General features: G+C 53.9%; 4 protein-coding genes, 1 long non-coding RNA gene and 1 other non-coding gene across 11 annotated transcripts; 1 reads left to right on the top strand and 5 right to left on the bottom strand.

The window, feature by feature from the left end:
* Window positions 1-3,753: 3,753 nt before the first annotated feature.
* GCAT (glycine C-acetyltransferase) lies at window positions 3,754-13,097 on the bottom strand. Of its 2 annotated transcripts, XM_054469794.2 has the most exons (9): window positions 12,533-13,097; window positions 10,538-10,668; window positions 7,701-7,802; window positions 7,078-7,224; window positions 5,372-5,526; window positions 5,152-5,234; window positions 4,817-4,988; window positions 4,330-4,451; window positions 3,754-4,084 (listed from the first exon to the last, which is right to left on the bottom strand). In XM_054469794.2, exons 1-9 carry the CDS (start codon window positions 12,726-12,728, stop codon window positions 3,933-3,935), a joined length of 1,260 nt encoding a protein of 419 aa, XP_054325769.1. In that variant the 5' UTR covers window positions 12,729-13,097; the 3' UTR covers window positions 3,754-3,932. The 2 variants fall into 2 exon arrangements, with proteins under 2 accessions (XP_054325769.1, XP_054325770.1); XM_054469795.2 differs by lacking the exon at window positions 10,538-10,668 and having other exon boundaries at window positions 12,533-12,727.
* A 148-nt stretch (window positions 13,098-13,245) lies between these two features.
* On the bottom strand, window positions 13,246-15,645 carry LOC129023220 (histone H1.0). The gene has a single exon (XM_054469793.2). It carries the CDS (start codon window positions 15,142-15,144, stop codon window positions 14,560-14,562), a length of 585 nt encoding a protein of 194 aa, XP_054325768.1. The 5' UTR covers window positions 15,145-15,645; the 3' UTR covers window positions 13,246-14,559.
* A 16,660-nt stretch (window positions 15,646-32,305) lies between these two features.
* On the bottom strand, window positions 32,306-32,413 carry LOC129023777 (small nucleolar RNA U13). Its single transcript, XR_008496923.1, has one exon. It is a non-coding gene; the product is annotated as a small nucleolar RNA U13 (small nucleolar RNA).
* Window positions 32,414-43,439: 11,026 nt separating this feature from the next.
* On the bottom strand, window positions 43,440-120,413 carry TRIOBP (TRIO and F-actin binding protein). Of its 3 annotated transcripts, XM_054469698.2 has the most exons (24): window positions 120,329-120,413; window positions 119,725-119,833; window positions 115,965-116,138; window positions 106,307-106,446; window positions 103,491-103,692; window positions 100,969-101,137; window positions 90,919-93,706; window positions 83,982-84,096; window positions 81,951-82,994; window positions 78,665-78,742; window positions 76,348-76,485; window positions 65,610-65,666; window positions 62,493-62,600; window positions 62,287-62,376; window positions 61,820-61,929; window positions 59,336-59,861; window positions 58,201-58,311; window positions 51,686-51,833; window positions 49,425-49,527; window positions 48,418-48,577; window positions 48,230-48,343; window positions 46,192-46,278; window positions 45,163-45,326; window positions 43,440-44,159 (listed from the first exon to the last, which is right to left on the bottom strand). In XM_054469698.2, the coding sequence occupies exons 3-23, from the start codon at window positions 116,076-116,078 to the stop codon at window positions 45,165-45,167; spliced, it is 6,564 nt and encodes a 2,187-aa protein (XP_054325673.2). In that variant the 5' UTR covers window positions 116,079-116,138; window positions 119,725-119,833; window positions 120,329-120,413; the 3' UTR covers window positions 43,440-44,159; window positions 45,163-45,164. The 3 variants fall into 3 exon arrangements, with proteins under 3 accessions (XP_054325673.2, XP_054325671.2, XP_054325672.2); XM_054469696.2 differs by lacking the exons at window positions 76,348-76,485; window positions 78,665-78,742; window positions 81,951-82,994; ... (6 more) ...; window positions 119,725-119,833; window positions 120,329-120,413 and adding an exon at window positions 70,998-71,175; XM_054469697.2 differs by lacking the exons at window positions 43,440-44,159; window positions 45,163-45,326; window positions 46,192-46,278; ... (13 more) ...; window positions 119,725-119,833; window positions 120,329-120,413 and adding exons at window positions 56,906-58,048; window positions 70,998-71,175.
* LOC129023176 (uncharacterized) lies at window positions 71,407-80,739 on the top strand. Of its 2 annotated transcripts, XR_010125915.1 has the most exons (4): window positions 71,414-71,782; window positions 76,621-76,767; window positions 77,678-79,768; window positions 80,680-80,739. It is a non-coding gene; the product is annotated as an uncharacterized LOC129023176 (long non-coding RNA). The 2 variants fall into 2 exon arrangements; XR_008496698.2 differs by lacking the exon at window positions 80,680-80,739 and having other exon boundaries at window positions 71,407-71,782; window positions 77,678-78,776.
* A 3,524-nt stretch (window positions 120,414-123,937) lies between the features above and the next one.
* Window positions 123,938-131,695, bottom strand: NOL12 (nucleolar protein 12). Of its 2 annotated transcripts, XR_008496757.2 has the most exons (7): window positions 130,975-131,671; window positions 129,422-129,527; window positions 129,077-129,125; window positions 128,444-128,586; window positions 126,629-126,726; window positions 125,992-126,243; window positions 123,938-124,077 (listed from the first exon to the last, which is right to left on the bottom strand). XR_008496757.2 is itself a non-coding variant. In XM_054469902.2 (6 exons), exons 1-6 carry the CDS (start codon window positions 131,055-131,057, stop codon window positions 126,081-126,083), a joined length of 642 nt encoding a protein of 213 aa, XP_054325877.2. In that variant the 5' UTR covers window positions 131,058-131,695; the 3' UTR covers window positions 123,938-126,080. The 2 variants fall into 2 exon arrangements, 1 of the variants encoding a protein (XP_054325877.2); XM_054469902.2 differs by having other exon boundaries at window positions 123,938-126,243; window positions 130,975-131,695.
* Between the last annotated feature and the right edge of the window lie 5,348 nt (window positions 131,696-137,043).

The raw sequence follows: 137,043 nt of genomic DNA, 5'->3' as shown, positions 1-137,043 counted from the left end.
TCATGGAGTTCTGTCCTGAACTGCGTGGAGAAGGAGGGGCCACATGGCCAAATGCCTCCAGAGGGTTAGGGAGGCTAGCACCTGGGGAGCAAGATACACTGGATTCAGCAACGAGGAGGCTGCTGGTAAACTGGACAGGTGTATTGAGGGCAAAAGGCAGTCTGCAGTGAGTTAAGGAAGGGAGGGGAGAGGTGGAGGGGCTGAGTGTAGTGTTTTTAGAAGCTGGGGGTGGGGTTGGGGAGCATCAAGGGGAAGTGAGTAAGGGGAGAGAAAACAGCGTTAGGGGCGCTGATGGAGCCAGGACTCGCATCCTAGGCTGGAGGAGCTAGGGTAGATGCTCAGAACTAGCTCCTCAAGGCCAGGCATGGTGGCTCCTGTCTGTAATCCCAGCACTTTGGGAGGCCAAGGCAGGTGGATCACTTGAGGTCAGGAGTTCAAGACCAGCCTGGCCAACATGGTGAAACCCATCTCTACTAAAAATTAGCCAGGTATGGCGGTGCACACCTGTAATCCCAGCTACTTGGGAGGCTGAGGCAGGAGAATGGCTTGAGCCCGGGAGACAGAGGTTGCAGTGAGCGGAGACTGTGCCACTGCACTCCAGCCTGGGCAACAGAGCAAGACTCGAAAAAAAAAAAAAAAAAAAAAGAACTAGCTCCTCAAAGGCTCCGGGGTTTTCACAAGGGCTCAGAGGTGCCTCTATAAAGCCTGATGTCACCTTCTTTAGATGCAGAAAATCCTCAATTTTTGGAAGCAGAGTCTCACGGAATTGAAACTATTAGGAATCTAATCTAGACTTGCCAAACCTGAATTCAGAACCTTCAGAATTGAATTAATTTTTTTTTTTTTTTGAGACAGAGTCTCGCTCTGTTGCCCAGGCTGGAGTGCAGTGGTGCGATCTCAGCTCACTGCAAGTGCAAGCTCCGCCTCCCAGGTTCATGCCATTCTCCCATCTCAGCCTCCCGAGTAGTTGGGACTACAGGCGCCTGCCACCACGCCTGGCTAATTTTTTTGTATTTTTAGTAGAGACGGGCTTTCACCGTTTTAGCCAGGATGGTCTCGGTCTCCTGACCTCGTGATCCACCCGCCTCGGCCTCCCAAAGTGCTGGGATTACAGGCGTGAGCCACCGCGCCCGGCCAGAATTGAATTAATTCTGAATTGAATTCAGAATTGAATTGCACAACGGAATTGTAGACTCTTATGACCCCTGAATGGCGAGACTCAGCTTGGTGGGATTTTAGAACCTTTGACAGATCTGCAACCACTGTGTGAAAGTAACGCACCCTTAGACTCCCAGAAGCCTGGACGAATGTGCATGCCTGAACCCTGGAACGGGCTGGAAAGCATCTGAGATTCATGACTTTGCACTCCTGGCCCTTGGGAGCCCCCTGCCCATAAGGTCCTTCTTGGCCTAGGGCGATGAGCTCCCAGCAGCGGCAAGGCTAAGCTGATATGAGAGCGGAGGTGGAGGGAAGGAGGAAGGAACAGGCGGCCATAAAGAGCGCGGCCGTGAGCCTAGACCTCGGGTGCGCCCGGTGCCACCTCCATCCACTCCTACTGCCGCTTCTGGTAGCCCGCGGCCCTGAACCCCGTGCGCGACGCAGAGAACAAGGACATTGCGCTCTTGGAGCGGTCCCCAGAGCCTCTGATTCTGCAGAACGCGGACTTGCAGCTGATCCACGGCCGGCCCTCCCGCCCCGCGTGGCCCTACAGCTTGTCGTGGGCGGCCAGCGACTACCGGTAGGCGCCCAAGCCGAAACACGTGCACCCAGAGCGGCTGCTGCGCCTCCTACGGACACCTTCTGGATGACTGCGGAAGAAGCGCGGCGGCGGACCAGGGCTGGTGCAGCAGGACACGCTGAGCCGCGGGTTGGCCAACGGCGTGGAGCCCTACCGCGACCAGCTAGCCCAGGGGGTCGCGGCGCTGCCACCGCGGCAGCGCAACGCCAGCGGCGGCTCCTGGGAGCCACAGGGGCGGCGACGCACTTTCTGCGCCGTTGTCTGGACCTCGCCTCGTGCCGCCTCACGTCGGTCTGGGTGGACGTGGGCCCTCTGTTCTGGCCCCGCCGGGTGCACCACACCGACTGCCACACGTCACCCAGCGGCTGCCCGTGGCGCTTAACATGAGCTGCCGGCTAGCGCAGACCATGCTCATCAAGCTGCTGGCTCGACATTACTGGTTGAGCCCTTGTGCACATCCCCTGCTGCAGCGCGCCTGGTGCCACGTGCCCTACTCGGTGGCGGCGGGCTGCAAATGTTCCTGCCGCAAATGTGGCCACAGCTACCCCAGCCAGGCTGCCTTCCACCTTCACACTGGCCCCCACCCCCACCCCCCCAGCTCCTGGACCCCAGCAGCAAGGTCCTCCAGATCGCAGGCTAGGATTCCCTGAATCCCAGCTTTCAGATCCTGCAGGGTTGGGCCAGAGCCCAGCTCATACTGTTCATCCCAAGATAACGGGCAAATGGGTGGGCTGGAGGTGCAGGACGCCAGAGAGAGACGTAGAGCTAGTTTCATGTCGTTAATGATAAAAGGCCTTTTCATCCTCTGCCCCAAGCAAACTAAGAGCTTCCCAATGTCACACCACGCTGACGGTGGAGCTGCGAGGACTCCACTCCCCACCCCACAAGGGGTCCACAAGGCTGCCAGGGAGAGACCGCCCTCCTCCCGCAGGCCCCTCCAACAGGAGAGGGGTGAGCCATTGTGGGGCGCAAGGGAGGATGGGGCCTCAGCAGCAGCAAATCGCCCCTCCTGGCCTTGACTGCTGGGCAGCCCGAACAGCCGCGGCCCAAGGCCCCCAGTCTGGAGGGGCGGGGCGAGCCGGCGGCCGCGGCCCGTGCTCGCAGCACCCCCTGGCGGCTGATCATCGTAGGCCTTGGAATGAGCGAGATGGAAAGGCCTCAGACCTCAAGACGTAGTGGCAGGAGGACTGAGGCACACACAGGGACTGGGGCTTGCCAAAGGCAGAGTAAGGCAGGGAGAGAGTGGACTTGAACACAGGTTCCCCGACTGTCCGGAGCTTCCCCAGGGGTGATCCTCATTCTTTTCTTTTGGGCCTGAATCCTCTGCCTCTCCTTCCAAACATGGACACCCAGCCTCCTCCTATCTGGGCAGCGACAGAACATCTTCCAATGGGGAGAAGGAAGAAGCTAGACTCTAAGACTAGACTCAGGGGCTGCAGAGTAGCGGGCAGTGGCAGGGTAAAGGGCCTGTGGGGCTAGTTCTCAGCAGCCCTCCACAGCAGCACAGAAACTACCCGAGACAAACGGTGGCCCGTGCCTATCTCCCAAAGGCCTGGGTCCCAGCTTTTTTTTTTTTTTTTTTTTTTTTTGAGACAGACTTCTGCTCTTTTGCCCAGGCTGGAGTGCAATGGCATGATCTTGGCTCACTGCAACCTCCACCTCCCTGGTTCAAGCGATTCTCCTGCCTCAGCCTCCTGAGTAGCTGGGATTACAGGCATACGCCACCACGCCCAGCTAATTTCGTATTTTTAGTAGAGACGGGGTTTCTCCATGTTGGTCAGGCTGGTCTCCAACTCCCCACCTCAGGTGATCCGCCCGCCTTGGCCTCCCAAAGTGCTAGGATTACAGGTGTGAGCCACCGTGCCCGGCCACTGGGTCCCATCTTAATCTAGGGAAAGAGGTCAGTGGAGATCTGCAGTCCTCAGGAGCCTCCCCTCAGAGCCCTGGCTCCTGCCTGATTCTTCAATCGGCCACAGGACTGGGCCTGTCCAGACACAATAAAGCAGACCAGAGTGTCACAGCCAATTTTCACACTGTTGTTTCACATTCTCACAGCCCTCAGCAAAGGCCACGTCCCAGCCCAGCTCTGGGACTTTGGTTCAGGGCTCAGAGCCTCTGGTCTCAGCTGATCGAAAACCTCCTTTGACCCTGTGGCAGTAGGTGGACCTTGGCTCTTCTCGTCCTTACCCAGAGCTCAGGGCAGTGCCCCGTGCAGTCGCCCCACTTCCACGAAGGCCTCCACGCAGCAGTCAATGTCTTCCTCGCTGTGCACTGCTGAGATCTGTACCCGGATCCGGGCCTTGCCCTTGGGGACCACGGGGTAGCTGAACCCGATGACAAAGATGCCTGGGAGGGTAGAAAGCAAGGGCGTGCCAGAACCAACAGGCTTGGGGGCAGAACACAGAGGGCAAGGGAACTGCCCCAGGTCTCAGATTCGGGACTGCCTCATGGCTTGGGGTTTTCAAGCTTAGACAGACAGCTGGCCTAAGAGGCCGCAGCATGGCTGGGTGCGGGGGTGGGTCACAGTCTAGGGGTTTCCCTTTCTCTTGTCTCAGGACCCACCACCAGTTCCCTTGTCTCAGCACCCTTACCTCTTTTCAGCATGTCATCCGCCATGCGAGAGGCCAGCCGGGCATCACCCAGCATCACAGGGCAGATGGGGTGACTGGCTCCCGAGATAGTGAAGCCAGCAGCTTCCATCTTACTACGGAACCTGTGGGCACAAGGTGTCACAGGTAGCTAAGGGGCCGTGGAGCATTCACACCCGCTCCTTGCAGGGACCAGGCCCGAGGTCTATGCCCATGTCTGCAAGAAGGATCAACAAAGACAGTTACAAGCTCTAAGAGGCAGATGGGAGCCAGGCAGGGGGCAGGGAGAACAAAAAGGGAGGCGGAAAGACAGGATGGACAAGAAGGAGACACAGAAGCTAGAGGGGAGAGGCAGGGACAGAGAGGAGGGAGGGGAACAGGCAGAAGCAGACCCAGTGGGCACAGAGCTGTCTATGGGCCTGGGCAGACACATGAGGCTGGCTCTCACCACGTCCCTCCGCCCCCGAGCCTGCCCTGCTGGGAGCCGCACCTCTGGGTCTTGGCAGCCATAGACTGGACAATGGTGTTACTCTCCATGAGCAGATCTAGGGCCTTGGAGGCGCAGCCAACAACAGCAGGTGGCAGACTGTTGGAGAAGAGGTAGGGCCGGGCGCGCTGCCGCAGCAGGGACACCAGGGGCCCAGGCCCTGTCGTGTAGCCCCCTGAGAAGAAGGGAAGAGGTGGGGGGAGGGGTTGGTCAGGGGCCAGAACCTACCCCAACCCCCTCCTGAAAGTACAGTCCATACTGCCCTCCCCACTTCCCTGAGCCCCTTCAGGGCCCCTCAAAAGGACAAGGGAACCCCAGGGACACAACCTTGCAGGTACCTGATGCTCCACCCAGGGCCTTCCCCAGGGTGGAGTTGATGATGGTGACCTGGTCCATCACACCCAGCAGCTCGTCTGTGCCCCTGCAAAGGAAGCCGCCGCTGCTGTCACTGGCCTCCTGAGAGCCCAGGGATTATGGATCATGCTGGGGACTGGCCTCCTCGTTTCCCAGCCACCCTCAGAAGCCCCACCCCAGGCCTCAGGTGCCACATGGTCCCACCGTCCTGTGGGCCCCAGGAAGCCAGTGGCATGGCATTCATCCACAAAGACCAGGGCGCCATATCTAGAGGCGAGGCGGCAGATCTCCTGCAGGGGTGCGATGTCGCCATCCATGGAAAAGGCCCCATCAGTGGCCACTAGGCGCAGCCGATGCTTCTGCAGGAAAGACATGAGCAGATGGTGGGTGGTGTCAAGTTGGGCCAAACCACCCGTCTCTTATGCTGCTTGGAGCTCTGAGAGCTCATCCTGCCCAGTGCCCAGCACAGAGGTGGGCACACAGGTACCACCATCTTGGGGGCTGGAACATCCTCTCCCTCATCTGTGCTTCTCAGCGTCACCCATTTCCACGCTGAGCCCTGGACAGTGAGAATGGGCTCATGTCTGTCTCTCCTGTGTAAGGTCCCAGAGGGCAGGCCAGGCTGGGACCAGGTCTCACCAACATGTACATTCTATCCTTACGCCTAGCAAGGGCCTGCCACACAGAAGGTGCTTGCTAATACTCAAGGCAGGCTGGGTGCAGTGGCTCACACCTGTAATCCCAGCACTTTGGGAGCTTCGGGGTTGGAGACCAGCCTGGGCAACATAGTGAGACCCTGTTTCTACTAAAAATTTAAAAAACTGGCTAGGTATGGTGGCTCATGCCTGTAACTTTGGGAGCCCAGGAGTTCAAGACTAGCCTGAGCATTATAGTGAGACCCTGTCTCAAAAACAAACAAACAGGCTGGGCGCGGTGGCTCACGCCTGTAATCCCAACACTTTGGGAGGCTGAGGCAGGCAGATCACCTGAGGTCAGGAGTTTGAAACCAGCCTGGCCAACATGGTTAAACCCCATCTCTACTAAAAATACAAAATTAGCTGAGCACGGTGGTGCGTGCCTGTAATCCCAGCTACTTCCAGAGGCTGAGGCAGGAGAATCAATTGAACCCGGGAGGCAGAGGTTGCAGTGAGCTGAGATCGCACCATTGCACTTCAGCCTGGGCAAAAAGAGTGAAATTCCATCTAAAAAACAAACAAACAAATAAAAAACTGGGTGTGGTGGGCACCGGTAGTCCCAGCTACTCAGGAGACTGAGGTGGGAGGATCGCTCGAGTCCAGAAGATTAAGGCTGCAGTGAGCTATGACTGCACCCTTGCAATATAGCCTGGGCAACAGAGTGAGACCCTGTCTCAAACACACACACACACACACACACACACACGGAAAAACCTCAAGGCACCATGGAATAATGCTCTGGTGCCAGGCACAGTGGCTCACGTCTATAATCCCAGCACTTTGGGAGGCCGAGGCGGGTGAATCAACTGAGGTCAGGAGTTTGAGACCAGCCTGGACAACATGATGAAACCCTGTCTTTACTAAAAATACAAAAATTAGCCAGGTGGGGTGGCGGATGCCTGTAATCCCAGCTACTTGGGAGGCTGAGGCAGGAGAATCACTTGAACCCAGGAGGTGGAGGTCGCAGTGAGCCGAGATCGCACCACTATACTCCAGCCTTGGCAACAGAGTGAAACTCTGTCTCAGGAAAAAAAAAAAAAAAAAAAAAAAAGAAACAATAATGCTTTGGGTGTGAGGGATTTGGGTTCAAATCTTGGACAAATCTCTGCTGTTTCAAACTGTCAGGCTATCTGTCTGTGAGTGAGGAGTTGGCCTCTCTAAGCCTCACTTCCTTCCCCAGGTGGAGGCTGAGGGTGGACCCAGGTGTCGCCCCACCTGGGCCTCCTGCAGCTTGGCTTCTAGGTCAGCCATGTCCAGGTGGCGATAGCGGTACTTGTGGGCCTTGCACAGCCGGATGCCGTCGATGATGGAGGCATGGTTCAGCTCGTCTGACAGGACTGCGTCCTCCGGGGTCAGCAGGGCCTGGAGGGAGGCAGTGAGCGTAGAGCCATCATTTAACCACCCTGGGCTTCTCCCTTGACCGGGACTCCCGCAAATCAAAAAACTGTACTGCCAGCCAGGGCGTTCCTCTGGGTAGAGAGGCAAGGCGTCCTGTGCTTCTATCTGGGGCCCCCGTGCCTCAGTGCCGGGCTGGACCAGCGCCCTGCTCTAGTAAGAGGAGGTGAGAATATATTCGGTGAGTACCAGGCCCCCGCCTCCCCAGCCTTCCAGCTGATGTAGCTTATCCCCCAAAGGCTCTGGAACTCAGGCTCCTTGCAAGCCCCAGGATTCCTCCTGGAGCATCTACCTGGCCCAACCTTGACCTCCAGAAGAAGTGGGCTCTGGAGCCTCTAGGCATGGCACTGAATCCTGCTAGGTTCTCCCGACTGCCCACCCCCAAGCCTTCCTCAGCCTAACAGGCCCCACCAACCCTCACCCGCAGGACAGCTTCCACACACCTCAAAGAGGCCGGCGTTGGCGTCAAAACAGCTGGGATAGAGGATGGCATCCTCCCGCTGGTGGAAGCGGGCTATTTTTGCTTCTAGATTCTTGTGAATGCTCTGAAGAAAATAAGTGAGACACGTGTTGATGCCTGTGGGGTCATGTGGGACAAGTTCGAGGGGACAGAGGCTTGGAGGACCACAGAGACCCAACCCAGAAAGCCTGCAACCTCAGTCTCCTTACTTTCTGCCACACATGGGCTATCCCAGAGCTGCCAGGAATCTGACAGACAGTTCCCATTGAGGAACTGGGGACCTGTTAGGTTCCCTCCCTGGGCAGACTTTGGTTTTACAGTGGCAGTCTAACGGTGGAATTACGGGCACTCGTGGAGAAGGAAGATGTGTCTTCCTAACACCATACTGAGTGTCTTTTTTGGTTGCCTAATGGTGAAGAAAAAGATCACAGAGGTAATTCTGGGTTCACCTGGGCCTCTAATTTGTAGATTTGAAAACTGTTGGGTCTGGGTGAGGGCTTTGCTGGGAAGTGACTGGATGCGAGTCAGGAGTTCTGCCTCTGACATTCATTTCACACTCACCTTTCTGAGAGGGCAGTTAATGATAATCACAAGTAGTCAGGAGCACAGACTCTCTTTTTTGGCAAATGAGACAGGGATTCTCTGTCACTCAGGCTGGAGTGCAGTAGTGAGATCGTAGCTTACTGTAGCCTTGAACTCCTGGGCTCAAGTGATCCTCCCAACTCAGCCTCCCCTCCCTAGTAGCTGGGACTACAGGTGTGCACCACCACACCCAGCTAATTAAAAACATTTTTTTTTTGTAGAGAGAGGGTCTTGCTATGTTGCCCAGGCTGGTCTCAAACTCCAGGCATCAAGTGATCCTTCTGCTTTGGGCTCCAAAAGTATTGGGATTACAGGTGTGAACCACCATGCCCAGCCAGCATGGACTCTTGAGCCAGGGTTCAAATCCCACAATAGGCTGTGTGCCTCTGGGCAAGTCACTTAACCTCTCTGGACCTCAGTGTCCTCATCTCAATAGCAGGAATAAGAATAGCAGCTATCACTTAGGATTAATGAGTTAATACTTGTAATGTTCTTTATTTTTTTTTTTTTGAGACAGAGTTTCACTCTGTCACCCAGGCTGGAGTGTGGTCGCACCATGGTGACTCACTGCAACCCCTGCCTCCTGGGTTCAAGTCAGCACGGCCAGCTAATTTTTGTATTTTTAGCAGAGACAGGGTTTCATCATGTTGGCCAGGCTGGTCTTGAACTCCTGACCTCAAGTAGTCTACCCACCTTGGCCTCCCAAAGTGCCTGGATTACAGGCATGAGCCACCACGCCTGGCCAATAGTTGTAATTTTCTTAAAAGAATTCCTGGCACATAATAAGTACTATTTAAGTTTCATACTTATATAAATTTATTTAGTAACATTTGGAAAATAAATAATAGCCAACATTCATTGAGCACTATTATGTGCCAGGCTGTTTTTTTTTTTTTTTGAGACAGAGTCTCACTCTGTTGCTCAGGCTGGAGTGCAGTGGCATGATCTCAGCTCACTGCAACCTCCACCTCCTAGGTTCAAGCGATTCTCCTGCCTCAGCCTCCCAAGTGGCTGCGATTACAGGCACCCACCATCATGCCAGCTAATTTTTGTATTTTTGTAGAGAAAGGGTTTTGCCATGTTGGCCAGGCTGGTCTTGAACTCCTGACCTCAGGTGATCCACCTGCATCAGCCTCCCAAAGTGCTGGGATTACAGGTATGAGCCATTGCGCCCAGCCTATTCTAAGCATTACATGTATTAAGTCTTTAATTTGTAATGATCCTATTAAGTGCTATTATCTTCATTTTCCCTATGAAGTAATTGAGACAGAGAAAGGTTAAGATACTTGCCCACAGGAACAGGGCCATTAAAGGGCAGCACTGGCAACTGTGCTCCGTCAGAACAGCCCCAGAGCCCTCAGTCTCAGTTCCTGCCACCTACTCCTCTTTTCTTATAGAAGGTCAGGTGTGAGGGACTCTGTTTTGCAGGTGGGAAAATGAGTGCTCAAAAAGGCAGTTTCCACTTTGGAAGGCCAAGGTGGAGGAGATCACTTGAGGCCAGGAGTTCAAGACCAGACTGGCCAACATGATGAAACCCCGTCTCTACTAAAAATACAAAAATTAGGCCGGGTGCAGTAGCTCACGCCTGTAATCCCAGCACTTTGGGAGGCCAAGGTGGGTGGATCACGAGGTCAGGAGATCGAGACCATCCTGGCTAACACAGTGAAACCCCGTCTCTACTAAAAATACAAAAAATTAGCCGGGCATGGTGGTAGGCCTGTAGTCCCAGCTACTTGGGAGGTTGAGGCAGGAGAATGGCATGAACCCGGGAGGCGGAGCTTGCAGTAGCCAAGATCACGCCACTGCACTCCAGCCTCAGCGACAGAGTGAGGATCCATCTCAAAAAAAAAAAAAAAAAAAAAAAAAAAAAAAAAAAAAAAAAATTAGCTGGGTGTGGTAGCACGCCTGTAATCGCAGCTACTCAGGAGGCTGAGGCATGGAGAATCACTTGAGTCTGGTAGGCAAAGTTTACAGCGAGCCAAGATTGTGCCACTGCACTCCAGCCTGGGTGACAGAGCAAGACTCTGTCTCAAAAAGAAAAAATATATATATAAAGTTCCTTGGCCAAAGCTTTTCAGCAAAACAGATGCCTGCACTCAGCCTTTCTGCTGCACAGCTCTGGGGCCAACACTAGGCCCAGGGCTGTGGCTGAGCTGAGCTGGCTAAACCAGCCTTGCTGACTGTGGGAAGCAGGCAGCTGGGGTTAGTCCCCACAACCCCCCACCACTCACTGTGTACCTGGGTTCCACAGATAAAGCGGACAGAGCTGAGGCCAGCTCCAAACTCCTCCAGAGCCTGCAGACCTGCCTGGATCACCTCAGGGTGGCTGCTCAGGCCCAGGTAGTTGTTGGCACAGAAGTTAAGGATTCCTGAGGTGAAGGAGAGGAGATGGATACAGCAGCTCAGGTGGGGCAAGGGCAGGCCTGGAAAGATGACAGTGCCAGGCCCTGGGGAAATGGTCCAGAAAGGAAACAGACCTGGATTCACCGTTGAGGAGGCACCAAATTCAACAGCTACAGAGGGAGGGTCAGTGCTACACATCTTGAAGAGCAAGAAGTTTAAACTTTTTTTTTTTTGAGACAGGGTCTAGCTCTGTCGCCCAGGTTGGAGTACAGTGGTGCAATCATGGTTCACTGCAGCCCCAACCTCCCAGGCTCAAGCAATCCTCCCACTTAACCTCCTGAGCAGCTGGGACTACAGGTGCGTGCCACCATGCCCGATTAAATTTTTTTATTTTTTGTAGAGATGGGGTCTCATTATGTTGCCCATGCTGGTCTCGAACTCCTAGCCTCACGCAATCCTCCTGCCTTGGCCTCCCAAAGTGCTAAGATTTCAGGCACAAGCCACTGTGCCCAGGCTAAACTCTGGCTTTGAATCACATTCTACCCAAGGAGGAACTCAGCCCTTCCTCACAGGCTTCTCCTGTGCCTGAAGACCACCACTGACTCCTTATCTGACCCCTTGGTTTCCTTGAGAGTTAAAGAAGAGGGCTGGGTCAGATGCTTGCTGCAGTCCTGGAACTCCACAGTTTGCTTTGCTACCAGAATCACACCCCCAAAGGTAGGTGCCTGAGATACCAGTCCCTGAATTCTAAAGCCCAGAGTGAACACAGCTGACCTTAGGAGCAAACAGGCCAGAGGGGAAAGTTCACACAGCCTGGGAAAGGCAAAAACAGGATGAGAACTTGGGTCTCCTAATTTCCCATCTTTTGACCCGCTCTAAGCTTCCCCTGAGGGAGAGAAGGGATTACCTGGGACCTCTATTTTACAAATGAGTGCAACAGCACCAAGGGTTCTATGCCTAATTTCCTGAGCAGAAGGCAGCTTTGGGAGCCTGTTGATGATCACCACTCACCTGAGGCCTGACACGAATAAGTCAGGTGTAACCACTGGTTAGAGTGAAATGAGGGAGGGCTGGGAGTGGTGGCTCACGCCTGTAATCTCAACACTTTGGGAGGCTGAGGCGGGCGGATCACTTGAGGTCAGGAGTTCGAGACCAGCCTGGCCAACATGGTGAAACCCAGTCTCTACTAAAAATACAAAAATTAGCCGGGTGTGCTGGCACGTGCCTGTAATCCCAGCTACTTGGGAGGCTGAGGCATGAAAATCGCTTGAACCCGGGAGGCAGAGGTTGCAGTGAACCGAGATCTCGCCACCGCACTCCAGCCTGGGCGACAAAGCAAGACGAGACTCCGTCTCAGAAAAAAAAAGGAAAGAAAGAAATGAGGGAGACCTGGCAGGGCCAACTCATCATGTGATTTCTGCGGCAGCCCTGGGACCCCCTGCTTGCTATGAGTTTACCCAGCAAGCTGTCCTCTCTGGCCAGTTAGGCAATGTTCCAGCTCCAATATTCCAGCGCTGCCCGCAGCTAGCTGGGGGCTTTTGGGCAAGCCATTTCACATCTGTGGATTTCAGCTTCTTCGTTTGTAAAATGGAATTAGTCATTCCTGCGTCTAGAAGTTAGCAGGAGTTCACGTGCAGCAACAATTGGTAGAGACCTTCACAAAGCAGCCGCTCAAGAAATGCGGGTTTTCTTGCTGGGCAAATCGCCTCCCTCCGTCAAAAGGGTTTAACCAGGCGAGAGTCAATATTAGGAAGCCATAAAGTCGCCCTGAGAGATGCGAAGGGGAACAGTAGCTAAGAGTGTAGGAGCCGCCCACCCCCGCCTCCAGAACCTCCATTCCAGCGCAAGCTCGGGAAAGGTCTTGGAACGACTCCCGGGACGGACAGTTACCTCCGGCGACGCCGTCCACGCAGATGTGCGGCCCCTGACGGGACGTGATGACCCGCTCACTCTTCCAAGTGCCAGCTCCGCGGATGCCTTCCAGCTCCCCCTCCAGAATGCCACGCAGCTGGGCCAGCGCTGACTGTGCGCGGCGGCCGCGGGACACCCAGAAGACTGCGGCGCGCCAGGCGTTTCCAGCCCACATCGCTCCTACCTCGCCCGAGCGCGCCTGCCTGCCTGGGAGCCGTGCGCATCTCGGACGCAGCCTGGTCACGTGGCCGGGGGCCGGACTCCGGCAGCCAATCGGAGCGAGGGGGGCTCGCTTAAAGAGGCGGGGAGGCGGGCCTAGGATGGGTGGGCGGGGCCTGGCGGGATCCGCCGGGGACCGAGCGGCTTGACTTGTAAGTTGAGACTGCAGAGGTCCGGGTGGCAGAGGGGAGGGAAGGGGGCGGAGGAAGTCGCGTCAGGGCCCAGCCCACCAGACTCCCCACCGCATTCCCACGTACTCACCTCTACCCTCTGGACCCCAAAAGCACAAGCCTAGAAGCCGGCTAAAGCACGTTCTGCAGCCTCGGGACTAAGGATTCCTGGCTTCTGTCCAGCTCCTGAACCCTCCCCCCCATTCTCAGGTGCAAACGCCCCAGATGTCCCCACTGCCCGCCCGCCTAACCGCTCCGCATTCATCCTCCAGTCTTCAAAGTGAGGAAAAATACACCGCTCAGTTTCTCCCTTTTCCAATTTATTTTAAAGTTTTAAAATTACAAAGACAGCAAAATTTTCCCGGCACAAGTAACACTTGTTTAAAAAAGGTGGTGGGGGGGACGCGCAAGTGCGCGATTTTTCTATTTTATTAAAAATAAGAGAAAGACAACTGTACAGGTTTTTTCTCCCAGCTCCCGGGTGTGAAACTAAGTACTAGCCCTAGATATGTATATATACACAAACACACACATGCACACAGATCTAGCTCTGTAAAACTACTTAGCAAATCCCAAATCGACTGCAGTAAGTCTTACTATCCACTGCCCGCCCACTCCCCCTCCCCCTCCCCCAGCTACAACTACTTATAATAAAGGACTCAAAATAAAAAGAGATCGGGAGGTTTTAAGTGGCCGCAGCCCCACCAAACCAAGCAAAGACACCTCTTGTACAGGAGGAACAAAAATCCAGAGGAAAAGAAAAGTCTTCCTAGGACACAATCCATCGATTGTGTGGAAAAACCCAAGTTTCAACAGGGCACACTGAGGCACTTGGCTGACTCCCCACCCTTCCCCTAAAGTTTTCACTCCGGTTTAACAAGAGAATTTGCTGAAGCCACAAAGATCCCCCAATGGCTACATCCTAGCTGACTGGGAGAAGCTACGGCTTCTCCCATCCAGCTGTCACTTGGACCCCACTCCCCTTCCCTAAGAAAATAGGGAGGCCGAAAGGGCAAACTAACAAAAATGAGAAGGAAACTGGGGTTGGGCCCCCACTGCTCACCACTGGGAGGTGGAAGTCAGCCCGGTGGCGGTTTTTTTCCACCTCCTTCCTTTGCCGGCTGGCTGCTCCCTACCACCTCTCTCCCTCCTGGCCAAAGGTTCTGAAACTCTCACAACGGGTGCCCAACTCAAAGAAAACTCACTCACCCTAAAGATATTCCTGCTAACCTCACAATTCCTGGGTTCCCTCTCATCTAGCCAGAACAGACTGCCTTGTGTCTTCTCCCCACCCCCATCTACCTTCATGGCAAACAAGCCAACAAAACACACAAGCCCCCCGCCCCCCCGCAAATCCCTAACCCCGTAAGTAGGTTAAAATAGCAAAACAAAATATAAGTACATTCTCATCATTAGATTGGTTGTTGCTGTCCTTGCACAACTGGTTAAGGAAAATGAATTATTCTGTAATTTCTGAAGAATCCAAATCCTGTCTCTTATAAAGTCAGAACAGAAGGGGGCAAAAGGTGGTGGTGAGCATCAAGAGAGAAAAAAGGAGAAAATTATTTACAGAAAATAGGAGACAGGAGGGAGTGTCCGCAAGAAAAGACTTCATTGTCACTTCTTCTTGCCGGCCCTCTTGGCACTGGACTTTGCTTTGGGTTTCACTGGTTTGGCCTTTTTGGGCTTGGATGCCTTGACCGGCTTGGCTTTGACAGTCTTGGGTTTTTTGGCTTTCTTGGGCGTGGCAGCCAGCTTCTTCTTGGCCTTCTTGACTGGGGTGGCTTTGGGTTTCTTGGTTGGGGCTTTAGAGGCAGCCTTCTTGGGCTTGGATGCCTTCTTTGGCGTGGCTACCTTCTTGATTTCCTTCTTGGTCTTCTTGAAGGCCACTGACTTCTTGGGCTCGTCGCTCTTGGCTAGCCGGAAGGACCCCGAGGCCCCCACCCCTTTGGTCTGCTTGAGGACACCGGTGGTGACCAGGCGCTTGATGGACAACTTGATCTGCGAGTCAGCGTTCTCACCCACCTTGTAGTGACTCTTGATATACTTCTGAATGGACTGGCGCGAGGAGCCAGCGCGGTTCTTCTCGGCCTGGATGGCAGCCACGATCATGTCTGAATACTTGGGGTGGTCTGTAGACTTCTTGGAGGCCTTGGCCCGCTTGGGCTTGGCCGCAGGGGCGGACGTGGAATTCTCGGTCATGGTGGCCTGTCTGGTCCGGCTGTTGAAGGCGCCTTCCAAAGGGCCAGCCCTCGTCGGAGGCTGAGCAAAGCCTGCCTCGGGATCTGCTCCTGAGCCCCTGACTACCGGGCCAGTCCGGAGTGCGGCTCCCGGGGATGCAAGCGAGGAGTCGCTGCTTTTCCTCCCCGGCTCGGGTGTCGGGAGAGCTCGCCGAGCCGGCTTTGCGAGGCCCAGCCCCGCCGGTCGTCTGTCGCTTGGTCTCGGCACCGGGCTCTGCCTCTGCCTCTGCCTCCGCCTCCTCTGCCTCCCTTTTCCCAGCTCCGCGTCTGGCGCTTGGGCGGCGCATCCGGGTATTTAGCGGCGGCGGGCGGACCGCGGTGAGGACAGGGCTGCTGGCTGCCTGCTCCCGGCCCGGAATGGCGCTGCGCCGCCGCCATCTGTGTTTCTTCCGCCGAGCAAATCCGACCTTTCCCCCCGGCCCGGGCCTTCCTGCTCCCCGCCGCCGCCCTGGGCCGCTGCCTGGCTCCCTGGGCTTCCCCGCCGGGCGGCCCGCTGGCCCAGCCGCCGCCCCCCGCGCCCGCCACGCGCCCCAAACGGCGCCGAGGACCGCTGGTGTGCCGGCACATTTCCCCTTTGCGGGGGGCTGGCTCTGCGGTGCTAGGGAGCCTCGGTGCGGGAAACCCCTCGTAGCAAAGCTCTCCCCTGAGGCTACCGGGGGCTCTGCTCCCGGCCCGCTGCGGGGTCCCCTAGCCCGGTGGAGCTGCCGGAAAGCGGCCCCAACTAACACACGCGGCCCCGAGCTGGGCGACTCCCAGCCGGGCCGAGCCGGGACAGGGGGGAGGGGTCGCTCCCCCGGGGTCCGGTCACCTCTCGGGGGTCACCCCGCCACCGGTCCCTCCACACCTCTACCCCTCTCTGTCCATGGGGCCCCCAAGGAAACTTTCCCTGGAAGAGTTGGAAGGGTACTTTCAAACTTTGTCCCTTCCCCCTCCTTTGCCGTCTCTCCCCCAGCGCGCCCCCCGACCCCTGCCTTGAGGTTCCCTCCGGAGGCCGAACCCCCAGTGCTGCCCGGACCCTCTGAGAGATGAGGAGGGCCTCCCGGGTGGCCTCTTCTCCTCAAAGACCCCTACATCTCCCATATACCCTAATCGGGAATTCATTTATATGCTTCTCTTAGCCTAGAAGTTTTGGGGTGTCAGAGACAGAACTCGCTGCCCCCCATCCCTGAGGCCCAGCCTGGGGGTTCAGTCCCCCTCCCAAGGCTCCTTGAAGGCAATGTGGGGGCGGGGGAGGGCGGTCCACAATGGAGAAGCTGCCCCAGAGGCTCTAACCAGGGACGGTCCTGGGGGCCCCTGTAATGAGGAGAGGCCCTGAGTGCTTTGGGGACTTGGGAAAGCGGGGCGCTAGGGTAGAGGTCGAGGAGGGGGTTATGTCCCTTGGGTTGTGACCTGTCCTCGGAAAGTGTGGAGTTGTTCAGAGAGCCGTGGCCGCGACCACCGCCATTTTGCTGGGAAGATGCGATGTCTTTGTTAAAATGCACACAGATTTTCCCGTGCTGCTTGGCAGGTGTAGACGAGGTGGACACGGGGCGCCACTGTCTGTAGGGAGTTCTGAAGCTCGAGGGGCTTTAGGGGCCCAGAGGCCAGCAGGAGAGACCTCAGAGACCCTAAGACCCCTTGTCTGCGGCCGACCTCCTACTCACGTGCCGGGTCCGCTTGGCAGCGGCCCTGGGATGAGATTCTGCGACGCTTGCTCCCTGGGCCCCTCTCCCACAACCCCGCTTTTATTCCCTAAGCATAGAGGCCGGTCACTGTTCACTTAAACAATACCCTGGGAGTGGGAGTTTGTTGCTGGTCAAAATGATGAACGCATCCCGGTATGGTCCAAGAGCTGTTTGCAGACACAGTAGGCTACTGGGGAGGGGTAAAGGGGAGGGGTCTGAGGGTTTTGATGTTGGGGACGGGATCGTAGCTGCGTGGGTGTGGGAGGGCTCCTACTGGACCTGGGAGTCTCTGAAGCCAGGGCAAATTAATGGGTTTCCCCCGCACGCCAAGGGATGGATTAATCCAAATGATTAGGGGAGGAAGGGGGAGGGGGAGCCCAAGACTCGGTGTCAGATGCCTTCTCTCCGGGCTTATCTCCGTGGCACAGGCGGGGAAGGGAAGCAATGGGGGGTCAGGTTAGTTCAAAAGGTCAAGGTTTGTCTTTTGATGGTGTCAATTTCCCTTAAGTTTCGTCACTTGAAAACACAACATTCTGGTGGCTTTGTTTTGGTTATTTTCAAAGACAATTCGGGTTCCCATTAAGACCTGGTTGGGTTAATACGCACCCAAATAGCTCCCCCCCCCGTATCCGAGATGTTCCACCCTGAGAGCCCAGAGCCATGTCACCCCATCCCCCGCCCCAGATCCGTGCATGTCTTAAAGACTGGATGAATCCAATGACACGACGATGAATAATTTTATTTGCACAGCGCTTTACAGTTTGCACGGTGCTCCCCACCGGTTTCTGGATCCTTTGCGCCTCCTGCCTGTGATCACTATCCCCATCACCCCTATTTTACCGCGGAGGCCCGGGACTTAGAAGGATGGATTGGGAGCGGGGTACTGTGAGGCTCAGCTCCCTGACACCTGGGCGTTCATTTCATTTTGTATCTCTCCTGTCCCTTCTCCCCGCCCATCACAGCGACCTGTAAATTCCCGGAACTGAAGCCAGAATTGGGGAAAGGGGTTGCCTCGGGTTGCAGGGGCTTCCAGCTAGTGGACACCTCTTCTCCCGCCAGGCGGCGAGGTTCACCGCCCCTTCCCCTGTTCCGGGGAGTTGGAGAGGAAGGAAGGGGGTTCCCTGGGGCTTGGGCGCAGAGGCCGAAGCCAGAGGCGGGCAAGACGAGGAAAGACGGCCTCCAATTGGCTTGGCCTCGCCTCGCCTCGCCTCAGGGACACTGCAGAGCCGGGGGGCTTCTTCACTCCAGCCAGACCCCGCCTGGGCACCCGGGCAGGCGGCTCTTGGGTCCCCACCGGGCGCAGAGCCATCTTCCAGCTGGCGAACTGCGCAACCTCCTCCGCCCCCCTTTAACGCGAGGCTCCTGAAACCCCAGGAACGGCGGAACCGCGGCAACTGCTCCTGGGAAATGTAGTCTCCGGCGCCGCGCCCCCTGCCCGCGACCCTTGGCAGCCGCCGCGCCCCCCGGGCGTGAGGAGGGGGTCGGACAGCTGCTGTGCCGTGGAGCGGGGAGGGTCCAGGCCGTGCCATGGCGCGGGGAGGGTCCCCCGCTGTCGCTATCGGGCCTCAGTTCTTCCACCTGTCGGCTCTACCTGTCTCTGGGGTTAGTGAGAGGGGGAAATGAATTCCTTTACGGAAAAGTATAAATCGCATTAGAATGCCAGGGGTCGTGTCCTTACTAATGGGTGTGTTTGTGTGTGCGTGCGCGCGCGTGTGCCTGAGCCCTTGGCACGTGACACCTCCACGTTACAGACAGGAGGCTCCCACCCCCACCCCTATGTTTAATGACTTGCCCAGGGCTGATAGACTGTCAAGGCAATGCCATGTTCACTGCACCACCTGTGGTCTTGTGGCATTCTGGGCTTTGTAATCTTTTTTTTTTTTTTTTTTTTTTTTTTTTTTTGAGACGAAGTCTTGCTCTGTCGCCCAGGCCAGAGTGCAGTGGCGCGATCTCGGCTCACTGCAACCTCTGCCTCCCGGGTTCAAGCAATTCTCTGCCTCAGCCTCCCGAATAGATAGGATTACAGGTGTCCACAACCACGTCCAACTAATTTTTTGTATTTTTAGTAGAGACGGGGCTTCACCATCTTGGCCGGACTAGTCTTGAACTCCTATCCTCGTGATCCATTTGCCTCAGCCTCCCAAAGTGCTGGGATTACAGGCATGAGCCACCGCTCCCGGCTGGCTTTGGAATCCTAATGCATTCCTTAATATGTGCCAGGCACTGGGATGGGCGCTGTGATATGGCCATAAACCAAAGTGACAAGAGAGCCCTGCCCTTGTGGAGCTGAGGTTCCCTGGAAAAGATAGATACACAATAAAGAAGTAAATTAGGCCAGATGCGGTGGCTCACGCCTGTAATCCCAGCACTTTTGGAGGCCGAAGTGGGTGGATCACCTGAGGTCAGGAATTTGCGACCAACCTGGCCAACATGGTGAAACCCTGTCTCTACTAAAAATACAAAAATTAGCCGGGCGTGGTGGGGGGCCCTGTAATCCTAGCTACTTGGGAGAATGAGGCAGGAGAATCGTTTGAACCAGGGAGGCGGAGGTTGCGATGAGCTGAGACCACGCCATTGCACTCCAGCCTGGGCGACAAGAACAAAACTCCATCTCAAAAAAAAAAAAAAAAGTAAATTATATAGTATGCTGGAAAGTGGCAATTGCAGAGAAACAATTGGAGCAGGGTTGGGGATGGATATAGGCAGTGTCAAATGGTGGTGGTTTGCAATTGTATTTTTTGTTGTTCATTGTTTTTTGAGATGGAGTCTCACTCTGTTGCCCAGGCTGGAGTGCAGTGCCACGGTCTCGGTTCACTGCAACCTCCGCCTCCCGGGTTCAAGCAATTCTCGTGCCTCAGCCTCCTGAGTAGCTGGGATTACAGGTTCCCACCACCACGCCCAGCTAATTTTTGTATTTTTAGTGGAGCGGGGTTTCACCATGTTGGCCAGGCTGGTCTCAAACTCCTGACCTCAAGTGATCCACCCGCCTCAGCCTCCCAAAGTGCTGGGATTACAGGCATGAGCCACCACACCTGGCCCCTTGTTCTACTTTTTGCTCCCTTCTCACTACTGAACTTGACTAGTCTAAAAAAAAAATGGTTCAGATGAATCCCACTACTCAGTATATATCCAAAAGGAAGGAAATCAGCATATTGAAGAGATATTTGCACTCCCATGGTAATTGCAGCAGCATTCACAATAGCCAAAATATGGAGTCAAACCAAGTGCACATCAATGGATAAATGGATGAAGAAAATGTGGTATATAAACAAAGGGAATATTATTCAGCCACCAATAAGAAGGAAATCCTGTCATTTGCAACAACACAGATGAAACTGAAGGTCATCACATTAACTGAAATAAGCCAGGCAGAGAAAGACAAATATTGCATGTTTTCACTCATACGTGAACACTAAAAAAGTGGATCTTTGCCAGCCTGGTCAACGTGGTGAAACCCCATCTCTACTAAAAATACAAAAATTAGCCGGGCGTGGTGCCAGGTGCCTGCAATTCCAGTTACTCGGGAGGCTGAGGCAGAAGAATCACTTGAACCCAGGAGGTGGAGGTTGCAGTGAGCCCAGATTGTGCCATTGCACTCTCCAGCCTGGGCAACAGTGCGAGACTTCATCTCAAAAAAAAAAAAAAAAGTAGATCTCGGCCTGGCGCAGTGGCTCATGCCTCTAATCCCAGCACTTTGGGAGGCTGAGGCGAGAGGATCACCTGAGGTCGGGAGTTCGAGACCAGCCTGGCCAACATGGAGAAACCCCGTCTGTACTAAAAATACAAAATTAGTTGGGCATGGTGGCAAATGCCTGTAATCCCAGCTCCTTGGGAGGCTGAGGCAGGAGAATTGCTTGAACCCGGGAGGCAGAGGTTGTGGTGAGCCGAGATCGTGCCACTGCACTCCAGCCTGGGCAACAAGAGTAAAATTCTGTCTCAAAAAAAAAAAAAAAAATGCCGGGCATGGTGGCTCACGCCTGTAATCCCAACACTTTGGGAGGCTGAGGTGGGCGGATCACGCAGTCAGGAGATGGAGACCATCCTGGCTCACATAGTGAAACCCCATCTCTACTAAAAATACAAAAATTAGCCGGGCATGGTGGCATGTGCCTGTAGTCCCAGCTACTCAGGAGGCTGAGACAGGAGAATCGTTTGAACCTGGGAGGCAGGGGTTGCAGTGAGCTGAGATCACGCCATTGCACTCCAGCCTGGGCGACAGAGCAAGACTGTCTCAAAAAAAAAAAAAAAAAAAGTGGATCTCACGAAGATGGAGAGTAGATTGGTGGTTACCAGAGGCCAGGAAGGATAGCAAGGAGGGGAGGAAGAAGAGAAGTTGATCAATGGGTACAATATACAGTTAGCTAGAAGAAATAAGACGTAATGTTCCATAGATCAGTAGGGTGACTGCAGTTAACCATAACCCACTGTATACTTCAAAATAGTTACAGGAGAATAATTTGCATGCTCCCAGCATAAAGAAAAGATAAATGTTTAAGGTGATGGATATCCCAGTTCTTCTAATTTGGTCATTACGCTTTCTATGAATAAGCCGTCCTGTCACCCCTGTCTCAGGTGAGCGGCAACTGAGGCCAGTAGCCCAGGAATAAGAAGAATTTACCAAGACAGTTGTAGGTAAAGAAAGGCACATTTATTAGAGAACGTATGAAAATATGTTGCAGTTGGGAGTGATGGCTCATGCCTGTAATCCCAGCACTTTGGGAGGCTGAGGTGCACAGATCACCTGAGGTCAGGAGTTCGACACCAGCCTGGCCAACATGGCAAACTACATCTCTACTAAAAATACAGAAATTAGCTGGGTGTGATGGCACATGCTTGTAGTCCCATCTACTTGGGAGGCTGAGGCAGGAGAATCGCTTGAGTCTGGGAGGCAGAGATTGCAGTGAGCCAAGACTGCGCCATTGCACTCCAGCCTGGGCGACATGGTGAGAACTTGTCTCAAAGAAAAGAAAAGAAAAGGCCAGGCACGGTGGCTCACGCCTGTAATCCCAGCACTTTGGGAGGCTGAGGCGGGCGGATCACGAGGTCAGGAGATCAAGACCATCCTGGCTAACACGGTGAAACCCCATCTCTATTAAAAATACAAAAAAATTAGCCGGGCGTGGTGGCACGTGCCTGTGGTCCCAGCTACTCCGGAGGCTGAGGCAGGAAAACGGCGTGAACCCAGGAGGCGGAGCTTGCAGTGAGCCGAGATCGCGCCACTGCACTCCAGCCTGGGTGACAGAGCGAGACTCCGTCTTGAAAAAAAAAAGAAAAGGAAAATGCGTTGCAAATTTGCAACAGGCAGCACAGCAGAGAAGGGGCTGTCTGCAAGGAGACAAAGGCTTGCTAGGGATGGTACAGGATGGTGCTTGTGCTGTATGCTGGAGAGGGCTTTATGTAGTACTGATAATGCCGAGGTTGCAGTGAGCTAATTTGCAATTTTCTGTCAGCTGAGCGTCTGGTGATAGCTGGTTGCAGGAAGATTGTGAATTATTTGTGCAGGAGGGCATGTGTTCTGGAGCATGAAGAAAGGCACACTTAGAGCTTACCTGCTTTCTCTTTTTGCTTTCCCTCAGTCCCACCAGTTCAACTCCTCCTTCCTAATTAGGACTCCGCAACCCCCTCTCGTAACCCCTGTCCTTTCCTTCTTAGCACTTTTCACAAAATCACACTTTACAATGAGAGCAGTGCCCATCTTCCCCACTAGAGACTGAGCCCCACGAGGCAAGCACGTGTCTGTTCGTTTCACACCCAGTACCCAGCACCCAGCAAGTAAATAAACAATCTGCACCCACCTGGGCCTTTCCCACTTCCAAAGGGCTTTGACCTCCACACTTTGAGTCAAGATTCACACTCTGTTAGGATGGGGCAAACGGCAGGTGGAGGCACCCGAGGGGAAAGCAGCAAGGCTTGAGATACAGGTGGGGGTGGGGGCGAGGGAGAGGCGGGGCAGCAGATGGCCCCTCACTCAGGGATGGAGGGACGGCTGCTCTAGCCTGGGTGCTGGGTCCCCTCCTCTCAGCCCAGTCCTGTGATTCCTCTTAGAAACCTGCCAGAAACAGGGGCTCTCCCCTCCTCCTGTCCAGGCTAGGTGTCACTTAGATTCTCAAAACTGAAAAGTAATCAACATTTGAGGGCCCCAGGAATGTAACAGAGAGTACAGTCAATGGGGTTTTTTTTTCTTCTTTTTAATTTTAATTTTTTGGGTATATCATAGATGTATATATTTATGGGATACATGAGATTTTGTTTTGTTTTGTTTTGTTTTTAAGATGGAGTCTTGCTCTGTTGCCCAGGCTGGAGGGCAGTGGCACGATCTCGGCTCACCGCAAACTCTGCCTCCTGGGTCAAGCGATTCTCCTGCTTCAGCCTCCTGAGCAGCAGGGATTACAGGCACGCGCCACCAGGCCCTGGCTAATTTTAGGATTTTTAGTAGAGTCAGGGTTTCGCCATGTTGGCCAGACTGGTCTCAAACTCCTGACCTCAGGTGGTTTGCTCGCCTCAACCTTGCAAAATGCTGGGATTACAGGCATGAGCCACCGCGCCTGGCCAGAGGTGTTTTGATAGAGGCATGCAGTATGAAATAAGCATAGTCAATGGGTTTTTACAGACGTCCCCTCTTCCTTTCCCCACACTGCTGTGCAGCGACTGGAGAGTGTTCCCCTGCCTTCAGCTCTCTGCCCAACACAGGGTTTCTCTCAACACAGGAACAGCGCTGGCCCTGAGCTGGGGGCCTCGCATGGTTATATGTTGGGTGTGGAGGGATTCTGCTCACATCCCCCATCCCCAGCCCTATTATGCGATGGGTAACTGTGTGTGGGAGGCAGAAAAATGGCCTCTAAATATGGCCATATCCTAATCTCTGAAACTTTCAAAAATGTTCCTTTAATGGCAAGGGAGAACAAAGGTTGCTAATCACCTGGAGATGGGAGATGATCCTGGATTATCCTGGTGCGCCCAGTGAAATCACAAGGATTTTTTTTTTTTTTTTTTTTTTTTTTTTTGAGACGGAGTTTCGCTCTTGTTGCCCAGGCTGGAGTGCAATGGCACAATTTCAGCTCACTGCAACCTCCATCTCCTGGGTTCAAGCTATTCCCCTGCCTCAGCCTCCCAAGTAGCTGGGATTACAGGCATGCGCCACCACGTCTGACTAATTTTATATTTTTAGAAGAGACGGGGTTCCTCCATGTTGGTCAGGCTGGTCTTGAACGCCTGACCTCAGGTGATCTGCCTGCCTCAGCCTCCCAAACTGCTGGGATTACAGGCGTGAGCCATCACGCCCGGCCAAGGATCCTTAAATGGGAGAGAGGGAGGCAGAAGAGTCAGAATCAGAGACGGTGTCCTGAGAAAGGCCTGCCCACTACTGCTGACGTTAGGATGGAAGGACCCATGAGCCCAGGAAAGCAGGCAGCTTCTGAAAGCCAGAAAAAAAGGCGAAAACCAGATTCTCCCTTAGAGCCTGCAGAAGGAATGCATACCTGCTGACTTGTTGATTTTAGTTCAGTAAAACCCATTTTGGACTTCTGACCTCCAGTTCTGTAAGATAATAAATGTGTGTGTTTCAGCCACTGAGTTTGGGGTAACTGGTTAGAGCAGCAACATGAAAAGAATCCACTATTGTTGATGGAGATTTGAGCTGTTTCCACTTTCTTCTTTTTTTATAGAGATGGGGGTCTCACTATGTTGCCCAGGCTGGTCTCAAACTCCTGGGCTCAAGTGATCCACCCGCCTTGGCCTCCCAGAGTGCTGCGATTATAGGCGTGAGCTGCTGTGCCTGGCCATTTCCAGTTTCTTGCTCTGCAGACAATGTCGCTGTGACTTTCCTACTGCAAGTGCCCTGGTGCAAAGGGGAAGGAGCTAGAAGTATACACAGCTTCAGCATTACCAGGTAGTGCCACCTGCTTTCCAAACTGCACCTGCTCCGGGCTGCCATATGGACAATGGACTAGGGAAGGGCAGAAGAAGGCAGTGAAACCATTAGGGGCCATCTCAGTGATCCAAGTTCTGAATTAAAGTGGTGGCCGTGCGGGTGGAAGGAAGAGGCAGATATGAGAAATATTGAGGAAAAGTCCTTGCTAAAGGGTTGGCTGTGGGGGGTGAGGGAAGAGATGGAAGGACTCCCAGGCATCTGGAACAGAAACAAAGATGGCGCATGGCCTGGCACGGTGGCTCACGCCTATAATCCCAGCACTTTGGGAGGCCGAGGTGGGCAGATCACTTGAGATCAGGAGTTCGAGACCAGCCTGGTCAATATGGTGAAACCCCGTCTCTACCAAAAACACAAAAATAAGCTGGGTGTGGTGGTGGGCGCCTGTAATCCCAGCTACCCTGGAAGCTGAGGCAGGAGAATCATTTGAACCTGGGAGGCAGAGGTTGCAGTGAGCTGAGATTGCACCACTGCACTCCAGCCCAGGCAACAGAGTGAGACTCTGTCCAAATAAATAAATAAAACCAACAACAACAAAAAGAAAAAAAAAAAAAACAGGCGGGCACAGTGGCTCACGCCTGTAATCCCAGCACTTTGGGAGACCAAGGCAGACAATCACCTGAGGTCAGGAGTTCGAGACCAGCTCAGCAGATATGGTGAAACCCCATCTCTACTAAAAATATACAAAATAGGCCGGGCGCGGTGGCTCACGCCTGTAATCCCAGCACTTTGGGAGGCTAAGACGGGTGGATCACGAGGTGAGGAGATCGAGACCATCCTGGCTAACAAGGTGAAACCCCGTCTCTACTAAAAATACAAAACAATTAGCTGGGCGTGGTGGCAGGCGGTTGTAGTCCCAGCTACTCAGGAGGCTGAGGCAGGAGAATGGCATGAACCCGGGAGGCGGAGCTTGCACTGAGCCAGGATCGTGCCACTGAACTCCAGACTGGGTGACAGAGCGAGACTCCGTTTCAAAATAAAATAAAATAAAATAATTTTTAAAAGTACAAAATTAGCCAGGTGTGATGGCACACGCCTGTAGCCCCAGCTACTTGGGAAGCTGAGATAGGAGAATCATTTGAACCCAGGAGACGGAGGCTGCAATGAGCTGTGATCGCGTTATTGCACTCCAGCCTGGGTGAGGCACAGCAAGACTCTGCCTCATAACAAAACGAAACAAACAAACAAACAAAAACAAAGATGGCCGGCCTTCTTTTGTCCTGCCCTGGCCACTGGCTGTCCTGGTTCCCCCCTCCTCCTTGACAGCCTCACCCTGTGGAGGCTGACCTCTCACCTGCTTCTCCCAAGTTAGGAAAACCCATCCCATGTGGGTTAGAAGTCAAATGAACAGAAAGACAAACACACATTTCCAGACAAAGAAATAAAAATGCAGGTGACAGTTTAACAGTTAAACTTTAACTGATCTAACTGAACTAAACCTTAACTAATTTCCAAGTTTGTTTTTGTTTCTTTTTTTTTTTTTTTTTCTGAGACAGAGTCTCACTGTCTCCCAGGCTGGAGTGCAGTGGCGCCATCTCGGCTCACTGCAAGCTCCGCCTCCTGGGTTCAAGCGATTCTTCTGCCTCAGGCTCCAGAGGAGCTGGGACTACAGGCGCCTGCCACCACGCCCTGCTAATTTTTTGTATTTTTAGTAGAGACGGGGTTTCACCGTGTTAGCCAGGATGGTCTCGATCTTCTGACCTCGTTATCCACCCGCCTGGGCCTCCCAAAGTGCTGGGATTACAGGCGTGAGCCACCATGCCCGGTCTGTTTGTGTTTCTTAAGACAGGGTCTTCTCTGTAGCCCAGGCTGGAGTGCGGTTATGGCTATTGCAGCTTTGAACTCCAGGGCTCAATCGATCCTCTTATCTCAGCCTCCCAAATAGCTGGGACTACAGGCACATGCCACCACACCGAAAATACTAACTTTGCATTTTTTGTAGAGACAGTGTTTCACATGTCGCCCAGGTTTGTCTCAAACTCTTAGGCTCAAGCGATCCTCTCACCTTGGCCTCCCAAAGTGTTGAGATTACAGGTGTGAGTCATTTCCAAGTTTTAAAGCAACAGAAGATATCACCATGGCACAGACTGAGGGTTTTGACCCCACAGACATAGTTTAGCCTCCTGCATGGACGGCGTCCTTTGGAAGGCCATGCGGCTCTCACATAGGAGAGGAGGCTACATGTGCAGACCTGGAAAAATGTCTATGACATATTAATTGACAAAAGGAAGCTAAGAAAAATATAGGGGGACCTCATTTTTATAAAATAGGGATATTAGAGAACTACATACAGGTATGTAATAGTCGTTCCCATTTATTGAGCAGTTACTATCTGCCCACACTGTGCTAAGTGATCTGTCTGTATGTATTAACATTCAGTCTTTTGCTGTTGTTATCACTTCATTTGACAGGTGGGGAAGGAACTTACCTAAAGCAGTCTAATTCCATGCTCTTTTTTTTTTTTTTTTTGGAGTCTGAGTTTCTCTCTTGTTGCCCAGGCTGGAGAACAATGGCGTGGTCTCAGCCCACTGCAACCTCCACTTCCCACGTTCAAGCGATCTTCCTGTCTCAGCCTCCGAAGTAGCTGGGATTACAGGCGCCCACCACCACGCCCAGCTAATTTTTGTACTTTTAGTAGAGACAGGGTTTCACCATATTGGCCAGGCTGGTCTCGAACTCCCGACCTCAAGTGATCCACCCGCCTCTATCTCCCAAAATGCTGAGATTACAAGTGTGAACCACCACACCTGGCCTTTTGGTGTTGTTGTTATTTGTTTGTGACACAGGGTGTCACTCTGTCACCAAGGCTGAAACACAAATCATGGCTCACTGCAACCTTGAACTCCTGGGCTCAAGTGATCCTCCTGCTTCAGCCTCCCGAGTAGCTGGTACCACAGGTGCGCATCACCATGCCCAGCTAATTTTTAAAATTTCTGTAGAGATGGGGCCTCACTATATTGCCCAGGCTGGTCTTGAACTCCTGGCCTCAAGTGGTCCTCCCACCTTGGCCTCCCAAAGTTCTGGGATTACAGGCAACTCCATGATCTTAATCAACTCTCAAAACTGCCTTTCTCTTAACCTGGCAGGAGGTGGGCAAATTTGTGGCCAGTCTGGGGACCGCCAGGAGGAAAGAGACTGGGCCCCAGTTCCTCTCTCCTGATAGGATTAGCTACTATCTGACCCATCCAGACGGTCCTGTCCAGCTGGCAGAGAGGACACTTATGCCTCAAAGGAAATAACTCACTCCATGGGAAGTAGATGTGGACGGGTGACCCAAGCTCAGTGCCAGAGGCCAGGCATTGGTGAGGGACACAGGTGCCATGTGTGGTTTGGGCTGAAAGTCCTGTTGGACCTGCCCACTCTGGCGTCATTTCCTTTTTCTTTCTTTTCTCTCTTTTTTTTTTTTTTTTTGAGATAGAGTCTGGATCTGTCATCCAGGCTGGAGTGCAATGGCGCAATCTCGATCTCGGCTCACTGCAACCTCTGCCTCCTGGGTTCAAGCGATTCTCCTGCCTCAGCCTCCCAAGTAGCTGGGATTACAGGCATGCACCACCATGCCTGGCTAATTTTGTATTTTTAGGAGAGGTGGGGTTTCACCATGTTGGTCAGGCTGGTCTCAAACTCCCGACCTCAGGTGATCCGCCCACCTCGGCCTCCCAAAGTGCTAGGATTACAGGTGTGAGCCACTGTGCCCGGCCTAAGTTTTGTATTTTTAGTAGAGATGGGGTTTCACCATATTGGCCAGTCTGGTCTTGAACTTCCGACCTCAAGCAATCCACCTGCCTCAGCCTCCCAAAGTGCTAAGATTAAAGGTGTGAGCCACCGCGCCTGGCTTGGCATCATTTTCCTTTCAGGGAGCTGAGCTCCTGGAATGAACTGAGAGGACTGCCTTGAGGCCCACGCAGTGCCCCACTAGGCCTTGCAGAGTAGGACTGGCCTCCCGTGGACAGAGTGAGTCCTTGGGATTCTCAGACTATTCTGGAAGAGACCTCAAGAGGGAGATGCTGGGCTTCTTAACAATAAATGCATGAGGATGCGGGAGAGATTGGTTAAAAAAGCAACCGCAGCACTGTGGCTGGGGTTGTTCTCCAAGCTGGTTAAGTGGCCCGTGAGTGCGTGTACATGTGTGGACACTCCATGTTCATAGTAATGATTTTCTCTGAGAAATGGATTTGGGTCACAGTGCACTGTTATTTTTTAGTTTATACACTTCTATACTGTTTTAGTTTATAAACAATAAGCGTGTTTTTTTTTTTTTTTTTTTGAGACTGCATCTCGCTCTGTTGCCCAGGCTGTGCAGTGGCACAATCTCAGCTCACTGCAACCTCTGCCTCCCGGTTCAAGTGATTCTTGTGCCTCAGCCTCCCAAGTAGCTGGGATTACAGGCGCCCGCCACCACGCCCTGCTAATTTTTGTATTTTTAATAGAGACGGGCTTTCACCATGTTGGCCAGGCTGGTCTTGAACTCCTGACCTCAGGTGATCTGCCAGCCTCGGCCTCCCAAAGTGCTGGGATTACAGGCATGAGCCACTGCGCCTGGCTACGTGTATTACTTTTTTTTTTTTTTTTTTTTTTTGAGACAGGGTCTCTCTCACTCCAGTTGCCCAGGCTGGAGTGCAGTGGCTTGGCTAACTGCAGCCTCTACCTCCCAGGCTCAGGAGAGTCTCCCACCTTTGCCTGATGAGTAGTTAGGACTTATAGGCACGCGCCACCACGCCTGGCTAATTTTTTGTATTTTTAGTAGAGATGGGGGTTTCACCTGCCATCATGCTCAGATAATTTTTGTATTTTTGTAGAGATGTGGTTTCACTGTGTTGGCCAGGCTGGTCTTGAATTCCTGACCTCAAGTGAACCACCTGCCTTGGCCTCCCAAAGTGCTGGGATTACTGGTGGGAGCCACCATGCCCGGCTGGGAAAATATTTTCTCCTCCATGAACCATACTCTCAATGCACTAACTTATGCTGTGACCAGCACCAGGGACAACAGGGACTGCTCTCTGGTGAGGGCCATGCCCAACTGAGGCCCAAACGCAGCTGGCATCAGTCCCTGCAGGTGTTCACACATGCTTTGGTGCTGGCTGGGGGTGGAGCACAGAGTGCTCCTTGCAGGGAGGAGTGGGTTTCTTCAGAAATGTTTAGGGCCCTTCCCCCATGGACATTAAAGACGTTAAACATACCTTAGGAGGCAATGTGGGGTGGTAGGAGAAGCACACAAATCTGCTGTGTGACCTGAGGGCATTTGCTAATCCTCTCTGGGCCATGTGGTTGATCCTGTAAACTGAGGGTTTGGATGGACTTCTTCTATCTGCTAGAAGTCCCAAAGTCTAGCATAGTGGTGAGGCCCAAGTACTGGAGGTCCAGGTTGTATGGTTTCAAATCCCAGCCCTTCCAAGTCATAGGTATGAGGGTCTTGGCAAAAATAATAATGACCCTTCTGTGTCTCAGTTTCCTCCCTTGGGCATTATAGTAATTGGGGATAATAATGGCATTTGCCTGATAGCGTTTTCATGAGGACTAAATGGATATGTATGTTATAAATACATATGTGTGTATGTACTCTGTATGTAGTAAATGATAGATATCATATGAGTTATATATCATTATATATCTCACTTAGAAGTTCCTGACACAGGCCGGGCATAGTGGCTCATGCCTGTAATCTCAGCACATTGGGAGGCTGAGGGGGGCAGATCACCTGAGGTCAGGAGTTTGAGACCAGCCTGGCCAACATGGTGAAATACCATCTTTACTAAAAATACAAAAATTAGCCGGGCATGGTGGCACATGCCTGTAATCCCAGGTACTGGGGAGGCTGAGGCAGGAGAATCACTTGAACCCAGGAGGCGGAGGTTGCAATGAGCCGAGATCGCGCCACTGCATTCCAGCCTGGGAGAGAGAGACTCCGTCTCAAAAAAAAAAAAAAAAAAAAAAAGGAATTCCTGACACAAAGTAAGTGCAGTTTAAGTGTTAGCTGTTTTCATCCTTGGTATTTCAGACACCTGGACAGAAATGACGTGTTTACCCAAAACAAGGCAGCAGAGGTTCAAGACCATGTTAAGAGTCTTTGTTTTTGGCTAAGCTTTATATCCATTCAGTATGGGAGCAGTGGATTTTCTCCCACTGATCCAAAGCTTTGATTGGCAGTTCCACGTGACTTTGCTTGAGTTTTTACTGTTTAATTTTTTTAAATTTATTTTTAATTTATTATTTTTTGAGACGGAGTTTCACTCTTTTTTTTTTTTTTTTTTTGTGAGACGGAGTCTCGCTCTGTCACCCAGGCTAGCGTGCAGTGGTGCGATCTCGGCTCCGTGCAAGCTCTGCCTCCCGGGTTCATGCCACTCTTCTGCCTCAGCCTCCAGAGTAGCTGGGACTACAGGCGCCTGCCACCACGCCCAGCTAATTTTTTGTATTTTTAGTAGAGACGGGGTTTCACCGTGTTACCCAGGATGGTCTCGATCTCCTGACCTTGGAGCCCTAAGTTTTTAAAATGTAGGAATCTCTTCTTAATGTAGTTTGTTTGAGAGACCAAAAACTCTTTTTTTTTTTTTTTTTTTTTTTTGAGATAGCGTTTCGCTCTTGTTGCCCAGGCTGGAGTGCAATGGCATGATCGTGGCTCACTGCAACCTCTGCCTCCCAGGTTCGAGTGATTCTCCTCCCTCAGCCTCCCAAGTAGCTGGGACTACAGGCGCCCGCCACCACGCCCAGCTAATTTTTTGTATTTTTAGTAGAGACGGGGTTTCACTATGTTGGCCAGAGTGGTCTTGAACTCCTGATCTCAGGTGATCCACCCGCCTCAGCCTCCCAAAGTGCTGGGATTACAGGTGTGAGCCATCACGCCCGGCAGGCCAAAAACTTTTTTTCTTTTTTTGAGACAGGGTCTCACTGTGTCTCCCAGGCTGGAGTGCAGTGGTGCAGTCATAGCTCGCCACAGCCTCAACCTCCCCTGATTCAGGTGATCCTCCCACCTCAGCCTCCCGAGTAGCTGGGACTACAAGCCACCATGCCTGGCTAATTTTTGTAATTTTTGTTTGTAGAGACTGGGTTTTGCCATGTTGCCCAGGCTGGTCTCAAACTCCTGGGCTCAAGCGACCTGCCCACCTCAGCATCCCAAAGTGCTGAGATTACAGGTGTGAGCCACTATACCTGAGTTCAAGTGATTCTCCTGCCTCAGCTTCCCAAGTAGCTGGGATTACAGGTGCCCGCCACCATGCATGGCTAATTTTTTGTATTTTTAGTAGAGGTGGGGGTTTCACCATGTTGGCCAGGCTGGTCTCAAACTCCTGACCTCGTGATTTGCCCGCCTTGGCCTCCCAAAGTGCTGGGATTACAGGCATGAGCCACTGCGCCTGGCCTCACCTCAGCCTTTCTAGTAGTTGAGACCACAGCTACACCGCTGCACCCATCTAATTAAAAACAAACAAAGAAACAAACAACAAACATTTTCTACAGATGAGATCTCACTGTGTTGCCCAGGCCGGTCTTGAACTCCTGGCCTCAAGCAGTCCTCCCACCTTGGACTCGCAAAGTACTGGGATTACAGGCATGAGCCACAGAGCCGGCCTGTAACAAGGCTGAAGAGAGGCCCATCTCACGCATGAGCATGAAAGCCCAATCGTCATGCTTATGAATGACAAAAGGATCATACAGTGCACATTTACTGGACATTGCCCTTAGTGCTCCACAGGTACTGTCTCATATAACACTCACCACGTCCCTGTCATTTTCCCCATGTAAGAGGTGAGCGAACTGAGGCCCAGAGAGGTTGAGAGACGTAAGTGGGTCACACAGGTAGCCGGCAGGCTGTCTGCTGTGCACGTGGGGAGCATATACAGGCATGCACATGGGCTGTGTATGTGAGCAGGAGTGTATAGAATGGGGCAGCTGTGAGCACAGGTGTTCATGAGTGCATCTACGGCTCTGTTTACATGGTGTGGATGTGGGTGTGCCCAGCATGAGTTTTTTACAGAGTCTTGGCAGGCTCTGCTTCCCCAGCCTGGAGCACCCTCTCTCCTTTGGTCCCCTGATTACACCTGTTTATCTTTGAAGACTCGGCGCAGGCGTCACCTGTCCTGTGCAGCCTTCCCTGGCTCCTCTGGCCGAGTTAGTTGCACCGGGTCAGTTGCATCAGCTCTCCCTGGTGTTGCTGTCTCTCCCCTTGCCCTTGCAGGGTGAGCGCAGGGACAGGGCGTGTCCCTTCATGTCTGTGTCACTCAGGTGCCTGGAACAGGCTTGACCAGGATATTAACAGGAATAACAGCTGCTGCTCAGACTCAGTGGGCCTGGCCACGCTCAGGGCCTCACTTAATCCCATTTCTTCATCTCATCTCAGGTGAGGAAGTGAATTTCCAGGGAGAATCATTGATTGAAGCAAGTGTGTGGCAGAGCTGGACAGTGAGCCCTGAGTTTGGTGCCAGCCCTGCCACTCCCATACCATGCTCCGTTCAGGACGATTTTATTATTTTTTAAAACTTTATTTTGGAATAGATATCACATGCGCATGGGAAATAGTGCAGAACATATGAAAGCATTTAACACTGAAATGTGTCCCACCACCCCTGTCCCCTGGCCTTCTGGCTCCCTCCCCGAGGAGGCAACCACTGTTCCCAGGGTCTTGTGTGTCCAGGGCCCCTTCACACTGGGTTCCCTCACCCTGGGGGTGTGTGTGCACAAACGCATGTGTGCAAATCCTTCTTGAGAGGTTTAAGCATGAATAAACAGATGCAAATCTGCACAGGACACAGTTTCCTTTTTTTTTTTTTTTTTGATACAGAGTTTTGCTCTTGTCACCCAGGCTGGAGTTCAATGGCACGATCTAGGCTCACTGCAACCTCTGCTTCCCGGGTTCAAGCGATTTTCGTGCCTCAGCCTCCCAAGTCGCTGGGATTACAGGCGCTACTTGCTACCATGCCTGGCTAATTTTTGTATTTTTAGTAGAGACGGGGTTTCACCATGTTGGCCAGGCTCATCTCAAACTCCTGACTTCAGGTGATCCCCCGTCTCGGCCTCCCAAAGTGCTGGGATTACAGGTGTGAACCACCGCGCCTAGCCCACTTCCTTCTAATGCTGGAATGAATGTTCCTGTCAACTTTCAGACACACTTGGCCAGTGCAGCCAGCTGTCCTGCTCTTGAGTGAGGACACAGCCACGTGGGAGCAGCTGGAATGTGGCTCTGGAGATGCCACAGTTGAGGTCACAGCTAGTAGATGACACAGACTTTCAGCAACTGAATGAGTGAAGAGGGGAGAGACTGTGTGAGATTGGAGTTGGGTTGTGGGGACACCCTGGGGTGGGGCCAGGGATACCTATAAACCTGTCTTCCTCAGGAGATCGTGAGAATCTGCTGGAGTCCAAAGGGTCAGGGCCAGCCAGGCCCCTGTGAAGTTCTCTCTGTAGCGCCTCCCAACCCCCGCATCAGTGCATCCATATCACACTGCTGGTGGGGCAAGTCCACCATCTGTCACCTTTCAGACACACTTGTCCAGTGCAGTCAGCTGCCCCACCCCTGAGAGAGGACACAGCCACACGGGAGCAGCTGGGATGTGGCTCTGGAGATGCCACAGTCGAGGTCCCAGGGCCAGTGGATGGCCAAGCCAGGTGACCAACTTGAAGACGCAGGCTCCTCCCACTCTGCCGGCCTGGTTGAGTCTTGGCCTTGAGAAGCTGCAAGGGAGCTCATAGAGGGGGAGACCTACTGGGGCCAGGATGGTCAAAGCTAGGGATGGGCTGGCCTGAGAGTTCGAGGCAGGGAGCAGCCCGTGCAAGAGCTCAGGGGCTCTGGAAAGAAGGCACGGTTGGCAGCCCCCGGGACGCAGGTGATGCAGGTGGAGCTGCGGGGTGGTGACAGGGCAAGGGCCAGCCAATCACACAGGCACCCCGAAACCCCTCCTGCCCTTTGCAGGGGGATCTAGCCTTTCTGGGCCCTTTGGGAATAAGCTGTTGCCCTGCTTTACTAGGAAACTGAGGCAGCAGTGTGGAAGTGGCTCCACATTGAGGCCTCCTCATGTGGCCTCCACATGAGGCTCATTCAAGTCAGCCTCACCAAGGTACACCCAGACCTCCCCCAATGCCTACCCCAAGTAGGGGGACCCAAGGCACCCGGTCCCCAGGCGGTCTCCAATGAGAAGACCTGGGTCAGCTCAGGAGGCCACCTGGGCTGTGAGACCAACGGACCTGGCCGTCACCTCTTTGTGCTGCTGAGTCCCAGCCCCCTACCGGGGACAACTGTGCTACCTCCCTCATCAGGCTGTTCTGGGAATTAAAGGAGCTCGTGAATGAAAATGTTCCAGGGTCCAGCCCACAGTAAGTGCTCAGCAAAAAAAAAGGCTTCGTGACTTTTAGGGAGGCAGCCTGGGTAGGGAGGGGATTTGGGCTCTAGGGTCAGACCTGCTGGGATGTGAGTCACTAAATTATTGCCCTTGGGTAAGTCATGTCCTTCTCTGAACCTCAGTTTCCTCCTATAACAAGCGGAGAGCAATAAATAAGTACTTCAAGGCGTTGTTGTGGGCATTAAAAGGTTTGCCGTTCATAATGTTTGCTCATGGCGGAAGCTCCATCAAAGTCAAGTCCCCTTGTAAAGTACTGTGGGACGCTGGGATGACAGGGGTAATTCACAGTTAAATCCTGGCCCTTTCGTGTACCGGAAACCTCCATTAGCCTCCAGCCCTTCAGGATGGCTGCTGGGCTTCCCAGTGGGTTTATGGGGACATCCAGTCCCTTGCCATTTGGTGTGGAGCTGAGGCTGTGGCTATTTCCTGCTTCAAGGGTGACTGACTCAGTGGTCATTCACTTCCAGTCAGTCAGTCCGTCAATCAACAAACACTCATCCCTCGGAGACAGACACCAGTGCTCTGTACTGGGCAATGGGGACACAGAAGCGATTCAGAGCTGGTCCCTGGCCTCAGGGGGCTCACAGTCTGGGGGAGCCATAAGGAAAAAACATGTCAAGTTCCAAGTACTGTGGGATCCAGAGCAGGCTTCCATCCCCATTTAAGGGATCTGGGAGGGCTTCCTGGAGGTGGCAGATGATGACTGATCTGAGTCCTGAGTCTTAGGGGGTCTGCCAGGGAGGGGGTGGGAGTGGAAAGTACATGCAGGGGGACAGCAGTGAGGATGGAAGAATGTGCTACTGCTCCGTGCAGTGGAAGCCTGGAGCCTAGCAGATCCAAAGGGGTACAGAAAGGAGACCACGGCAGACAGAGGGGCTTGCGTGCCAGAACTCCATCCCAAGGGAACAGGGAGTCAGGGCAGAGATTCACAGAGGGGAGCAACATGGTCGCTCCCAGTTTTAGAAATCCCCCACTGTGGGTGCATGGATTGGACAGGAGGGAAAACTCGTCTAGGAATGAGGGAGGAGGCAAGCAGGGCAGGAGTATGGGGTCCAGGAGCAGCAGCGGCCAAGAGAGGGAAGGGGGACCGGCCAGGGCTTGGTAGGGGTAGGGGAAGTCGGGCAGGACTCAATGGCCAGGTGAAACCCTCCTGGACTGCCAGGTTCCCCTGACCTGCTGGGGGTCTGGGTGGAGCTGGGGCAAGATGTTGAGAGCTCTTTCCTAGCACAATTCTGCCAGCGGATCTACTGTGGAACCACCAGAGGGCCTGGCTTTGTGCCTGGCAGCACATCCTCCCCAACCCCAACAGAAAGGAAGCTCTGAAAAGTGACCTGTGGGCACCTGCCAACCTAGGAGGGACGGGTCAGGATTCTCACAGGCCATGGAACTGGGGCTTGGCCAAGTGGAGCCGGATCTCCTGGGGACCGTGAGGGCAGCAACATCCAACTAATACTAAAGCAGCTCCAGACCAGGCGCCGTGGCTCACGCCTGTAATCCTAGCACTTTGGGAGGCCAAGGCAGGCGGATCACGAGGTCAGGAGATTGAGACCATCCTGGCCAACATGGAGAAACCCCATCTCTACTAAAAATATAAAAATTAGCTGGGCGTGGTGGTGCGTGCCTGTAATCCCAGCTACTGGGAGGCTGAGGCAAGAGAATTGCTTGAACCCAGGAGGCAGAGGTTGCAGTGAGCCGAGATTGTGCCGCTGCACTCCAGTGTGGCGACAGAGCAAGACTCCATCTAAAAAAAAAATTAAAATAAAATAAAAATAAAGCGGCTCCAGGCTGGGCACGGTGGCTCACGCCTGTAATCCCAGCACTTTGGGAGGCTGAGGTGGATGGATCACGAGGTCAGGAGATTGAGACCATCCTGGCTAACACGGCGAAACACCGTCTCTACAAAAAAATACAAAAAATTAGCCGGGCATGGCGGCAGGCGCCTATAGTCCCAGCTAGTCGGGAGGCTGAGGCAGGAGAATGGCGTGAACCCAGGAGATGGAGCTTGCAGTGAGCTGAGACTGAGCCACTGCACTCTAGCCTGGGCGACAGAGCAAGACTCAGTCTCAAAATAAATAAATAAATAAATAAATAAATAAATAAATAAAGCAGCTCCAAATCCTCCCTTATTCCGGCCAGAGTCTTGCTGTGCCACCCAGGCTGGAGTGCAGTGGCGTGATCTCGGCTCACTGCAACCTCCGCTTTCTGGGTTCAAGGGATTCTCCTGCCTCAGCCTCCCGAGTTGCTGGGATCACAAGCGTGCGCCACCACACCTGGCCTAAGTTTTGTGTTTTTAGTAGAGACGGGGTTTCACCACGTTGGCCAGGCTGGTCTCGAACTCCTGGCCTCAGGTGGTCCACCTGCATCTGCCTCCCAGAGTGCTGGGATTACAGGCTTGACCCACCGCGCCTGGCAACATGCACCTTTTCACCCAATCCTCACAACACCTGAACAGCAGCACATCACAATAGTCTTAACAGCTCATATGTGCCTTGTTAACTCAGTCCCAGGCACCCTCTCAGCACTTCATACGCATGAGCTCATTTCTCATGTTCATAATACTTCTGGGAGGGAGGTGCTACTATCCCTGTTTTACAGGTGAGGAAACGGAGGCACAAAGAGCTCATGTAACTTGCCCCGGGTTGCAGAGCTGGGAGCAGGGGGACGGACAGAGGGGCATCTGACACCAGAGCCTAAGCGCTTCCCGCTCCATCACTCTGAAACATTCGCTCGCTTGGGCTGCTGGGAACCTCTCAGTTGCTTTATGGGCTTCTACCCTTCCTCGGGGTTTCATCCTCTGCTCTTCTCTCCCACTGCACCAAACCCTAGGTCAACTCAGGGCCTTCCATAGCCCCCATGTGCTGAGGATGACCAAGATCGCTGTCCTGAGCCAGGGCACTGCTCACCTAAAACTCCCCAATAGCTTCCCACTGGGTTCAGCACAAAGCTAGAGCTTGGACACGTGACCCCCACTGTCTTTGCAAAATCAGATTCCAGCTCCAGCCTGTCCCCGCAGCCTCATCTCGGATCCCTCTACGCACACCAAGCTGCAGCCATTTCAGAGCCTTTGAACTCTGCTGAGCTTCTGACGCTCACTGGACCTGGCACTCTCTCCCCCTCCCAGCCTAGCTCAATCCTGCTCAGTTCCAGCATCTCCTCTTCCAAGAAGCCTCCCCTGACCTCCCAGGCTGGGTCTGCTACACCCTCTGTGCTGTGGCTTCTTGTAATTAATCACCTGATTCCAATTTCGCCTCCCTCCTGAAGGGAGAATGCTTGGTTCCATGTTGCATCCCCAGGGCCTGCTCCAGAGGCTGACTCATGAGGCAGAATACACTGAACAGGAACGGGCTGCAGGGAGGACAGGGCCTTGATGGCAGCCTTGAGACTGAGGCTGACCAGGTCTTAGGAGTTCATGGAAAAGGTCTGGGCTGGAGACAGATGTGGATGGTTAGCACAGACAGTAACAAAAGCCGAGGATGAGAGATCAAGTTTTCACAAGAGGCCGGGCATGGTGGCTCACGCCTGTAATCCCAGCATTTTGGGAGGCCAAGGCAGGGGGATCACTTGAGGTCAGGAGTTCGAGACCAGCCTGGCCAACATGATAAAACTCTGTCTCTACTAAAAATACAACAATTAGCCAGATATGGTGGCGGGCGCCTGTAGTCCCAGCTACCCAGGAGGCTGAGGCAGGAGAATCCCTTGAACCTGGGTGGTGGACGTTGCAGTGAGCCGAGATTGTGCCACTGCATTCCAGACTGGGCGACAGAGTGAGACTCCGTCTCTAAGTAAGTAAATAAATAAATAAATAAGTCTTCACGAGAGAACAGAGGATTGCTGAGGATAGACTCCAGGGAAGCACATCAGAGGGCTGGGAAGAAAATGAGAATTCCACAAAGGGGACTAAAGAGGAGCTGGGGCGTAGCTGAAGCAGAAACAGAGGAGAAAGATGGCTGCCAGTGAACCACACCTCCGGCGCTCAGGCCCTGCTGCTGCCTCTCCCACTGGACCTGGGCTGGCTCTGCGACTCATTTTTGACTAAAGTGATGGAAGGGATGCTGCAGCACCTCCAAGCCTAGCTCATAAGAAGCTCATAGGTTCCACTTGGGGCTGTTGAGGCTCCCTTTACTTTTTATTGTTTTTATGTTTTTAGAGATGGGTCTCACCCTGTTGCCCAGGCTGGAGTGAGGTGGCAGCAATCATAGTTCACTGCAACCTCCAACTCGTGGGCTCAAGCAATCATCCTGCCTCAGCCTCCCAAGTAGCTGGGACTCCAGGCACGTGCACCACCATGCCTGGCTTTTGTTTTGAGAAGGAGTCTCACTCTGTTGCCCAGGCTGGAGTGCAGTGGCACAATCTCAGCTCACTGCAACCTCCACCTCCCAGGTTCAAGCGATTTCCCTGCCTCAGCCTCCTGAGTAGCTAGGATTACAGGCGTGAGCCACCACGTCCGGTTAATTTTGTATTTTTAGTAGAGATCAGGTTTCTCCATGTTGGTCAGGCTGGTCTGGAACTCCTGACCTCAAGTGATCTGCCTGCCTCGGCCTCCCAAAGTGCTGGGATTATAGGTGTGAGCCACCGCACCCGGGCTGCTTGGCTATTGTTGTTTTTGTTTTTTTTAATTTCTTGTAGATAAAAGGTTTTGCTGTGTTGCCCAGGCCAGTCTCGAACTAACTCTTGGCCTCAAGTGATCCTCCTGCCTCCGGCTCCTGAAGTGCTGGATTTACAGTTGTGAGCCACTGCACCTGGCCAGAACTCCTTTTCTAGGGGGAGGTCAACCACCATGTAGGAAGTCAGACTATAGATGGTCCCAAGTCCACTATGCTGTAAGGAGCCCAAGCTAGCCCCCTGAAGTGGCCATGTGGAGAAAGAGATGTCCAGGCCTGGCACGGTGGCTCACGCCTGTAATCCCAGCACTTTGGGAGGCTTAGGTGGGTGGATTACTTGAGGTCAGGAGTTTGAGACCAGCCTGGCTACCATGGTGAAACCCCATTTCTACTAAAAATATAAATAATTAGCTGGACGTGGTGGCGGGCACCTGTAATCCCAGCTACTTGGGAGGCTGAGGCAGGAAATCACTTGAAGCCAGGAGGCGGAGGTTGCAGTGAGCCGAGATCGCACCACTGCACTCCAGCCTGGGCGACAGAGAGGGACTATGTCTCAAAAAAAGACACGAAGAGAACTGTCAGGTTGAGCCAGGTCAACCCACAGGACCATGAATGACTATTTAAAAAGTGGTATTCTAGGCCTTTACATATGTGGTCATTGGCTACGCAGCAATAGATAACTGAAACAGTTGGTAATTTAACACCTACACAGTCCTCTGGGGTAGACGTTATTGTTCCCATTTATCAGATGAGGAAGTAAAGCCCAGAGAGAGATGTGACTCAGTAAGGCTCACCTAGCCAGCTGGAGGCAGCAGGTAGGGTTTGACCTGGCAGGTTCATCTGAATCCGGTTGGTTTTCTTTCCAGAGCACATGCCTGGCTGCCTGAAGCAGTTGACCAGAACTCGCAGCCAAACCACATGGTTTTGGTCAAATTCCCTGTGGCTGCGGTGACAGGGCCATTTCCCAGGTGGCTCACCTGGGAGCCTGCTGGAACCCTGGCTTATTCTTTTGTAAAGCAGGCTTCTTCCCACCCCCTGCGCCATTGAGACGTGACTCACACATAGTAAAAATGAACAAATCGTAAGTGCAAGGTGTGGCCAATTTTTTTTTTTTTTTTTTTTTAAACAAAGTCTCACTGTGTTGTCCAGGCTGGAGTGCAATGGCGTGATCTCGGCTTACTACAACCTCCGCCTCCCAGGTTCAAGTGATTTTCCTGCCTCAGTCTCCCGTGTAGCTGGGATTACAGGCATGCACCAGCAAGCCTGGCTAATTATTTTGTATTTTTAGTAGAGACGGGGTTTCGCCACATTGGCCAGGCTGGTCTCAAACTCCTGAGTTCAGGTGATCCACCTGCCTTGGCCTCCCAAAGTGCTGGGATTATGCCTGGCTGGCATGGTGAATTTTTACATCTGTATGTAACCACGTGTCCACAACCCAGACCATGATATAGAACATTTCTGGGATCAGAATGTTCCCTTTTGCCCACTGCTGGTCAATGCCCTCAGCTCAGAGGTACCCGCCGTTCTGACCACTGTCACCATAATGTTTTGTCTGTTCTTGAACCTCACCTAAATAAAATCGTACAGCCTTGCACTCTTCTGTGGCTATTTTTGCTCAATATTGTGTCTGAAGGATTCACCATTTTTGTGTGTAGCAGTTTTTTTAAAATTGCTGTATAGTATTCTAACGTAAGAATCGACCACAATTTATTCATTCTACTACCGACACACGGCTGTATTGTTTATTTGCTGATGTGAGTATCATGGTACTCATCCTTTTGTGCATGTAAGCACTCATTTCTCCTGGATGTGTAAGCAGGAGTGGAAATGCTAGGCCATAGGGTAGATGCGTATTTAACTTGATGAGAAGCTGGTCAGTTTCCTGCTGTGGTTGCAACAAAGCACATTTGCACTAGCAGCACCTGAGAGCTGCCGTTCTCTGTATCCCCACCAGCACTTGGTACTGGCAGGCCTTCTCCTCTGAGCTATTCTAATAGTGGGGCAGTGCAATTTCATGGTTTTTCATGAGATGTGGAGCACCTTTCAGAGGTTGGCCTGGTGTTTGTAGCTCCCCTAGGCAGCCCTGAGGAGGGATGGGAGGGGGGTTGGTGAAGGGGATGTTCCTGCAATGCAGGTGTGAGACGGGGGAGCCCTGAGTTAGGCTGAGGCTAGAAGGGAGGTAGAGGATGGGATGGAGAGCTGTCCTGGGGGGACGGTGGGATGGTGAGGATGGACGGCAGGGCTGCCAGTGGCAGGCATCCCATCTCCCAGTGGCTAGGAACACTCCTGATCTCCTAAGGCAAACAGTGCCGAGACAGGGCAGCACCAAGGCCGGAGGATTTGATGGCACGGGGTCCTGGCTCTTTCTTCTTTCTGCTCTGCCATTTTTAGCTATTGATGAGGGAAGATGGTGACAGGGCCAGGAGAGAGATGTCCTCTCCTTGCACCACCTTCCCCCTTTTTTTTTGAGATGGAGTTTCGCTCTTGTCACGTAGGCTGGAGTGCAGTGGCGCGATCTTGGCTCAGTGCAACTTCTGCCTCCTGGGTTCAAGTGATTCTCCTGCCTCAGCCTCCTGAGTAGCTGGGATTACAGGTGCTTGGCACCACGTCTGGCTAATTTTTTGTATTTTTAGTAGAGACGGGGTTTCACCGTGTTGGCCAGGCTGGTCTCGAACTCCTGACCTCAGGTGATCCCCCTGCCTTGGCCTCCCAAAGTGCTACAATAATAGGCATGAGCCACCGCGCCTGGCCTCTTGTGCCTCTTTTTAAGACCAAGGACACCCTTCCCAGATGACCTCCTCCACCCCACTCCCAAGACTTCCCCTCGCATTTCACTGGCTGGAACTGCATCCCTTGTCCATTCCTCAACCAATCCCTGGCAAGGGACTGGGAAAAAATCTCTCCCCACTCCACAAGGTCACTCTCCTGTGGCTCTTTGCCTGAACACACCAGGGACGTTTGCTCCTGCTGGTGCCTCCGCGTGGAAGGCCCTTCCTGATTCTTCCATCTGGAAGAGTCATCTTTCAAAGCTGCCTCCAAAGGCAGTCTTCTACCTGCAGGCTGGGTTGGGGTCTCCTCTGGGTTCTCACAGCCTTCCGGGACCCCTACTGGATGTGGCCTGTTTCTGTGGCTCAGAAATGGGACCTCTTCCCAGCCCCATGCAACCATACAGCACAGCCAGCCATGGTGAGGACTCCCAGCCCGCTGGACCTGGGCCTGGGGCAGCCACATCCCCGCCCTCACCCCTGCCCAGGGCTGGGCATGACCTCTGGGAAAAGCCTCAGGAGAGGACTGAGACTGAAAGAAAAACACCCATTTGATGGAGAAGCAAACTGAGGATCAGTGAGAGGTGTGACTTGCCCAAGGTCATGGTCAGGGCCAGTCTTAGCTCCAGGCCTCTCTCTCAGGCCTGGGCCCTGGGCCCTACTCTAGGGCTCCTCAGACTTTGAAGGTCACGTGAATCACTGGGGCACCCTGTTAAAATGCAGATGCTGGTTCAGTAGGTCGGGGTGGGGCTGGACTTGCTATTTCTCACATGCTTCCGCTGCCACTGGCCTGCAAGCCACACTGGGGGCGTCACAGTCTGTACTAAGGGAGACCTTGGATTTTCAGCCCCACCCTCAGAAGCCTAGAGGCCACTGCTTTAGGAAGGGTGGGGTGCGGGTAGGGTGTGAGTGGGGAAGCCACTTCAAGAAACCCCAATCTCCATTCCTGTTCTGCCAGCCATCTAGGACACCAGAGCTGCTGGAACGTTTTATTAAGTTAAGAGGTTCAGGGAGCAGAGAGAAACACCTTTTGGGTGGCTCTGGCGGTTCTGCACCCAGCACAGCCTCGAAGGAGGCTGTGGGGCCATGGAGGCCAGCTGCTAGCTCCCTCTGTCCTGAGCCCCATGGTACGGGTCCAAATGGGGCAGGAAGTGTTAGTAGGAGGTAGGATAGGAAGAGGGTGGCAGGCTCCTGCCTCTCCCCTGCAGAGACACCCCGCCATGGCCGCTGCCTGGGCCTCCGCCAGACCCCTGGGCCAGGGCCACCAGCTCAGAAGCCCAAGCAGAGGGTGGCTGGAGACAGAGGGGGGACCAGGGTTGGAGGCACACGGCCACCAGGAATTGCTTTTTTTTTTTTTTTAAAGTATAAAGTGTTTTGGAAAAAAAGGAAAAAAACTATATAAAAATCTCTTCACATATAAAATCCTGAAGAAGGTGCAAGGTAAGACCCAGTGCGAGGGGCGCGCTCAGATACGCAGTGTGTGTGTGTGTGTGTGTGTGTGTGTGTGTGTGTGTCCGTGTGTACATGTGTGCACGTGTGTGTGTATGTGTCTGTATCTGTGTGTGTGTGTGTGGTGGGTGCAGGTGCACATGTGGCCCACAGAGGGTGGGGAGAAAGCTTGGCTTTTGACTTCCATCCAGGAGGGAAGGAGGGCGGCTGGTCCTCCAGCCTGGAGGGTCTGCAGCTGGGCGGGACCTGAAAGACAAGGTGCGGCAAGGCTGAGGCCTGGGCTGAGGGGCTGTGAGGCCACTCCAAGGCCAAGCAAGGGTGTTGAGTGCGTCTACCACCTCTCAGCCCCTCAGGTACAGCCAGATCTGCTCTTCCTGGCTCCTTCCCAAGTAGCTCAGCCATAGAGTGGCCTCTCCTGTGTGCCTTAGCCAAGTCCATGACTACTTATCAGAAAGAGGATGCTCCAGGTAGATGTGGCGTTGAAAAAGCAAAAAGAAGAACACTTTGGCCAGGTGCAGCGGCTCACGCCTGTAATCTCAGAATTTTAGGAGGCTGAGGCAGGTGTATTGCTTGAGCCCAGGAGTTCGAGACCAGCCTGGGAAATCACAGCGAAACCCCGCCTATACAAAAAGTGCAAAAATTATCTGGGCATGGTGGTGCGGGCCTGTGGTCCCAGCTGCTCAGAAGGCTGAGGTGGGAAGATCCCTTCAGCCTAGGAGGTTGAGGCTGCAGTGAGCCGTGATTGCATCACTGCACTCCAGCCTGGGTGTCAGAGTAAGACCTTGTCTCAAAGCAACCAAAACCAACCAACCAACCAACCACCCACCCACCCACCCACTTTGAGCCCTGCTAAGTCAAGAACGAGTGTAAGACTAACTGGGACAGAGGCCCGGCCTCAGCGTGCGATGTCTGTGTGTGAAGCTCAGTGGAGATTCACTGTGGGGGTCAGGGATGTGCACGCTGCATTTGCCTCCAGCCCCAAGAAGGGGGGTGCACTGAGCAGGCTGTGGCTCCGCACTGTGCCGCCCCGCTCTGGAGGAACAGGCTTAAGCTGATGCAGCAGCCTGTGGCCCAGGTCTGATGGGATCTCTGCAACAACCCCGTGTTGCTGGTTTCATCGTCCTTTTTACAGAACGGGAATTGGAGGCCAGAAGAAGGAAGTGGCCTGGCTGGGGTGGTCCAGTGAGTCCCGGGTGTGGGAGAGCCTCAGCCCCTGCCCACCCTGCAGGGCACACGCCTCGGCACCCACCTCTACTCAGCCAGGCTGTTGCGCATCGACTCCTTCTCCTGGAGGGCGGCCATGGCAAGGCGCAGGTGCTCCTTCAGCTGCTCGATCTCCCGCTCGGACCGTGTCTTGATGTGGCTCAGCTCCACATAGACGTCCTGGTACTTTCCCGAGGTGAAGCGCTTGTCCTGGGGTGGCAAGAGGCAGGTATGAGGGCATGAAGTCTCTCCCTCCAGCCCTGCCCACCAGGCACATGGGCAGCACCAGCAGCCAGACCTCCCCGCAGCTCCCTCGCTTCATCCCTCCAGGTGGCTCCCCAAGACGGCCGTGGGTCCTGGGCTTACCCCTCCCACCTCCCTGGTACCACCCAGGGACACAGGTGTCATTGTCATCCTCATCCTGTTTTAGGGGAGGAGATTTTGCCCAAGACCGCAGGGCAGTGAGTGGCTGGGATGAGAACCAGGTCAGCCTGGCTGGGTGCTCGGGCCCTTCCCGTGAGTTCACGCCACCTGTTCTTCAAGTGTGGTAAACACGGTCTGGCTCACGGGCACTTACAGAGCCACCAACACGTCCACTTCCTGCCCCAAACTGATAGAGCGCACCAGGCAGTGACATAGCAGCCAAGGGTGGGCCAGGCGGGCTGCAGACTCAGACCTGGGCTGAACCCCGACCCACCCAACTCCTAGCAACGTGGTTATTCTCACTGGAGTGCAAGCTCCCCATGGCAGAGATTTGGGGCTATTTTGTTCACATCTGTCTTCTCAGGACCTAGCACAGTGCCCAGGATATAGTAGGTGCTCAATAATAATCAATAAATTAAATAATGCTAAATAAACAGAAGCCAAGCACGGCCTTGGGGAAGTCACTTCCCCTTTCTTAGTCTCAGTTTCCCTGTCAGTGAATGGGGATGATGACACCTACATGGGAGAAGCACAGGAGAGCTTGAGGAAGGATGAAGCAAGCGGAGGGCTTGGCACAGAGCAGATGCTCACAGGATGGCATCCAGGTGGCTCCAGAGTCCCCCACGGCCCCCAGCCCAGCGGCAGGACCTACCTTCTGCATCATCTGGAGCTCATCCCGGAGGCACTGCACCTCCTTCTTCAGGTACTGGAGTTCATTCTCCTTTACGCGAAGCAGCACCTGGGGATATAGGTGCTGGACTGACCCAGGGCCAGAAGCCAGAGCTACGCTGGCCACAGTGCCCTGCAGCCCAGGTTCTCTCTGCCTCAGGCCCCTAGAATGCAGCCCCCATCTGCACAAAAACCCTCTACATCCCGGAGGCGGACTCCTCCAGGAAGCCCTCTCCAATTCCCCTGCTTTGCCTTCCCTTACTCTCACCCCTGTCCAGCCCGTGTGAATGGATATCTCACGGTCAACTCTGCTGCAGCCCTCATGAAGCACGAGGCTCTCACCTCGGGAGTGAGATGGATGAAAAGAAACCCTACATAAACCTGAGCAGGCTGAGCCACTCCACAAGGCACCTCATTAACCCCTCCCCAACCCTGAAGGCTAGGTGCTGCTGACTTGACCAAGGAAGAAACAAGTTCAGCCAGGACTGGGGAGGCTTAAAAGCTCAGACTGGAGCCAGACTGCTTGGTTCAAATCCCAGTCCAGCTATAAAAGCTTTGGTAAGGTACTTGACCTTCCTGTGTCTCAGTTTCCTCATCGGTAAATGGGGACAGTCATAGTAGCTAATGTATGGAGCTGTCAGGAAGATTAGATGAGTTAACAGACAAAAAGGGCTTCCAGAAGTTCTAGGTACAGAGTGAGCCTCACCTAAGTGTTTGTTGAAGAAATAAAATATCAGGGCCGGGCACGGTGGCTCACGCCTGTAATCCCAGCACTTTGGGAGGCCCAGGCGGGCGGATCATGTGGTCAGGAGATGGAGACCATCCTGGCTAACATGGTGAAACCCCGTCTCTACTAAAAATACAAAAAATTAGCCAGGCGTGGTGGCGGGTGCCTGTAGTCCCAGCTACTCAGGAGGCTGAGGCAGGAGAATGGCGTGAACCCAGGAGGCGGAGCTTGCAGTGAGCCGAGACGGTGCCACTGCACTCCAGCCTGGGTGACAGAGTGAGACTCTGTCTCAAAAAAAAAAAAGAGAAATAAAATATCGGCTGGGCACTGTGGCTCATGCCTGTAATCCCAACACTTTGGGAGGCCAAGGTGGGTGGATCACCTGAGGTTGGGAGTTCGAGACCAGCCTGACCAACATGGAAAAACCCTGTCTCTACTAAAAATACAAAATTATCCAGGCGAGGTGGCACATGCCTGTAATCCTAGCTACTTGGGAGGCTGAGGCAGGAGAATTGCTTTAACCTGGGAGGTGGAGGTTGCGGTGAGCCGAGATTGCACCACTGCAATGTAGCCTGGGCAACAACAGCAAAACTCTGTCTCAAAAAAAAAAAAAAAAAAAAGAAAAGAAATAAATACTAAGGCTGGGTATGGTGGCTCATGCTGTAATCCCAGCACTTTGGGAGGCCAAGGTGGGTGGATCACTTGAGGTCCGGAGTTCGAGCAGCCTGGCCAACATAGTGAAACTCTGTCTCTACCAAAAATATAAAAAATTAGCTGCGTGTGGTGGTGCAGACCTGTAATCCTAGCTACTTGGGAGGCTGAGGCAGGAGAATCACTTGAACCACGGAGGCAGAGGTTGCAGTAAACTGAGATCATGTCACTACACTCCAGCCTGGGTGACATAGCGAGACTCTGTCTCAAAAAAAAAAAAAAAAAAAAAGAAAGAAAGAAAGAAAATACTACAGTGATCCTGGCATCACACACACACATATTTTCTTACCCCAATATTTCCCAGTAAGGAAGGTGCTGGTGCCATTTTACAGATGAGCTACTGGGACTCAGAAAAGTGGAGTGATTTGCTATGGTACATGGCAGAAAGGTGACACAACGCAGGTGGGAGGGCAGAATTCTGGCTACTGGATGCGTAGTAGGTGTTCTGGCCTAGTCAGGCCGGCCCAGCCACTGGGAGACTTGGCTTTCCTGCCACAGGTGATACCCAGCCTGTGGCGGGGGTGCCCCATAGCCCTGGGCCCTGAGAACCACTGGGCTGCCTGGTGCTAGTGAGGGCACTCACCTCCAGCTCGCAGGAACTCCGCTCATTGCTGCGCCCGCAGCCGTTGCCCATGCCCTGCGAGGCAATGAAGCCACGCAGCTGGTCTATCTCCTCTGACAGGCGGCCATGCAGCTCCTGGGAGAGGCACAGTGGTCAGGGGAGGGGTGCTGGGACCCACCCGTGTCCCCCCAACCTGGGGCCAGGCCCACCTGGTTGTGGCGCAGCAGCTCCTGGCCCTCCTGCTGGCAGCGGCGCAGCGTGTGCTCGCGCTCCTCGGCCTGCCGCGTGAGCGCCCCTATCTCCAGGCACTTCTGCGAGTACTGCTCCGATAGCACCTGCAGCTCCCGCTTCAGTGCCTCCACATCTGACCTGCCCCAGAGGAAGAGCAGAGGAGAGCATAGGTTATCTTGCCCCTGCCAAGCCTGGAGTCCGGTCAAGGTAGACTCAAAGCATCCCAGGACTCTGGGGTTCCCTCTCTAGGTTTGCCTTTAGCCTGCTGTGGAGCTGTGAACCAGTGACAGCTTCTCTGGGCTACAAGTGTTTCCCCTAAGTGAGGGTGGCTTGGAGGAGCCCATCTTTTTTTTTTTTTTTTTAGATGGAGTCTTGCTCTCACTCTTGTTGCCCAGGCTGGAATGCAATGGCACAATCTTGGCTCACTGCAACCTCTGCCTCCTGGGTTCAAGTGATTCTCCTGCCTCAGCCTCCCAAGTAGCTAGAATTACAGGCTCCCGCCACCACATTCAGCTAGTCTGTATTTTTAGTAGAGATGGGGTTTCACCATGTTGGCCAGGCTAGTCTCGAGCTCCTGATCTCAGCCTCCCAAAGTGCTGGGATTACAGGCATGAGCCACCGTGCCTGGCTGGAGGGGCCCATCTTTAAAGCCCCTGAAGCCTCAAATTCCAAAACTGTGCTCTGGGGCAGGGAGAGGCCCAGTGGTCAACAGTGACACTGCAGCCCAGCTCTAGGGGAGACTAAAGAGGTGAAGAGGTGGGTGGAGGCTAGGACCAGCCAAGACAAGAAGGCGCCTGAAGGACTATCTGTGAGGACTGGCATGGGGTCTGCCTGAGGACCTTCTACTTCTGTTTCTTGCATCCATGAGACTGGAGCAGGAATCTCAGCTAGGGGCAAACTGATGTATCCGCTACCAAGGGGCCTCAGCAAAGTTTCTCAACCCATAACCATCAGGGTGGGCAGTTGGGCCCCGGCATCATCTTACTGGTGCTGCTTCCGGAGGCCATCTGGGCCCTGCTGGAGACTCCGTGTTTTGCTCAGCTCTCGGCTCAGCTCTTCCTGGTAGGCCTTCTTCATGGCTTCAATGGCTGGAAGCAGGGCAGAGAGGCACAAGAGAGACTGGAGGGGGGTCAGCAGCACCAAGTGCCACCAGCTCCGAGACGCCACATGTACTGGTGGAGACAGGACCAAGGAGTGCTATGCAAAGAACCAGGAGTCCAGAGCAGCCCAGGCTGTGTCATAAACTGAGTGGCTTGGGGTAAGCTCTCAACCTCTCTGAGCCCATCTATTAAGGGAAGATAATCCTGTTGGATGGACCCTGCTGGGGAGACAGTTCAGTGTCTGACCATTGGTACCTCCTGTTCTTGTGATTCCCAGGTAGGACCCCACCTAGTATACCCCCTCTGCAGACTCTGAGGGCTCTCAAACAAGGCCTATCTGCTTTGACCAGCCTAGTGGTCAAGAACTCAGGCTCCACAGTCAGCATAAATAGATGTGACTTTGCACAGGTGACTTAACCCCTTGTGCCTCAGATCCCTTATCTGGAAAACACGGATAGATTACAACAGTACCTTTCCTCCATGGGGTTATTGGAAGGTGTGTGAAGCATTTAGAACAAAGCATGGCTCAGAGTAAATGCCCCAACATTAGCTCCTGCTGGCTTTATTCTCAGATTGTGAGCTCCTAAGGACTGAAACTGAGGCTTTTTTTTCCCACTCAGGGCCACCCATGGTTTTACCCACAATTCTAAAATCCAAAACTTCTGAACATTGAAACTTTCTCCCCTTCTTTTTTTTTTTTTTTTTTGAGACGGAGTCTCACTCTGTCACCCAGGCTGGAGTGCAGTGGCGCAATCTCGGTTCACTACAACCTTTGCCACCCACTTTCAAGCGATTCTCCTGCCTCAGCCTCCTGAGTAGCTGGGATTACAGGCGCCTGCCACTGCGCATGGCTCATTTTTGTATTCTTAGTAGAGACAGGGTTTCACCATCTTGGCCAGGCTGGCCTTGAACTCCTGACCTCGTGATGCACCCGCCTCAGCCTCCCAAAGTGCTGGGATTACAGGCATGAGCCACAGTGCCCGGCCCTTTTTTTTTTTTTTTTTTGATGGAGTCTCGCTCTGTCACCCAGGCTAGAGTGCAGTGGTGCAATCTCAGCTCACTGCAGCCTCCGTCTCCTGGGTTCAAGAGATTCTCCTGCCTTAGCCTCCTGAGTAGCTGGGATTGCAGTTGCCCACCAACACACCCAGCTAATTTTTGTATTTTTAGTACAGATGGGATTTTACTATGTTGGCCAGGCTAGTCTCGAACTCCTGACCTCAGGTGATCTGCCCGCCTCAGCCTCCCAAAGTGCTGGGATTACAGGCATGAGCCACTGCACCGGGCCTCTGGTAAATCTTTTGGTGGCAATCCCCACCCTGAATGGACATGAGGCTATTTATGGTCTTTATTATTCCACTTAAGTGTGATTTTTATCCATTTCACAGCAGAAACCTTAGTGCCAGATTACAGGGCGAAGTCCAGACTCTGCTGAGGGGGAAGGGGTCTCTAACACATGCGGCTGCAAAGGCGATCTTCCTAAAATGCAGAGCACACTGGCCCCAAGGCTGGGTTCGAGTGCATGAGCACTTGGCACAGCACTGTCAGGTTGTGAGCTTCAGATCATGTGACATTGGCCAGCATTTCTATTGTTCTGCAAACCCCTAGTGATGCCTAGGAATGTGCCAGGCACACAGCAGGTGTGCGGTGGCAGAAGAGGAGGGAACTGTCCAGGATGAAGGGTGCTCCCGTGGGAAACATGTGGGGCCCAGTGCCTGGCACACAGCTGGCATGGACAATGCTCACACCTTCCCCTGCTCTCCCCAGGGTCTGGCCCATGTGCCCAGGGAGAAGGCACTCCTATGAGGACAGGGGATGCAGCTGATCAGCCTCTCCCCCATGCATGTGGGTAGCGTGTGCCTTTAGGCAGACTCTATGGTGGCTGCAGGCCCCTGAGCAGGAGGAGTCACCACCTATGGTAGTGGTGGTGTTGGGGGCGGGGAGGGTATCGTTTACTGCCTCAGTTTCCCTTTTTAAGTAGGGCTACAGGCCAGTTCTTGGAGCTTCCAACCCCTACTGACCCTTTACCCCAAATGTGGCACTGAGACCCCTACATCTTATTTGATAAAGTCCTCCCCAGTTTGGCTAGTAGGAGCCTCAGCACAGAGGCTCAGAGCCCAGCCAACTGTGCCCCACCCAGGGTCCATACCTGAGGCCGTGGCTGCCGTCTCCTCAGCCAGGAGCCACTCCTTCTCCTGCTGCAGCTGCTGCAGCTCCCGCTCGTGGTGCCGCTGCAGCTCCTCCATCACCTGCTGGTGTGAGGACTCCATCTCTGCCAGGCTGCGCTCACATGCCTCCTGTGGGCCAGAGGCCAGGGTGTCACAGGCTGCCCCGTTCCTCTGGACAGAGGCCCTTCCCCAGCCTCCAGAGGAGAAGGCTCAGGGGCAGGTACACCACCTCCTCCTGGGTCTCGGCACCTCCAGTCTGCACCTGCTCCTGCTCCCACCCCCACCCCACGGCTCCTCATTCACAAACCTCACCTTGTCACTCCTGCCTCAAGCCCTCCAGGGACTCCTCATCCTACAGAGTCAAGTCCCTGTTCCCAAGGCTGACCTTTACGGTCTCATCCCTGGCCTTTCTCTGCCAAGCAATCTTACAGTTATGGTTGCAGCACGTTCACACCTCTGAGCTTTAGCTACTCCCACTGCCTGGAATTTTGTGTGTGGTTTTTTTTTTTTTTTTTTTTTGAGACACAGTCTTGCTCTGTTACCCAGGCTGGAGTGCACTGGAGCAATCTCAGCTCACTGCAACCTCCGCCTCTGGGTTCAAGTGATTCTTCTGCCTCAGCCTCCTGAGTAGCTGGGACTACAGGTGCCCACCATCACGCCCAGCTAATTTTTGTATTTTTAGTAGAGATGGGGTTTCACCGTGTTAGCCAGGATGGTCTTGAACTTCTGACCTTGTGATCCGCCGGCCTTGGCCTCCCAAAGTGCTGGGATTACAGGCATGAGCCACCGCGCCCGGCCTGGAATGTTTTTTTGGCAACTTTACCTCCCTCTCCTAGCTCTGTCTCTGGGCAGCCTCTCCCCTGCCTCAAAAGGTTCTACCTCTGCCAAACCATAAATTCCCTGAAGACCGAGAACATCTGACTGGCGCAGTCCCCAGGGTCTAGGCCAGGGCCTGACATGTGGCAGGTGCTCAGTAATGAGCTGAAACCGATGATGTAATACAAAATAACGCTTAGTAGACAAGATGGGCAAGTATCTCAAAGACTAATAATACCCACTGCTGGGAGTGTACGCCATGACGGTGTGTGTGGGGGGTGGTCCGGTGGCATCATCACATTTTGCGACCCCACTGGTTGCCCTAGTAGGTTCTCTCCTAGAAATGATCCCACAGAAAGTCGTATGTGTACAGAGACTTTTGGAACAAGGGTATTCCCTACAGCAAGGTTGGTAACAGATGAAAACTGGAAACAATCTAAATCCCTATCAGGGGAACTCTTGAATAAATGATGGGATGGAGCTTGACAATGGGCCACAGGCAGCTGCTAGACAGAGTTTTTGTGTGGATGCTGTGGAAAAAGATCCCAAAATGAGGTGGTGAAAGTTGGCTTTTGACACTACACGTGGTACGATCTCACTCACGGGAACAAACGTGCAGACCTGTCCATCCCAGTGAATGGACGCGAAAACACAGAAAAGGTAGGGAGGATATTGTGGGGGGCAGAATGATAGCCCCCCAAAGTCGTCCACATCCTACTCCCAGGATCTGTGACTACGTCATGTTACGTGGCAAAGAGGAATTCAGGCTGCAGAGGGAATCAAGGTTGTTAATCAGCTGACCTTAAAATCGGGAGATTATCCCAGATTATCCCTCAAGCCCAGTGTAATCACAAGGGTCCTTAAAAGTGGACGAAGGGGGCAGAAGCGAAGAGTTCAAGGGAGGTGTGACCAGGAAGGGATGGTCAGAGTGACGTGGCAGGAGAAGGACTCGACTTCCCCTCTGCAGGCTTTGAAGATGAAGGAAGGGGCCGAGAGCCAAGGGACGCGGGCGGCCAGCCGGAGAAGGCACGGGATACAACGAGTGCCTGCAGAGGAACACAGTCCTGCCCATGCCTTGGCTGCAGTGCGGCAAGACCCGCGTTAGACTTCTCGCCTACAGAAGCGTGAGGTAATACATGTGCATTATTTAGGTAGCTGTGGTGACAGGTTACCAGAAACTGATAGGCAGGCGGCAGTAGCCACCGATAGGACCCCGGGGTGGCAGCTGGCAGTGGAGGGAGTGTGAGGGTGTTGATTTCCAGCCTTTCAATTTGTTTAAATTATTTTTGAAAATGTAAACGTTTCTTTTAATATAATTAAAAAATGTTTAAGGTCATTAAAAAGGGAAGGGGAAGAAGAGCCAGGGAAGAAACTAAGGCACAGAGGGCCAGATGAGGGACTGTGTCTCCCCCACGCAAAGGCCACCTCCCCAACTCTCCAGAAGCCACACCTGGGGATGATTTGATGGAGGAGTGAGGGCCAAGAGCTTCACGTGGCGACAGGAGTGTCTGTCCCCTGGCTTCTGTTCCTGCTCTCTTTATATGTCTCCTGGCTTAGGACAACAGAACATGGCTTTGGACCTCAGAGGGGGTCTTCATCCTGGCTGTGCCTTGGAGTGAACCTGAACAAACCCCTCGCCCCCTCTGAGCTTCAGTCTTGGCATCTGTAAAGCAGGCCTCACAGGACCAGCCCCCGAGGCTCCCTGGGCACGGGAACCCTGTGCACAGAGGGAGATGGTACACCAGCACCCACCAGTGGGGAGCCCAGCAATGTGGGGGTGGGCACTGCTCTTCTGAAAAGGGCCAGACCAGGCAGGCAGACCCAGCAGCTCAGGGGTGCAGGGGCTGACATCAGGAGGTGGGACTCAGCTGATGAAGAGGGGCTCCTAGGGGCTCTCTCACCTACCTTCCTGAGTGGCCCAAGGTGTCCTGATCCTGGCTGCCACCTCTGACATGGACATCAAAATAGATAAAGAAATGCCTCTGTCCCCCACTGCAATAGTGGGGAAGGGTTCTCTTTACCAGACGTCCAGTGGGTGAAGCCCCAGACCACCCGACAGCTGTCCTGCAGCAGCAAGCCCCCAACCCCTGAAGGAAGGGCACCCACTCAGCCTGAGATACCAGCTGGGGAATCCCTCCCAGCTGTCACTCCTCCAGGTCCACCGAGTTTCCATCCGCCTCCTCCCGTGCCTGAGGGCGACACAGATGACTCAGCTCCTCTTCTCTGCTGCCCTCCGCATCTGGGGTCACTCCTCCACCTGCCTGGTCTTCAGCTCTGTTTCCCAATTATTCCCTTCTCCCCTCCCACCTGCTCCCCGTGCCCATCCCACCCTAACGGGACGAAACACTAACAGACTTTGGTGCACCCAATGGGGCACCTGGGGACCAGAACGCCTGGACTCCAGACACATGTCTGCCTATAGCTCAAAGGTCACACCCTTCTGTGGGCCTCAGTTTTGCCACCTGTAAGCTGAGAAGCCAAAGCAGTGCCTTTTAAACGTCATTGTAGTGGCAGAGCCTTTATCTAAAGGAAATCTAAAGCTGGCTCTATGAGTAAAATGGACAAAGGCGGGCCAGTGCAGTGGTCACACCTGTACTCCCAGCACTTTGGGAGGCCAACATGGGAGAAGCACTTGAGCCCAGGAGTTCAAGACCAGCCCAGAGAACATAGTGAGACCTTGTCTCTACAAAAAATTTTTTTTAATTAGCCAGGCATGGTGGTGTAGCCTGTGGTTCCTACTCAGGAGGCTGAGGTGGGAAGACTGCTTAAGCCCTAGAGTTTGAGGCTGCAGTGTGCCTCTGTGCCACTGCACTGTAGCCTGGGTGACAGTGAAAGACCTCATCTCTAAAAAAATTAAAATAAAATAAAATAAAATGGAGGAAGATGAAGCCGCTCTGATTATAGGTGGGTACGAATGGGTCCCAGCCCCACCCACCCAGAAAGCAGCCCCTGGAGCTTCTTAGAGCAGAGTGCAGGCAGAAGCCCCCTGGCTGGGGGCCTCGGAGGCCCTCCCACCTGCCTCAGCTGGGGTGTTGGGCCCCCAGCTCCCTTCTCTGCCTCAGGGTGGGAGGCTACAGGGCACAACACTGGCTCCTCCCCTGCCCCTCCCAAGGACAAGGTAAGCCCCCAGCCTCACCCTCTGCGTCCCACCCCAACTCCCCTGCCTGCTCCTCTATCAGTGGAACCTCCATCCACTACTCGGCCCCAGGACGGTCTCCGGGCTTCCCTGCAGCAAAAGCCCCAGCCTCAGGGCCCCCAAAGGCCCCTCTGCCTTCCGTAGATCTGGTCATCCAGTCCTAAATTCTCCTCCCTCCAGACTCCTGACATTCACCCTCCTTCAGCCATTTCCTAACGCCTTACACCTGGCCCTCTCCCCAGCCCCCTCCACTCCAACATCACTTTCCTGATATCACTGTCTGACCCCAAACCTCCGAAAGTCTGTGGAATGAGCTTCTAACTCTTTTTTTGTTTGTTTTGTTTTTTGTTGCTGTTTTTAGATAGAGTCTCACTGTCACCCAGGCTGCAGTGGCAGGATCTCAGCTCACTGCAACCTCTGCCTCCCGGGTTCAAGCGATTCTCCTGCCTCAGCCACTGGAGTAGCTGGGATTATAGGCGCCCACCACCATGCCCTGCTAATTTTTGTTTTTTTTGTTTTTTTTTAGTAGAGACAGGGTTTCACCACTCTGGCCACACTGGTCTCGAACATTTGACCTCAAGTGATCCTCCCACCTCACCTCCCAAAGTGCTGAGATACAGGCATTAGCCACCGTACCAGGCCAGAGCTTCTAACTCTTAGCTCAGCACTGGAGGCCTCCACAAGAGGCACCAACCAGCCTTCCTTCTCATGCCCCAGCCAATGCCTTCCTGAGAGCCCCCTCATGATGTGACCTCCCCTTGGAAACTTCTAGAAGGCTCCTGCTGCCTAGGGCCTGGATCTCAGCCTTCTTTTCTTTTCTTTCTTTTTTTTTGAGATGGAGTCTTGCTCTGTCAGCAGGCTGGAGTGCCGTGGCGCAATCTCGGCTCACTGCAACCTGTGCCTCCTGGGTTCCAGTGATTCCCCTGCCTCAGCCTCCCAAGTAGCTGGGACTACAGGTGCGCACCACCACACCCAGCTATTTTTTGTATTTTATTAGAGACGTAGTTTCACCATGTTGGCCAGGTTAGTCTCGTTCTCCTGACCTCGTGATCTGCCCACTTCGGCCTCCCCAAAGTGCTGGGATTACAGGCGTGAGCCACTGCGCCTGGCCCCTGCTTTCCTACTTTAGATAATGGTGTGATAACTACAGACAGCTGATTGTCAAATTTTTAGTAATTCTGTGATGTAGTTGTTAAGCACAGCCATTAACAATGAAATTTATATACTTTAAATTAACTACATTAAAGACAAGGCAATAGATACTCAAATTTATTACTTCCTAAATATTTCACTGTGTTTTATTATGCGTGCTCTTAGGGTCAATCGCATCTACCGTATCTGCATGGTGGAAATCCCAGTGAACAGTGTGACATCTCTTCCCAACTCTGTGTGCAGGGACTCTGTGCTGGGGAGGCAGCACCGGCCACCGTGGGAGGGTTTACACTGCAGGATTGGTAAACATTACACATCAGGGCTTGATTTATTGTTTTGTTGATTGTCTAGACTTAAGCAAGTGATAAGAAAATGCTCATAATGCAGATTAAACTTAAAACTATGTCACATCTATAACCATTACATTGTAAATAGAACAAAAAGTTGCAAAAATATACTTAATAGAATATTCTCAAATATTCTCAATAGAAAACTACTATCTGATTTAGCAAAGAAGTAGCTGACAACGTGGACCAGTAAAGTTTCAACAAATGTCTTCTCATCTTACTCATTACCACAAACAAAAGTGTCAACCAGTATACATGTTAAAACAAACCCCATTTGTTAATTAGTTGTGGATACAAGAGTATGGAAAAAAATCACTGAAAACATTCTGAGAAAAATCCATTTGCTATACGGAATTCACAATAAAATTATATATTTTTTATTTGTAAATTGTGTACTAAGTATTGTTTTTATGGGTAAAATTTATAATAAACTTATATATGTGTACACACACACGTTTTTTCTAGAGTGTTAGTTTGTCCTAGTTGTGACAACCAAAAGTATTCCCAGACACAGCCAAATGTCCCCAAGGGGGACAAAATGGAACCCGTTGAGAACCACTGTCCTAGGCAGACGGTGCATTCTCTGAGGGCTACTGGAGGCTCCCCTGTCCTGCAGACCTCCTTGTGTGGGGCCTCGGCCTAGTGGGCCTTGGCAGGATTTCCCTGTGTTCAGGGAGTGACTCTCGGGGCCACTAGCCCCCCACTTCCCCGGGGCAAGGGTCCGAGTGCAGAGTGTCACACGGGGACTCACACACAGGCTCTGCAGTCAGCCGGACCCTCGCTCAAATCCCACCTTTGAGACCTGCAGGCGGGGTGACCTCGGGCAAGTCACATAACCTCTCAGAGCTCAGTGGCCTTGTCTGTAAAACGGGCACAGTGATCACGCCCACCAGCTGTGGGGAGAGTAAATGAGATGACGCATGTCAAATGCCCCACACAGGTTCCAGCACACACAGGAAGGGCTCCCAAAATCTCGGCTGTTTCCTGATAACACGGCAACCAGAAACCTGCCTCCTCCCCCTGAAAAACAGCCCCCCAGCCTTACCTGTGAGATGTAGCCCGGGGGGATGTGGCCATCCTCCTGGGATCTCAGTGTGCTCTGAGGAGCCTCCCCTTGGAGACGCCACGCCTCCAGCTGGGCCCGAAGAGCCTGAACCTACGAGGAAGAAGGGTGGTCAGTGGGGCCTGGAAGCTGGGGCAGGGCTGGTGGAAGGCAGTGAGGAGCCCCCAGGCTTCCAGCTCCACATGGATACAAGCCCAGCATCCCTGGAAGGCTTAGAAATGGCTCAGGGTTAGAGAAGGGCAAGCAGCCCTGGAGTGAGACGTGGCCAGGGGACACGCTGGGCTGTTTCCTGGATGGCCAGGTCAATGACCTGGGAGATCCTTGGCCCAGAGAAGGCTAGACAGGGTTAGGAACAGGAAACTGTGGTCACAGATGTTTACGCATCATGGAGGTGACAGAGGAAACATCTTTGAGCCTCAGTTTTCCCGTCAGTAAAACTGCTGAGGTCCATCCTAGGGGTAGAGGCCGCTGTGAGGATTCCATGAGTCAGTGCACGCAGGGAGGCCACGTGCAGAAGATGTACAATAAACGGTCTCTCCCTTCTTCTTCTTCTTCTTTTTTTTTTTTTTTTAATTTGAGACAAAGTCTGGCTCTATTGCCAGACTGCTGGAGTGCAGTGGCTTGATCTTGGCTCACTGCACCCTCTGCCTCCTGGGCTCCAGCCATCCTCCCACCTCAGCCTCCCAAGTAGCTGGGACTACAGGTACGCACCAGCACGCCCAGCTAAATTTTGTATTTTTTTGTAGACATGGGGTTTCGCCAGGTCGCACAGACTGGTCTCAAACTCTTGGCTTCAAAGGACCCTCCCACCTTGGCCTCCCAAAGTGTTAGGATTACAGGTGTGAGCCTGGCAGGCCTCTCCCGTCTCTTCCCACTTCTTTTCTCTATGGCTGCTAAGGGCAGAACTAGGGGAAAAAAAAAAAAAAAAACCAAACCAAACTACTAAGGTCTAAGGAAGAAGATTCTAGTTCGCAGGAGTGTGGGGTGCACACTCACAGCAGATCGGGGTGAGCTCCCCATCACTGTAGGAGTGCAAGACAAATGCCAGGGCATGAATGCAGGGACTGGAGGGGCGCTGGGGCAAGGGGCCTCCTAGAGAGCCAGCCGTGGTGCCTACCTCCTTCTCCAGTGCCTCGTGGCCGTCACTTGGGGGCCCTCGGCGCTCTCCGCGGCTTTGGTTGAGCAGGGCAGTGAGGGGTACCCGCTTATTCTCCCGCAGGGGCAGCTTCTCCAGCTCTTGCCACTTCTTCTCAATCTCCTCACTGAGCCGGTTTTGCTGGTCCTCAGTCAGGGGGGCACCCAGGCCCCGGCGCGGCCCCTCACCAGCTGGCACCTCTGGGGTCCTGCTGTCTGTGGCCTCAAACCACTTGCGCCGCTCCTCGGAGCGCTGGGCCAGGTCCCGCTCCAGCTCCTCCTGCTTGGCCAGGCGGTCAGGAGTGCGGGCCGGGGTGCGGGCCCGCTGCGGGGAAGCCTGGGTCAGCGGGGAGAGCTCCACGTAGTCCAAGGCCTGACGCTGCCCATCCGCCTTCCGAGGGCCACCCCGGCTGATGACCTCAGAGCCCGCCCGCTGCTCCCCTGCCTTCAGGGGGCCCTTCTGGGTGCTGTAGCTGTGCAGCGCGTTCTCCTTATTAGAGTCCGAGAGCCTAGGGCACCAGCAGAGCCACGTCAGGTGGGTCCTCACCCCCTCAGTCCCACAATGAGCACTTTTGGAGCGACACCTGTGTGCTAGGCCCTGCGCCAGGGGCTGGAGACAGACCCCAGGGAAGAAAGCAGCCCGACCTGAGCTTCCTGGTTAACAGACCCCGGGAACATCCCAGCTCCACCTCTTGACAGCCCAGGGACCCACCAGGATGCCTGGCTTCCCTCGCCCCCTCTTGTTTTTGCTTTTCAAGGGACAGGGTCTCACTCTGCTGCCCAGGCTGAAGTAGAGTGGTGTGATCATAGTTCACTGCAGCCTTAAACTCCTTAACTCAAGTGATCCTCCTGCCTCGGCCTCTGGAGTAGCTGGGACTATAGACATGCACCACCACGCCCAGCTAATTTTTTAAATTTTTGATAGAGGTGGGGTCTCAATATATTGCCCAGGTTGGTCTCGAACTCCTGGGCTCACGCGATCCTCCCACCTCAGCCTCCCAAAGCTCTGGGATTACAGGCGTGAACCACCACACTGGTCCCTTCGCCCTCTTTGAGCTTCAGTGACCTCATCTGTAATGTGGGACAGCGACGCCTCTCACAGGATGGATGTGAGGACGGGGTGGGCGAATGTGGAAAGCAGGCAGGGGGCTTTTTGCAAATGGTGATCAATGAGTTGATGTAGGAGACCAATGTCCCGGGTTCCCGAGGCTCACAGTGGCAAGGGGGATGCCCACAGTCGCTGCTGATGGGGTGAAGGCGGGACCTCGGGGTGCACAGAACACAAGTTGTGGAGACTCCGAACAACTATGGCAATTCTCTTTATCCACAGTCTTGTCATAGCTGGGTACGTGGTCACCCTGCCAAAAACTACACTTGCAGTATTCCCATAGCTACTTGTAGCCATGTGACCATAGGCTGCCGAGTGGGTGTGGCAGGTGGCTCCCCTGAAAGGGCAGAGCGAGCCTCACCAGGCCAGGACTGCATACCTCAGGGCTGTTCTGAAGGGAGACATGAACATCTATCTTGATGAAGCTACTGTGCCTGGGGTTTCTTTCTTAAAGCAGCTGGGCCTATACGCTAAGTAACAGTCCAACTGCACAGTGCTTCAGAGTTCACAAAGTGCTCTGGGCACATCCTCGCACATGTACAGACATGACATGCTAACGTGACAGATGGGGACTCTGAAACCTAGACGGGAAAGCCTCTGGCCTAAGGCTGAATAGCTGCGGTGTGGCCAGGCTGGGGGACTCAGCCTCCGGGCTCAGGTGATCCTCCCACCTCAGCTGACAGACACACCCCACCATGGCCAGCTAATTTTTAAATTTTTTGTAGGGACGAGGTCTCACTATATTGCCCAGGCTGGTCTTGAACTCCTGAGCTCAAGTGATCCTCCCGTCTCAGCCTCCCAAAGCACTGGAATTACAGGTGTGAGCCACTACACCTAGCCCAGCCCCCTTTAATACCACACTCTGTTCCCACTGCCCAGCAGCTCCAAGTCCCAGCCCGCCATGGACATCTGGGGTTTATACTGTGCGGGGCTCTGCCACTGGGTAACTCAGCCCTCCTGCCCCAGTACCCATGGCAGCCTACAGAGGGAGTGAGCTCCCATTCCTGGGAGGCGTGGCCACCAAGGTCAAACTACCTAACCACCCCTTCCCAACACAGGCTTAGACACGGCCCCCACGGCACAGGCACAGAGACACAACAGCCACCTGGCAGGGGCTGTTGACTCACAGGCATCTCCTCCAAAGAGAAGAGGCCTCATCACATTTGGGGAGGCAGATCAAACCTCAAACCTTCAGTGTACTTCTGGATGATACCGAGAATGCTCACTACTCTCTTCCCATGTTGTTGACAGAGAAACGAGGGCCCAGAATGTGCAGCCCTCAAGTGAGTGCCTAGAAACCCACTCAGGGACGCAAGGGTAAGTGCCTCCCTCAAGGCCCCAGTCCAGCTTAGTACATACTTGGTGACATCTGGGGCTGAAGTTGGACGCACGGTCTTTCTCAGAGCCTCAATCCAGTTCCGCCGTATGCCCGAGGTCATGGCCGATAAGGTATAGACAGCATCCTTGGTCTGCAAGTCCACCGCACGGGTAGGTTGCCACACGGCCAGCCCCATGACTCCTTCCCCACTATGGACCCCAGGGAGGGTGGCCCTTCCTTCCCAGGATGCATCTAAGGTCTTCAGTCTGGGGTGGGCAGGGAAGGGAACCTCCCTTCCATTGGCCTGGGAAGAGCCCTGCTGGCTCCAGCATCTCCCCCAGATATGCTAAGTGTTGGCATCACAGCTCCGGCTCTGAAGACAGAGCCTCTGGGTAAATGAGTGAAAGGATCCAGTCTCCATGGTGAGCCATGTTCAACACCAAAACCTCCCCCAGGGGCCTCCAGCCACGCTGCCCACCACCAGCCCCCAAGCTGCACGCAGCCTCACGTGGATCTGGAAGCCATAGTTGCGCTGCACCGCGTACTCAGTGACATCCGTGCAGGAACGCAGGTCGATCTCACCATCCAGCTCATCTGCCTGGAGAAAGAGGGCCCACTATGGTCCGTGTGGGCCCTGGTGTGACCCACCCCAGTGACCCCAGCCAGGTCACCCCAGGCCCTTCCGGGGGTTCATCAGTACACCCATGGCCTCACCTCCTCAGCAGTGGAGTCTCTGTAATATTTGAGACTTGAATCTGTCAGCACAAACCAATGTTTCTTCCACTGCGAAGTAGAGGTGGTGGTGAGCGAGGGGGAGGGAGGCTGCAAGGAGGATGGAATGAAAGAGCCAGTGTGTGATTGTACAGGTGTCCTGTGTGGCTGCCAAACTGACTATTCTGCACACAGGAGGGGTGGGGAGGCAGAAAATGCCAATTTGAGACCTGGCCCCTCCATTTCCTCTCTGAGCCTCAGGGGTAGCATCTGTGAAATGGGTTGGCTTCCCCTCCGTAACCACACCCTCCCTTTCCTTCTTGGAGCTCCTTTTAAGATTGCCAAGGCTCCTCAGGCACCCTGGACCCAGTGCAGACAGGGAGGGGTGATGACCTGTGTAAACCAGTCAGGGACTTAGCGGGGCCAGGATATCACGTCTTTTTCTGTGTTCCCCCAAATCATCACCATGGTCAGGGACAATGGTCCCCTGGGAAGTAGGACTGGATGGAGCCCTGGAGTAGGAGTGAGTGCCAGGCATGATCTGCTGCTTTTTTTTTTTGAGAGACGGAGGAGGCTTGCTCTCATTGCCCAGGCTGGAGTGCAATGGTGCAATCTCCACTCACTGCAACTTCCCCCTCCTGGGTTCAAGTGATTCTCCTGTCTTAGCCTCCTGAGTAGCTGGGATTACAGGTGCCCGCCATCATGCCCAGCTAATTTCTTGTATTTTTAGTAGAGATGGGGTTTCACCATGTCAGCCAGGCTGGTCTCGAACTCCTGGCCTCAGGTGATCTACCTGCCTTGGCCTCTCAAAGTGCTGGGATTACAGGCGTGAGCCACCGCGCCCAGCCTCATGGTCTGCATCCTGAACTATAGGCTGGCTACCCGTATCCGCAGCGCGTGAGAGAGCACTAACCTGTAAGTTTAGGATTTGTGATTGGGTGCCTTCCTGCAGTGCCTGTCTCTGCTCCAGCTGGGGTTAGATTGGCAGGACACGTAGGAAAGGCGTGGGGGCACCAGAACAGCCCGATATTATGCCAAGCCCAGCCCACCTCTGGGCTTCTGGTCACTCCACTGGAATGCCAGTCGCGGCCTGCCCACTGCCAGGGTCAGTGCATGTCACCTGGTCCCCAGCCCTCCTGGGGTTCCCTCACATCACCAAGCCCTGTCTGTGCTGTTGGATGTTTCAAGTACTTAGTATTCTCTCCTCAAGAAGACGGTAAGTTTTCAAGGGGCATGCAACGATGATACCTTCTGCTTCTTTCCACATTGCCTCCCTGAGAAAAAGAGTCTTGTACCCAAGAGTTCCGTTTTTCGCTGTGTGCCTTTAGGCAAGTGTCTCCACTTCTCTGAGCTTCAGTCTTCTGAACTGTAAAGTAGGGCTACTAAGAAGTCCCTAGAGCCGGGCACAGTGGCTCGTGCCTATAATCCCAGCACTTTGGGAGGCTGAGGTGGGTGGATCATCTGAGGTCAGGAGTTCGAGACCAGCCTGACCAACATGGAGAAACCCTGTCTCTACTAAAAATACAAAAAAAAAAATTAGCCAGGCATGGTGGCACATGCCTGTAATCCCAGCTACTCGGGAGGCTGAGGCAGGAGAATCGCTTGAACCTGGGAGACGGAGATCGCAGTGAGCCGAGATTGCGCCATTGCACTGCAGCCTGGGCAACAAGAGTGAAACTCCTCCTCAAAAAAAAAAAAAGAAGTCCCTACACCTTCTGGTGAGGAGAGCAGTGCCTAACCCTCTCTTGTGTGTATGGCTGTCATGTCCCTTGGCATAGGGATGGACACCAGGTCGTTGGGTTTGTTCTGGGAGGCCAGGCCTCTTAGAAGCATTTTGCTCTCACTAAGTAAACGTAGTTGCTGCTGCAGACCTCAATTGCCTCTCTGTAAAGTAGGACAGGGGTTCTATGCCAAGAGGTTTCTTTAGCTCTTCCAGGCCTAGCCTATGACTGTCTGAGATGGAAGCTGGGTGGAGCTCCATGGGCCTCAGGTGTGCTGAGTTCTGAGCCTGGGTCTGCCCAGGTGCTCCTAGGCCTGGAAGAGACCAACACCCTCATGGGCCCGTCTCCTGTCTGTGCACCAAGGGGTTGGGCTGGCTGAACTCCCAGGGCCCTTCCAGTTCGGACATTCCAGAACCCTGTGATAGAGGATGAGTAATGGCCAGCTCTGGGTGGGGCCTGTAATCCCTCTGCCCTCCGGGGACCCTGGGTGGGGAGGCAGGAAGGGGTCACTGGCGGGGTGCCGGGCTTTGTGTGAGCCTAGAGAGCAGCCGCCAGGGACGGCGGGCAGGCAGTGGGTAGGGAAGGCTGTGAGCTGGAGGGAATAAAACATGTGGGCCGGAAACACAATGAAATCCCCTCTGGCTCAAAGCCCTCTCCGGCATGCAGGCTGCACGCAGACCAGAACAGCAGGCACATGCAGGGCAGGGGTGGGGAGACGCTCCTGCCCAGGCAGTGTGGGCAGGGAGCCAGCCTGGCAGCCGAAAGAACAGAGCTAGGGAAACGGCCACTGTCCCTGCTGGGTCCAAGGACACATATGCCAGAGGAAGGGAAGGATCTTTAGCTGAGCCCACAGTAAGTGCCAGGAGCTGTGTGGCACCTGTATGTGCTTGATCTCTGACCTTGTTATCCACTCTGGAAAGAATCGCCATTATCCATTATGCCCATGTCACAGATGTGGCCACTGAGGCCTAGAGGAGGCTTTGACTCAACCAGTGGGGCTCCAGGTGGGTGAAACCCCAGCACCTGCGCCCTGAGCCCCACCCCCTCAGGCCAGGCTTTAGGAATCTGTGTCTCGGACCAGACAGCTTCTATGAGACCTTCCACCCAAGATCCTCAACTCCCACCCAGGCTCCTACTGAGGTGGCAGGGCCAAGAGACTCTTGATGAGATCAAGGGATGGGGCACTGGGTGTGAGGGGCTAGACGGCCCCTTGCTGTGATCCCTTTTACACACTGCAGACTGCTCCAAGAGGCAGAAGCCTGATGGGCAGCCTCCGCCCCTCCCAGCCCCTCCCCCAGGGTTCTCACACCAGCCCCAGCCCCACCCCCACTCCTGGGCTGCCCAAGGGCCCAGCAGCAGCACAAGCCAGCTTCCTCCCCTCCCGCCTCAGTCCTCTTACCTCTCCAGGCTCGTCCAAGATCGACATCCATCCCTTCTTGAAGTTGAGCAGATCGGGCTGTGGGGAGATGAGGAGAGAGGTGAGTTGGGTCCAGCAGGAAGCCAACGGGGGCTGGGGAGGGGGGCGTGCTGCACCCACCCTGTCCCCAAGTCCTGTGGGACCGAGCTCCTGGGAAGCCAGCCAAGAGGGCTAAGGCCCTAGGTAACCCCCAAGTCCAAGCAGGCCTCCTAGCCACTGAGGCAGCCTTGGCCCCTTTCCTGATAGTGGCACTCAGAGAGTCGAGAAGTTGGGCTGGGTGGCTGGCACACACACCCAGATGTCCCAGGGGCCTCTCTCCAGCCGACCCCTCACCCAAGAGTGGGAAAGAGGGGCTGGGAGGACTCTGCCTGTATAGAGACCCCTGAGAGCTCAGAGGGCAGTCCAGACCAGCAGCACTGCGCGAACTGTCCAGCTCCTCCCTCTGACGAGGACCAAGTGCCCCACGGACCCTCCCATGGGCCCGCCAGTTCTGCCCTTTCCTCGGCTCCAGGAGACTATGGGAGGTGGAGCCAGTCACAGGCTGGGGTCAGAAACCCTCTGGTCCCCGCCTAGATCTCTTTGGGAAGGGTCAGTCCTGGCAAGCCCTACCTTCCGGGTGCCGCCCAGGGGGGCACAGCCCCGGGGTCTGGGGGCTACCAGCTGCAGCATGTCCCATGGAGACCTGTGCCAGGCACCCCCACCCAGGCCTAGATAAAGAAGTTGCTCATCCCGGCATTTTTCTGACCATGCTCATCTAGTGGGTGCCAACCACCAGACCCTCCCTTCCTGCTAGGGAGATCTTTCTCATCTAAGTCCCGGTCCCTCTGCAGTCTCCGCTCCTGCCACTGGCGGGGAGGAGGTGGCCACCTGTTGCCATGGCTCTGAGCCTACCTATCAGCCCCTACATCGAGGCCTCACCAGGCCAAGGTGTCTGGTTGCGGGCAGAGAGCGGGTGGCATGGCTCAGTGGGGTGGGCGGTGACAGTGGCAGCTGGAAACCAGAGCCACCTTGCCTGGCCACCTCTTCCGACCCACCCTCCACCCACGGAGCCCCTTCTCAGGTATAGGAAGTGGACCAAGGGGGGCTTGGGGCAGCTGAAGATCCAGGACCCCCCATAGCCACAGTTGGGGGACCCAGTAGGTTGGCATCCCAGCCCCTCCCTGCATACCTGTGTAAGGGAGAGACACAGGCTCTGCTCAGGGCCGAGAACCCCTGGGGCTGCATTTGTCCCGCTGCTCTGTATTCTGCCCACCCCGTCTTCCACCTGAGACGGAGGCTGCCCAGGGCGATCCCAAGCTAAGAATGAAGATTGGTGACCACAGCTGGCTCCACTTCCCCTCAGTCTGGGACCTCCTGTGGCCCCAGCGCCTTGCAGGGGGCTTGACCACAGCAAGACTCAGGAAAAACTTGCTGAGGAAATATCTACCCCCTGGTCTAAATTTCTGTGCTTTTTGGGCCATCTCCCCAACCCCCACCTAGCCCAGAGGAGCCAGGCTTCCTGGGCCCATAGAGCTGGCACCACTGGGCAGTCCCAGGCGAAAGTCCCTGGGCCAGGGCTGGGAGATTGGGGCAGGAATGACAGGCTGTCAGGCTGGAACCTCTAGGGCTGCCTGGGAAGTGGAGTCACTGTGACCTTCCTAAGTCACATCCCCTCTCTGAGTCCTGGCTGCCTGATGTGGCAAATGACGGGGCGGTCCTCCCCTCCCGCAGCTTCCGACAGGACTGAACGTGTCTGTACAAGGAGAAGCCTGGTGATCCTCCAGAGCCCAGTACAGATACATCACATACCATGTCAGACACGCCATGACACAGTGACCTTGGGGATAGAAGGTCACCAATTTCAGTTTTGTTTTGTTGAGACAGGGCCCTGCTCTGCTGCCCAGACTGGAGTGTGGTGGTGTGATCACAGCTCACTGCTGACTCAACCTCCCGGGCTCAAGCGATGCTTCCAAGTAGCTGGGACGACATAAGCACTCCACCATGCTCAGCTAATTTTTTTTTTTTTTTTTTTTGTAGAGATGGGGTCTCCCTATGTTTCCCAGGTTGGTCTCAAATTCCTGAGCTCAAGTGATCCGCCCACCTTGGCCTCCAAAAGTGCTGGGATTACAGGTGTGAGCCAATGTGCCCGGCCAACCAATGTGAGTTTTTAAACTGGCAGGGAAACCTGTCCCCAGGGTCAAAAGGTCTGATCATCTAAATCTCCCACGATGCCCCTTCGTACAGGGCTCTTCAGGCCCAGCTACCTCTTCTTCACCTGCTAGAAGCTCAGTTTCTCCTTCGGCCTTTCAGGAGTACTGGCAGGTTCTCACAGCCCCGCCTCCTACCTGGCCAGGGACACAGCCCCTCTACGCACCCTCGGGCTGGCGGGACTCACTCAAAAAGGCTTGGTATCCCAGGCTTGCTTAACAGTTCCAGGGACGGCTCCAGGTGGCTTTATTTATTTATTTTTGAGATAGAGTCTCTGCTGCCCAGGCTGGAGTGCAATGGCGCCATCTCGGCTTACTGCAACCTCCACCTCCCGGGTTCAAGAGTTTCTCCTGCCTCAGCCTCCCAAATACCTGAGATTACAAGCGGCCGCCACCATGTCCAGCAAATTTTTGTATTTTTAGTAGAGACGGGGTTTCACCATGCTGGCCAGCTGGTCTCGAACTCCTGACCTCAAGTGATCCATCCACCTCAGCCTCCCAAAATGCTGGGATTACAGGCACACATAAGCCACTACACCTGGTCTCCAGGTGGCTTTAAAACAAAGTCCAGCTGCCTCAGGATGGCAGGGAAGCCTCATCACACTCTTCCAGCCTGGCCTTCCCTTCCTGAGGGGCCCGTGTTTATACCACTGCATGTTCCTTGCCAATCACAACACACCAGGACTCCGGGCCCTTCATATGTGCCGTGTCCTTGGCCTGAAATACTAGGCTTCCTCCTCCTCTGGTGACCAGGCGAGCCCCTACTCAGGCCTTAAGACTCAGCTTAATGGCCACCTCTGGGGTCCCTTCACAGTCCATGCCACTCACCGAACCACCAGCCGCCCCTGTCCTGCCCTCCCACGGCCCCTCTCAGAGGCCTCTGTTGCATCCATGACTATCTTGAGGCCCTTTACTTATCCTTCACAGGCTAGACTAGATGCAACTCACAGTCAGGGGCACACACTGTTTACCTGCCAGGACCCAGCACAGATGGGGGCTCAGGGAGTGTTTGCAGAAATTTCTTTTTTTTTTTTAAGCATCAGGCACTGTTCTAGGCCAGGAAATTAGCTGTGACCAAGAGCTGTGGCCCCTGCTCTGGTGGACTGTAGGAAAGAGACAGTAAACAAGGGACCAAATATAATTTGATGCCCATCAGGCGAGGGGGAAGGCTGCTCCAGGAGCAAAGCTGCACCCAGGCAAAGGCAAAAGGGGTGGAAGAGAATCCCAACTCCCTGAAGCCCCAGAGCTTCACACACTCACACACCTGTGCCACTTGCTCTGTAGGGATCCCTGATTCAGGGCAGGGGGCCAGGGGAGGAGGGTGTGAGGCGGGTACAGGAGGAGCACCAGCTGAGAGCAGGCTGAGGTCTGCATGGCAGCCAGGATGAACTCAATGAACACTATTAATGGTGATCATAGCCTCCTCTCTGCTCTAAAACCTTTCATGGCTCCCTATTGCCCCTGACAAAGCCCTAGCAGTGAGGCCCTCCTCCCCAGACCCCTTCCCTATGCTCTTGTTACTTCTCAAACACGACCACCCGCTTCTGTCCACACTGCTGTCTCCTCGCTAGTCCATCTCTGCCTGACGAGGCCCTATAATCACAGGAGGACACCTCCCTCGGGAAGGCTCCTGCCACCAGCAGGGATGTGCTGTCCCTCTTCCAAGCACCCCACACGCTGCTTCCGGCAGCCTTACCCTTGCTCAGCACGCGCTGCCCCCAGGACAGGCAACTGTGAAAGAAAGCTGGAATGGACCTGGATACAAATTCTGGCTTGGCCTGGGACTCAGAGTTACCTGGGGCATGACACTTCACCTCACCATATCTTGGTTTCCTCATCTGTTTGATTAAGATGTTACTACCAACCTTCAAGGATCAAATCTGGTAACGTGAAAGCACCCGGCTGAGGGCCGGGCAGGCACTCGGTGGGCAAGGCAACCTCTCTCCTCCTGGCTCCAGGACACTGACTCAGCTCCTCCCCCCCACATCCCTTCTGCTCCTGACAGGGAAGGGGAGGCTGCTGACGACAGGAAGGGCCAGCGGGGAGGTGGCAGGATGTCCAGGAGGAGGCCGAGGAAGTGCAGGCAAGGCGGTCTGGCTATCACACTCACAGGGCAGGGGCTACGCGTGCCACGCCCCCCAGCAGCCCAGCCCACTCCTCCGCAGGGTCTCCACTCCCCTGAAAGAGGACTACTGGCGCCTGTGCACACACACACCCTGCTCATCCTCCCCCAGGAGAGCCACTGGGCTGTCAGAGCCTCCCTGAAGCACTAGCCAGAAACCAAAAGCAGCCCCACCCCTCCCTTCCCGAACATCACGGTCAGTGGGCCAGAAGGACCAGGAAAGGAGCTACTCCTTCCCTTATACTTGGGGTGACCTCGGGCAACTCACCAGCGCCCCTCCCCAAGCCTCAGTTTATCCGGCTGTGAAGTGGGGAGTCCAGCGAACCCAGCTGTGAGGCTCAATATGCTAACTATGGCACAGGTAATTGATGGGGCTTGGGTACAGCTCACCCCCATGAGAAAGGCAAACCCCTGCCATCGTGCCCCCTACCCAGACTCGCAGGCTTGTCCCAAGGCCCCAGGACCGCTGCAAAGTGCAAGCCCAGGAGGACGTGGTATCCCGCTGCTTCAGACGTCCCAGGACTGGCTCCCGGGCTGTGGGTGGGGCGGCCCGGCCACTTCTCGCCCACCCGACCTTGGGCCAGCGGCCATACGGAGGGCCGGCCTACCCAGGCCCGGGTCAGCGCGACCCATCGGCGCCCAGGAGCGCCCCTCCCCAGCCGAGGCCCACCTCCGCTCCTCCCTGGGGCCCCTGGCCGCCTTGGGGAATCGGGTCTTCGCCTAGGGGGTTGGAGGGGAGGTGGGAAAGGGTCGCCCCGAATCCACCCGTGACTGGTGCCACAAGTGTGAGGAGGGGGCGCCCGGGACGGGTCGTTCAGTCCCCTCGGGGTCGCCTGGGCTCCCGGGGGCGAGTGGGCGACGGAAGGCGAGGAGGAGCCTGCGGGAAGGGTGAGGCCGGTCTGGCCGAAAGCGCTTCGGAGGTGGCCCCGTCTTCCGGCCCAGCCCTCCTCTCGCCTTCGGGAAATGAGGAGGGGGCTGCCCCGGAGGGGAGAGGCTGGGCTCTGCCTCGGGTCGTCGCCCTCCTCCCGGCCTGGGGCGCGGGCGGCTGACGGGGGCACTCACCGTCATGGCGGCGCCCCAGGGCGGCGGGAGCAGGAGGCAGGAAGGTGGACGCGGCTCTCGGGCCGGGCTCCGCGGCGCGGGGACGCCGCCGCCGCCGCCCCTCTCTGCCGCCCGCTGCCGCGCCTCCAGCCCTTCCCTTCCCCGACGCTGCCCCGGCCCCTTCCATCCGCCCATAAAACTTTTTTTTTTTTTTTTTTCAAACTTCCTGGGAGGACCCGAGCGGGCCAATGGGTGGCGGGGAAGCCAAGACAAACAGCGGCGGGGGCCGCAGCGGGCCAATGGGAGCGCGGGACGGGCCGGGGGCGGGACCTGCCGCGACGGGACGGGCGCGCGAGGGCGGCAGGGCAGCGGGACGGCGGGGCGGGCGGATGGGGCCGCAGGGAGGGGAGGGCGGTGGCGGCTGGAGGGCGGGCGGGCCCGGGCCGCGGGCGCGCTGGGAGGAAGGAAGGGCCCAGGGTGCAGGTGACTCCGGCAATGGCGCGGGGGCGGAGGATGCGGGCGGCCGGGCGTGGCACGACTCGCCCAGGCTCCGCTTCCCGACCCGGCCCCGGAGCGATGGGTCCGCTAGGGCTCGGCGCCCTGATTTGGCGGGGACCGGGGCAAAGCACCCAGTACTAAGGACTCAGCGAGTCCCACTCGCCAAGAGTCGATTTTCATCCTCACCACAGACTTGGGAGGGAGGCATCATTTTGCTAATGAGAAAACGGAGGCTCAGAGGGGTGAGCCGATTTGCCCGAGGTCACACAGGAAGAGGCGGAATTCCTAGCGAGTAAGCTGGACACAAAGTGAGTTATTGGATGGCGGGGTCTTTCCCAAATGCCCACTCCTCACAAATGGGTCTTTTTTGGTTTGGGGTTTTTCAGGTGTGGGCGTGCACCCGTTGCTCAGGTTCCCAGAACCCTGGGCCGTTTGTTAGATGCTCTTTTCCCGCAGGTGAGGAGGGACGGTGGTGGAATTGGTTGCTAAATGCACTAGGAAGTTCGTGTGGCACGGGGATTCCAGCCTAGTGTTACCTTAAGCAAGGTACTTCTCGGTGTTCAATTTCACTCTCTGTAAGATGGGGTAATGCTGTTATCTCATGAGGTTGCTGGAAGGATTGAGTGTTAATTCAAGTAAGGCACCTAGGACAACCTCTTTATCCCTCATTAGCTATCCTTAGGCAAGGAGGCAGGGAAGCTTGGAATAATTGGCATTTCAGTTATTCTGCCATCTTGATTTGAGGTTCAAAAATTACTGCTCTTGCCGGGCGCGGTGGTTCACGCCTGTAATCCCAACACTTTGGGAGGCTGAGGTGGGTGGGTCATTGAGATCAGGAGTTCAAGAGCAGACTGGCCAACATGGTGAAACCCCGTCTCTACTAAAAATACAAAAATTAGCCGGGCGTGGTGTCAGGCGCCTGTAATCCAGCTATGTGAGAGGCTGAGGCAGGAGAATCGCTTGAACCCGGGAGGCAGAGGTTACAGTAAGCAGAGATCGTGCCACTGCACTCCACCTTGGGAGACAGAGCGAGAGTCCCTCTCAAAAAAAATAATTATTGCTTTTATAATTACTGCTCCCATTTTGCAGATAAAGAAATGGAGGCCCAGGGAGCTGAAGTTCTTTCCCAGCATTTGCTGCCGGGAGTCTCTCCACCATGAGGAATGAGGCTAAGGTTAAGTCCATCTAACTCTAGAAACTGGCCTTCTGGCACCCCGGGCTGAGTTTTCCCACCCTACCCTTGCACCTCACTCCGGCAGTCAGTCCTTGGGAGAGTGAATGAACACGCAGGAGACCTCACCTACCACCAGGGTCCTGGCCCAGTGCCCTGGGCACCTAACAGCACCAGCCTCCTCCAGGCTTTTCTGGCCCCTGCGACTCCTCCTAGTACCCTCAACACAGTGACCAGACCACTTCTCTGCTCAAAGTTCTTCCACACATCACCAATGCTGACAGATCCGTGCTACATTCCTGTTCTAGGCAGTCAGGAACCATCACAACCTGGCTCCTGCCTGTCATCCTGGCCTTCCAGATTCACATTTGACAGGCTGGAGAGACACATACTTTGGTCAATTTTGCAAAATACAATAAGTAAATAAAGAGATACACAACACTGGAGGCCGGGCGTGGTGGCTTATGCCTGTAATCTCAGCACTTTAGGAGGCCGAGGCGGGTGGATCACCTGAGGTCAGGAGTTCGAGACCAGGCTGGCCAACATGGTGAAACCCTGTCTCTGGTAAAAATACAAAAAATTAGCCGGGCATGGTGTCACTTTGCTGTGATCCCAGCTACTTGGGAGGCTGAGGCAGGAGAATCGCTGGAACCTGGGAGGCGGAGGTTGCGGTGAGTGAAGATCACGCCACTGCACTCCACTCCAGCCTGGGCGACAGAGCGAGACTCCATCTCAGAAAAAAAAAAAGATACACAACACTAGACTACTAGGAATTCCCAGGATAAGACAGGTCCTTCTACCCCCTGACTGTTCTCTGCTGTGCCTGGAACACTTCTCTTCCTGTCTTCTATACCCCAGCACGCGCGTGCGCACACACACACACACACACACAGCACACACACACACTGATCCTCTCTCTCTTTCTCCCCTTCCCCTTCCCTCCTTCCCCCTCCCAATGCTTGTTGGCCTGGAAACTTTCTTCCTTCAAGTCTCAGGTCAAAGGAAGCCAAAGTGTCCCCAGCAGACTTAGGAACTGCTGGCCCAGTGCTCCCTACATCTGTACATTTCCCCGCTAAAGTGGTGACCACACTGTTCTCATCAGTTACATGTCAGTGTCCTCACCTAACTGTGCTCCAGTGGCCAGGGCTGGAATGTTTTTTGTCTATATCTTGGAAGCCAGCCTAGGGCCTAGGCCCATAGTACATCCTCCATAAGCACAGGTTGAATGAATGAATGCACCGATAAAGGAACCACAACTCATCCTGGCAGGTCAGAGATGGCACAGCCTCAGGGACCCAGGGGTGAGTTATTAAACCGGCAAAGACCAGAGCTACCAAACTTTGAGATTATCCAGTCTCAAACCGTTACTCTACTGAGAATAATAAGGTGAGGCTCAGAGAAGGGCACACAAGTTAGGTGCCAAGCCAGAACTCGACGCCAGGCTTTCTGGCTCTTGGCCTTGGGCTAATTTCACTGCTTCAGCCCAAGAGAAGTTTAAATCTGCTCTGTGTAACTGGGAGGCCCTGCTGGCAGTTCCATCCCTAGCTCTTCATTTCCCTCACTCTCACATGAGAGAACCACTGTAGCCAACCTCACCAAGCCTCGGTTGCCGCATCTTTCTAATGGGGAAAATCTGTGGGGACTCCCAGAGCTTCAGGAGGGCTCAGAGAGATCAGGACGTGAAGGCAGTGGTGTAGGGGGCGTGTTGGAAGCACTGGGCTCTGAGGTCAGCCAGAGCAGGGTTTGAATCTCAGTTCTGCCCCTTGCTCCCTGTGTGACCTGGAGCAAGTGACCCTCCCTCTCTGAGCTTCACTTCATCATCTGTAAAATGGACATTAGGAGTCTAACTGCACCTGGGAGTGTGGATCAAATGCAATTAGGTGGCGTCACACAGTGAACACAGAACTGGGCATGTAGTAGGCGCACAATAAGTGCTGGTTAGCATCACCAGCATCGTTACCCCAGAGTGCTTTCCCTGCTTCACTCCTCCTTCGCCCTACCAAGGACTTACCTGCCCCCTCCTGCCAGACGTGCTGTGTGTTGGTGACCTTTAGTTAGACAACGTAATTCCTGCCCATGGCTTAAAGGTACCACACTACTCAGATAACCATGCTTGCCTGCTCACCCTCGGTGCCTTAACCACAAAGAGCAGCGAAAGGAAATTCTGGGCTCGGCTGGGTGACTCACGCCTGTAATCCCAGCACTTCGGGAGGCCAGGGCGGGCGGATCACTTGAAGTCAGGAGTTGGAAACCAGCCTGGCCAACGTGGTGAAACCCCGTCTCTACTAAAAATATAAAAATTAGCCAGGTGTGGTGGCACACGCCTGTAGTACCACATACTTGGGAGGCTGAGATGGGAGAATCGCTTGAACCTGGGAGGCAGAGGTTGCAGTGAGCCGAGATGGTGCCACTGCACTCCAGTCTGGGGGATAGAACGAGACTCCATCTTAATTTAAAAAACAAAAACAAAAAAAAATGCCTGGCGTGGTGGCTCACACCAATAATCCTAGCACTTTGGGAGGTCGAGGTGGGTGGATTACCTGAGGTCGGGAGTTCAAGACCATCCTGGCCAACACGGTGAAACCCCGTCTGTACTAAAAATACAAAAAATTAGCCGGGTGCAGTGGCGCACGCCTATAATTCCAGCCACTCTGGAGGCTGAGGCAGGAGAATCACTTAGACCCGGGAGGCAGAGGTTGCAGTGAGTAGAGATGGTGCCACTGCACTCCAGCCTGGGCAATAGAGCGAGACTCCGTTTTAATTTTTTAAAAAAAGGAAATTCTGAAGTGGATGGGAAAGTTAGTGTTTCAACAACAGCCCCGCAACTTCCATGCATCCTGATCTCGCTGAGCCCTCTCTGCAGCCCTGAGTCTCCACAGACTTTTTCCTAATAGACGGATGTGGCAACCGAGGCTCAGTAAGTTTGGCTGCAACCCTTCTCTCATCTGAGAATGAGGAAAATCAGCTCCTTTATACCCCAAGCTGTGCGACCTCAGGCAAGTCAGCTCACCTCCCTGGGCCTCAGTTCCTTCATCTGTAAAATGGGCACACTGTCTCTGAGGTGTCCAGCCTAGTGCTGGACTCAAAGCCAACAGCCGTGAGTGAGAGAGTCAGCCTCTCACCGAGAGAAGAGACCCCATGAGCCAGCCTGTGGCTGCTGGAGATGGCCAGGCCCCTTCTGTCCTGCTGTGAAGGGGGTGGGAGGGAGTGGGTCTCAGCTGCCTGCCCTTGTGGAAAACCCAGCCAGAGGCTTGAGTGTTTCCAGGCCTCTCTGGGCAGGGGATGGGTTACGTAACGCCAGATGTTTGTGAAACTGGCTCAGGCCCAGGTCTGAGACACACTTTGCAATCCCAAAGCCACTTATAAGCTCGCCTTCCCTTCCCCCATACCTGGCTCCCCGTTGGCCCAGCGCTGGCGAGAGGCTGCTGATTGGAAGCTTTCAGCTGTGTAGATTATTCCATCACCCCTCACTCCAAAAGCTGAAAGCAGCCCCCAAGCCTGCCCCGGAAGTGGGAAACCCACTCGCTTGCTGAGACCAGGATGAGCTTAAGAGCTCTGCTCCCACCTCTCCCGTCATGCGACGGCCCCAGGTGCCTCCTCCTCAGCCCCCACTCTCTCTCCTTTGCTTAACAACCCCCTCCTCCCTCCCATCCCCGTCTCTATCCACCCTCACCCCTCCAGTCCCCACTGGAGCCAGCCTACCCTTCGCCACCTGAGGACCCCCAGAGACAGCAGGAACGGATTGAACAGCGTGAGCCGGTCCCCGGGCATCCGCCATGAGGTCACCAGTCGGCCCTTGAGCGGGCTCCCAGCCTTGCCCTCTGCTGGCCTCTTGTCTGCCTGTCAAACAGGGTCCAGTGTTGGCCCCAGGTCCCTTTGGCAGGATGGGGGCACCCCTGGCTACAGCCTCCCCTGCCCATTCTGTCGTGTCCCCGGCCATGGAGCCCCAGGGTTCCCATCTTTCTCTCCTCCCAGAACTGCCGAGACAAGAGCTGGTGAACTTGCTCACACTACATCGTGTTTGACTGACAAGGCTCCCAGGGCTCAGCACCTTTGAAGGTGTGCACGTCATCACCCTAAAGTCAAACCACGGGCGCCAGCTGGAGGGGGTGCAGACCACAGGTATGTTTCCGCCCATATAGTGTTTTCAGAGTATTTCACATTAAGTTAGAGATTTCACATATAAATACATATCTCCAGTGTTTCTTGAAATATCGAAAGATGTGGAAACTCTGGGCCTGTCTTCCCCATGGCAACAGCTATCTGGAACTGAGGAGTCACACAAGTGCCCTTGGTGCCCCCCCCACCTTCTCACCATTGTTACCTGCCTGGCCTACAGGGCGTTAGGTTTGTGACCCCAGCTTAAGCGAAGGGAATGAGTTGTGGACTTCCACAGACACTCCTACCAGAGCCCCCAAATGCTCCCTCTTTGGAGTCGTCCTGGTTGGGGAAACCAAGGCCCCCGTGAAGCAGAGGCACTTGTCCAAAGTCACACATAGGTTACTGGGAAGGTAGGAGAGAGCCCAGGGTCCTCGCTCTGGAATCTGCAGACTCTTTGGAAGCGGAACTTGAAGCATCAAAGCACAGGTCCAGGAGGGCTTTGGGGGTAGGGGTGCCCCCGACCCTGCTACCACATTCCCCATCACAGTCCTGACCACAGGCATGCAACTACCTCACTAGACTGAACTCTTTGACGGCGCTGCAACTCACCTGTGACCCGCACCTGGGTATACAGAAGGCGCTCACTAAGTGTGTGTGAATGAATGCATGAATGAGGTGGTTATCAGTTGTGACCAGTCAAGGCTGCCTAGGGGTGGGGGTAGGTTGAGATATTTTCCACGTTGATGGGCCGGGCCCGTTTCATGGAGACTAGAGGGGCACCCCTGCATTGCTGTTTCCGCCCCGTTCACTACTCTGGCTCCAGGATATGAAGAAATAACCCAGAAAGAGGAAGAGCAAAGTTGTCGGAGCCCCTGGGAGGGCTGGCGGCGCCTTTAGCGACCAGTATCTCCTGTCCCCTCCCATTCCACAGATGGGAAGACTGGACCGCTCGAAGTTACAGCACTGCCGTTCGAAGCCACGCAAGAAATCGGGGCAGGGACGGGGGCAGCATGGGTGCCGGGTGGAGGTGCAGAGAGAGCACTGGGTGGTTCCTGGGCCCTGGGTTCTAGTCCCAGTCCAGCTAGCCACTGACTGTGTAACCTGGGACGACTCCCCTGCCTCCATTTCCTCATCTGCACAGTGAGGGTTTGGGCAGAATTCCCCCAGCTTTGACTCATGGCAGGGCCCTACTTGGGGGCTCCATGCTGCCCAGTGGATGCTCCCTGCCACCCCTGGCTCTTCAGGAGGCAGCAAGGGGAAGAGCAGGATGGGAAAACACAGCCCCAAACAGTCTGTCTCCTCGTCCCCCACCTCCCACTGCCCCACGGCCCTCAACTCTGATCTCACCTCTCCGGAGGCTGAGGGTGACGAGAACAGTCTGTTTGGCAGGTCACGGGGAGAGGCGGGCAGAGCTGTGCTCACCAGCTGCAGCCAGGCCTCAGAGCAGCATCCGTAGGTCCCACCCCCGCACATATCTCTCCCGCCTCCAGGACCCTGGAGACCCTCCAGGCCTGGCTGACTGGACATATCCTCAGCTGTCTGACTCCTGCTCCTGGAAGCCCTGCTCTTTCAGCCTGGCCTGGCCCTTTCAAACCGGAAGGATCTCTTCCCACAGAGATCACTGGGGCCAAACCATCATTTGCCCAGGGAAAGACATTGACCTTTTCAGTCCCAGCAAATGAGAAGCATGGCCGAGGGTTCTGACCCCAGGATCGCCCACCTACCCAGGTCCCCAAGCCAGAAGGTGGCTCCTGCAGAGCCCCTCTTCTTAAGGCCCCACCATGCACACAGATGACCCCATGGCAATGCCAACTTTGGTCTGGATGATTCTAGGGCTCTTCTGAGGAACGAAGCCCATCTGCAACCTGCTTCACCCTCCCATCCCCACCGTGTGTACCCACACCCATGACCCAACTACCGAGTCTGCCTGCTTCTGGTCAGTCAGGGGGTCTTGGCCTCTGCTTGGTTCTGACTCCTCAGGCTCCTCTGGTTGGAACTGGAGATTAAAAAAAGAACACAGCTTAGCCCAACTTATTCTCCAGGGTGTATGCATCTGTCCACCTCATCCATCCATTCTATCATCTGTCCATGCAACACCCATCTAACGTCCAGCATCAGTAGATCCATGTATCCATCCAACCATCCAGTGTCTATCACATGACTCACCCTCTCATGTATCCATCAACCATTGTCTATCACCCATTCATGTATCTACCCTCCATTGATCCATCACGTATCCATTTACCCAATACCTATATATCCTTCTCTCCATCCATCATCCATCTACCCATATCTCCAACATCTGTCCACTATCTGTCATCCGACATTCATCCATCCATGCCACATCTATTCATCCATATTCCACCCAACGTTCATCCATCCATCACCTAAGCAACATCCATCATATATCCACCACCACCATATATTCATCACCCAGCTATCCATCCGTCATCACCCATCTGTCATCCATCCAAAAGGTGTCTATTATTCATTCAACATGCATCATTGATCCATCACCGGTTCACACATTCACCCTCCATTCATCTATTGTCCACCCACTGACCCCTGTGTCCTCCATCTTGCATGCATCCACTGAGCTGTCCCCTCCTTTATGTCAGTCCCTGGGCCAGAGCTAGAGTTACAGAGATAAAGCAGGTAGAGATCCTGCCTCTGTGGAGCTTATGGGGAAATGACAACCCCATTAGATGGATGTTGCATGGACAAATGGAAGCAAAACTGCCAAGCCCAGAAGGGGACCATTACTAGGAGTGACTGTTCAGGGAAGGCTTTTCAGGACAGGGAGCCTGACCTAAGACTTCGACAATGAACAGGCGTTTGGTGGCTGAACAGGGAAGGGAAGAGCATGTGCAAAGGCAGGGATATGTGCTCACAGGCCCTGCAGCCAGCTCAGCACCAATGAGGCAAATCGGGAGTGGAAGGAAGGGAAGCCGGCCTTGAGTGCCATGCCAAGGACTTTTTTTTTTTTTTTGAGATGGAGTCTCGCTCTGTCACTCAGGCTGGAGTGCAGTGGCGCGATCTCGACTCACTGCAACCTCCACCTCCCGGGTTCACACCATTCTCCTGTCTTAGCCTCCCAAGTAGCTAGGACTACAGGCGCCCGCCACCACGCCTGGTAATTTTTTGTATTTTTAGTAGAGATGGGGTTCCACTGTGTTAGCCAGGCTGGTGTCGATCTCCTGACCTCGTGATTTGCCCGCCTCAGCCTCCCAAAGTGCTGGGATTATAGGTGTGATCCACCGCACCCAGCCATGCCAAGCCAAGGATTTTCATAGGAGCAGCTGGAGCCCCAGCAGGACCTGGTGGTTCCTCGTTTTGTCATCTGAAATGCCTTTCAGCACATGGTGCTCCCATCCCTTCCCAGCCACCATCTCCCAGCCTCCTGAGAACCCTGAGCTTCACCGTGAAACTGAAGAATCTTTCTAACTTCCGTCTTGACCTGGCCGGTCTGCAGCACCCAGCATGCCCTGGGACACAGCACTGTGTCCTCCTTGAGCTGTCTGTGTGCCTTCCCAACAAGCCTGACAGCAACCTGAGTGCAGGACGAGCTGACTTATCCCTACTTCTCTGATGTCCACGCACTGAGTTGATCGGAGGGTCAACTCATCAAAGCCACAGGGAAATACAGGGGAGAGGGTTCTCCAGTCCTCCCATGGGCTCAGGAGCTTTGTGACGTGGTGGTTAAAAGCACAAACTTAGGCCGGGCATGGTGGCTCGCACCTGTAATCCCAGCACTTTGGGAGGCCAAGGTGGACACATCACCTGAAGTCAGGAGTTCAAGACCAGCTTGACCAACATGGAGAAACCCCATCTCTACTAAAAACACAAAATTAGCCGGGCATGGTGGCACATGCCTGTAATCCCAGCTACTCGGGAGGCTGAGGCAGGAGAATAGCTTGAACCCGGGGGGCGGAGGTTGCAGTGAGCCGAGATTGCGCGATTGCACTCCAGCCTGGGCAACAAGAGCGAAACTCCGTCTCAAAAAAAAAATAAATAAATAAATAAAAATAAAAGCACAAACTTTGGAGTGGATGCTTTGATCTCGTTTCTCACAACCTATACATGTGTGACCCCCAGCAAATGCCTAAGGAGTCTGAGCCTCAGTTTCTCCATCTGTCAAGTGGCAGCTGCCTCCTATCCACTTGAGGCACATATGGCAAGGCCCTGGGCCCAGCACGGGGTACACCCTGATGCCTGGAAGCCCTGCTCATCCTGGGGCAGGTGGCGTCGGACTTTGCATCTAGGAGATGAGGAGGCTTTGGAGAAACAAGCAGGAACCCCCATGGCATCCCAGTGCTGCCCGTCAGAGAAGTGGTTGGTCCATCTTACAGAGGGAGAGAGGCTGTGTTCAAAACCACATGCCGTCCTCCCGATGAGCTATCTCCAGGGTGCAGGATTCTGGCCTCCAGGACCCTCCCTGCCCACCATCTTCAGATGAAGAATGTTCTGGGCTTCAAGGCAGCAGCAAAGTACCAGTGAAGCAGGGGAAGGGTGAGCACCTACTGTGTGCCCGGCGCTGGGCCCACTTTGCACACAGCCCTCATTTAAGCAGCCTGTCTTGGCAGCTAGCTGAACCCAGTGAGCATTCATGCACCCTCTTCTCTGTGTCTGAGAGGAGCTGTAGGGGCCAGAGAGGGTAAGCGAGGCTGTCCTGGACTCAGGAACCTGAGTACACCAGGGGAAGGGGCATGACCACACTGGCTACAGTCCCAGGTGGGGTCAGGTGTGTGCCACCAGACACAACATAAACCAGGTATGGTGGAGCCAGGAGGGGAGCAGGCCCTGGCCAGAGCATCTTGCTTGAGGCCTCTGTGTGGTCTGCACTGAGCAGACCTGGGTTTCGCCCGTGCCCCACCAGCAAGTGGCTTCACTCTGCGCATCAGTTTCCTTATCTGTAAATAAATAGTGTATTTTTCACCTGGTTGCTAAGGAGACTAAATGGGAAAAGCACACATCAAACATTCAGATCAGGGCTTGGCCCATAAACGCTTAAAACTGTGTTGCTCATCATCATTGTTGGGCCAGTTTGGTGATTGGGATGGGTTGTGGTCAGCAGGGAGGCTGAGGTCTGAGCCTGGAGGGGGATGCAGGAGCTTAGGCTACTCAAAGGGGAGGCTTTTCCAAGGAGACTTGGCTGGGTGGGGCTGACTTTCTGGCTACCCTTGGGAGGGTGGAAACCTCCTTACCTGCAGCTCTGGCAAGCTGGGGCCCTCCGCAGCGCTCCTGCTCCCCAGGGGGCCCATCTGCTCCAGGCCTGCTAGAGTTGCAGTCGCTGGTCCTCTTGTCACTTTGATCTTTGGCCACTGGGTGGAGGTGCAGGCAGGGCTGGGCAGCTGGACCGGGCTCTGGGACTGCAGTGCAGGGCTCTGGCCATTGACTGGGGAGGCCTCGGCCCAGCCTTCTGGCTGGCTGTGTGACTCCTGCTCAGGGACATCCTTTGTGCCTGGGGGACCCAGCTCTGGCCCTAAAGCCCTGGCCGGGTCATCCCTGTGTCCAGCTGGGTCCTTGCGGGGCAGCCTGGCCTGCAGGAGCTCCAAGAGGCCCTCCCAGTCCAGGCTGGGGAGACGGGCCCAGGCCCCCTCTCCTGGTGCCCGGAGAAGGCCAAGCAGATCCCTCCAGTCAAGCTCGGGTCGCCTCTCAGAGCCATGCGGGTATGGACACGCTCCCTCTGCCCCCCAGCCCACAGCAGTGGGTGTCTCAGGGTGCCAGGATTGTGAGGACTCTGCGGGGCCTCCCCAGTTCTCAGGGGGGCTCGTGAGTGGGCTACTCTTCCCTAGTTCTCTGGGGAGCTCATGAGTGGGCTTCTCCTCCCAGGCCTCCGGCTGCCCCCAGCTCTCCCTGTACTCGCTGGGAGTGCCCTCCCATGCTCCTTCCGGGGCTTTGGCTGCCCCCAGGCTGGGCTCTCCACATCCCCGCCAGTCCCCAGGGCCCAGGCCTCCCTCCTGGCTGCTCCAGCTCCTCTCCAGGTGTCTATGAGGGCCCTGGGACCCTGGCGGTTCCTCCTGGCTCTGCCACGCCCCCAGAGGCTGTCTTGGGCCTGCTCGGCCACTCTCCAGAGGTCCCTGTGTCCCCAGCTCCCTCTCAGGGGTCCTGGCTGATGTCCTTGGGGGTGGCGGGGACCCCTGGAGCCGCCGATCTCCCTCAGGTCTCTTCTCAGGACTCCGAGGGTGAGGGGGCTCTGCTTGGCTCCGCCGGGTCAGTTCTGCCTGTTTGGCAGGGAGCTTGGTCACCTGGGGATGAGGTGAGGGGGTGGGTGAGGCTCTCTCTCTGGGGACCTGGCTGCCGGCTCTGCCTTTCTTAGGCCCCCAGAGAGTCAAGGCTGTGTCCACACAGCAGCCTGAATCAAAGCAGGCCAAAAAGCACACAGGGTCCCTGCCCTACCCTTCGGGGGTCAGCTCCTCCCTTTCACCCGCTTTCCTCAGTTCCAGAAAAAGATCTGCAAAGACCTGCTCCTGTTCTTGACTTCTCACCCCTCTCAAAAGATACTGATTCCAACTTGGGGTATCAGGTGCCAGAACCTCCATCACCAATACCGCATTCCACTGAGGTGGGCCTAGCCCTCTGGGTTTGGTTAAAGATACAAATCACCCTGAAAGAGAGGGCCCTTAGAGCCAGATTCTTGCTTCAAGGCTTTCCCTGAAATCTGCTCAAGACAGCAGTATTGGCCACATGCCGTGGCTCATGCCTGTAATCCCAGCACCTTGGGAGGCCAAGGTGGGCGGATCACCTGAGGTCAGGAGTGATCAGCCTGGCCAACATGGTGAAACCCTGTCTTTACTAAAAGTACAAAAATTAGCTGGGTGTGGTGGCACGCGCCTGTAATCCCAGCTATTTGGGAGGCTGCGGTAGGAGAACCTCTTGAACCTGGGAGGCAGAGGTTGCAGTGAGCCAATATTGCCCCACTGCACTCCAGCCTGGGAGACAGAGCAAGACTCCATCTCAAAAAAAAAAAAAAAAAAAAAAAAGAGCAGTGCTTAGTAAAGGAAGGGGATAGCGTGGGACAGGGGCTATCTTCAAAGGATTAATGTGGGGTCTTGTGCATTTTGCCAAGAACTGCTGGCCCTTGGGGAGAGGGGAGAGCTGGATCCCCATGATTGGACTCCGACCCTTTCATAGAGGACCTTCCTGTCCAAGCCCCCTGCCTGGCTTCTAGCGGGAGGGAAGAGGCAGTGGCCGCCCCTTGGGGTGCGGGGCCCCAGACAGCTGGCAGTGCTCACCTGCCTGCTGGGGGCAGGGCTGGACTGTCTTCGGAGAAGTTGGCTCTGGCCTTGGCTGGGCTGCTGTGACCGTCCCTCATCCTGGGCCTGGAAGGCCCCCGCTGCCTCGGACTTCCTATGAGCAAATGCAGCCACTCCTCTGAGGGACTGTCCCACTCCCAGCACCCCAGCCCCTCTGCTCCCACCTCCAACAGGAGGAGATGTGGGACAGCCAGGGACCCACTGCAAGCTGGTTGAAGGGCCCTAAGTGAGGATGACTCTCAGGGCCTCAGTTTCCCCTTCTGAAAAATGGGGATGGTTAACACTGCTCTATTCTGCCTCATGAGGCTCTTGTGAACGTGATGAGAAAAGTGGGGAGTAGAGGCGGTTGGGTGGGGAGGGGGCTCTGGCCCTGGCCATGGCCCTCTCCTGTCTTATCCAGCACTTCCTATGACCAACCACCACCCCACCAGCAGCCCACCCAGCCACCCCCAGACAAAGGTTAGACTGGTCTTTGCGGGAATTAAGATTTATTGAGCACCTACTGTGTACCAGGCACCGGGCACACATAATCATAATGACAAAGCATTTATGGAGCTTTTATGGGACAAGCACTTTTTTATGACAAAGCATTTATGGGACAAGCACTTGCATCATGATCACAGCCCACGAGGTGGGACGACAGAGCCAGACTGCTCTGTGCCCCCGTGTTCCATTCTTTCTGCCTTTTCCTGTCCATACTGTAAATTTTGGATTTCTTTTCCTTTTTCCCTCCCATCACTGTTAACCAACAGAATCCCAGCGCTTAGCCTTGAAAACTCCAGGCCATCCTAGCTGTTGGCAAAAGAGCTCTGAGCAAGATCAGAAGAAAGAAACATTCTCCCTGACAACTCCAGAGAGGCCAACATAAACTGTCCAAGCAAATGTCTTTTTTTTTTTTTTTTTTTTTTTTGAAATGGAGTCTCGCTCTGTCACCCAGGCTGGAGTGCAGTGGCGCAATCTCAGCTCACTGCAACTTCCGTCTCCCGGGTTCAAGTGATTCTCTGCCTTAACCTCCCAAGTAGCTGGGATTACAGGCATGAGCCACCACGCCTGGCCCTGGGCAAATGTCATTTCTAAGACACTGGGCTTCAGGCGTTGTTGACGCATCCAATGAAGATCATCTCTAACTTGTGTAAAAAGTCTAGTTCCAGTTAGTTGTCTCGCTTACTAACTGGGAGGCATGCCTGTTAATGTTTAACGTGGTATCTCTACGGACAGGTAGAAACACCAAACAGAACCTGGGCATATCTCTCCCTTCCTCTACCTAAGGGGTCACAACAAAAGACCCAACCGCTCCATGAATGTTTATTTTGGTTGGGTCTCAGTTAGCAAATGGAGCCGTGTCTTTGATGGATGAACTGAACCAGGAAGAGAAGCCTGAAAAAGGCCACCTTCGTGGTGGACCCAGAGTGAGGCAGCAAAAAGGGAAGTATGAGGAAACTCTGCTCAGGCCTCCATAGGCCCTGCTGTCTGTGGTGGGCCTGTGCCTAAGGAACCATGCTGGAACGACACCTTCAAAAGTATGGGATTGGGCAGGACGCAGTGGGTCACGCCTGTAATCCCAGAACTTTGAGAGGCTGAGGCAGGCGGATGGCTTGAGCTCAGGAGTTCAAGACCAGCCTGGACAACATAGTGAAACCCAGTCTCTAAAAATACAAAAATTAGCCCAGGCACGGTGGCTCATGCCTCTAATCCCAGCACTTTGGGAGGCTGAGGTGGGTGGATCACTTGAGGTCAGGAGTTTGAGACCAGCCTGGTCAACATAGTGAAACCCAATCTCTACTAAAAATACAAAACTTAGCCAGGCGTGGTGGCACGTGCCTGTAATCCCAGCTACTCAGGAGGCTGAGGCAGGAGGATCGCCTGACCCCAGGAGGTGGAGGTTGCAGTGAGCCGAGATCGCGCCACTGCACTGCAGCCTGGGCGACATAGTGAGACCCTGTCTCAAAAAAAATATATATATATATGGGGTTGGGAGGCCAGGTACAGTGTCTTTACACCTGTAATTCCAGCACTTGGGGAGGCTGGGGTCGGAGGATCACTTGAGTCGAGGAGTTTGAGACAGCCCTGGCAACAGAATGAGACCTTGTTCTAGGAAAAAAAAATTTTTAAATGAGCCGGGCATGGTGGTACATGGCTGTAGTCCCAGCTACTTGGGAGGCTGAGGTGGGAGGATCGCTTCAGCCTGGGAGGTTGAGGCTGCAGTGAGCCATGATCACGCCACTGCATTCCAGCCTGGGTGAAAGAGCAAGATCCTGTCTCAACAAAAAAGTATGGGGTTGGAGTTTTTTGTTGTTTCATGTCTTTTGCCAAGGTCATTAGAATCAGAGCCATAAAGCACAGTAATTTTACTTGTTAGCAGTTATTGGCAGCTGGTTCAGAGAGGAACCAAAGTTCCCTGGAGGAAGTGTTTCTGAGCTTGACGGCTCGCTCCCTGGGCAGGCTGTTTGTAACCCCTTTTTTTTTTTTTTTTTTTTGAGATGGAGTCTCGCTCTGTCACCCAGGCTGGAGTGCAGTGGTGCAATCTTAGCTCACTGCAACCTCTGCCTTCTGGTTTCAAGCGATTTTCCTGCCTCAGCCTCCTGAGCAGCTGGGATTACAGGTGTCCACCACCATGCCCAGCTAATTTTTATATTTTTAGTAGAGACGGGGTTTTACCATGTTGGCCAGGCTGGTCTCATTTCGAACTCCTGACCTCAGGTGATCCACCTGCCTCGACCTCCCAAAGTCTTGGCATTACAGGCGTGAGCCACTGCACCCAGCCAATTTGTAATCTAATTTGAGGTGAGTGCGTTTCCTTACTCTGTGAGAGCTGAAGGCCTTAGAGTGAATTTTCCCCCGAACTGGGGTATAGGAGCGTCGATGAAGCAAGAGCCCAAACATGACCCAGTGGGCTGTTCCTCCCTAACGGGGAGGACAATAGTGGAAACATCCGGTGCAGGGAAGCAAGGCACTTGTGTGTTCTCTTCCGGATGGATGCATTTTCCATATGAACTCCAGCTTGCTTGATGAGCATTCCTCCTGAGAACTCGCCTTCCTTTTTTCCCCCATGTAGAATTGAGAGAAAAGAGCGAGGGACTCAAGAAGATTCTGAAACCCCAACAGAGACCTGGCTTGTCCGATGCTGAAGCAACAGCGTCTCCTTGGGGCCACCTGTTCCCAAGGGTTGGTGTGGCCGCACCAAGCATGACAAAGGAAACATGTTTCCTTCGGAAGCTTAGATGGGCTCTTCGACCTCCAGAGAGAATTAAAGGAGCAAAGCCATCCAGTCTAGCAAATCCAGTGAAGGCGGGGTTTTGAATTCAAATGACCACAGAATCCTACATGACTCTAAGAGATGCTAAAGGCATCTAAGGAAAAAAAATTAAGATCAAGCCAAAACTCCCAATGCTTTGATGTGATAACCCTGTAAGAAAAATTTTCCAGACTCGGGACAATGCTTGGACAGAGTAGATGCTCAATAAATACGTATCGAGGAGGAAATAGGAGAAAATAAAAGCGCACTCCTACAGCCACCCGCTCATAAGCTCCAGTCTGTCCCTTACACACACACTACATAGTTTTAAAATTTTCCATATTCAGAGGATGAATGGTTTTCTACTTGGAAAAGGTGCCAGATAAGAGGAAAAAATTTAATTATTCAGTAAAATTATGAAAACTTCCCTAAATAAGCTATTTCAAAGAGAGTAGAATTAAATATATAGGAGTGATCATGTAAAAACAAATGGTTAATAAAAGTGTAAACATATTTCTCATTTCTACCAATATAAACACCTTATCTCTCTGAAATTATCCTGGAAAAAAGGAAAGAAAATTAATTAACTTTGGCTTAAAGACCTTAATGTCCCTGCTGAGTTATTAGTTAAGACAAAGTTCGGAAAATTGACGTTAGACCAGAAATAGTCATCATAAAAAGGTCAAAGAACTTCGGGAGGCCAAGGTGGGATCATTGCTCGAGGCTAGGAGTTTGAGACCAATCTGGGCAACAAAGTGAGACTCCATCTCTACAAAAAATAGAAAAATTAGCTGGGCATAGTGGTACACGACTGTAGTCCCAGCTACTGAGGAGGCTGAGGTGAGAGAATCGCTTGAGCCTGGCAGTTTGAGGCCGCAGTGAGCCATGATCACGCCACTGCACTCCTGCTGGGTGACAGAGCAAGACCCTGTTTCAAAAAAAAAAAGGTCAGGCCAGGCATGGTGGCTCACGCCTGTAATCCCAGCACTTTGGGAGGCCGAGGTGGGCAGATTGCCTGAGCTCAGGAGTTCAAGACCAGCCTGGGCAACAGGGTGAAACCCTGTCGCTACTAAAAATACAAAAAAATTAGCCGGATGTGGCGGTGTGCTCCTGTAGTCCCAGCTACTCAGCAGGCTGAGGCAGAAGAACTGCTTGAACCCGGAAGGCAGAGGTTGCAGTGAGCCAAGATTGCACCACTGTACTCCAGCCTGGGCGACAGAGCAAGACTCCATCTCCAAACAAACAAAAAAAAAGTTAAAGACGCTGAAGACTTTCAGGGTGAAACTACTCCATGATGTTACAGTGGTGGATACTTGTCATTATACATTCATTCAAGCCTATAGGCTGTACATCACCAAGAGTGAACCCTAAACTTTGGGTGATTTGTCAGTGTAGGTTCATGGATTGTAACAAATGTATCACCCTACTGCCCAGTACAGTGGCTCACCAGCACTTTGAGAGGCCAAGAAAGGAGGATCCCTTGAGGCCAGGAGCTGGAAACAAGCATACCTGTCTAGTACAGGATATTGGTAGTGGGAGAGGCTGTGCATGGAACTCTGCACTTTCTGCTCAATTTTGCTGTGAACCTAAAACTGCTCTGGGTTTTTGTTTTTGTTTTTAAGGCCAAAGAAATAATTATACTAATGCTGGAGACCACACGGTTGTCATCTGGATATTAAATGATCAAGCTTACTGGAAAAGGAAATTTGAAGAACAAGAGATAAAGTTTCTTTTTTTTCTTTTTTTGAGATGGAGTTTCACTCTTGTTGCCCAGGCTGGAGCGCAATGACGCAATCTCAGCTCACTGCAAACTCCACCTCCCAAATTCAGGCGATACTGCTGCCTCAGCCTCCTGAGTAGCTGGGACTACAGGCGTGTGCCACTATGCCCGGCTAATTTTTTTTTTTTTTTTTTTGAGACGGAGTCTCGCTCTGTCGCCCAGGCTGGAGTGCAGTGGCACGATCTCGGCTCACTGCAAGCTCCGGTGCTGGGATTACAGGAGGGAGCCACTGCCCCCAGCCAAGATTGATAAGGTTTCTCATGCAGATTCAAATCCAGGAGAAAACTTTCCCAAGGAGCAGCAAAGAGGAATTTTAGATACAAAATATTCCATACCCTTTAGGGTGATGAAAATGTTCTAAAGTTAGATTGTGGCAATGGTTGGACAACTTGGTAAATATACTAAAAATTCGTTGAATTATATACACGGAAAGTTTTGAGACTTCCAGACTGCTTTTTGTTACTGTTGTTCTCCTGAACCTAACTAATGGAATTCTAGCTCTGATTCTTGAAAACTCGAGGGCTGGAACTTTTGGGGAAAGAAACCTCAGCGGGATCAGGAGGAAATGCTCCCCTTCCAGGGGGCCAGTGCTGCTGACCAAGGAGACTCAAAAGACACCTGGACTTCAGGTGTCCTAGGATGTTTGACTGCTAAAAATCCGTAATTCTGTGAGCTTTCTTTCTTAAAATAGGTAGCTCTGGCCATACATTTTTATTTTGTTTTATTTTTAGATGGAGTCTCGCTCTGTCGCCCAGGCTGGAGTGCAGTGGTATGATCTCGGCTCACTGCAAGCCCCGCCTCCTGGGTTCAAGCAATTCTCCTGCCTCAGCCTCCCGAGTTGCTGGGACTACAGGTGCCCGCCACCACGCCCAGCTAATTTTTTGTATTTTTAGTAGAGACGGGGTTTCACCGTGTTAGCCAGGCTGCTGTCGATCTCCTGACCTCGTGATCTGCCTGCCTCGGCCTCCCCAAGTGCTGGGATTACAGGCATGAGCCACCGTGCCCGGCCCTGGCCATACATTTTAAATTGACATAACTGTTTTTTGAAATGCATAGGGACCCATGAGTTTTCTTTGCCAAGGCAGGAAAAAATCATGGGTACTTTCTTCTTCTCCTTCATGCACGGAAGAAAAAAAAAAAAAACCCGTGAGTCTGGATCAAAGGGTTTGAGAGTTCACTCTCATTTTGGCTGGGCGCGATGGCTCACTCCTGTAATCCTAGCACTTTGCGAGGCCGAGATGGGTGGATCACTTGAGGTCAGGAGTTCGAGACCAGCCTGGCCAATATGGCGAAACCCCGTCTCTACTAAAAATACAAAAAAATTAGCCGGGTGTGGTGGCGGGCCTCTGTAATCCCAGCTACTCGGGAGGCTGAGGCAGGACAATCGCTTGAACTCGGGAGGTGGAGGTTGCAGTGAGCCGAGATCACACCATTGAGCTCCAGCCTGGGCAACAAGAGCAAAACTCCGCCTCAAAAAAAAAAAAAAAAAAACCAAAAAAGAAAAAATAAAAAGACAGTTCACCCTTATTTGAATGAATGTGCTCACGTTCCCCTCCATTACAGATGAGGAAACTGAGGCTCAGGTAGGTTAACTCACTATATCAGGTCACACGAGTTGACATGTGGCTTTGACCCAAGATTTGGACTCAGCCCTCCTGACTACAGTCTTTGCTGTTAACCACTGGGCTGTGCATGACGTCACTTAACCACACACACACACAAAACAGAAAACTCCTACTATGCGGAAACAGAGACACCGAGCGATTTGCCCAAGGTCGCACAGCCGGTAAATGGCAAGCCAGAGGGATTTGAACACTTTCTTTTGGCACCCTAACCCTTCACCTGTCCTGCTGCCGAGCCTCCTCCCCAGCCCACCTGGCTGACCCCACCCCCGGGCTCACCTGCGCTCTTGCCCGAAGAGGCGCTCCACCTCTGCGCGGCCAGGGCTGCGGGTGCGGCCCCCGCTGCTGCACTGCGCCTGGGGCCCTGGCTGTCTCTGGGCCAGCCTCCTGGGTGGGGGCAGGTCAGCCAGCACAGTGTACTCCTCCCGCTCCAAGTTGTGCCTGGTCTCCCCGGGAGGCGCTGAGCCCCGGGAGCCCCCGGAGCTGCCCGGCGAAGGTGAGGGTGCCAGAAACGCTAGGTCACTGGGTGGGTGGCGGGGTGGGGAGGAGGCTCGGGGTGCATCCCGGTGCCCGATGCACACTTGGGGGATCAGCAATGGGGAGCCATGCAGAGAGTCAGTGGAGGGGGCCAGGCTCTCCATACTAGTTCCAGGGGGGTCCTGGAAGAAGAGGGATGGCTCAGGAGCCTGGCGTGGTGGGGATGAGAAGGAGGGTGCATCCCGGTGCCCAATGCACACAGGGGTGGGGATGTGGGGGCACTCGTGCAGAGAGTCCATGGAAGGGACAAGGCTCTCTGTGCTGGCCCTGGGGAGGTCCTGGAATAAGAGGGAAGGCTCTGGGGCCTGGCGTGGTGGGGAGGAGGCCCGGGGTGCGTCTCGGTACCCAATACACACAGGTGCAGGGAGATGAAGGGGCTCGTGTTGGGGGGACTGACACTGATGCTCGGCATCTGATGTGTCTGGGAGGAAGGGGAAGGGGTCAAATTGGGTGTGGCGGGGGGGCGAGGACGCCCGGGGGGCATCTCGGTGTCCAATGCACACAGCAGGTGGTATATAGGGAGACTCGTGCTGGGGCAATTCTCTCTCAGGGGCGCGGGGCTCTGGGAAGAAGGGGAAGGGGTCGTGCTGCAAATAGCGAGGGGGCGAAGAGGCTCGAGGGGCATCCCGGTGCCCAATGCACACAGCACATGGAGGCTGGGAGGGCTCAGGAGAGGTCAGGGGAGCCCCATAGGCAGCGGGGTACACAGGTGAGGAAGTCCGGGAGGTGCTCTGGTGGCCTGGGTTATGGGGGGAAGAGGTGGCCCGGGATGGCAAGTTGTACTGGGTGGGGCCAAAGGAGGACTGGGGTGGGTCATGCTGGGCTGGCCTGCTGGGAGAGGATGTCTGAGGCCTGTCACCTTGGGTTGGCCGGAGGGCAATGGATGCCCAGGGAACCTCACTTTGCTTGGAGCGAGATGGGGAAGAGGTTCGGGGACCATCACTCTGAGTTGGCCGGAGGGGAAACGAGGCCCAGGGGATGTCTTTGTTAGTACGATGGGGAGATGAATTCCTGGGATTCTTCCATTGAGTGGAGCGGTGGGGAGATGATGGTCTCAGATTCTCCTTTTGGGTGCAGCATTGAGATGAGGAGGTTCCAGGGTTGTCTCGTTGAAAGGAAAAGGACTGTGTGCGGTCCCGCTGTGTACTAGTGCGTCTGAGGTTATCCCATTTGGTACAAGAGATTTTAGGGTTGTCTTGTTGGGTAGAAGATGATCTGGGGATGTTCTGTTGAATACAAGTTCTGGGGTTGTCCTGTTGGGTGGCTCTGATGGGAGAGGAGGCTCTGGGATTGTCCCGCTGGGCACAGGATGTTCTGGGGTTGTCCTGTTGGGTGGCTCTGATGGGAGAGGAGGCTTTGGGATTGTCCCGTCGGGCACAGGATGTTCTGGGGTTCTCTTGTTGGGTGGTTCTGTTAGGAAAGGAGGCTCTGGGATTGTCCCATCTGGCACAGGATGTTCTGGGGCTGTCTCGTTGAGTGGTTCTGTTGGGAGAGGAGGCTCTGGGATTGTCCCGTCGGGCACAGGATGTTCTGGGGTTGTCCTGTTGGATGGTTCTGTTGGGAGAGGAGGCTCTGGGATTGTCCCATCGGGCACAGGATGTTCTGGGGCTGCCTCGTTGGGTGGTTCTGTTGGGAGAGGAGGCTCTGGGATTGTCCCGTCGGGCACAGGATGTTCTGGGGTTGTCCTGTTGGATGGTTCTGTTGGGAGAGGAGGCTCTGGGATTGTCCCATCGGGCACAGGATGTTCTGGGGCTGCCTCGTTGGGTGGTTCTGTTGGGAGAGGAGGCTCTGGGATTGTCCCATCGGGCATAGGATGTTCTGGGGCTGTCTTGTTGGGTGGTTCTGTTGGGAGAGGAGGCTCTGGGATTGTCCCGTCGGGCACAGGATGTTCTGGGGTTCTCTTGTTGGGTGGTTCTGTTAGGAGAGGAGGCTCTGGGATTGTCCTGCTGGGCACAGGATGTTCTGGGGCTGTCTTGTGTGGCTCTATTGGGAGAGGAGGTTCTGGAGGCTCTGGGATTGTCCCGCTGGGCACAGGATGTTCTGGAATTCTCTCGTTGAGTGGTTCTGTTGGGAGAGGAGGCTCTGGGATCGTCCTGCTGGACACAGGGTGTCCTGGGGTTTTCCCGTTGGGGAGTACAAGTAGGAAAAGAAGTTTGGGGGTTGTCCTGCTGGGTAGAAGAGGTTCTGGGGTTATCCTGTTGGGTGCTTCGTGAGGGAGAGGAAGCTCTGGGGGTGTTCCACTGTGTAGATGAGGCCCTGGGGGTGTCCTCTTGGGTGGATGAGGCCCTGGAGGTGTCCCTTTGGGTGATTCGGTGGGGAGAGGAGGCTCTGGGGGTTTCACGTGTAGAGGCAGCCTGAGCAGTGTCCCTTTGGGCAGGAGAAGCCTGAAACGTGGTGCTTCGAGGTCCGCTGTGTGGTGTCATGGAGGAAGCCTGGGTCAGTGTTGACCGGTGCCGCTCCAGGGAGAACCTGCTTTCTCCCTGGAGCCTTGCCCAGTGCTGTCCTGCGCTCCAGCCCCCACCACCGGTGTCTGGAGAGAGAAGAGAGGGGCTCAAGGTAAGGGGAGAGGTCCAGGCAGCTCTAATATTCTACCTTTCTTTGTCCCTTAGGACCAGTGATTAGGGCAGACCCCACACCCTCCTCTTACAGGTCTCACTGTCTGTACCAAGTGACTCCACCTCTCTGACCAAGGCTGATTAGACAAGCGCTTGGATGCCCCTCTCAAGCTGAGGTCAAGAATTTGAAATTGAGACCCTGACTCAGTCAAGAGATGGGTTCAAGAACTGGAAGGCCACAGGGTCTGGGGATCCACAGACAAGATAGAGAAGAAGCAAATTTGTGGAGAGAAGTGTTGACAATAGCCTGTGTGACCCCAGGGAGGGAGAGGTGGGCCCAGCAGCAGCCGCCTGACAATCTGCCCTTCCCAGTTCTATTTCCTTCAACCAGAATCCAAGGAATTCCTCCCCTTTCTTGGTTTTTTTTTTGTTTGTTTGTTTTGTTTTTGAGTCAGAGTCTCTCTCTGTCGCCCAGGCTGGAATGCAGTGGCACCATCTCGGCTCATGGCAACCTCCGCCTCCCAGGTTCAAGCCATTCTCCTGCCTCAGCCTACTGAGTAGCTGGGATTATAGGTACGCGCCACCACGCCCGGCTAATTTTTGTATTTTTAGTAGAGACGGCATTTCACCATGTTGGCCAGGCTGGTCTCGAATTCCTGACCTCAGGTGATCTGCTCACCTTGGCCTCCCAAAGTGCTGGGATTACAGGCGTGAGCCACCGTGCCTGGCCTTTTTTTTTTTGAGACAGAGTCTCGTTCTGTCACCCAGGCTGGAGTGCAATGACGCGATCTCGGCTCACTGCAATCTATGCCTCCTGGGTTCAAATGATTCTCTTGCCTCAGCCTCCCAAGTAGCTGGGATTACAGGCATGCACCACCATGCCCAGCTCATTTTTGTATTTTTAGCAGAGACAGGTTCTAATGAGCCTGTTTCATGTGCGACAGCTCTAGAAAGCCCCTGTTTTTCGTATCCAAATGTTCCTACCCTGAGGCTTCTCCCAGGGCTGCCATGAGGATGGGAAAGGTGCAGGGATGGACAACCTTTTATAAACTGGTAGCTGGGAGTTTGCCAGAAATGCAGAATCTCAGGTCCCAGCCCAGATGCACTGCTTCTGAATCTGCATTTAACAAAACTGTCTGGTGATTTGTACACCTTATAGTGTCAGAAGTGCTGGCCTAAAGGATTAATGTAACTGTCCTCAGTAGTGACCCTCTTTGCAACTCCTAGCCTCATGACAGAGTTGCCATGACCTTGGTGTGTCACCCTCCACTCTGCTCAATCCCTCAGTCAGTGAGCAGGTGTTGAGCACCCCTATGTACACGTCCCTTGGCTACTGCTTTAGGTGAAGAGTAAAGGGTATCATGGCCTCATCTTAAAGAAGCCACAACTGTGGGTGTGGTGGCTCACACCTGTAATCCCAGCACTTTGGGAGGCCAAGGTGGGAGGATCACTTGAGCTCAGGAGTTCTAGACCAGCCAAGGCAACATGGCGAGACCCTGTCTCTACTACAAGTTTTTTAAAACTTAGCAGGGCCTGGTGGTACGTGCCTGTAGTCTCAGCTACCTAGGAGGCTGAGGCCGGAGGATTTGCCTGAGCCCAGGAGGCGGAAGTTGCAGTGAGTCAAGATTGTGCCATTGCCCTCCAGCATGGGCAACAGAGCAAGACATTGTCTTAAAACAACAAACGAAACAAAAAAGTAACCACAGTCGCCTTCATGCAGATCCCCTCTCTTCATGCCTTCTTAAGATCCCCTGTCCTCTCCCTTTGCAGCCACTGCCCCATCCAGCCTCTCTGGGCTGGTGTTGGTGAAGTCTGAGTTCCCAGCACCTAGCAGAGAATTCAAAATTTGCAAGGTTGCCAGGCACGGTGGCTCACACCTGTAATGCTAACACTTTGGGAGGCCGAGGCGGGTGGATCATCTGAGGTCAGGAGTTTGAGACCAGCCTGGCCAACATGGTGAAACTGGTCTCTACTAAAAATACAAAAATTAGCTGAATGCGGCCGGGAGCAGTGGCTCACGCCTGTAATCCCAGCACTTTGGGAGGCCGAGGCGGGCGGATCACAAGGTCAGGAGATCGAGACCAGCCCGGCTAACACGGTGAAACCCCGTCTCTACTAAAAATACAAAAAAAAAAAAAAAAAAAAAAATAGCCGGGCGTGGTGGCGGGCACCTGTAGTCCCAGCTACTCGGGAGGCTGAGTCAGGAGAATGGTGTGAACCTGGAGGGCAGAGCTTGCAGTGAGCTGAGATCGCGCCACTGCACTCCAGCCTGGGCAACAGAGTGAGACTCTGTCTCAAAAAAAAAAAAAAATAGCCGGATGCAGTAGTGCATGCCTGTAATCCTGGCTACTAGGGAGGCTGAGGCTGGAGAATTGCTTGAACCCGGAAGGTGGAGGTTGCAGTGAGCCGAGATCTGGCCACTGCACTCCAGCTTGGGTGACAGCGCGAGACTCTGTCTCAGAAAACAAAAAACAAAAAACAAAAAACAAAAAAATTTGCTGGTGGCTGATGTCCCATGGCCATTCTAAAATACGTTTCATGCCTGGTAGTGGCTCACACCTGTAATTCCAACATTTCGGGAGGCTGAGGCAGGAGGATTGCTTGAGCCCAGGAGTTGGAGACCAGCCTGGGCAACATAGTGAGCCCCCATCTCTACGAAAAATAAAATAAATACACTCCATATTTACCTGATTCTCTCATCTACACCCACTTCCTACTCCAAGCCACCACTAGTTCTCTCCTGGATGGTTGCAGTAGCCCCCAAGCCTGTGCACTCTCGGGCCAATGTCATCATTCATCCAGGGAGACTTTTTCTAAAGTCAAAGATGAGCAGATCGCTGTGCCCCCAGCCTTCAGGGGAAACTGGAAGAGATGGGAAAGCTGTCACAGATTGGAGGAGACGGAGGAGATGAGGAGGGGGACTAAAGGCAATGTGGGATCCTGGAATGGATCCAGGAACAGAAAAAGGACATTAGTAGAAAAACTGGTGAATCCCATCAAGTCTGTAGCTTAGTTAGTGTTATTGTAGCAGTGGGACGGGCGCGGTTGCTCACGCCTATAATCCTAGCACTTTGGGAGGCCGAGGCAGGCGGATCACCTGAGATCAGGAGTTCGAGACCCGCCTGACCAACATGGAGAAACCCCGTCTCTACTAAAAATACAAAATTAGCCAGGCGTGGTGGCGCATGCCTGTAATCCCAGCTACTTGGGAGCCTGAGGCAGGAGAATGGCTTGAACCTGGGAGGCGGAGGTTGCAGTGAGTCAATACTGTGCCATTGTACTCCAGCCTGGGCAACAAGAGTGAAAGTCCGTCTCAAAAAAAAAAAAAAAAGGAAAAAAAAAAAAGAAATGAGTGAAACAACGAGTGCAGTGTGGGGCCTGAGGTGTGATAAACGCAGTGGATGGCTGGGTTGTATAAATTGGCAGGTTCAGGGGAGAAATCAAGGCCCAAGCTGTGGACTCCAGAGTCATGGTTTTTCCCAGACAGTACTGAAAGCCAAGCAGCTAAGTGTGCAGGGAGAGGACAGAAGGGGCCCAGGACTGGGATCTGGGGCATCCGATATTTAAAAGTGAAGCAGAGGAGGCGGCCTCAGCAAAGGAGAGCGAGGTGGAGTGTCCAGTGAGGAAGGAGGTAGACCAGGAGTGAGGGGTCGGTCGGGGAGCCCAAAGTGATTCTGTGCAAGACATTTATTTAGCACGAGGCCTGGAACATCAGAAAAGAGGGTCACTGCTGTAATGCTGCTGCTGTTCTCATTGCTGCCTCATCTATTCAGCCATGATTGACTTGTGGGCAGTAAGTAAACGTCTGCTGAGTGCCTGAGTGAACATTGCCCCTCAGTTGAAGATGCCACATCTCCATCCCCTGCTTCCCTGATCATCTGAAGCCTCAAAACCTCTTCCTCAGGGCTCGCAAATCCCACACAGCACAGCCAGCGCTGGGCGCATCCGCTCCCCAGCCACCTGCTGTCAGCAAAGGGCACACCATTTATGCAGACACCCAGGCCAGAAGCTGTGACTGCGTATCCTCCTGTCCTGAGTACCATGAAGTCTGCTTCCTAAACCTCTCTCCTTCTCTGTCCCCTCCTCACCCCACAACCATGGCCCTTATTTATTTATTTATTTATTTATTTATTTATTTATTTAAGATGGAGTCTTATTCTGTTGCCCAGGCCGGAGTGCAGTGGGGTGATCTCAGCTCACTGCAACCTCCGCCTCCCAAGTTCAAGCGATCCTCCTGCCTCAGCATCCCGAGTAACTGGGACTACAGGCGCGTCCCAGATCCCATCAAGCTCAACATGGTGAAACCCTGTCTCTACTAAAAATACAAAAAGTCAGCTGGGCGTGGTGGCAGGCACCTGTAATCCCAGCTACTCAGGAGGCTGAGGCAGGAGAATCGCTTGAACCCAGGAGGCGGAGGTTGCAATGAGCCAAGATCGCACCACTGCACTCCAGCCTGGGGGACAGAGCAAGACTCCATCTCAAAAAAAAAAAAAAAAAAAAAAATGCCCCAGTTGTCCCAGTAATGCCTGTCACAGCTCTGTCTCCTCCTGTCCCAGATCCCAATGGGCTCACACATGGCATTTCACGTCCTCGTCCTGTTAGTCCCTTTTAATCAAGGACAGTCCCCTAGCCGCTTTTTGTCCTATGAGGAGCCCAGTCATTTTGCAGAATGTCTTTCAGTTCGGGTTTGTCTGATGTTTCACTGGGGTTAGGTGTAGGCAATGCATTTTCAGCAGGACGATTTAGAAGGGAAGGGATTCTGTGCTCACCCCAGCATCCCCTCCTCCGACCCCATGCATCATATCAGGGGGCATCTGATGTTGGTTTGCCCCACTCTGGGGATGCTGAGCAGCCACTTGGTGAAGGTGGTATCTTCCCGCTCTCCCCAGCCTAAGGGTGCCTTATCTCTCAGTAATCGATGCAGAATCTGAGGGGTGATACTGAGAGGTGACAGCGTGCTGGCCTCACAGCCCTCGCTCGCTCTCGGTGCCTCCTCTGCCTGGGCTCCCACTTTGGCGGCACTTGAGGAGCCCTTCAGCCCGCCGCTGCACTGTGGGAGCCCCTTCCTGGGCTGTCCGAGGCCGGAGCTGGCTCCCTCAGCTTGCGGGGAGGTGTGGAGGGAGAGGCGCGAGCGGGAACCAGGGCTGCACACGGCGCTTGCGAGCCAGCTGGAGTTCCGGGTGGGCGTGGGCTTGGCGGGCCCACCGGCGCTGCGCTGGATTTCTCGCCGGGCCTTAGCTGCCTTCCCGCGGGGCAGGGCTCAGGATCTGCAGCCCGCCATGCCTGAGCCTCCCCCCTCCTCCGTGGGCTCCTGTGCAGCCCGAGCCTCCCCGACGAGCGCTGCCCCTGCTCCACGGCACCCAGTCCCATCGACCACCCAAGGCCTGAGGAGTGTGGGCGCACGGGGCGGGACTGGCAGGCAGCTCCACCTGCAGCCGCAGAGCGAGATCCACTGGGTGAAGCCAGCTGGGCTCCTGAGTCTAGTGGGAACTTGGAGAACATTTATGTCTAGCTAAGGGATTGTAAATACACCAATCAGCACTCTGTCTGTAGCTCAAGGTTTGTAAACACGCCAATCAGCACCCTGTGTCTAGCTCAGGGTTTGTGAATGCACCAACCGACACTCTGTATCTAGCTACTCTGGTGGGGACCTGGAGAACCTTTGTGTCTAGCTCAGGGATTGTAAATGCACCAATCAGCACCCTGTCAAAATACACCACTCACTCTCTGTAAAATGGACCAATCAGCAGGATGTGGGTGGGGCCAGATAAGAGAATAAAAGCAGGCTGCCCGAACCAGCAGCGGCAACCCGCTGGGGTCCCCTTCCACACTGTGGAAGCTTTGTTCTTTGGCTGTTTGCGATAAATCTTGCTGCTGCTCACTCTTTGGGTCCACACTGCCTTTGTGAGCTCTAACACTCACGGCGAAGGTCTGCAGCTTCACTCCTCAAGCCGTCGAGACCATGAACCCACCGGGAGGAAGGAGCAACTCCAGAGGCACTGCCTTAAGAGCTGTGACACTCACTGCGAAGGTCTGCAGCGTCACTCCTGAGACAGCGAGATCACGAACCCACCAGAAGGAAGAAACTCCATCCAAACACATCCGAACTTCAGAAGGAACAAACTCCAGACATGCCGCCTTTAAGAACTGTAACACCGCGAGGGTCCGCGGCTTCATTCTTGAAGTCAGTGAGACCAAGAACCCACCAATTCCGGACACAATACTTTGAGACCATGACTATCCTGTTTCCTGACAACTTATCACCCTAGGGATTTTGCATCCGCCAGTGATTCATGCCAGAACCAGTTATTGCTGCAGTGCCTGCAACAGTCTCTTAACGGTTTCTCATCCTTCAGCCCCTCCCTGCTCCAATTCATCTTTGCACCTTTGACCTAGGGAACTTCCTGAGGCACAGGTTTAATTACATGACTTTCCTCCTCAAAAACCTTCGGTGGCTCCCTACTATTTAGAGAAGAAAGTCCAAACTCCTTGGCTAAGGTCAGGCATAGTGGCTCACTCCTGTAATCCCCAGCCAGGAATTTGAGACAAGCCCGGCCAACATGGTGAAACCCCATCTCTACTAAAAATACAAAAATTAGCCAGGCGTGGTGTTGCATGCCTGTAATCCCAGCTACTAGGGAGGCTGAGGCAGGAGAATCGCTTGAACCCAGGAGGTGGAGGTTGCAGTGAGCCAAGATGGTACCACTGCCCTCCAGCCTGGGAAACAGTGTGAGACTCTATCTCAAAATAATAATAATAGGTCAGGCGTGCCTGTAATCACACCTGTAATCCAGCACTTTAGGAGGGCGAGATGGGCAGATCACTGAAGTTTGGGAGTTTGAGATCAGCCGGGCCAACATGGTGAAACCCCATGTCTACTAAAAATACAAAAATTAGCTGGGCATGGTGGCAGGAGCCTGTAATCTCAGCTACTTGGGAGGCTGGGGCAGGAGAACCACTTGAACTGGGGAGACAAAGGTTGCAGTGAGCCGGGATCGCGCCACTGCACTCTAGCCTGGGCAACAGAGCAAGACTCCATCCCAAATAATAATAATAATAATAAAGTGGGTAGCATGACTCATTGTGGCTGCTCCATCATGACATGCGAACTGTTACTATTATTAACAACTCAGGCCACCAAAGTAAGCCGTGCCCAGAGTCCAAAATGGCCAGTGAGATGGCTATCTGGGGGGCCCCAGGCCATCACCATGGGAACCAACCTGGCAGAAGGACTCACCCTCCTTTTTCTGGCCTGCAGCATCTCCTCCCACAGGGGACCTGGTGAGGAGAGACGGAGCCCTTTGGGAGCTGTCAGCTCTCGGCCTCTCCCGAGGCCTCCTCAGGATCATCACTGCGAGCTCGTCCCAGCTGGGGGCCTCCTCCTGCCTCTCAACAGTGTCCCAGTCCTGTCAGAGAAGGGGAGGACAAAGTATGTTTGTGGGAGAAGAAAGGCTGCAGGACATATACTCCCCAAATGAGAGGGGGAGAAGGAAGGGAAGGGAATTAACATTAAAAAGCACTTCCCTGGCCGGGCGCAGTGGCTCACGCCTGCAATCCCAGCACTTTGGGAGGCCGAGGCGGGTGGATCATGAGGTCAGGAGATGGAGACCATCCTGGCAAACACGGTGAAATCCCATCTCTACTAAAAAATACAAAAAATTAACTGGGCGTGGTGGCGGGCACCTGTAGTCCCAGCTACTTGGGAAGCTGAGGCAGGAGAATGGTGTGAACCTGGGAGGTGGAGCTTGCAGTGAGTGGAGATCATGCCACTGCACTCCAGCCTGGGTGACAGAGCGAGACTCCATCTCAAAAAACAAAAACAAAAACAAAAACAAAGCACTTCCCTGCCGGGCGCGGTGGCTCACGCCTGTAATCCTAACACTTTGGGAGGCCGAGGCAGGTGGATCACCTGAGGTCAGGAGTTCGAAACCAGCCTGGCCAACATGGTGAAATCCCATCTCTATTAAAAATACAAAAACTAGCCAGGCATGGCGGTGGGCGCCTGTAATCCCAGATACTTGAGAGGCTGAGGCAGGCGAATCGCTTGAACCTGGGAGACAAGTTGCAGTGAGCTGAGATCGTGGCACTGCACTCCAGCCCAGGTGACAGAGCAAGACTCCATCTCAAAAATAAATAAAATTAAATAAAAAATGAAAAGCACTTCCTAAACTGTCAAGTTCTGTCCCTGAGAGGTGACAGTGAGTGGTGCCACACCTTCTGTGGTATAGACTGCGCTCCATGGACTCAGTAAAAAGCACTTCCAGCCTGGGCAACACAGTAAGACCCTGTCTCTACAAAATTTAAAAAAAATAATAATAATAACTAGGCATGGTTGTGCATGCCTATAGTCCCAGCTACTCAGGAGGCTGAGGTGGGGGGATCACTTGAGCCCAGGAAGTCAGGGCTGTAGTGAGCCATGTTCACGTCATTGCACTCCAGTCTGGGCGACGGAGCAAGACCCTGTCTCAATCAATCAAGTTTTTTTTTTTTTCTATTTAAGACGGAGTTTTGCTCTTGTTGCCCAGGCTGGAGTGCAATGGTGCAATCTAAGCTTACCGCAACCTCCCGGGTTCAAGCGATTCTCCTGTCTCAGCCTCCCAAGTAGCTGGGATTACAGGTGTCCACCACCACACCCTGCTAATTTTTGTATTTTTAGTAGAGACGAGTTTCACCATGTTGGCCAGGCTGGTCTCAAACTCCTGACTTCAGGTGATCCACCCACCTTGGCCTCCCAAAGTGCTGGGATTACAGGCGTGACCCACCGCACCCAGTCTTCAATCAATCAATTAAATTAAAAGCACGTGCTGTTTGCCTGGCACTGTGCTGGGCTCTAGCAGGTGCTAAGTGCTAAGTCGCTCATCTTCAATGGACCTAGGAGGCATGTACGTCCATTGAAGCCAAGAGCTTTGCCCAGAGTCCCAGAGTGCCGCATCTGGGACTGTGTGAGATACCCCCAGGGGCCAGAGAGAAGTGGGTTCAAATCCTAGCCCCACTACTTCCCAGATGTGTGGCCTCCACTAAGTTGCTCCCCTCTCTGAGCCTCAGCCCCATATGGGGCGATTGAAATCTCCACCTCCGAGGGTGTGGTGAGTCTCCCCTGAGCCCACACCCGCCAAGCCCTTAGCATGGAGCTGGCCACGAAGCGTGCGAGGCTGGGTTGTTTTATTCTGAGTCTTATCACCACCCCCCCCCGTCATTTTCCTTTTGGGGGGTTTCCTGGCACAAGCCTGTCTCTCCTGCTCTGCGGCAGCCCCTCAAAATGCAAATGCTGAAGGAAAGACTGCTGGCTCTTCTCTTTTCGTGGTTAAATGACCCCCGCAGCCTGCTCCCTTTCCTCTGTCTCTTGGAAATCTATTCCAGGGCTGGCCGTGGGGCTCAGCACTGTGTGGCGAGGGCAGGGCCCTGGGGCTCTGTGCCACTCTTGCTCTAGACACCACACCCAACACCCCAGCCCTCTGGGATCTGAGAGTGTGTGGCAGCCCGAGCCTGCTGGTGATTCACCCAGAGCTCCTGTCGGCTGAAACTCCTTTCCTCGTCTTTTCACAGCCAGACCCTGGCCGCCCTGGGCCAGCCTGTGCAGAAATCCCCGCCCTCCAGGGGTTCGCCAGGGTGGCCCGAGCTGCCAGCTAATGGTCCAGAGGACCTCGCTGGATTCCCTGGTGTGAGGCTCAGCCCTGGCCTGGAGGTTTAGGCAGGACCCAGGGCTGCAGATGGAGGTGTGAGCCACTCTTGTCCCCCCATCTCCCACTCCTGGCTCACCACAGAGGACGAGTTGCTGGTATCATCAGGGGTGGCGGAGTCAGGGCTGGAGGTGGGGTCAGAGCCAGGGTTCTTGTTGCAGCTGCCACACAGGGAAGTGGTCAGGCCCTCCAGATAGGGCACTGCCTCAAGCTCCCGGCTCCTGCTTCTGGGGGCAGCTGTGGGACCCTCTTCCGGGAGCCCTGCTGAGGGGGATGGGCCCCTGGGAGAGGAGACAGACCCAAAAAGTAAGGGGGTGGTTAGGAGTATCCCCCACCCCACCCAGGCATACGTACTCACTCACACAGGGAGCCTGGGGCCCACATGCTGGTGTGGGAAAGGGAGCCAATGGTGAGGGCTGCCTCTGTGTCAGGGTTTTTATATGGGTTGCCTCATTGAGCTAAAACAGCATCCCTTTTTTTTTGTAATCTTATTATTTATTTATTTTGAGACAGTGTCTTGCTCTGTCACCCAGGCTGGAGTGCAGTGGCGCCATCTTGGCTCACTGCAATCTCTGCCTCCCGGGTTCACGCCATTCTCCTGCCTCAGCCTCCCCAGTAGGTGGGACTACAGGCGCCCGCCACCACGCCCGGCTAATTTTTTGTATTTTTTAGTAGAGATGGGGTTTCACCATGTTAGCCAGGATGGTCTCAATTTCCTGACCTCGTGATCCGCCCGCCTTGGACTCCCAAAGTGCTGGGATTACAGGCGTGAGCCACCGCGCCCAGCAACAGCACCCTTTAAAGTAAGTATAATAATTCCCATTTTAGGCCGGGCGCAGTGGCTCACACCTGAAATCCTAGCACTTTGGGAGGTCAAGGCAGGCGGATCACCTGAGGTCAGTAGTCCGAGACTAGCCTGTCCAACATGGTGAAACCCCGTCTCTACTAAAAATACAAAAATTAGATGGGCATGGTGGTGGCACACGCCTGTAATCCCAGCTACTCAGGAGGCTGAGGCAAGATAATCGCTTGAAGCCAGGAGGCGGAGGTTGCAGTGAGCCAAGATCGTGCCATTGCACTCTGGCCTGGGTGACAGTGCGAGACTCTATCTCAAAAATAAATAAATAAAAATACAAAACTTAGTCAGGTGTGGTGGCGTATGCCTGGAATCCCAGCTACTCGGGAGGCTGAGGTTGCAGTGAGCCAACATCGTGCCATTGCACTCCAGCCTGGGTGATAGAGCAAGATTCCATCTCAAAATAATAATAATAATAATAATTCCCATTTCACAGAGGAAGACACTGAGGCTCAGAGAGGTCCAGAGACTGGCCAAGGTCACCGAGATAGGAAAGGGCAGAGCTGTGTTATGAACCAAAACTATTGCCCCAGCCCCAACTTTGAGTCTTAGTCTTAGTCTACTGACCCCAAGTTCAGTAAGTCTAAGAAGACAGACTCATGCTTGGCTAATGAGGATGTGAGAGGCAGCACGGCTCCACAGGCATTGACAGGTTCACCAGCCCAGATGCTGAGGGAGGGAGCTGCAGAGAAGGCTCTGCTTTAAAAGAAGTCACAGGCTCAAGAAGGCTTAGTGCTGGCAGTATCCCCAAAGAGTGACCCACAGACTGGCCTACACGATGATAATAAGTGATGGCCATAAAAAAGAGCTCTGTAGTCAAATGACATACTTCCCTACTTCCCTTACCCAAAAGCCACGATGCACACAGGCAAGCTAAAAGCTCTGACAAGTCCTGCAGGAAAGCTATTCAACTTCATTTATCCCAGACTTTCTGAAACATACTTGATAACAAAGCTGTCTTTGTTTTTTTTCGTTTTTTTGTGTGTTTTTTTTTTGTTTGTTTTTCGTTTTTCGTTTTTTGAGACGGAGTCTCGCTGTGTCACCCAGGCTGGAGTGTAATGACACGATCTCAACTCACTGCAACCTCTGCCTCCCGGGTTCAAGTGGTTCTCCTGCCTCAGCCTCCTGAGCAGCTGGGATTATAGGCACCTGCCACCATGCCTGGCTAATTTTTGTATATTTAGTAGAGACAGAGTTTCGCCATGTTGGTCAGGCTGGTCTCGACATCCTGACCTCAAGTGATCCGCCCACCTTGGCCTCCCAAAGTGCTGGGATTACAGGCATGAGCCACTGCACCCAGCCTGTTTTTTTGTTTCTTTGTTTGTTTGTTTGTTTTAATATGCCTACCTGTGAGGAGCACATGAATGATCCGAGCACAATGCTGATTTGATTCAATCCCTCTTATTTTACAGACAGGGAAACTGAGACACAGAAAGACAGAGTAACTTGCTCAATACCCATCAGGGATGGATCTGAAGCTGGGACCCAGGTTTCTAGACTCTCAGACCATGGCCTCCCAAGGTACCATGACCTTAAAGGGGGACTGCCACTCAGGCCTGAGGGTGGAAGGAACCCCAGAGCCTGGAGCAGTGCACACCCAGGTAGGTGGGTGACAGCAGGTGCCCCTGGGTGCAGGGACTATTTAATCTTTTAAAGCTGTGCAAAGGGAACGAGGAAATGTGAGTAGGCTGTGGCCATGCCCACAGCAAGGTGGGTGCACAGCAGCCACACCCCTGGGGCAAAGTTGAGCTCGGTCTTAGGAGGTTATGGGGTGGGCAGGGCCCCTGGGAGAGACAGCCAGGATTGGGGAGGGGAGGCTCAGCCACCCAAGTGCAAACAGGGTGGTGTGATCTGAGTTCTTCCTGTGGGCCCAAGGAGCATGCCCACCACCCACCTGTGCCTAGGTTTGGAGGACTGACCACATGACCCATGCCAGCAGCCATTAGAGACAGGCGCTGCCTTGGGGAAGGAGTGCAAATGGGAAGGGCAAGGGCATTCCACCCCATGAAGCCCTTCGCGGGCCCTGGGACTCTACCCACCTCTTGGGCTCTGGCCTGAGGCCCGGGTCCGCCACAGACTGGCAGCCGGAGGTTGAGGCGCTGAGTGGGTCCTCAGGGGCAGGCGGGCATCGAGGCAGGTCGCAGTAGGGCACCTCAGCACCTGAAGGGCTCCTGAGCTCCTGGGCCAGGGTTGGAGAGAGGAGACAGCTCAGCACCCACGTGGGGGCTCCCCTCCCCCTGCACAGCCCCTCCCGGTGGCGTGGGAGTCTCCAGGCATCTACTCCGGGGATCTTGCACTTCTCAAGGAGCTGCCCATCAGGCTGGAAGCGCCCCTTGGGACTCAAGCCGAGGGCTGGCTGAGGTACCTGGTGTGTGCCTGCACACGTGCGTGTACACATATGGGCCTTGGAGCAGGTATGTGTGTGGATAAAGGCCTGGTATTGGGGGCAAATGTGTGCACATAGGTGGAGCGAGCTTTTGCGCATGCGTGTCTACACAGGTCCCGCGGGTACACCGATCTGTATGTTTGCATCAGTGCAGGTTCATGTATACATGCATGTATGTGTGTGCGCCCCAGAACGAGGTGGATAGAAGGATCCACCAGGGTCTTTTGCGGCCAAAAGACAAGGGCGAGGAGGAAGGATTAGGCTGGCTGAGAGAAGGGAGAGGTCTGAGGGAGGAAGGGGCAGTTTGATGGTAGAGGAGATGGGAAAACAAGGTCTGGGAGGACAGAAGAGATTTGCCCCACTAAAGGAGAGGCAGGGGCTCCAGGGCTGGAGGGTCAAGGCCCCAGGAAAAGGGCGCGGGCTAGAGCCAGCTGCCCACTCCTCTCTCCCTCCGCCCTTGGCAAGGCCACACCTGTGAAGGCTGGTCTGGTGCTGGGCTCAACAGGGGGGAACGGCTGCTCACCTCCAGAGCCCCCCCACAATTCCTCCCCACCTCTGGAGGGCGGCAGTTCCCTCCCCTGGTGGTGGGAGACAGCGGCCATGGCACCCTGCGCCCCGCCTCCTCTCAGATTACCTGGGCTGCGGGCTCTGGCGGTGGTGGCGGCTGTCGGCTGTCAGCACCCTCGTCCCCCGGGGGGCTCCGGCTCAGGCCCCCACGCTGCTGCCCTCCCAGGCCCCGACTCCGGGCTGTGGTGGCAGCAGCAGCCGAGGCAGTGGAAACCTTAGAGGGGCCGGCTTCGGGAGTAGGGGCCCCTCATTACTGTTTCATAAGCCAGGCCCCAGCCAAGAACAATGAAGGACATGAAACCGCAGGAACCCGATCCCAGCAGCTCACCTGAGAGCCGGGAGGGGCAGGAGCCTGGGCCTGGGATCCCTGGGGACCCTGGAGCCCACAGCCCAGGGCCAAGGCAGCAGCCTGGTTGGCACCACAGGGTGGGCACAGGCTCTCCAGGTTCCAAGAAGGCCACTGCTGGGGTCAGGCAGTGCCAAGAAGTTGGGTTGGGATGTCTGCCATGACATCCAGGCCAGGGAGGCCCGGTGGGATTCAGTTTCGCCCCCTGCCCTGCAGCCAGATTCTGATCAGAGCTCGGCAGCAGGAGGTGTCAGATCCACAGCCCGGCCTGGTGCCTTGGCCACCCAGGGGACGGCACAGCAGAAATGAGAGACTTGCCAGGCATCAGCCAGGGGTCTCTGCCCCGCCAGGCCCAGCAGGAGCCCTAGCCTGATGTGACACCTCATCCTGGCTTTCACTCCAGCCCCCGTCACCACCCCACACCACCCACTTGATTGGGCCCCACGGTCAGTCCCCAGCTCTGATTTCCTGTCTGGCGGGTCAGCACTGGCTCTGGCCTCAGATGGACCTCGGGCCCCATCCCGGCTCCTCCACTTCCCGGCTGGTGACCTCAGGCTGATGACTTCCTCTTTCGGAGCATTGTTTTCTCCTCTTGGAAATGGAGGCTGAGAAGCGACCAAGACCTGGGCCACGTGACTTATCCTCTCTGTGCCTCAGTTATCTCATCTACAAAACCGGCAGGATAGCGGGACCCACCTCCTAGGGTGTTCTGAGAATTAAATGAGTTAATATTTGTAAAGGGCTTTTTTTTTTTTTTTTTGAGACAGAGTCTCGCTCTTGTAGCCCAGGTTAGAGTGCAATGGCGCAGTCTTGGCTCACTGCAACCTTCACCTCCTGGGTTCAAGCAATTCTTCTGCCTCAGCCACCCCAGTAGCTGTGATTACAGGTGCCCGACACCACGCCCGGCTAATTTTTCTATTTTTAGTAGAGACAGGGGTTTGCCATGTTGGCCAGGCTGGTCTCGAACTCCTGATGGCAGGTGATCTGCCTGCCTTGGCCAAAGTGCTGGGATTATAGGCATGAGCCACTGTGCCCAGCCCCTAAAAAAATTTTATTAAATAGGCAAGGTTTTGCCATGTTGCCCAGGCTAGTCACAAACTCCTGGGCTCAATCAGTCCTCCCACCTTGGATGCCCAAAGTGCTGGGATTATGGATGTGAGCCACTGTACCGAGCCAATTTTTTTTTTTTTTTTTTTTTTGAGACAGAGTCTTACTTTGTTGCCCAGGCTGGAGTGCAGTGGTGCGATCTTGGCTCACTGCAACCTCCACCTCCCAGGTTCAAGCGATTCTCATGCCTCAGCCTCCTGAGTAGCTGGGACTATAGGTGCACACAACCATGCCTGGGTAATTTTTATATATATATAATTTATTTATTTATTTATTTATTTTTGAGACAGATTCTCGCTCTGTCGCCCAGGCTGGGGTGCAGTGGCGCCATCTCAGCTCACTGCAAGCTCTGCCTCCAGGGTTCATGCCATTCTGCCTCAGCCTCCTGAGTAGCTGGGACTACAGGTGCCCTCCACCATGCCCAGCTAATTTTTGTATGTTTAGTAGAGATGGGGTTTCACCGTGTTGCCCAGGCTGGTCTCAAACTCCTGAGCTCAAGTTGGTCATCCTGCCTCAGTCTCTCAAAGCACTGGGATTACAGGCACGAGCCACCGTGCCTGGCCTCAATTTTTTTTGTGTGGGTGAGACAGAGTCTCACTCTGTCGCCCAGGCTAGAGTGCAGTGGCATGATCTCGGCTCACTGCAAGCTCCGCCTCCCGGGTTCACGCCATTCTCCTGCCTCAGCCTCCCGAGTAGCTGGAACTACAGACGCCTGCCACCACGCCTGGCTAATTTTTTGTATTTTTAGTAGAGACAGGGTTTCACCGTGTTAGCCAGATGGTCTCGATCTCCTGACCTCGTGATCCGCCCGCCTCAGCCTCCCAAAGTGCTGGGATTACAGGTGTGAGCCACCGCGCCCTGTCTTTTTTTTTTTTTTGAGACAGAGTCTTACTCTGTCACCTAGGCTGGAGTGCAATGGCACGATCTCAGCTCACTGCAAGCTCCGCCTCCTGAGTTCAAGAGATTCTCTTGCCTCAGCCTCCTGAGTAGCTGGGATTACAGGGGCCCGCCACCACACCCAGCTAATTTTTGTATTTTTAGTAGAGATGGGGTTTCACCATGTTGGCCAGGGTGGTCTCGAACTCCTGACCTCAGGTGATCCACCTGCCTCAGCCTCCCAAAATGCTGAGATTACAGGCGTGAGCCACCACGCCCAGCCAATTTTTTTTTTAAACATACAGATTTTTTGACTCCATGTTGGAAATCTCTTGACCTAAAGCTAGAGGCAAACATGGCCAAGGGTCCAGAATCCTTGGAGGAAAAATGGGCTAAATTTGGTCCCTGGAGACCTGTGGTGACAGAGAGATGGGGAGAGAGTGGGTGAGGCAGACACAGTCAGCCAGGGGAGACCCGCCCCAACCCCAGCAGCAGCATCTGAGGGTGACGGGAAAAAAAACCCACCCATTCCTTCAATGCCTGACCACGTGGCACCATGGAATAGGTCCAAAGTGGCAGAGGAGTGCACGGGCAGGCAAGTGGAAGAGGCTGGAAGAGGCAGTTGCCATCTTCTGGGGCCCAGGAGGTTTTTTTTGTTGTTTTTTTTGTTTTTGTTTTTGTTTTTTGAGATGGAGTTTTTCGCTCTTGTTGCCCAGGCTGGAGTGCAGTGGCCAGATCTCGGCTCACTGCAACCTCTGCCTCCTGGATTCAAGCAATTCTCCTGCCTCAGCCTCCTGAGTAGCTGGGATTACAGGCATCCGCCACCTGTTAATTTTTGTATTTTTGTATTTTTAGTACAGTCAGGATTTCACCATGCTAGTCAGGCTAGTCTCAAACTCCTGACCTCAGGTGATCCACCCGCCTCGGCCTCCCAAAGTGCTGGGATTACAGGCATGAGCCACCACGCCCAGCCCAATGTCAGTTTTTTACTATCACATCTGGTACACAGGGAGCTGCTTCCTGCCCAGAGGTGGGTCCCAGGGCCTGACTCGGAGACACAACAGTCACCCCTCATGCATTTGCCAAAGGAGAGTTTCACAGCCTTGATCATCATCAGAGCAACTGGAAGCTCAAGAAAGTGGAGTATTTGATGTCGTGTCCCTCTCTGATCTTTTTTTTTTTTTTTTTTTTTTCCAGATAGAGTCTTGCTCTGGCAGTGGCATGATCACAGTGCACTGCAGCCTCGATCTCCTGGGCTCAAACGATCCTCCTGCCTCAGCCTCCCAAGTAGCTGGGACTGCAGGCATGCACCACTACACCCAGTTCATTTTTTGTTTTGTAGAGATGGGATCTCACTTTGTTACCTAGGCTGGTCTTGAACTCCTGGTTTCAAGCCATCCTTCAGCCTCAGCCTCCTAAAGTGCTGTGATCACAGGCGGGAGCCATTGTGCCTGGCCCCCTCTCTTGAAACCATCTCTGGTCTTGGCTCCTGGGGAGGAGGAGCACACTGTGGGGTTTGCCTCCTAGCCTCTGGCCTTATTGGCTGTCTCTGCTGATTCCCTGGCCTCCACCCAGGCTTGTTCTCATCTCATTCCACACTTTCCTCCGCAGACGACAGGCTCATCCGTGAGCAAGACTTTGGTCAGTGACAGATCCTGAAGACTCGCAGGCCTCCATCTCCCGTGATGGTCTGGCTCTGAGCTCCAGCTCCCCCAATTCACTAACCACCCCCTCATCTCCACTGTGTCCTGCTGACACCCCACACCATGCCCCAGACAACTCCAAACAGACCTCCCAACCCAAGTACCCTGCCTGGAGAAATTATAGGAGTCAGCCATGGGTTTCTCCCCTCCCTCACCCCCAAATCCTGTAGATGTGCCTGCTCAATTAGTTCGGAAATGTGTCCATTTGCCTCCATCTCAAAGCCCCAATCATCTCTGGCACCGATGAGTACGTGCACCTTTTCCTGGCGGGTCACCTGATTCACTCTCACCACCCTGCCCTCCGTTCTCTCTGCGCAGCAATCAGAGTGACTGTGAAAAATGCAAATCAAAGCATGTCACTCCCTTATTTGAAATCTTCTGTGGCTTGGCCGGGCGAGGTGGCTCACACCTGTAATCTCAGCACTTTGGGAGGCCAAGGAGGGCAGATTGCTTGAGGCCAGGAGTTCAAGACCAGCCTGAGCGGCATGGTGAAACCCCATCTCTACTAAAAATACAAAAATTAACTGGGCGTGGTAGCGCATGCCTGTAGTCTCAGCTACTTGGGAGGCTGAGGCAGGAGAATCGCTTGAACCTGGGAGGCGGAGGTTGCAGTGAGCGGAGATCACGCCTCTGCACTCCAGCCTGGGTGACAGAGCGAGACTCCATCTCAAAAAAAAAAACAAAAACAAAATAGAAAAAAACCTCAGAATCTTTGTCCACAAAGCCGCACAAGGCCAGTGAGACCAGGCCTCCTCACATTCTCCATCCTTGTCCTATAGCTCCTCTGTGCCCCCCTCTTGCTGTCCTCTCCAGCCCAATGTGCAGCCTCCTTTCTGCCTCAGGGCCTTTGCATAGTCTTTGTTTGTTTGTTTTGTTTTGAGAGGATTCTCGCTCTGTTGCCCAGGCTAGAGTACAGTGGTGCAATCTTGGCTCACTGCAACCTCCGCCTCCTGGGTTCAAGAGATTCTCCTGCCTCAGCCTCCTAAGTACCTGGGATTATAGGCACCCGCCACCACACGTGGCTAATTTGTGTATTTTTAATAGAGATGGGGTTTCACCATGTTGGCCAGGGTGGTCTTGAACTCCTGACCTCAGGTGATCCACCCGTCTCAGCCTCCTAAAGTGTGGAGATTACAGGCATGAACCACTGCACCCGACCTGTTTGTTTGTTTTGTTTTTGAGACAAGGTCTCATTCTGTTGCCCAGGCTGGAGTGCACTGGCATGCTCATGGCTCACTGCAACCTTGAACTCCTGGGCTCCAGTAATCCTCCCACATCAGCCTTCTGAGTAGCTGGGACTACAGGTGTGGACCATTCTGCCTGGCTAATTTTTTTTTTTTTTTTTTTTTTTTTTTTAGAAATGGGGTCTCACTGTGCTGCCCAGGCTGGTCTCAAACTCCTGAGTTCAAGTGATCTTCCTGCCTCAGCCTCCCAAAGTGCTGGGATTACAGGCGTGAGCTGCCGTGCCAGGCTGGCCTTTACACATTCTCCTTCCTTCCTCTCCTCTTCCTGCAGTTTCACTAACTAATGCTAATGCCTGCATAGCCTTTACCAAGCAGCTGAAATGTCATTGTTTTTGGAGAAACTTTCCCCAATGCCCTATCCTTTACCCTCCTGCCACTTACTGTTCCTTTATACATTTATTACAACCAATATTAAATAATCATGTGCATTTCTCTTGCTAGACTGTAAGCCCCATGAAGACAAGCCAGGGATGTGTCCCTTTCTCCTCCTTTCCTCCTCCCTCTCCCCCCTCCCTCCCCCTTCCCGTCCCCCTTCCCCTCCCCCTCCCCCTCCCTGTTTTCTGTACTGCTGTGTTCTGTTCTGAGACAGGGTCCAACTCTGTCACCCAGGCTGAAATACGGTAATGCGATCACGGCTCACTGCAGCCTCCTCCTCCCAGTCTCAGGTGATCCTCCCACCTCAGCCTCCTGAGTAACTGAGACTATAGCCGCATCCCACTATGCCCAGCTAATTTTTTAAATTTTTTGTAGAGATGGGGTTTTGCCATGTTGCCAGGATTGTCTCGAACTCCAAGTGATCCACCCACCTTGGCCTCCCAAAGTGCTGGGATTACAGGAGTGAGTCACTGCGCCCGGCTGTGCCTTTCTGATTTATCATGATTTCCCCATCATCTAGCATAATGCCTGGCACATTTTAAGCACCTATTCAGTATGTATGAATTTGTGAGCTGACCCAAGGTCTCAGGTGGGAAATGGTAGGATTGAGACTAGAACTCAGACCAGCCTGAATCCAGGGCTCTCCTGTTCCATGCTTGCCATCTTCCCAACCACTGGGAGAAGGTCATTTGCATGAAAGATGGACTCCCAGGCATCTGTTTCCTGAACCTGAACTTGCAGGTGAGCACAGGAGAGCTATTATTGGAGGTATCAAGACTGGTAGAAGCTGGGCGCGGTGGCTCATGCCTGTAATCCCAGCACTTTGGGAGGTCGAGGTGGGCGAATAACGAGGTCAGGAAGATCGAGGCCATCCTGGCTAACACGGTGAAACCCTGTCTCTACTAAAAAGACAAAAAATTAGCTGGGCATGGTGGCAGGTGCCTGTAGTCCCAGCTACTCTCAGGAGGCTGAGGCAGGAAAATGGCATGAACCTGGGAGGCGGAGCTTGCAGTGAGCCCAGATCGCGCCACTGCACTCCAGCCTGGGCAACAGACTGAGACTCCGTCTCAAAAAAAAAAAAAAAAAAGAGGACCTTCAGACCCCAATGCGAATGATGAAGCCATGGGGGGTCAAGGTTGGAAGGGCCCTCGGAGGTTCATGGGTCCCAGGTTTCTCATTGCGTGTGTATCAGGTGCTCTGTGTTTACATGCATGGAGGCTTGGCAGCAGACTACGTCAATCACAAAGTCAGAAAAGGACTCTTCTTCACTCCTTCAATAACTTGAAGAAGAAAATCTCGGCCAGGCGCAGTGGCTCACGCCTGTAATCCCAGCACTTTGGGAAGCCAAGGCAGGCAGATCACGAGGTCAGGAGTTCGAGACCAGCCTGACCAACATGGTGAAACCCTGTCTCTACTAAAGACACAAAAATTAGCTGGGCGTGGTGGTGGGCACCTGTAATCCCAGGTACTTAGGAGGCTGAGGCAGGAGTATCACTTGAACCTGGGAGACGGAGGTTGCAGTGAACCGAGATTGAGCCACTGAACTCCAGCCTGGCGACAGAGAGAGACTCCATCTCAAATGAAAAAAAAAGAAAGAAAAAAAAATGACTCTTCTTCAATCCTTCAATAACTTGAAGAAGAGAATCTTCAGACCAGGTGCAGTGTCTCACACCTGTAATCCCTGCAGTTACGGAGGTTGAGGCGGGAGGATCACTTGAGCCCAGGAATTTGAGACCAGCCCTGGCAACATAGTAAGATCCCATCTTTACAAGAAAATTAGCTGGCCATGGTGGCATGTGCCTGTAGTCCCTGCTACTCAGGAGGCCAAGATGGGAAGATCATTTGAGCCTGGGAGGTCGAGGCTACAGTAAGCCATGTACTGTAGGTTGGACCACTGCACTCCAGCCCGGGCTACAGAGCAAGACCCTATCTCCAAAAAAAAAAAAAAGAGAGAAAGAAAATCTCTAGATGATGCTGGTATATTCTTAACATCTCTCTAACATCTGCTAATCTCCCTTTTTGACAAAGAGACAGCAGGATGCAAGCTCAGAGCCTTCCATAGAAAACACTCTCGAGGCCGGGCGCGGTGGCTCACACCTGTAATCCCAACACTTTGGGAGGCTGAGGTGGGTGGATCACCTGAGGTCAGGAGTTTAAGACCAGCCTGGCCAATATGGCGAAACCCCGTTTCTACTAAAAATACAAAAATTAGCTGGGCATGGTGGCAGGCACCTGTAATCCCAACTACTTGGGAGGCTGAGGCAGGAGGATCGCTTGAACCCAGGAGGCAGAGGTTGCAGTGAGCTGAGATCACACCATTGCCATTGCACTCTAGCCCGGGCGACAGAGTGAGACTCTGTCTCAAAAAAAAAAAAAAGAAAAAGAAAACAGTCTTGAGTTAGGGTGTAATGACATTTCTGTTTTGTTTTTCCTTTTTATACCTTTCTTCTCTTTTGTTTTGTTTTGTTTTTTGAGACAGTTTCACTCTGTTGCCCAGGCTGGAGTGCAATGGCGCGATCTCGGCTCACCACAACCTCCGCCTCCCAGGTTCAAGTGATTCTCCTGCCTCAGCCTCCCAAGTAGCTGGGATTACAGGCATGCACCACCATGCCCAGCTAATTTTCACCATGTTGGCCAGGCTGGTTTCAAATTCCCGACCTTGGGTGATCCACCCGCCTCGGCCTCCCAAAGTGCTGGGATTACAGGCGTGAGCTACTGCGCCCAGCCTCTACCTTTCTTCTTAACTTCTTCTTCTTAACAGGAAATAATTCTAGTTTTCTACTTGTGTTGATGATGTGAAGTTTTGTTTCAATAGAAGGGGAAAAAGATGTTGATTTAAAGAATAACAAAGTAGGTAACAGATTAGATGAGGCTACGGTAACAATCGTATCATATAAGCAGGAGGAAAGTGACTGAAGATTGTGAAACATTCACATGGTGCAACCACTTCATGGCAATGTGGGAAAACTGAGGCTCTGCCTGGGAGGAAGGCCAGCATCTGGGTTCAACTGCAAGTCAGCAGACACCACAGGCCCAGTCCTTCACCCATGCCCCCATCCCAAACCACCCCAACCACGTGGAAAACTGGCCCACCTGGTATCTTGCTCCATGGGCCTCTTCAGGGTGGAAGCAGTTTTGACAGCGGTTCTGGGTAAGCATGTTGGCCTCAAAGTGTTCACACGGGGCATCCCCAGGCACCTCCTCCATATTGGGTGAGTCAAGCCAGGGCAGTTCCTATGATCCAATGGCTGACCCTCTAGGTGAGGCCTGGCAAAAATGAGGGGGAGGCAAAGACCAGATGACTGGCTGGCCACTCACCTGAACCCCAGCCCCAGTTGCCCCAGTTTCCAGACAAGGACCAAGGAAATAAGGTTACTCATCCATTCCTTTGGGTGTTCCTGTTCTCCATCCATTCCTGTTCATTTATTCACTCAACAAACACTCACTAAGTACCTACTAAGCACCAGGCATCCTGCCAGCATTTGATGTGTGATTTCTAGTCCTTACTGCAGTGTTGCTGAAAGTGCACACCAAGGACTCTGCATTACACCCTCCTACGCTGTTCATAAAAATGCAGATACCAGGCCGGGCACAGTGGCTGATGCCTGTAATCCCAGCACTTTGGGAGGCCAAGGTGGGCCGATCACTTGAGGTCAGGAATTCAAGACCAGCCTGGCCAATATGGTGAAACCCCATCACTACTAAAAATACAAAAATCAGCCAGGTGTGATGGTGCATGCCTGTAATCCCAGCTACTTGGGAGCCTGAGGCAGGAGAATGGCTTGAACCCAGGAGGCGGAGGCTGCAGTGAGCCGAGATCGCGCCATTGCACTCCAGCCTGGGCGACAGAGTGAGACTTCATCTCAAAACAAAAAACAAAAAAAAGCAGATTGCAGCTGGGCCCATCGTGGGCAGATCATTTGAGCCCAAGAGTTCAAGACCAGCCTAAGCAACTGGCGAAACCCCGTCTCTACAGAAAATACAAAAATTAGCTGGGCCGGGTGGTGCAGGCCTGTGGTCCCTGCTACTCAGGAGGCTGAAGTTGGGAGGATCAGCTGAGTCTGGGAGGTCGAGGCTGCAGTGAGCTGTGACCGTGCCACTGCACTGAAGGAAAAAAAAAAGCAGATTTCAGCTGGGTAAGATGGTGTGCACCTGCAGTCCAAGCTACTCGGGAGGCAGAGGTGGGAGAATCTCTTGAGCCCAGGAGTTTGAGGTGGTAGTGTGCTATAATTGCACCTGTGAATAGTTACAGCACTCCAGCCTAGGCAACATAGCAAGACCCCATCTCAAAAAAAAAATCTAGATTCCCCTTTCTCTCTCCCAATTCACCCAGTTAGAATCTCCAAGAGACTGAGGTCTGGGGCTGTGCGTGTTAAAGAAGTGATTCCAGCCAGGGGTGGTGGTTCACGCCTGTAATCCCAGCACTTTGGGAGGCTGAGGCGGGCAGATCACTTGAGGCCAGGAGTTCAAGACCAGCCTGGCCAACATGGTGAAACCCCGCCTCTACTAAATACAAAAATTAGCTGGGCATGGTAGCGCGCACCTGTAGTCCCAGCTACTTGGGAGGCTGAGGCACAAGAATCGCTTGAACCTGGGAGGCAGAGGTAGCAGTGAGTGGAAAGCGTGCCACTTCACTCCAGCCTGAGCAACAAAGCGAGACTCCATCTTAAAATAAATAAATAAATAAAAATGAAAATGAAGTGATTCCTGGCCAGGCACTGTGGCTTACGCCTATAATCCCAGCACTTTGGGAGGCCGAGGCGGGCAGATCACCTGAGGTCAGGAGTTCGAGACCAGCCTGGCCAACATAGCCAAACCCTGTCTCTACTAAAAATACAAAATTAGCCAGGCATGGTGGTATGCACCTGTAGTCCCAGTTACTCGGGAGGCTGGGGCAGGAGAATCGCTTGAACCCAGGAGGCGGAGGTTGCAGTGAGCCGAGATTGTGCCACTGTACTCCAGCCTGGGTGACAAGAGTGAGACTCTGCCTTTAAAAAAAAAAAAAAAAAAAAAAAGTGATTCCCCAGGTGATTCTAGTACACCCCAAAGTTTGAGTGTCCTTGTCTTATAGCTACTCTGCATTGTAGATCAAATTAATGCCAATTTTAGATCAGGCAACTAAGGCTCAGAAAGGTTCCTTCGGTCACTGAAGGTCGCAGTGGCTGATTCAAATCCAGGGCTGTGTGTGTCCCTGCTCTCCCGGAGGTGGAAGTGAGGAGCACTGGATCATACTGCCAACTCGCACAGGTCCCTTGGGAAGCACAGGGAGGGAGGCAAAAAGCTGACCAGGTCTTTTCAGAGTTGAGGATGACGTCTTTGACAAATGTGAACAGCCTAAAGTCACACAGCAAGTTTGTGGCAGAGCTTAGCCAAAAAGAAATCCTAATGTGTTTTTGTTTTGTTTTGTTTTTTTGAGACGAAGTCTCTCTCTGTCGCCCAGGCTGGAGTGCCGTGATGTGATCTTGGCTCACTCGGCTCACTGCAACCTCCGCCTCCTGGGTTCAAGCAATTCTACCTCAGCCTCCCCAGTAGTATCTGGGATCACAGGCATGCACCATCACGCCTGGCTAATTTTTGTATTTTTAGTAGCAACGGGGTTTCGCCATGTTGGCCAGGTGAACTCCTGACCTCAGGTGATCCGCCCCCTTCGGCCTCCCAAAATGCTGGGATTACAGGTGTGAGCCACTGCACCTGGCCCCTAATGTCTTTTTTGGGGAGGTGGGGGCAGGGTCTTGCTCTGTCACCCAGGCTGGAGTGCAGTGGCTCGATCATAGCTCCTTGCAACCTCAAACTCCCGGGCTCAAATGATTCTCCTGCCTCAGTCTCCCCAGTAACTGGGACTACAGGTGTATGCCACCATGCCCAGTTAATTTTTTAATTTTTTCTTTTGTATAAATGGGCTCTTGGCCCGGTGTGGTGGCTCACGCCTATAATCCCAGCACTTTGGGAGGCTGAGGCAGGCAGATCACTTGAGGCCAGGAATTCAAGACCAGCCTGGCCAACATGATGAAACCCTGTCTCTACTAAAACTATAAAAATTAGTTGGGCGTGGTGGCGCATGCCTGTAATCCCAGCTACTCGAGAGGCCGGGGCAAGAGAATTGCTTGAACCCAGGAGGTGGAGGTTGCAGTGGAGCTAAGATCGCCCCGCTGCACTCCAGCCTGGGCAACAGTGTGTCTCAAAAAAAAAAAAAAAGCCTCTTGCTGTGTTACCCAGGCTGGTTTTGAACTCCTAACTCCTGACCTCAAGTAATCCTCCTCCTTCAGCCCCTCAAAGTGCTGGGATTACAGGTGTGAAGCATCACACCCTTCTGAAACCCTGGTATCTCTTTTTTTTTTTTTTTTTTTTTTGAGACGGAATCCCGCTCTATCACCCAGGCTCGAGTGCAGTGGTGAGATCTTGGCTCACTGCAACCTCTGCCTCCTGGATTCAAGCAATTCTCCTACCTCAGCCTCCCAAGTAGCTGGGATTACAGGCATGTGCCACCATGCCCAGATAATTTTTTTTGTACTTTTAGTAGAGACGAGGTTTCACCATATTGGCCAGGCTGGTCTTGAACTCCTGACCTTGTGAGCCACCCACCTCGACCTCCCAAAGTGCTGGGATTACAGGCGTGAGCCACCGCGCCCGCCTGCCCTGGTGTCTTAACTTGTGCAAGGTTCTCCTTTCTGGGTGCCCCTAAGGCCACCAACATCCATGCCTGGAGTGGAGCTGGGTCAGGAGAGTCACTTAAAGATGCCCTTCCCACCCACACAGAGCCCCAGGGGGAGGGTGGGGGGTGGGAGGAACCCAACATCCCAAAACACCTGCAGCTTTTGGTGCCCCCAGGTCACCTGCCCACATCCATCCTCACCTGCTGTGTTCCAGGGGATCAGGCTTTTGTGGCCAATCTTGGTGGAGAGCTGAGGAATTTCACCTCTTCCCCTGGGACAGCCAGGGCCAAGGCTCCTCCATCATCAGACCTGGAGAAGGGAATGGGGTGGGGGCGACAGCAAGACACGGTGGGGAGAGGGCCACCCACTGGTCCTTCCGTGGCCCCAGGGTCTCCGTGGCCCGGGCGGTCGTCCTCCCGACTCCTGGTGGTGGAAGAGGGGCGCATCGGCCCCGCCCGTCCTGGGCGTTTCTCTCCTGGTCTGGCCACATAAAGGAGCGTCTCCTAGCAGGAGAACGCCGCTCATTTTCCTGGGGGCGGGTAGGGGGCTCTACTCCACGTGCCCCTCGCTGCTCCCGTTTCCTCCCCTACCCACAACCAATAGGCAGAATCCTTCTCTAAAATGCACTTGAGATGTGGATATAATAATCAAAACCTTAAGCAGCTACACATGCCCCACCCAGAGAATGGACCCGGGACCCTCTCCATCCAGGCATTCAGCCAGTTCCTCCCCGGATCCCTCGACCCCTACCCCTCCCGTAGGCCCCCCTCTACCAGCTCCTCTTTTCTGAGGCCCAGTGCTAACCTTGGCTGGGTTTCCACGCACAGGGTCTGCCGGGGTGGGAGTGCCAGGGTCATGGCCTCTTTATTTTAACGATGAATCAGAGCGATGCTCGGGAGGTGGAAGGAAGGCCCCGCCCCTGCCACGCTCGCATAGGCTCTCTCTGGGTGCCTCATTTACATGAAGACTGTTGGACTCTGTGGGACTGGACAAGCCAGAACAAGAGGCGGGGCGGAGGCAGGCCGGGCACTGATACCTCTGAGAGCGGGACTCGCTGCACGTTTAGCCTGGGCCGCCTGCAGCCCTTGCCCGCTGGGGGTCCCCAGGGAGCCCTGGAGAGGGCTGGCACTGGCGGATCTGGCTCCTGACCTCTTTCCCGTTGGTTCATTCTGGCGACAGTCCACTGGGCTGGCTTTAGCACAGACTTTGGACTAGAGTCTTAACCTCTCTGTCATGACAGTTTTCTTACCGGGTAGGCTGAGGTTGCAGTGAGCCGAGATGGCGCCATTGCACTCCAGCCTGGGCGACAGAGCAAAACTCGTCTAAAAAAGAAAAAAAAAAAAAAAAAATAGCCGGGCGTGGTGGTGTGCGCCTGTAGTCTCAGCTACTCAGAAGGCTGAGGCAGGAGCATCACTTGAACCCAGGAGGCAGAGGTTGCAGTGAGCCGAGATCACACCACTGCACTCCAGCCTGGGCAACAGAGTGAGACTCCGCCCTAAAAAAAAAAAAAGTTGTTTCCTATCTTTTTTCCTTTTGGTTGATATTTGCCAATTGTGGCGACTGGGATGGGAGGAGGAGGGCGAAATTCACTGGACAGGGAGGAAGGTTGCAGCAGGAGTCCAGCAGAGATGGGTGCAGCGATGAGACAGGGAAGGTAGACTAGATTCAGACACTTGCAGGCAGGTGAGCTTGGCACTAGGGTCATGGAAATCTTAGATTATTTTGAGAGTTGTTGGGGATCACCTGGGGGTTGGATTCAGACAGGATTGGCCGAGAACCTACATTGACACAAGCTTGTGCCCAGAGCAGAAACAGAAATGACTAAGATACAAGTTCTCACTCAGAAAGCTCTGGTCTGGTTCGAGGGACAAACCAGGATCCACTGTGTTCAGTGTTTAAAAGAAGGAAACACCTACTATCATGGGAGGCCAGGTGGAGAAAGGAGGAAGGCAGAGAAGGCTTCTCCTTGGAGGTGGCTCAAAGGTGAGGAGAGCGAGAAAGGCTGAGAACAGCCTGCAAACCTCTGAAGGTGTCTGGGGGAGGTCGATGCTAGCTCAGAACAAGGCGGGCATTTCTAGCAGTCCTCACAAGGGAGCAGGCAGTGAACTCTCCAAGCTCAGGAGGAACCGAAGCCCCTCACCAGAGCCACCTGCAAGCCAAAGGAAGGTCAATGGCTCAAACCTGGGGGCATCAAGGTTGTCAGCACCACTGGGACTTTGGAAAGGATGGACGCTGAGGCTTACATGACCCCGGAACACCTGCCCCCACAGTTCCTCACCTTACCTCCCTGGGGAGAGCTCAGGCCACCCCAAAACAGATCCTACCAAAAGAAGTTTTATTTTAATGGGCTGAGCCCAGCTTCAGGTAACTATGGCCACAGCTCATCATGTACCAGCACAGGCCCTGACCTTGGTATGAAAACCAAGGATGGATAAATGTCTGCTGTGACTTTAGCTCCACACAGATGGATCCCCTCATGACAGCCCTTTATATATTTGGCTTCTGTGAAATAATCTGCTGATTATACACCAACACCCATTCTCTCTCTTTTTTTTTTTTTTTTTTGAGACGGAGTCTTGCTCTGTCACCCAGGCTGGAGTGCAGTGGCGCGATCTCGGCTCACTGCAAGCTCCGCCTCCTGGGTTCATGCCATTCTCCTGCCTCAGCCTCCCGAGTAGCTGGAACTACAGGCGCCCACCACCACGCCCGGCTAATTTTTTGTATTTTTAGTAGAGACGGGGTTTCACCGTGTTAGCCAGGACGGTCTCAATCTCCTGACCTAGTGATCTGCCCACCTTGGCCTCCCGAAGTGCTGGGATTACAGGCGTGAGCCACTGCGCCTGGCCTCATTCTCTCATTTTTGAGATGGAGTCTTGCTGTTGTCACCCAGGCCAGAGTGCAGTGGCGTGATCTTGGCCCACTGCAACCTCCACCCCTCGAGTTCAAGTGATTCTCTTGTCTCAGCCTCCCAAGTAGCTGGGATTACAGGCACCTGCCATCACACCCGGCTAATTTTTATATTTTTAGTAGAGATCGGGTTTCGCCATGTTGGCCAGGCTGGTCTCAAACACCTGATCTCAGGTCATCGGCCCACCTCAGCCTCCCAAAGTGCTGGGATTACAGGCATGAACCACTGTGCCTGGCCCCATTCTCTCCTTTCTACCACAATCCCCAATTTTCATCTGGGCACTTGGTTTCCCAGAATAGAAGAGTTCCTGGCCGGGCGGGGTGGCTCATGCCTGTAATCCCAGCACTTTGGAAGGCCATGGTGGGCGGATCACCTGAGGTCAAGAGTTTGAGACCAGCCTGACCAACATGGCAAAATCCCATCTCTACTAAAAACACAAAAATTAGTCACATGTGGTGGCAGGTGCCTGTAGTCCCAGCTAATGGGGAGGCTGTGGCAGGAGAATTGCTTGAATCTGGGGAGCAGAGGTTGCAGTGAGCCGAGATTGCACCATTGCACTCTAGCCTGGACGATGAGCAAAACTACATCTCAAAAAATAAATAAATAGAAGAGGTCCTAGCCTGTCTTGCAGCTAGGAGCTCCTTGCCTCTGCCTCATGCTTTGCCTCCTGCCTGGCCAACAGCACATGCCAAGTGCCAATTTTTTTTTTCTTTTTTTTTTTTTTGAGACGGAGTTTCACTCTTGTTGCCAAGGCTGGAGTGCAATGGCACGATCTCGGCTCACCGCAACCTCCACCTCCCAGGTTCAAGTAATTCTCCTGGCTCAGCCTCGCGAGTAGCTGGGATTACAGGCATGCGCCACCACACCCAGCTAATTTTGTATTTTTAGTAGAGACAGGGGTTTCTCCATGTTGGTCAGGCTGGTCTCGAACTCCCGACAGGTGATCCGCCCGCCTCGGCCTCCCAAAGTGCTGGGATTACAGGCGTGAGCCACCACACCTGGCCCTAAATGTTTTCGAAAGGAGGGGCATGTTCTTCTTCATCCCCTTTTCTTTCCTGCTGGCTGAAATGCAGACATAATGGCTGCAGCTCAAGCAGCCACCTTGTGCTGTGAGGCAGAGGCCATGTGTTGAAAATGGCACATAGCATAGAACACAGCAGAGTTAGAAGCCCGGCATCCCAGCCTCCAACCTTCCCAGCTCCAGGCTGGGAACCTCCCATCTTTGTTAACCTGGGAACTCTTTTACACAAGCCAGTTGTTTTTCAATTTTGTTTTAGAGCATATGCAGCTAAACCTAACTCTTCTTCATAAATCTCTCAGAGGCCCAACTCTGGAGAGCGACAGGAAGAAGGAGCTCAGGTGCCTCCACAGCATAGTGAGGGGCTCCTGGAGAAAAGACAAGTTCTCCAGAGGGTTCTGAATCCACCACCCCGATCCTAGAATTGGTCAAATCACTGACTCAACTTCCCTGGTCTGCTGGAAGAAATGAAGGCACACACGGAAAGGAGTGGCTGAGAATTTAATACTGGTAAACACTATAAATTGTAAATGTAAGTTGTAAATGACCTTGTCACTGGAGAGGGGAGAAGGAACTGGAGTCAGACGTCCCAGCAGAAACAGCAGCGGCGACATGCAGTAGGCACACCTGGAGAGCAACAGGCGCTTTGGGAAGTGGTTCATGCACGTGGTCTTATTTTAGTCTCGGGGCAGCCCTAAGAGGTAGGTATCTTGTGTCATCTTACACGAGGAAACAAACCAGAGAGGTCAGCACAGCAGAAGCTCATGCAGCGACCAAGCAGCAGAGCCTGGATTCAAACCCGAGCCCTGCTGTGTGCAAGAACCCCTGGGACTCAGCTGTTCCTGCTCACAGCAGGCTGCACACTAGAGTCACCTGGAGGGCCCATGAATAGGCACCACTCTGCCCAGGCACAAGGCAGCCAAGTGGCACATGCCACCCGGAGAGGACAATGAAAAGGTGGCAGGGAGAGCAGGTGGGCGGAGCTGAGAGGCCAGGCCAAGGCACTCAGCCCAATCTCTGAGGTGCACTCACCATACCCGGGTGCAGCCCTCAGACTCCCACCAGCCTTCATCAGCGGGTTTTGATGGTGACATGGGAGAGGGCCTGCCCACTCACTCCCAGGTACAGCATATCTGAGCCACAGTCACTCAGCCTGCCCCACTGCAAGGCCTGGCTGCTGGCTGTGGAGAGAGGACGGCCCTGCAGACCCTGGCTCACCGCTCACCCCGCTCCAGCAGCTCCCATATCAAGGCGGGTAGAGCCCGCAGTCCTGTCGCAGATGCCCCTCACTGCACTGTCCTGTCATCCTGACTCCATAGTCCATGGGCGTCAGCGAGCCCTGGGAACACAGCTCACTCCCCTTTGTGGTCCTAGTGTTTAGGACCCAACACAGCTCCTCTAACCAAGGCACAACCTGAAATTCTTTCACTCCTGCCCAGGACTGACAAGCTGGGACAAGGAAGGGACAGGGTTTCCATCAACTCATCCATCTGGAAGGAGTGTGAAGACATGGCCCCTTGTGGAGTTCTAGCTGGCACCCGCAGGGTCTACTCTAGGGGGGCTGCTTTTGTGCGAGTCAAGATGCAGCTGCTTTATTTTTTAGTTTTTTTTGAGACAGGGTCACACTGTTGCCCAGGCTGGAGTGCAATGGTATGATCTTGGCTCACTGCAGCCTCCGCCTCCAGGGTTCAAGTGATTCTTCCACCTCAGCCTCCCAAGTAGCTGGGATTACACGCATGCGCCACCACGCCTGGCTAATTCTTGCATTTTTAGTAGAGACAGCGTTTCACCATGTTGGCCAGGCTGGTCTCGAACTCCTGACCGTAAGTGATCTGACCGCCTCGGCCTCCCAAAGTGTTGGGATTACAGGCGTGAGCCACCAAGCCCGGCTGCAATTGCTTTAGAAAGAATTAATTAATCCTTCCGTGTTGGGCCCCACCTGGGAGCTGCTGGAAGCCTGGGGACGCTGCCCCAGTGTGGTGATGGGGGATGACCTGGGACTCAACTGCTTCCACCACTTCAGTGTCAGCTGGGGAGACTCCTGGGGCCCAGGACAACGGACAGGCACAGAGGCTCCTTGGTGAAGGGCATGGGGGGCACTGCTCCCTCACTGGCCTCAGGAGCCTGCTTTTCAGAGCAGCAGGTGGGCTCTGGATTCTAGCAACGGACACAGTAATCCTTAACCCTGGTTAGGATCTTAACACAGGGAGAACTGTACTTTATTGTAGCCACAAGGCAAACTGCTGGCGACAGACCCATGGGCCCTGACCATTTCCACCACCCCAGAAACCTGCCCTTGTGCGTGGTATCAAGGACAAACAAATCACAAGCGCACAAATCTCTGATGAGTTCCACAAATCTGATGAGTGCCAGGTGGGGTGTACATCTGGGAAGATGCCCCAACGTGGCTCTGAAGGCTCTTCCTGGGGGAGGCCTGCTCTCAGCTGCCTGCTCCTTCTGGAATTCAAACCCCAGGCAAAGGCAGCTGGCCCGAGGCCAGAGAGGTCCTGGCTTCCCAACCTTGAGCTGTGCACTCATTACCTAGGTGCAGGCTGGGCTACAGGGACAGCCAAGCTGAGCAAGGACAGGTCCCCCGCAGCCTAGGTTGGGGCACCGCTTGGTTCTCGGTCTCACTCCCTGCTGTGCCGCACTTTGCCTGTGAGACGGCGGCGCTGGGCCTTGCTGGTACGAGTGGCCCTTGGGGGCTTCTTGGAGTCCTGGGCCTGTCGGGGATGTTTCCTCTTGACCTTTTTGCGGCTGTGTGCATGCAGTGATGCTGTGAGGGAGGAGATCCTAGGGGAGGGCAGAAAGCCTCAGTTTAAGATTGCGTTGTGGGGTGACTTACCACCTGGCTCATGGAGGGGATGTCAGGACAGGTTGCAAATGCCAGGACCACCAAGTTCACGCCAGAGTTGGCCTGCTCTACCTCCAGAGTGCCTGCCAGCAACTCAGCTCAGAGACACAGGCCCTTCACCCAGGCAAGAAAGGCACCAGAGGTCAGACACTATCAGGGGTGGGTGGGACAGGACGGGGCAATGAGGAGAGGCAGAGGATCACTGGAAAGGCAAAGCAGAGGGCTGCTCCGGGCCCTACACCTGCTCCACACCACCCCTAAGGGCCAGGTCACCACTGCCAGCCAGGAGGGGTGGGACCAGGGAGGCAGTAGGCCAAGACTCACCGCTGAGAGAGCAGGGGGTCTCTGGACTTCCTGGGCAAGGCTTTGGTTGGTTTCTCCGTGGATGATGCCTCCTCCTCAGACTCGTCTCCAGCCCCTCCCTAAAGAGGCACAAGACAATGCCTTACATGGAGCAGTAGCTGGGGGGACCTGGGCTGGGCACCCCGAGCCATCATGGCTCTGGCAAGTGGTGGCGTGCCCTGCTGCATCACAGGCCTGGGATGGGACTAGAGAAGGCCTCGGATGGAAAAACAGTCTATCTGCCCTAAAGCAAGGATTACACAGGGGAAGGCCTGTTTCCAAACCCTTTCCTGCCCCTAGAAGCTTCCAGTACATACTTAAACATTCAGGAATGAAAATCCTAGCAAAATGGGGACAAGACTTGTCTTTGTATCAGAACTTGCAGAATAATGAGCATAAAATGAAAGACTGGTGTGAGATCAGTATGGTTTTGTTTTGTTTTGTTTTTTGAGACGGAGTCTCGCTCTGTCACCCAGGCTGGAGTGCAGTGGTGCAATCTTGGCTCACTGCAACCTGCGCCTCCTGAGTTCAAGCAATTCAGGCCTCCCTGAATTCAAGCAACTGCCTCAGCCTCCCGAGTAGCTGGGATTACAGGCGCATGCCACCACGCCTGGCTAAGTTTTTGAGATGGAGTTTTGCTCTTTTTGCCCAGGCTGGAGTGCAATGGCACCATCTCGGCTCACCACAACCTCCACGTTCAAGCTATTCTCCTGCTTCAGCCTCCAGAGTAGCTGGGATTACAGGCATGTGCCACCACACCCAGCTAATTTTGTATTTTTAGTAGAGACAGGGTTTCTCCATGTTGGTCAGGCTGGTCTCGAACTCCCAACCTCAGGTGATCCGCCCGCCTCGGCCTCCCAAAGTGCTGGGATTACAGGCATGAGCCACTGCGCCTGGCCCCCTGGCTAATTTTTGTACTTTTAGTAGAGACGGGGTTTCACCATGTTGGCTAGGCTGGTCTCAAACTCCTGATCCCAGGTGATATGCCCGCCTTGGCCTCCCAAAATGCTGGGATTACAGGCGTGAGCCACCATGCCCGGCCCTGAGATCAGTATGGATGTGATAGGGGAGTGACTCCAGGATTTAAGAACACAGTAACCCACACAAGGAAATGTGTTTTATATCGTAACTGTGTGCATATATGTCCATAAATTCTTAGGCACACCCAGATACAACTCCAATGGAAACAGCTGTCTCATGAAACAATATTTAACATGACACTTTCGGATATTTTCAATTATATATATATTTTTTATGCTGGTTGCAACCTACTCATGATTCACAACCCACAGGTTGAAAACCCACTTAGTGCACACAGACGCGCCAGGGCTGCGAATCGCACAAAGGGAACGATCACAACAAATGGCTACCTTTTGTGAAGCACTTACAACAGGGCTGGGCACTGTGCCAAGTGACTCACATGGATTAACCACTTTCACCCTCATACCAATCCCACAAGGCAGGTGCCACCATCAGCAACCCCCAGTTCACTGATGGAGAAAGGGAAGCAGGCAAGGTGAAGGAGCCTGCCCAAGCTCCTCAGCCGCTCAGCAGTGGGGCTGGCCTCTGCAGCACCCCGGAAGCAGGGAATGAAGGGTCCAAAGGGAAGGAGCCCCAGCAATGGGGTACCCACAATATGGGCCAGCACTGAGCAACCCCGACAAGCCAGTCTGCCCCCACACCCCTTCTTCCCAGGGCTGGCAGTGGGATACCCATGACATGGGCCAGCACTGAGCAACCCTGACAAGCCAGTCTGCCCCCACGCCCCTTCCTCCCAGGGCTGAGACCGGGACCCACCTCAGGTGGGGTCAGCCCAAGCAGCCGGGCCCCCGAGAGGTCCAGGTCACTGATGGTGGTCACGGTGACTGTGTGGTTGGGGTGGTCATACTGCACCGACTCTGTCTTTGCTGTCACCAACCGGTCCAGCTCATCTGCCTCCTCTGTGGGGGGTGGACACAGACCTGGCCTCAGCCACGGGAACGAGTGAGCAGGCTCCAGCCTCCCTCCCGCCCTGGAGTGCAATGCCCCCTCTACTCTGTGGATGTGGAGCGCATGCACAAGGTCACTGGCTGTAGAGCCTGGTCTGTGGATGAATGTTGTGAATGATCCTGTTTCCTTCATGCTCTAACTGGTCCCCATGTCAGACAAACCCTCTATGACAGCTACTGCTGTCCCGCCCTTCCACCCCTAGTCCTTTCCATCCTTAAAAACTGGGCTCTCTGCTCAGGCTTGGTTAACCTTGGGGTTTGGGCCTCCTTCTCCTGGTCTCTGTTCCACTTGCACTTACAGATGCTTAGGACCACCCCTGGCCCCAGGGTACCCCCCAAGATCCCTAGGGCCAAGGAGGTCAGCTTCTATCCCTTCCACCCACCAAGGGTATAAACCAGGCCCGTCAGCTGTTCTCCAGGTCAGGCCAAGCATGCCACTTACCCAGCGCCTCTTCTCTCTCTGCCAGCATCTTCAAGTATTCCTGGTGGCGCTGAAACCACACAGGCAGGGAACGCAGTGAGTATGGCCTCTTAGTCCAACCTCAGGCTGGGGTATTAATCACCCCCAGGGTGAGGGAGACCATGATCCATACTGCAAGATCAGGAGGAGACTCCATCTTCCATCACTCCCAGACCCGGGCCCATGGAGTCTCCACCTGTATAAACTGTTCCCCAGTCCTGCCCACACACATACCGCCCCATGCCAGCAGCTGCCTCTATTAGGGAAATCCAAGGCTGCAAGTGCCCTAAGAATCAAAGACCTCCCTCCCATCTTCCCCCTGCACACCTCCTCCCGGAGCTTCCTCTGCTCCTCTTTCAGCCGCTGCTTAATCTCCTCAATGGCTGCCTTCTTTCGCTCAACCTTCCGCTTGTGGAAGCCTGTCAGGTACTCCCTACAGGAAAGAAGCCGGCAGAGACAGGAGAGTCATTATACAAGGAGAGAAGGGCTTGCTCTAGGAGAAAAATGGCTAATGCCACGCTTGCTATGTGCTAGACACCATTCCAAAAAATGTATAAGTATTAGCTCACTTAACCTTCGCAACAATGGCCAGGCATAGTGGCTCACGCCTGTAATCCCAGTACTTTGGAAGGTCGAGGTGGGCAGATCACATGAGGCCAGGAGTTCAAGACCAGCCTGGCAAACATGGTGAAACTCCGTGTCTACTAAAAACACAAAAATTAGCTGGGCTTGGTGGCGCATGCCTGTAGTCCCAGCTACCTGGGAGGCTGAGCGGGGAGAATTGCTTGAACCTGGGAGGCGGAGGTTGTAGTGAGGCGCGATCACGCCACTGCACTACAGCCTGGACGACACAGACTCTGTCTCAAAAACAAACAAACAAAAAACCCTCACAACAACCTGTGTAGTGGGTATCAATCTCCATTTTACAGATGGGAACGTTGAGGCACAGAGTCTAGGTTACTTGCCCAAGATAGAGAAAAGACACATTTAGGAAAACAAGGGAGATACTGCCTCTTTCCACTCAATACTCTCCAGGGATCTCAGGTTCAGGCAACAGGGCCAGGTCGGGGGGTGGGGGGGACACACACAGTACATGAGGTAACCCCTTCCACACCTGCAAACCTCATTAATCTCTCAACAGGGTTTTCAGGGCCACCATCATCCAGACCTTCGGAAACCCTGCACTGGACCAACACCCATGTTCCCAGAACACCTGACCCTAAACTCGCCTGTAGGGCCTGTTGATGCACACCAGGAGTTTCCCGATGATGCCCAGCATTTCCCTCCCTCCCTCCCTCCCTCCCTCCCTCCCTCGGTCTGATCTCAGCCCCTTCTCATCTCCACAGTGCTAGCTGCTCTGTTCCCATTTTGTCCCACAGTCCGGCACTGGGCTTTTCGCTGACCCGCTACCATTTGCCATTTATTTGTCTGGCCGGACGCTGAGGCTCAGAGGTTCCGCTTCCTGATACGGGACCTGGCACACCAAAGGAGCCCAATAAACGTCTAGAGAGCGAATGAATGAACTTAAGCCACTCTCATTTCATTGGCTCATCATTCATCAACCACGGCTGGGCGCCTGCTGTGTGCCGGACCGATGGACTGGACTGGGCTAGGGTGGTCGAAGCCACTGCTCCTGAGACCCGAGCTTCCGGCTGTCTGGTGGCGCAGAGACACTAGGCGAGGTGGGGAGGCCAAGAAGGGAGAAGCGGGGAGGCCGAGAAGAGAGAAGCGGGAACGCGGGCTGGGAGGCCGAGAGGGGTTCTCTAGCCACGCCAGGGGCGGGACAGGAAGAGCCCTCAGCGGGCGCGTGCTCGGCCCCAGACCTGGCCTTGGCCGCGAAGAACAGCTCGAGGGGAGTCCGGTCCGGCTTTGCCACTCACCGCCTCTTCTCCTCGTCGAAGCTAAGAACGAGCCTGGGCCGCCGGTCGTCGCCATCTCGCTTCTTTTTCTTGTTGCGGCCCATAGCAGTGACGCCGCCGGCTTCCTCTCCCTGGAGACACTTCCGGGTGTAGCGTACTCATCCTCCCGGGCGCACCCTTCAGCGTCGCAACGCAGTTCCGTCCACCAGGCCCAGCCTTTTAAAGGGACTTCCCAGCCCCTTTTCTTCCCTCTTCCCATGCATGACGCGCGAGTCCTTGATCTCTCTGTGACTCCCAGCTCCAGCCCCTCCCCAGACTCGCTTCAGTGAGAGCGAGGTCCCCTGGACCCCATTGCCTAGGACTGTGCCTGGCACACATTCAATATGGAGTCACTCGTGAATGGCCAAAATTTCCCGTACTAACCCTACTTTGGATTTTTTTTCTTTAATTTATTATTATTACTTTTGAGATGGAGTCTCGCTCTGTCGTCCAGGCTGGAGTGCAGTGGTGGATGTCGGTTCATTGCAACCCCTGCCTCCCAGGTTCAAGCAATCCTCCGCCTCAGCCTCCTGAGTAACTGGGATTACAGGTGTGCGCCACCATACCCCCTAATTTTTTGCATTTTTAGTAGAGACAAGTTTTCACCATGTTGACCAGGCTGCTTGAACTCCTGACCGCAAGTGGTCCTCCCATCTCGGCCTCCCGGAGTGCTGGGATTACAGGCGTGAGCCACCGTGCCGGCCCCTACTTTAGATTATGATGTCAACTCGTTGGTAGTCTCCAAGAGGGAGCCAAACTGCCTGGATTTGTATACTGGCACTCCACCTACAGCTGTGTGGTCAAAGACCAGTGGTCTTCGCGGTGCCTCACCCTATTTATAAAATAAGGGAAAGTATAGTAGCTTCGTAGGGTTATTGTAGACACTAGTTCTCGAACTTTGGCATACATCAGAATCCCTTAGAGGGCTTGCTAAAACCTGGATTGCTGGGCCCCACCCAGGAGTTTCTGATCTGGTAGAGGTTTCTGAGTGGATTTCCGTTTCTAGCAAGTTCTCAGGTGATGCTAATGCTGCTGGTCCGTGGACTAAACTTTGACAGCTGTGATTGTGAGAAAGTGAGTTATGTAAAATTTGTATAACATAAAGCACGCATACACGTGTTTTCTGCACAAGCCATCTTCCCTCTTTGTGCCTCACTTTGCCCAAAGGTGGAATGAGTGTGTAATAACATCCTTGACGGAGAATGAGGGCATGGTTGTGAAAGATTGCAGTGAAACAATGCCTGAAGGGAATTTTTAGTCACTTGGATTGTATGCCAGAATCCTTCATCCGCTTTTTTTTTTTTTTTTTTTCTGAGACAGAGTTTCGCTCTTGTCACCCAGGCTGGAGTGCAGTGTTGTGATCTCAGCTCACTGCAGTCTCCGCCTCCCAGGTTCAAGCGATTCTCCTGCCTCAGCCTCCTGAGTAGCTAGGATTACTAGCACCTGCCACCACGGCCAGCTAATCTTTGTATCCTGACTGTGAGTTTTGGAAGGAGGCAGGCAGTAAGTGCAGCACTCCAGAATGCTGAATTCATTCCATACAGCTCCTCTGCTTGGGAAATCTATGTGGGATCCTGAGAGGAAGTTACCTTTTTTTTTTTTTTTTTTGAGACGGAGTTTCACACTTGTTGCCCAGGCTGGAGTGCAATGGCATGATCTCGGCTCACTGCAACCTCCGCCTCCCAGGTTCAAGCGATTCTCCTGCCTCAGTCTCCCTAGTAGCTGGGATTATAGGCAAGTGCCACCATGCCCGGCTAATTTTGTATTTTTAGTAGAGACGGGGTTTCTCCATGTTGGTCAGGCTGGTCTCAAACTCCTGACCTCAGGTGATCCGCCCACCTCGGCCTCCCAAAGTGCTGGGATTACAGGTGTGAGCCACCGCGCCCGGCTGGAAGTTACCCTTAAACTGCAGGCCTGGCCTTTCAGTTCTGTGGCCCAGAGCAACGCAGGGGGCTCCCTTAGGGTGCTGGACTGCACCTCTGACCAGCTGCTTCTGCCCCTTAGTGGCAGTGCCTTAAAGCCACCCTTGACACCCTCCTGGGTAGAGGCATCACCCTGGCTGAAGGTGCCCAGAGAGTCACCTTCTGCAGCTGGTCTGTCTCCTTCCAGTCCCAGGCTTCGACCTGCTTGGTTTGCCAGGGCTCCACTCCCACCCGGAGTGATTGGAGATGAAAAGTGAAGACTCAGGCCGGGCGCAGTGACTAACGCCTGTAATCCCAGCACTTTGGAAGGCTGAGGCGGGCGGATCACGAGGTCAAGAGATCGAGACCATCCTGGTCAACATGGTGAAACCCCGTGTCTACTAAAAATACAAAAATTAGCTGGGCGTGGTGGCGCATGCCTGTAGTCCCAGCTACTTGGGAGGCTGAGGCAGAAGAATCACTTGAACCCGGGAGGGTTGCAGTGAGCCGAGATTGCACCGCTGCACTCCAGCCTGGCGACAGACAGTAGGGCAACATAGTAAGACCCTGTCTCTACAAAAAATTAAAAATTAGCCAGGCGTGGTGACATACTCCTATAGTCCAGCAACTTGGGAGGCTGAGGTGGGAGGATCACTCAAGCCCAGAAGTTTGAGGCTGCATTGAGCTGTGATCATGCCACTGCATTCCAGCCTGGGTGACAGAGTAGGACCCCATCTCTGAGAAAAAAAAGAAAAAAAGAAAAAAAAAAAAAAACAGGCCAGGTGCAGTGACTTATGCCTGTAATCCTAGCATTTTGGGAGGCCGAGGTGGGTGGATCAATTGAGGTTCGGAGTTCCAGACCAGCCTGACCAACACGACGAAACCCCATCTCTACTAAAAATATGACAATTAGCCAGTCGTGGTGGTGCATGCTTGTAATCCCAGCTACTCGAGAGGCTGAGGCAGGAGTATCACTTGAACCAAGGAGACAGAGATTGCGGTGAGCCGAGATCCCGCCACTTCACTCTAGCCTGGTCAAAAGAGCAAAACTCTGTCTCAAAACAAAAAACAAAAACAATAAGAAAAGAAGTGATGATAAACTTAATGAGGAAAAAGAGTAACAAGAACAGCTGACATTTATTTAACTCTTTACTCTCTTTAGATTATTTATTTTATTATTTATTTATTTATAGAGATGAGGGTCTCACTATGTTGCCCAAGCTGGTCTCAAACTCCTGGGATCAAGCCATCTTCCCCATTCAGCTTCAGGAGTAGCTGGAACCACAGGTGCCCACCACTGTGCCTGGCTTATGATGATCTCTTTTGAGGTACAATCCACATTTTACTGAGGAGGAAACTGAGGCTCAGAGAGGTGCAGTCACTTGTCTGAGGTCACACAGGCAAGAACAGGTGCTGAGGGTGGGGTGCAGGTGGCCTAAGGACAGAGATTGACTTAACTTATCTGGACCTAGTTTCCTAGGCCCTTGGGACACACCAAGCCTTAAAAGGGGTGAAGGGAACCAACACTCACCGAGCCCCTGTTGCATGCCAGGCACCATGCGTTTCTATACATCACCTCAGCTGATCTATTTTTTTTTTTTTTTTTGAGACCGAGTCTTGCTGTGTCGCCCAGGCTGGAATGCAGTGGCATGATCTCGGTTCACTGCAACCTCCTCTTCCCAGGATAAAGTGATTTTCCTGCCTCAGCCTCCCCAGTAGCTGGGACTACAGGCATGTACCACCATGTCCGGCTACTTTTTGTATTTTTAGTAAAGACAGGGTTTCACTTGTTAGCCAGGCTGGTGTCAAACTCCTGACCTCAAATGAACCTCCTGCCTCAGCCTCCCAAAGTGCTGGGATTACAGGTGTGAGCCACCTGTAATCACCCAGCCAATACTAGTGCAGTCTTTTTTTTTTTTTTTTTTTTTTTGAGATGGAGTCTCGCTCTGTCACCCAGGCTGGAGTGCAACGGCGCAATATCGGCTCGCTGCAACCTCTGCCTCCTGGGCTCAAGCGATTCTCCTGCCTCAGCCTCCCGAGTAGCTGGGATTACAGGCACGCGCCACTGCGCCCAGCTAATTTTTTTTTTTTAATGGATTTTTGCTCTCGTTGCCCAGATTGAAGTGCAATGGCATGATCACTGCAGCCTCCGCCTCCCAGGTTCACGCGATTCTCCTGCCTCCTGCCTCAGCCTCCCAAGTAGCTGGGATTACAGGCGTGCACCACCACGCCCGGCTAATTTTTTGTATTTTTAGTAGAGACGGAGTTTCTCCATGTTAGTCAGGCTGGTCTCGAACTCCTGACCTCAGGTGATCCACCCGCCTTGGCCTCCCAAAGTGCTGGGATTACAGACGTGAGCCACCATGCCCGGCCTCATTTTTGTATTTTTAGTAGAGACGGAGTTTCGCCATGTTGCCCGGGCTGGTCTCGAACTCCTGACCTTAGGTCATCCACCCACCTCGGCCTCCCAAAGTGCTGGGATTACAGGCGTGAGCCAGTGTGCCTGGCCAACTAGTGCAGTCTTAACAAAGTTTGCCACATGAGGAAACTGAGGTTCAGAGACGTTGAATAACTGGTCCAAGGGCACACAGCCACAGAGCTGGGGTTTAAACACAGGTCTGTCTGATGCTGAGCCGGGCTTCCTTCCTCCACACCCAGTGGCCTCTCTTACCTGCCCCAGGACTTTCCTCTGCCCGGTTGTTGCCCCAGTCCTAGTGTTTTGTGAGTGTCAGCCAGCGTAGGGGAGAATCAGTGTGGGTGAACTGAGGACCAGGCAGGGCAGCCTGGGGGACGTGTTCTCCAATGTCCAGCAGAGGGCACTCCATCTGCAGCCAGGCTTCTGAAGCTGTTTCTGGGTGGCCACCTGGGAGCCCCAGGAGAGCCTGGAGATTGGGTGTGGCTCATAGGAGTTCTCAGCATGTGTGTTCCATCCTCTTTGACTTCATAGAGAGATACATGCCCCCCGCTCCCACCCAGGTCCCAGGGCACCCACTGAGATGGAAATCATCCACCCAAAATGGGTCTCATTTTATGGATGAGGAAACTGAGGCTGGGTGTATAAGAGACCTACTCACAGCTGGTGCCAGTTGCCCTAGAAAGTGAGATTTGCCAAGACCCCCCCACCCACGCACCATGCCTCAGGAGACTGTGCCTTGGGGTTATGGGGGAGCCTAATGATGTTCTGATTCTAACCTTCTGAACTTTGGCTCAGTTCCTGCAGCTGGTTCCCGGGGCGGTAGGGGCCCTGGGAAGATCTGACTGCAACAGCAAGCAGGAAGGAAAAGGTGCAGGGAAGTAGTCAGTCTACAGGGCACCCCAGCCGTCCACTCAGGCCCCAGCAGTTGTGATGGGTAGGTTTGATGGGGTTGGGTTAAGCATTACCCTCCAGGGTAACGGCCTGGGCTGGTCTTGGAGGAGACACCGTCTTTGGAAACCAGGAGAGAACAGGCTCATGGAGACCTCGTCTCAGGTTGAGTGAGTCACCCCTACTCTGTACCCCAAGGAGGAGGCTGCGGTTGAGTGAGTCACCCCTCCTCTCTACCCCAAGGAGGAGGCTGCGGGAGTCTGGAGGCTGGGCCTCATGTCGGCTGGCTTTTACCTCTTGGTTCTCTGCAGGGGCTGACGTAGCCCCTAACCCCAGTTCCTCCTACCACAGAAACAGGGGCCAGGGTAATCACCCAAACCCACTTTTGGGGTGGGGGCATCTGCCCAGGAATGAGAGCCGGCAGCTTCCATACTAGTCCTTTGGTTGCCCATACAATCTAGCAAAGTGGGGTGCATGGCCTGAGCCCACAAAGCCAGGATCCCTGGGGAGCCCCACAGGCTCAGCTGGGCCTGGTACAGATCCGGGAGTCATTTCATCAATCAGAGCCCATTTCTTCCCCTTCAATTGGGGTAATAGCACCTCAAAAGTGGTGCAGGGATCTGGGTGCAGTGACACATACCTGTGGTCCCAGCTACTCAGAAGGCTGAGGCAGGAGTATTGCCTGAGCTCAGGACTTTGAGGCTGCAGTATGCCATGATCATGCCTGTGAACAACCACTGCACTCCAGCCTGGGCAACATAGCAAAACCCCATCTCTTAAAAAAAAAAAAAAAAAAAAAAAAAAAAAAAAAAAAAAAAGCCGTGCACGAGGTATGGGAAACCACTA

Source organism: Pongo pygmaeus, chromosome 23 (genome assembly GCF_028885625.2).
Source record: "Pongo pygmaeus isolate AG05252 chromosome 23, NHGRI_mPonPyg2-v2.0_pri, whole genome shotgun sequence".
NCBI lineage: Eukaryota > Metazoa > Chordata > Mammalia > Primates > Hominidae > Pongo > Pongo pygmaeus.
The sequence above is the reverse complement of the archived record's forward strand: the minus strand, read 5'-3'. Positions and strand labels throughout refer to the sequence as shown.

Bases quoted from the DNA above. Each gene is read 5' to 3' on its own strand.
- TRIOBP (XM_054469698.2), bottom strand. From the start codon at position 116,078: ATGGAGGAGGTGCCTGGGGATGCCCCGTGTGAACACTTTGAGGCCAAC. The intron at 59,862-61,819 runs GTATGTACTAAG...CTGGTGCCCTAG, and splicing joins TCAGCCCCAGATGTCACCAA to GCTCTCGGACTCTAATAAGG. The intron at 51,834-58,200 runs GTAAGGCTGGGG...TCTGGCCCACAG, and splicing joins CCCCGGGCTACATCTCACAG to GAGGCATGTGAGCGCAGCCT.
- LOC129023220 (XM_054469793.2), bottom strand. From the start codon at position 15,144: ATGACCGAGAATTCCACGTCCGCCCCTGCGGCCAAGCCCAAGCGGGCC.
- GCAT (XM_054469794.2), bottom strand. From the start codon at position 12,728: ATGTGGGCTGGAAACGCCTGGCGCGCCGCAGTCTTCTGGGTGTCCCGC. The intron at 10,669-12,532 runs GTAACTGTCCGT...CCTTCACCTCAG, and splicing joins CGTGGACGGCGTCGCCGGAG to GAATCCTTAACTTCTGTGCC. The intron at 4,085-4,329 runs GTAAGGGTGCTG...CTACCCTCCCAG, and splicing joins GGATGACATGCTGAAAAGAG to GCATCTTTGTCATCGGGTTC.
- NOL12 (XM_054469902.2), bottom strand. From the start codon at position 131,057: ATGGGCCGCAACAAGAAAAAGAAGCGAGATGGCGACGACCGGCGGCCC. The intron at 126,727-128,443 runs GTGGGTCCCGGT...GTGCCTCTTTAG, and splicing joins TTGGGCTGACCCCACCTGAG to GGAGGGGCTGGAGACGAGTC. The intron at 126,244-126,628 runs GTGAGTCTTGGC...GCCCTCCCCTAG, and splicing joins GACCCCCTGCTCTCTCAGCG to GATCTCCTCCCTCACAGCAT.